Source organism: Camellia sinensis, chromosome 4, assembly GCF_055761805.1.
Source record: "Camellia sinensis isolate YWXY chromosome 4, ASM5576180v1, whole genome shotgun sequence".
Lineage (NCBI taxonomy): Eukaryota > Viridiplantae > Streptophyta > Magnoliopsida > Ericales > Theaceae > Camellia > Camellia sinensis.
The window spans coordinates 158,327,826-158,472,004 of NC_138964.1; the positions used below are offsets into that span (position 1 = coordinate 158,327,826).

At 33.6% G+C, this 144,179-nt stretch overlaps 5 protein-coding genes across 9 annotated transcripts; 3 read left to right on the forward strand and 2 right to left on the reverse strand.

The window, feature by feature from the left end:
• Nucleotides 1-28,113: 28,113 nt before the first annotated feature.
• Nucleotides 28,114-74,324, forward strand: LOC114262951 (agamous-like MADS-box protein MADS2). Its single transcript, XM_082866694.1, has 8 exons — nt 28,114-28,549; nt 31,573-31,651; nt 31,749-31,810; nt 32,740-32,839; nt 52,991-53,032; nt 53,152-53,193; nt 73,781-73,917; nt 74,024-74,324. The coding sequence occupies exons 1-8, from the start codon at nt 28,365-28,367 to the stop codon at nt 74,109-74,111; spliced, it is 735 nt and encodes a 244-aa protein (XP_082722820.1). The 5' UTR covers nt 28,114-28,364; the 3' UTR covers nt 74,112-74,324.
• LOC114262930 (uncharacterized) lies at nt 36,607-41,133 on the reverse strand. 4 transcript variants are annotated; one of them, XM_082866687.1, is made up of 4 exons: nt 40,759-41,133; nt 38,802-38,910; nt 38,575-38,718; nt 36,607-36,953 (listed from the first exon to the last, which is right to left on the reverse strand). In XM_082866687.1, the coding sequence occupies exons 1-3, from the start codon at nt 40,971-40,973 to the stop codon at nt 38,605-38,607; spliced, it is 438 nt and encodes a 145-aa protein (XP_082722813.1). In that variant the 5' UTR covers nt 40,974-41,133; the 3' UTR covers nt 36,607-36,953; nt 38,575-38,604. The 4 variants fall into 4 exon arrangements, with proteins under 4 accessions (XP_082722813.1, XP_028059196.2, XP_028059197.2 ...); XM_028203395.2 differs by lacking the exon at nt 38,575-38,718 and adding an exon at nt 40,059-40,162 and having other exon boundaries at nt 40,759-41,128; XM_028203396.2 differs by lacking the exon at nt 38,575-38,718.
• Nucleotides 74,325-83,177: 8,853 nt separating the features above from the next.
• LOC145824166 (uncharacterized) lies at nt 83,178-84,788 on the forward strand. Its single transcript, XM_082923777.1, has 3 exons — nt 83,178-83,440; nt 83,522-83,731; nt 84,338-84,788. Exons 1-3 carry the CDS (start codon nt 83,178-83,180, stop codon nt 84,786-84,788), a joined length of 924 nt encoding a protein of 307 aa, XP_082779903.1.
• Nucleotides 84,789-91,550: 6,762 nt separating this feature from the next.
• On the reverse strand, nt 91,551-98,869 carry LOC114276297 (uncharacterized). The gene is made up of 4 exons (XM_082866688.1): nt 98,074-98,869; nt 93,970-94,128; nt 92,733-92,993; nt 91,551-91,656 (listed from the first exon to the last, which is right to left on the reverse strand). Exons 1-4 carry the CDS (start codon nt 98,158-98,160, stop codon nt 91,603-91,605), a joined length of 561 nt encoding a protein of 186 aa, XP_082722814.1. The 5' UTR covers nt 98,161-98,869; the 3' UTR covers nt 91,551-91,602.
• A 25,701-nt stretch (nt 98,870-124,570) lies between these two features.
• LOC114262929 (agamous-like MADS-box protein AGL8 homolog) lies at nt 124,571-133,410 on the forward strand. 2 transcript variants are annotated; one of them, XM_028203391.2, is made up of 8 exons: nt 124,571-125,143; nt 130,395-130,473; nt 130,617-130,681; nt 130,789-130,888; nt 131,038-131,079; nt 131,719-131,760; nt 132,133-132,251; nt 133,118-133,410. In XM_028203391.2, exons 1-8 carry the CDS (start codon nt 124,959-124,961, stop codon nt 133,218-133,220), a joined length of 735 nt encoding a protein of 244 aa, XP_028059192.2. In that variant the 5' UTR covers nt 124,571-124,958; the 3' UTR covers nt 133,221-133,410. The 2 variants fall into 2 exon arrangements, with proteins under 2 accessions (XP_028059192.2, XP_028059193.2); XM_028203392.2 differs by lacking the exon at nt 131,719-131,760 and having other exon boundaries at nt 124,723-125,143.
• The last annotated feature ends 10,769 nt before the right edge of the window (nt 133,411-144,179 follow it).

Below are 144,179 nucleotides of genomic sequence, written 5' to 3' on the forward strand. Positions count from 1 at the left end.
TACTGAGGCTGGATTTGGATGTCTCTTAGCTCACCTACAAATACATGAATGAGCGTGAGTGAAAGCCCAGTGAATAATATCAAATAAAGAAGTTACACAAACGGTACTTAGAACAACGTGCTTCAAATGGCCTTGGGCCCAATTTATATTCTATCTAGTATATATATTTATATAAATACGGGTCAAGTGACTGTGGTTCCAAACGCATCATACGGCCTCGGGCCCAATTCATTTGTATCATTTATGTCGAACGGCCCTTGGCTCATTCATTTGTATCATACGGCCTCTAGCCCATTCGTCAAGTCATACGGCCTCTGGCCCATTTATTTATGTCAGACTATCATTCGAGTTAGACTATCATCCATGTCATATGGCCTCTGGCCCATTCATTCATGTCATACGGCCTCTGGCCCATTCACTTATGTCATACTGGCCTTTGGCCCATTCATTTTATCATTCGTGTCAAACTGGCCTTTGGCCTATTCATTCTATCATTCGTGTCAAATTGGCCTTTGGCCTATTCATTCTATCATTCGTGTCAAATTAGCCTTTGGCCCATTCATTTGATATAGCAAACATTCGTCCACCATTCAAATTAACGAACTTATAAGACTTACACAGAAGTAAGCAATTGGACGAACAACATATTTCAAATATCTTTATTAAGATATTACTCACAGTGATCGGTTGGGTGATTTGCCCTAGAGCTTGACCCTACACATTACATGAATACAAAGGGTCACAAACAATTCAATCCGTCCCTTGATTCACATATTCCTCTTTAGGCTTCTTTAATTCATTTACAATGCTCAATGCATGCCTAAGAGTACTTAGAAGTGAAAGAGAACGGAAAACGAAACACAGAATGTATTTTCAAAATTTCAGAAACAAGGGTCCCCGCTCGAGTGGACCCATGAGGTCTGCAAAAGTACTGGTTACATCATTTTCACGCTCGAGCGCGAACTCGGACACTCGAGCTGAAGGTCTGTCTACATAGCTCCCCGCTCGAGGGTGAACTTCCCCCGCTCGAGCGGACACTATATCTGCAAAAATACTGGGAGCCCGAATTTCCCGTTTAAGCGGCGGTTCGAGTGGACGTCATAAATTCTGGGTTTTCCAGAACTTGTTCTTAAGTTCGAATTTGATATTCAAAGGCTCTAAACACATGATTTTGGCTCAAATTTCACATATACATGTACTAACATGGTACAAATACCAAATTACAACATTATGAAGCTCAATTCCATGAATTACTTACATGCATGTTTCAAATTACACCAAACTTGCTTTCATGATAACAATTCAATGTATTTCAAACTCATTTTCTCATAAATTACACATGCATGTGGAATATAACTCCCATTTTCAACTTAAATGGTGCAAACGGTGATCACAAGCATGAGTTCCAACCAAAATTCTGCATGGATCATATTTTTCATAGTCAACTATACACATTCATGACAATTATACACATGCATGCATTTCATGACTTCAAACTCATCAAATACAACACAATTCTTGTTTTTGATCACCATGCAACTTTAAATTCACAAAATTACAATATTAAACTCATGAATTCATAATCAATCACTCACCTAGAAGCTCAATCTTCCCAATCTATGGTCAAATCTTTAGTTGGTCTTCGAATTATCAAGCTTCATGATCAAACTTTCAATCTCCTACACTCTCTCTCTCTAGCCGAACCTCCATCTCTTTTCTTAAAGTTAAAATCAGCCAAGTTGAATAAAAGAGAAGAATTGAGTGTATAATGCCCTTGATAAGAGCTCCCTTGGTCACATTATTTTAATATAAAATAATTGAATACTAATTCATCAAACTCAATCTGATTAATTGGATCCGAATCAATTTTCAATTAAATTTCACCGTAGGCTCTAAAAATTATGCCAATCATAATGGTGCAGTCAATTTCGGGTTTGTGGCCGATAAAGCCTTCAATTTAAATTCCAAAGCAGATAATCAAACAGATATTCCTACAGTGAACAGATAGAAATTTAAAATCACATATTTTCGCATAATGGCTCACAAAATCATATCAAACACATAATCATATTCATAATAAGGGCCAATTACCATAATACGGAACAGGGTTATCACAATTGTCCAACAATCTTAAGACAGAATAATTTTGGTGTCTTCATTGTATTTAATTTTTTGTGTTTTCAAAGTGATATTCTGGTTAGAAAATACAAATAATATTATAAACTATTTGATAGATAGTAGTAATATACTGTCTATTTTCTTTGATAATTAGTAGTAATATACTGGTGTCATTAACAATTGCAGAATATTATTTGGTATTACAGAAAATTATTGTGGTATTTTATTTTTCTAGTTTTAGTATCAAGGAAAATAAAATTAGTTTGTGTTATAATTTATTTTCTGGTTTTAGTAACTAAAAAATTAATTTGTGTTTTAATTTTTCTGATTTTTGTAATTAGAGATTATGGCTACTGCTACTGAAACTGCAACTGGAAGTGGTATTCCAATTGTTACTCCAACACCGGTCCCTATCCAGAACCATGTTCAAGTACCAATCAATCATGGAGAAAAACCGAAAAAATTTAACGATACTGAGTTTAAGAGATGGCAGCAAAAGATGTTGTTCTATCTTACAACTCTTAATTTGACCCGGTTTCTCCATGAAGAGGCTCCAGTACTTAAAGAGAGTGAAAGTGATCGGCAAGTTGTTGCTGCTGTAGATACTTGGAAACATTCAGATTTCCTGTGCAGAAACTACATCCTCAATGGCCTTAACAACATGTTGTATAATGTTTACAGTCCTTTGAAGTCAGCAAAAGAATTGTGGGATTCTTTGGAGAAGAAATACAAGACAGAGGATACCGACACGAAGAAATTTGTCGTCGGTAAATTTCTGGACTTTGTTATGGTAGACTCCCAAACGGTAATTTCTCAAGTTCAAAATTTTCAAATAATCTTGCATGATATTCATTCAGAAGGTATGTCTTTTAGCAAGTCTTTCCAAGTCGCTGCTTTAGTGGAAAAGTTACCACCGGCTTGGAAATATTTCAAAAATTATTTAAAATATAAACGTAAAGAGATGACCATGAATGAACTTATTGTAAGACTAAGAATTGAGGAAGATAACCGTAAGGCTGAAAAAAGGAATGGGAAAAATCCCATTGAGTCCAAGGCTAATGTGGTTGAACAAGTTTACAAACTACATAACAAAAAGAGGAAGTTTACTGGAGTTGGTCCTAAATAAGGCGACAATAATGGCAACAAGAAGTTCAGAGGAAAATGCTATAACTGTGGCAAAACTAGACATCGAGCTTCTGACTGTCGTCGCCCAAAGAAGGATCATAGAAGTACAAGTAAGAAGACCACCAATCAGGCCAATATGACAGAATTAGATTACATCTCTAACGAGGTGAATGACATCAACTTCTCTGCTATGGTGTCTGAGGCTAATTTAGTTGGGAATCCCAATGAATGGTGGGTTGACACTAGGGCAACTCGTCATATTTGTGCGGATAAGAAGATGTTCACTACTTACAATAATGCTGCAAATTGTGAACAACTTTTCATGAAAAATTCTTCTACTTCTACTGTGGCTAGACAAGGGAAAGTGATCTTGAAGATGACATCAGGGAAAGAACTGACTCTTAACAACGTACTGCATGTACCTGACATCCGGAAGAATTTAGTTTTTGGTTCTTTGTTAAGTAAAAATGGTTTTAGGCTTGTTTTTTAGTCTAATAAATTTGTATTAACAAAGAGTGGTATGTATGTTGGTAAGGGATACATGAGTGATGGTCTCTTTAAATTGAATGTAATGACAGTTGTACCAAAAGTTGCTATGAATAAGAATAACACATCTTTTGCTTATATTGTTGAGTCGAATTTATTGCATGGTAGATTAGGACATGTGAATTTTGATGCTTTGCGTAGATTAATTGGTTTAGATTATATACCAAAGTTTGAAATTAATCTTAATTATAAATGTGAAATTTGTATAGAAACGAAACTAACTAAGGCTCCATGTAAATCGGTTGAAAGGAAAACCGAACCTCTAGAATTAATTTATACAGATGTATGTGATCTTAAATTTATTCAAACTAGAGGAGGCAAAAAATATTTCATAACATTTATCGATGATTGCACAAGATATTGTTATATTTATTTACTTAGAAGTAAAGATGAACTCTTAGAAATGTTTAAACTCTACAAAACAAAAGTTGAAAATCAACTTGGTAAAACCATTAAAATGGTTAGAAGTGATAGGGGTGGTAAATATGATGCACCAATAAATGAATTTTGTGTACAACATGGCATTATTCACCAAACTACAGCACCCTATTCTCCTCAGTAAAATGGGATTGCTGAAAGGAAGAATAGAACCCTAAAACAAATGATGAATGCTATGTTACTAAGTTCAGGCTTACCACAGAACTTGTGGGGGGAAACACTATTGTCTGCTAATTATGTTCTTAATAGAATACCCCACAAGAAAACCAACAGCACTCCTTATGAATTGTGGAAATGTTGACTGCCTTCCTACAAATACTTAAAAGTGTGGGGGTATTTGGCAAAAGTTGAAGTTCCTATTCTTAAAAAGACTAAGATTGGACCAAAAATAATAAATTGTGTGTTTATTGGTTATACTCAGAATAGTAATGCATATCAGTTTCTGACTTATAAATCAGAAATACTTTATATAAATGTGAACACTATTATAGAGTCAAGGAATGCTGTGTTTTTTAAACATGTCTTTCCTTACAAGAAAGGACAGGAATTAAGTTCACAGAAAAGAACTAATGATTGTATACAAAGTCAAGAGACTAATGACAATCAAACACAAGAGACTAGTAATGGTCTCGACCAACAGGATTTAACTGATGATGAACCAGGACGAAGTAAGAGAGCGAGGACATCAAAATCCTTTGGTCCAGATTTTCTGACATACCTATTAGAAAATGAACCTCAAAGCTTTAAGGAAGCAATGACAGGTCCTGAAACACCTTTATGCAAAATCATACTTTGGAATTGGTGGATCTTCCACCTGGTTCTAAACCTCTTGGATATAATTGGATATTCAAGAGAAAAATGAAGGCAGATGGTTCAATAGACAAGTATAAAGCAAGACTTGTAGTAAAAGGTTACAGATAAAAGGAAGGTCTGGACTATTTTGACGCATATTCCTCTATGACAAGAATAACATCCATTCGTATGCTTATTGCTATAGTAGCGTTGTTTAAATTAGAAATACATCAAATGGATATTAAGACAACTTTCTTAAACGGTGATTTAAATGAAGAGATCTATATGGAGCAACCCGAAGGGTTTGTAATGCCAGTGCAAAACAAGAAAGTTTGTTGGCTTGTAAAGTCTCTTTATGGATTAAAACAAGCACCTAAGCAATGGCGTGAAAAATTTGATCATGCAATACTTACTAATGGGTTTAAGATAAATGAATGTGACAAATGCGTCTATGTTAAAAACACTGACCAAGGATATGTCATAGTTTGTCTTTATGTGGATGACATGCTTATCATTGGAAGCAGTCAAAACATGATCAAATTAACTAAGCAAATGCTTAACAGAAGATTTGATATGAAAGATATGGGAGTCGCGGATGTTATATTAGGAATGGAAATTACTAAAGCATCTGACGGATATACGTTATCTCAATCTCATTAAATTGAGAAAATTCTTGATAAATTTATCAAGGATGATTTGAATGTAGCTAGAATACCTATAGACATCAGTCTTTATGTATCGAAAAATAAAGGTGATGTAGTGTCTCAGTTAAAATACTCCCAAATCATTGGAAGCCTAATGTACCTAATGAATTGTACTCGTTCTGATATAGCTTATGCTATCAGTAAATTGAGTAGGTATACTAGTAACCCCGGAGAAGACCATTGGAAAGCGATCATTCGGGTTCTTAGATATCTAAGATTCACCCGTGATCATGGTTTGAACTCTACTCGATATCCAGGAGTACTTGAAGGTTATTGTGATGCAAATTGGATATCGGATACTAAAGATTCAAATTCCACTAGTGGATATGTCTTTACTATAGGAGATGCTGCTGTTTCTTGGAAGTCCACGAAACAAACATGCATCGCATGATCCGCAATGGAATCCGAGTTTATTGCTTTAGACAAAGCAGGAGAAGAAGTAGAATGCTTCGTCACTTCTTAAAAGACATTCCAAGGTGGCCAAAACTTGTGCCAGCTATTTGCATTCATTGTGATAGTCAATCTGCAATAAGCAAGGCACAGAATCATATATATAATGGTAAGTCACGACATATTCGCCGTCGACATAATACCGTAAGGCAATTGTTGTCAAATGGAATAATCTCAATAGATTATATAAAATCTAAAGAAATATTGTGGATCCGTTAATAAAAGGTTTGACAAAAGAGCTAGTGTATAGTTCATCGAAGGGGATGGGATTAAAGCCTATTACATAAGAGTTATCATAATGGTAACCCTACTTATATGACTGGAGATCCCCAGAACTAAGTTATGTGTGGCTCGCCAGAAATCACCAAGGGATTAAAATTCTCTACCCATTCGTATGGTGAGAGTGATATCTGCAACATGTGTTGTCTGCAGGGGTATAAAGATAAGCTTTGCTTTTAATGATTACTTATATCTTGATTTAGGTATAAAAATCAAGATAAGTATAAAGACATACTTACAATAAGAATCACCTACATGAGTGTCGAACTGGGGCCGATTATATGAGAATGAAATAGGCTAAATTCTCTAGAAACACTCATGAAAATCAGGAGCGTTCAAGGCCAAAATGAACACAACAGTGAGAACCACGATGTGTTAGAAGATATTTTGTGTGAAATCTATTGTCTTGGCTTACACAAACGGCTGAACAATTCAAGGCATCGCGTCCATTGGTTAGCTAGTAAGTCCGATAGGTTATCACTAGGGAAGGTTTAAGGTCGAAAGCTACCTATCCTGATGTATGATATTTTCGACTTATACTCTTTCGATAAAGTATGCATATTGTTGCATTTCCGTTGTCATCAAATTTTATTCATGTGGGGGATTGTTAGAAATGGTTGGGAAAATTCTAGGTAAAATCAGAATTTTTTTCCTAAGTTTTGTCTATTTTTTAGGTGGGGCCCGTGCGTCGATTTTCGCGGGTCAAAGTGGTAACGCGTTCTATGTCGTGTTGTGATTCACGTGGTATATTTGGTTGCTCAAAACCATTATCGAGTGAATGGAAAATTGAAGCCAAAGTGTGCTCCATCGAAATGGAGTATTGGTGGAAATTCCTTAAAGTTAAAAAATGGCTTGTCCCACATTGATTTGGTGAGAAGTTTTGAATGGGTTTATAAGGCATGGGATTGGAACTTGGGGTGTGCCCCAAGGGTGCCCAAGCTTTGTAGAGAGGGAGGTTATGGGCAAAATGGGCTTGACCCATCAGACCCAAAAATCACTACACACGTGCGCGGCCGTCCGTTTGGTCGGGCTGGGCTTGGGCGCGAGTGCGTGGTGTGTGGTTGGGTTGGGTTTGTTCGGCCCAATACCTATCTTTTTGGGCCAAAAACATTTGAATTTTATTTTCTAAAATTAAATTCTAATTTTTCCAATTTGATTTTCAGAATTTAAATTCAAAATCTGGTCCCATTTTCTCCCACCAGAACATAATTGACTGTTTAAAATTCAAATAACCCGGACAGATTCAAATCTGGGTTATTCGATTTTTTATCTGTTCAAATTTGAACCTAATCAGTTCTAATTCAAAACCCAATAGGTACTGTACCTGTTTAAACAGGTTTGCACCTGTTTAATTCAAAACATATAGCCACCAATACATCTATAAATAGGACAACCTTCATTTGATGTTTTATTCAGAAATTTCGTACTTCTCCTCTGCAAATTTATTCTACATTTTGCTGCATTTAATTTTTGTGAGAAAGAGTGTAAACACTTAGTGTGTTCGTTGAACAAATAAATTGTAGTGCTGCATTTATTTGTAGTTGATCATTTCATCCTAGGAGATAGACGTCCATATTCTGAAAGCACCGTGGAGAGGACGAATCTGTCTTAAGGAGACAGTGTCGAACACTAGACTTGATCAGAATAATATTCAAGATATTAATCAAGTAAGTTATTTATTTATTTTCTGTTTTATTATTTAGTTAAATCAGATTTTAATTTTGTTTTTTGTAACAAAATAAAATCTGTTTTTATTTATTTAATTCTATTTCTAGTTTGATTTTTGTAATCAAACTTTCTCTCTCCTTTCTTATTTTTCTTTTATATTCTGTTTGTCGTTTAATACTTAAACAGAATTAATTAATTTAATTACAGTGAAAATTGTCCAAGAGTTTGTTGGGCCAGTTTGAAATGTTTAGCCAAAAAATAGATTTGGCAAGCTTGGTAGCTTTGTCATTGATGTTGCTCTAACTTTTTGCAAGATCTGTTAGATTAAGGTCAGTTCGAGGTCAACTAAAAGTGAAGAGAAATTTGTCCAAACCCGACCCCTTGAGTTGGCTCCGCAAAAAAAATACTTTTGAAATGTGTAAGTAAAATAAATATTCTAAATTTGTTGTCATTTTTCTATTCTTATTGATTAAATTTGTATTTAATGAAATTTAAAAAAAAAATTTACTTTTTTAGATAATATTATACTAGACCAATCAAAAAAGTTCAAAAAAAAAAAAAAAATCAAAAATTGGCTTTTTCGGTCTTTATTGATTTTTAAAAAAAAAATTAGGTAAAATATAAATACATTCCTTGAAGTTTGCTTAAAATACGAACTGCCCCTGCAGTTTTGAAAATTACAAATCCATCTTTGTCAACAAAATTTATTCAATAGAATTAATAAAAAAATAAAATTTCTAACTACTTTCTTATATAACAATAAAATTATTTGAATCATTAATTAAAATATAGTTATGATTGTACAGGAAAGAAATAAACCTTCTCGTATAATCCTATTGATCGAGTCTTTGTCCTTTAATTTTAACTGTTTGAAAGTTTCGTAGTACATTATCTCGCATGAGCTTCCTTGGTCAATTAAAATTTGCTTAACGTCGTAATCCTTGATGCGGAGAGTGACGACCAGTGCATCGTTGTGGGGGCAATATATCCTTTCCAAGTTCTTGTCTGAAAAAGACATGATGTTCGTGGCCTCTGTTTTCCCATTTTTAATGGTGGGTTGCGCACTTAATACCTCCCTTAAGTGCTCAACCTTCTTTATCATGCCCCTGAGCTCACATACTCGCTCAGGTTCGAATACCCTATGTATTACGTTTATCACGCCTTGAGGTGGGGCGTCGTTCGGTGCTCCGTCTGGGTGGTTGTGGTTTTGGGGGGCTGGCTGCGTCCCTCCTTCTATGTACCGGTCCAGGTGACCAGCTGCTACTAATTCCTCCAGATGCTGTCTCAACGGCGTGCAGTTTTCAGTGCGGTGCCCCTTTTCCTTATGGAAGGTGCACCGAGATCTTTCGTCATAGTCCTTCTGTGCTTCTCCCAATTTAGTTGGCCATTTGACGAAAGGTTCATCGCGTATCTCGCTGAGAATCTGGTAGATTGGTTTCTTGAATACCGTGGTAATGGCAGTGCGGACTCTCAACCATCTTTTATCTCGGTCCTCTTTGTTGTCTCGCCTGCCTCGTCCATTCTTGCTTTGACGTTCTACCGTATTGACCTTCGTTGTAGTCTTCTTGTCTGGCGTTGCTGTTGCACCAGATTTCGCCTTGGCACGGGCACCATCCTCCTTCACCCGAATATGTTGGTGCACCCTTTCCATCAAGGCTTCCATTGTGAGAAGTGGAGTCATAGTAATCGAATCCCTTAATCTGTTTCCGACTGGAAGTCTTCTTTTGTATTGTGTGATGGCGAGATTGGTGGGGTAGTCCCTTATCTGGTTGAACGTCTCCCAGTAGCGACTGTTGTAGGATCTCAATGTTTCTTTGTCGCCCATGTCAATGGAGAGTAGCTGATCAATCTCCACTAGCGTCTTGGTGTTCGTTCTGAATCTTGTCACGAACACCTCCGCTAATTGCGCCCAGAAGGCTATGCTGTCTTCTGGTAGCCTTTCGAACCAGGTTAAACCTAGGTCGCCAAGGCTGGATGGGAATAGGATACACATCGAAGCCTTGTTCCGCCGGTATACTGCCATGACCTGGCGAAAGTGGCTTAGGTGCATGTAAGGGTCTGTCTTCCCTTCATACGTGGTAAATTTAGACTGGATGAAGCTTGAGGGTAATGGTGCATTCTCAATCGCCGGAACGAACGACGAGCTATGTAATCTTGCCAATGCTTTATCTGTTGGTTTGTAGGCAAGGTGCGGTATTGGTATTCCAACCTTGACGCTTCCATGCGTCCGAGAAGCCAACCGCTGAAGGGCTGAAACTCTGTGTGGGTCACGTGCCCTGGCATCCTCCTTCTGTCGTGCCTATTCTTCAAGCACAGTTCGTAAGTCGGACGGTCTAGGCAACTCTGTTTGCCTGGATGATGTCTAGTGCGTATGTGAGGGCCGATAGGTACTTCCCTCAGAGTAAGACCTCAATGATCTCGTTCTCTCAAACCTGGAGTAACGAGTTCTGGAAGTCCTTGATTGAGTGTTGCCTGTCCTGAGGCTTCTACTCTCTGCTTGCGATGGCGTGGTATGCCTACCACGATCTTCTGAGTGGCGAGGAGGCGTATTGCCTTTGTGCCTCTCTCCTGTCGCCCCGCTTTTCCCTTGATCTGGCGCTTCATGGCCTCCATGTCTGCCGCCATCTTCCTTATTAGTTCATCTTGCTCTTTTACGCGATCCTCCAAAGCTTGAGGGTCGATTCTTCGCCTTTGCCTTTCAGGACTTTGTGAGCGAGAGCGACAGGGGCTGTTGTTTCACCTCCCCCGTGTATCCCTCCGAGGATTCTGTCGCTGGGGCTCTAAGTCTGCCATGGGAGGGATAGAGGGCAATCCTTCGCGCCTCCCACCCCCCTTTGGGGTTTGTCCGTTGATGGCGGACTACGGCAAATCTTTGTTGTGCGCCATTCAACTAGCGAGGGAAACTTGATCAAGAGGTTTTGTTCTTTGTCTGGTATTCCTACAGACGGCGCCAATTGTACGGGAAAGAAATAAACCTTCTCGTATAATCCTGTTGATCAAGTCTGCGCTCCTCCGTACGACGTCGCATTACTCCCTGAAAACACAAACGTGAGCTAGCCGGCGGGTGTGTGCCGGATATCTCTCCGATGCCTAAGTTAGAAAAATAGATAAATAGACAAAAGCTCTGCGTATTCGGGAATCAAAGTTGTGTTACCTCTCCATAGGTGATGTTATGAGCTTTTATAGGTTCCGCGTGACGCAATCCTAGTAGGACTCTTACTCCTCCATGTAGAGTTCTCCTAAGAATCACATTCCTGAAAGATAATGCTTATCCTTCAACACCCCCCTCACTGCTTAAACCAAGTGAGATGGTTTTACCTAGGTCGGATGCCAATAGGACCGGGATAATATGACCGTGCTAAAGCCGCAGAATAGACCGAGCTCCATCTAGCTCGGTTCTTCCTTTCACTGCGTGTACCTTGGTTTCTTCTGTACAAACCATACTAATCTATAGTGTGCTTAGGCCGTGCTGACGAATGGCTAGGTTTGACCGAGCTAACTGCATTATGCCACGACCGGGCTAACTCTGAGTGTGGTGACCAGGCTATCCGCAAATCTCTCCTGGACCGGGATAACAATAAGGCTTTCTAGGACCGGGCTAACTCCAAGACTCTGTTGGACCGGGCTAACGCCTAGACCCTTTTACTTCGCCCTTCTTACTGTGGCCCACAGTGGCCCATTACCCAGCTCGGCCCAATTTATATATAAATTACCCTCTCAATAACATTAAACTATTAATTGACTTGATAATTTTTTAAAAAAAAGAATAATTTGTTATGGGATTAGAAAGTTTGAAAGGACGGTATGTAGTTTCTAGAACTACATGGAGTAATTCATATTTTAAATAAAATTCAATGGGTATATTTATAATTTACTCAATTTTTTTAGATCTTTTTTACACTTGATGGGTCTAAAAAATAAATTTTGTTTTTACCCACAGTTTTAAAAAATTTACAAAAAATATAAGGTTTAAAAACAATTGTCATTTTTTTTAATCCCAAACTTACTCTCTTCTTTGAATTTCAAGAAAGATATTACCTTTTTTTCATATTAAATGAGAAAAATCATTCGTACTCGTATATGCGTAAATACAATAGACCATATATTTTGAAAATTTATATGGTGATTGTGGAAAAATTCTACGTGTTATCCCAACTTGATGTTAGTTGACTAAAAGAGTGGACTCAGTATATTTTATTGATATTTTGAAAGATAACTTAACATGTATGAACCTCTTCGGTAGGAACACTTTTTTAGAGTCACTCTGTTTAGGATTTTGTCCCAACTTTAATTAGAAACCTCACAAATGGATAGCGGGATTGGTCTTTTGAATTAGTCGATCTAATATGTTAGATACTAAGTTATAGTTACTCTCATATTTTATGGGAAAATTTAGCTGCGTTTGGAGGAACTCTGAAAATATGATTTCAGTATATATTTCAATACTTCGTTTGGTTTAAGTTTTTAAAAATTGATTTCAATGTTACATTTCAAAACTCATTTCAGACCATGTTTGGAGATTAGAGAATTTTTTGAATTTTGAGTTTACCCGGTCATCATCTTGAATGTCTAACCGGTTGGCTGGAACAGTACATTTTTTTTTTTTGGGTGCCAATCGCCACTGTTATTTGGGGGCAAAAAAATTTATATTTATTTTGATATTTTTTAAATATAGAAATTATATTTTACCAAAATGACATTATTTTTTTGAATGGAATTTTAAAAAGAGTTTGGTTATGAGTTTTGAATAGAATTTTCAATAGAATTTTAAATTGTGTGTTTGTTACGAGTTATAAGTTTTGAATTAAGTTTGGAAAACTCTTTTGAAAACTCATAACCAAACAATTTTTTTTATTTCATATGTCACATCAAAAATTTAAAATTCATTACCAAATAATTTTTCTGTTTTCAAATTATAATTCTAAAACTCACAAATTCAAAAATATAACTCTATTATCAAATCATGATTTTAAAATTCTACTAAACACTATCTTCAGTTCAATGCAAGTTTTAAAAAGAAAAATTACAAATAAATAAAAAAATTTATCAATTTTAATAATTTAAAGACTATTTTACAAAGATAGTTACAATCAATTTTTTAATTAAAAACTGATTATAAATTAATTATAATTAAATTTTTATAAAAAAAAATAAATTATAATCTAAAAAATGAATTATAATCACGGATAAAACGAGCCCACGGTGGTAGGAGTATAAGTTTCGTTTGCAATTTTTCCATATTTTATTCTGGTACAAGAGAGGTCTCAGGTTGTATGTTCCACGTGTCAGGAGGAGAAAGAGACATACGAATTTTCCGAGAGATATATTAAACATTGGCATAATCGACACGTGTCCAGAATCAGAGGGGGCACAGATCGTACGGACACCCAAAATTTAGAAGTGTCCTTCGACAACTGCAACACTGTAAAAAAGTTACTGCGTCACCTGGTCGGTCTGTTTAGAAAGATTTCTGCAGTGTTGCCCCACTCATATATCGACACGTCTTCATTAGCTGATGTTTTGTACTCCGGGTATTTGAGGGGTATGTATGCAGGGCACATCACCTTTTTTGTTTTGATAATTTTAATGGTTGATTTTATGCATCTTCCCTTTTAAAATAATAGTCTATTTTGAAAATCTTAAGTAATGTTTAATATAGGTTTAGAATTATGATTTGAAAAAAAATTTTATTTAATTATGAATTATGAAAAGAATTTTAAATTTTTGATGTGATATATAAAATGAGAAAAATTATTTTGTTATGAGTTTTGAAAAGAGTGTTTGGCAAGAGTTTTTTTTTACTATTTAGCCGCAAAAGACAAAATAGGCTCTTTTAACCACAACAAACAAAACATTATATTTAACCCATAATCATTATACCCTTCTCTAAAAAAAAGTTAAAAAAATCAAAAAACCAAAAAGCTCTTCCCAAACCAAGCTTTTTAGCCCAGGCTAAAATTGTCAAAAAGCCAAAAAGCTAAAAAGCCAACCCACTTCCCAAATGAAGGCTTAATTGAAAAATTTATAACTCATAACCAAACACATAACTCAAAACTTTATTGAAAAATCTATTTAAAATTCATAACCAAACTATTTTTAAAATTCAATTTAAAAAAATAATTTGTCATTTTGGTCTAAAAAAATAATTTTTATATTTTAAAAAATATCAAAAACAAATATAATTTTTTTTTTCCAAATAAAAGGTGGCAATTGGCAATTGAAAAAAAAAAAAAAGTATTGTTCCTATCAATTGGGTTGCCGACCGGCCGGACATCTGGTAGACCAAAAACTTAAAAATTGTCTGCTTTACCAAACATGTTTTCAAAATGTATTTTGAAATTAATTTGGAATTATAATTTGAAAACGCAAACCAAACACAACATTAGAATGTAAGGGTGAAATTAATTTTACAAAACTCTATCAAACACCGCCTTAATTTTTTCTGATAGTATAATTATTGTATTTTAAAAATATTAAATTTTCAAAATTACCATTTGATAGTATATTTTTTTTAAAATATTAATTGTCATAATTGTACTTTTTATGTTATTAATAAATTTTAAAAAAGGTCAAAATAGTAAATTAATATTATTTTATTCCTTAATTTTTGAAAATGAACTAATAATTTGGGATAATGAAAAATAAAATAATGGACTAATATTATAAGACGAAGGTGAATAAAAATTTTAATATATATTATTTATAAAAAATTAAATTGATTGGATAATTATAATATTTTTATTTTATTATATTATTTATAATATTTTTATTTTATTATATTTGTTTTTTTAAAAAATAAATAATTTATTTTTAAAAATATATTTATTGTCTAACTTTTTAAAGATAAGTATGATAAAATAAAAATATTACAATTATTAGACCAAACTAATATTCTTTATAGATAATATACATTGAAAGATCTTACAAAAATGAATTATTAATATAATCGAAACGAACGAAAGTCATAGTAGGCAATCACAAATTCTGTCAGGTTTAGGTCTGAAATTGAGATAAATTCATCCCTCTCTTTTTAGGTATATTTTTGGAATAGAAAATAAATTTAAAAAAGTGGAAATACCATGTTATTGAAAAGTTAAATAATAATTTTAAATACATGAAAACTTTTATAAAATTGAGTTCTTAATATTATAAGATTTATATATTAATCTGTAAATATTTTTTTAAAGAGCGAATTACATTAACAGTTTCTATAGTTTGGGACTCGTGTCACTTTGGTCCATAACTTTTTGATTGTGATATATTTGAACCTGAATTTTGAACCTTGTTTTAAATAAGGACAATTGAAGATACTATTACTTAATTTCAAGGGTAAAGTCATCAATTTGATAAAATATAAACTAATTTAAGATAAATGTCAAAAAAATATTTTTAAATTTTAAAAAATTATTTTTACCCACCAAAAATAAAATTATGTAAAACTAATAAATCTTTTATGCATTTATTTATTTATTTATTTTACCAAATTAATTTTTATTATGTGTTTGGATGATGATCATGTAATGTGTGGTTCTTAGGGTTTTAATGTGTAATTAATATATTTAATATACGAAATGTTTATAGTTTTGGATCTTTTGATTTAATTGATTGGTTTAATAATGATATCAAAGTTATCGCTATATTTGAGTTTTAGAAAAATAGAAACTAATTTAATGAAAATAAAAACAATCATCCATTTTATGATTATTATCCAAACATATAATAAAAATTAATTTGGTAAAAAAAATGTGTAAAAGATTTATCAATTTTACATAATTTTATCTTTGGTAGGTAGAAATAATTTTTTAAAATTCAAAATATATTTTTTTGACATTTATTTTTGTCAAATTAGTTTATATTTTATCAAATTGATAACTTTGCCCTTGAAATTGACTAATGGTATCTTCAGTTGTTTTTATTTGGAATAAAATTCAAAATTTAAGATCAAATGTATCACAATTGAAAAGTCAGGAATAATACAAATTTCAAATTATAAAGACCGTTAATGTAATTTACACTTTTTCAAATTATTAAAATTAAATTTCTCCTTTTAAAAAACTCACATAATAAATATAGATATATGTGCGTGTGTGAGGTGCATCTTTAATCTTACATTTATGTTTATTTTGTGAAAATCTTTTGTATATTTAATCTTTCTCATTATTTTCAAGTGAGTTCACTATATTAATTTTTGAAAAAATATTGTTTGGTTTTAATTTTTAGAGTTCAATTTTTTTTAAACTGAGTTTTTTTTTTTCATATTTTTTTGATTTTAATAATTTTTTTATTATTTTAAGTAAGTTTTTTTTTTTACCTTTTACATGCACATAATCTAAGTATACCTAAAAAATAAAATATTTTTTAAAAAATCAATAAATACATAAGAATATTAAAATGTATTGATTTTTATATATATATATATTTTTGGTATTTAGTTAATTTTTTAAAGTATTTTTTCACAAATATTATTGTAATGCCCCAAAATAATTAACAATAATCCAACTCATAACATTACTTACAAATGATCAACAATATCATATCTTCTATTCCATTCATAATTTGATTAATATAAAAGATGACATATGCAATATACATTCATAAATCCTAAACACTGAATATATAGCATATGACATGGGTACATGAATTTAAAATAAAAGTAGACCACATAATTAGATACCCTAATGGTTACAACTTTCCAAGTTGATACTTGAGTACAATAAAATGAGTTTAACTTAATACAAGTAAAACCCGAGACTTAAATAAAAATAATTACATCAATAAACATAAATGGAGCCTTCAGCTCCAAGTCCTCCCAAGTTACGCCCTTGGTGGAGGCATATCTTCAGCATCTGAAAGTTGTTTTTCACGTAGGATGAGCTAAAACCCAGTAGAGATGCTCTAACACAGTATATGAATCTTAGTAAAATTATAAGGTGAATGTACATACATGCCATTTGTCAAACATTCCTCGTTTTTCATCTCAAAACCATACAATGCCAGATTATAAATCAATTTATGAAAATAATCTTTTTATAACAGAAAACAAGGCAGTGGATACAAAATACTGAGAATCCCTAGGTATGTGTCTGCTAGTAGGCTATACAAGAACTATCAAAGCCATTTTACCGATACTAACCAGAAGGATCGGTATCTAACTTTGCGAGTTTCTAGACTTTCACCAAGGACACACATGCCAACATTATAACTATAACCACACCCCCTAATTAGATTCACCAAGGTATTCACCAATTTTTCTCAAAATCAATACATTTACAATATTCAATATAAAATGATACTCAATGCACAATGTATGTGAAATTAGTTTCAATTCAACCAAATTCTCATGCAATGTCTATAACAATTAAGACTATTCTCCACCGATAGCCCAAAATAAATATTTGCATATACAGATAGTTTTCAATCAAAAGATATAATTCCTACCTGTCACAGCCCAAACCCGCCCCGATGGGTTTAGTACCGTAACCGGCCAGTAATCCGAGATTACCGAAGGCCTACTTAACAGTCAGACAATAATACAGAGTATAGGGGCATGGCGGAAGCCAAAACAGTAAATAGACAATGTCCAATGAGCTGTGACAATCTGTATGCAAAAGACTTTTCAAATATATCTATATACAATCAGTACCAAGACAGTATGTACAACATTTACAATCGTTCAGGACAATGACTTAATCCTTATTAAACAGTACAGTATGAAAACATTCAGTCTAAACAGTAGTGACGTAACAGATACAAAAAGGGGGGAAACTAAAACACCCTAAAAGCCCTGGCTTGACAGGCTCGAAACCTCGCAGTGAGACACAATGGTTGGCTTGACAAAACTGGAGTTTACTCCGACGCTTTTAGCAACGGTCCCGTGCTTGTACACTTACATATATATATGAGCAGTGAGCTAAAACCCAGTGAATAACATAATGCGTAAAGAGGTTAAGAATAAATGTCCTTACAGTATTGAAAACAATCATTTCAATCAGTATATCAGTTATTCAGTCATTACAGTCATATGTGGTACATCCAGTAACAAAACAGTACAATAGGTCTTATCAGACCGAACAGTCAGTTGATGGCCATCATATTAGTAAACAGTAGTGGCTCTAATATGGGAACCGACAGAGATCTCTGTGACAGTAGCAGTACAACACAGTAACAGTAGGTTGCTAAGGATGCCACAATACAGTTCACAATTAGGACATCATTCATTCAGTAACAGTATTGTTTCAGAAAACAGTACAGTTCAATTGTTCAGAAGATAATCATATTTGAACATATCTTTATACAGTTGTTACCCACAGAGTTCTGGGCTACAGATAAGCTAGAGCGTGTCTCCGGATGCCAACCATACACAATTACAGAGTGAACTTACACTAAGCTACACAGTTGGGAAAATAGTAACTTAATCCCTATCTTGACTCGGTGTGGTTCTACGTAAATATCCTCATTAAGATGTCTTAAACTAGGCCTAAGAATGCCTAGGATGAGATGAGGATGCAAAGATGCACTTTAAAAGCATTTTTAGAATTTTCAGAAAACAGGGGTCCCGCTCGAGCGTAGGTTACTCCGCTCGAGCGGACATGCAGACAAAGGTTTCCGCTCGAGCGTAGACTTACCTGCTCGAGCGTACTGCAAAATAGTCAAAAGTGCTAGATAAGTGAAATTCACGCTCGATTGGGCGCTCAACACCCGCTCGAGCGTAAGACACAAGGTCCCGCTCGAGCGTAAATTACCCCGCTCGAGCGGAATGCAAAACACAACAAAAATGCTGGTAGCACGATTTTCACGCTCGAGCGCCAATCACCCCGTTCAAGCGTGAGTTCAAAATCTGAAATTCCCAGATTTGAACCTCAAGCTCAAATTCAACTTCAAATGTATCAAATTTGATTCCTTTGGGCCCATTTCCTGGAAAACACTTGTAAATACATAATATGACATGATTCAAAGCTCAATTTGTAAAATCAAGGCCCAAAGGTGAGGGAATTAAACCCAATTTCAACCAACATTTCAAGAACATGATGAATGTGTAACATGCATGAATTCAACAACTACAAAGCTTCAAAAGCTAGTTCAATTGAGCCAATTCTTCCAAAAACAAGATGAATTCATGAACCTTAGCTAGAACTTGGACATGCAAGTAACAATTTTCCATGAAATCGACTCAAATTTCAACAATGAAAGCATGCATGCATGATCTATGCTACAATTCAACACATTAAGCCAATTCTAGACTCAATCTCCTAATTTTGACATGAATCAAGCAAGAACAAGCTCAATTCATAAACAAGAGGGTGATTATACTACCTTAGGTCTCCAATGCAAGATAAGGAAGCTCAATTTGCAATCTATACTTCAATTCTTCAAGTTCTCTAGCCAATTCTCCAAGTTCAACTCAATTCCTCTCACTCCCTCACTCTAGTCGGCTAGAACAAGGAAAAGGCTGAAGAAAATGTTTTGGTCAAGTGTGTATGAGGCTCAAAGTATTTAGTTAGTGGGTCACTAGGCATGGCAAAGTTGTGATTAAGTTCAAGTTTGCAATTTATCAATAATTAATCTAATTTAAACATACCAAATCACATTTTAATTAAATATGCCATAAAATCACATAAATTCTAATGATCATAAATCATCAATCAATTTCAGATTTGGCCGCTGATAAGGCCTTCAATTTGCAGTTTAAAGCATAAAATATAAATAGATAATTTAACAATCAACAGATAGATATGCATTTAAACTAGCACATTCAATCGATCAGTTCGGTATTTCAGTCGATTCAATTACTTATCATAATCAATCTCAGTTTAGCAGTAATCAGTGGTTAATCGGTAAATAGTGGTGAGGGTTGTTACACTACTTTTTACAATGGGAGTGATATTACACATCTAACTCCACCATCATCATTAACATAATCAATATTCCAATCTTACAAAATCCAACATCATTTTCCATTTCCTTTCATATATCCAAATATCCAAAACTTAGAACAAAACCTCATTTTCTTACAAAATCAATTTTAAGAAAAGATATATATCATTTTAACACATCTCAACCATAAACACATCCCTACAACCATTCTCAATAATCCATCTAGAAAACCCCTTTTTTGATTTCAAATTCAAACCCTTGATTTTTAACTCAAACCCTTGATTTTTCCAAAAATTCCTAAATCCTTAAACATTTCAAAGAGCAAATAATCAAGCTAAAAAAATCATATCAAAGGTCAAAAAAATCTCTATTTCAAAGTAAAAGACAAAAAGGAAACAAGGGGTAGAACTTGACGGAGTTGAAAACAATAACTTCACCGATTAAAACGAAGCCCTTGACGTGCTTAACATTTTTCTCCAAAAGACTAGGGTGAGGAAACCAATAGATTAAGATTATTTGGAGCTAGAAGTAAGACCTAGAGAGAGGGAGAGAGAGAGAGCGTGAAGGTCTTAGGATTTTGAAATGTTTAGAGAGAGAATGGGATGAAAAAGTGACTCAAAATGTCATTTTCTCAGACTGATATATGCACAGACCGTTCGAATGACCAAAACATCGCTACAGCGAACAAACACAATAAATGACACTACTCGAGGGATCAAAACCACCGCTCGAGCGCACAATGACCCCCTTCCAGTAGTTTTGCAGACTTGTAAAACACCTCCTGAGTGAAGACTCCCAACTCCTCATAGTTTTACAGATTGTAAAAGACCGGTTGAGCGCAAAAAGAACCGCTCGAGCGAACAAGTAAAAATTTGGACAATAACTTCTTGAAAAACTAATTTTCCAACCTGTTTCAAACGCAACCAAAACTTCTAATCGCCAAACTCAACAAATGGTAAGATGGAAATGAGATGAACAACAGTTAAGTACATGGATTCTCGAATCCAAAAGTAAGAAAATGGATCGGATCTAAATCATAATCGTTATAGTTATACTTTTTAATTGTATTTATATTAAGTGGATCTAAAAAGTAAAAAATTTGCTTAAAATAGTAAAAAAATCACAAAAAATAGAAAACAAAAAGAATTTAATTTTTAAAAAATTAAATTTAAAAAATTAAAACCAAACAAAGTGATTAATAATGGATCAACTTTCCTCTTCATCCATTAACTGGACTGGAAGATCCAATTCATGTGCACTGATTTTAAATGCTTCTCGATAATCTCAATTATTTATCTTTTAATATTTTCAAGAGTAAATTATTCGTATAAAAAATTAAATTAGTCGGATATCGATTAGTGTAATTTAATCACATTTGTCTTTAAGAAATAGATGCTATATATAAATTTGAGAATAGACTGTCTATATATATGATCAAATTTTGTAGTTATATATATTTAATAAACCTAATTTTTTTGCATAAATAAACTTCTTGATAAATATTAAACGAAAAGGACACAGAATGAGCCCACAACCCATGTAACAGACTCTCCAATCCAATTAATGGTCTGATGGGAAACTTTTTTCTAGAGGAAATACTCTATGAGATTTGCTTAATATATGAATTGTTTTTTATAGTTTAAAAAATTATAAATATTTTTTTGTCAGAATTTTTTATTTAACAAAATTAATTGAAAAAGTAAAATTTCTAACTGTTCACCTATACAGTAAAAAAATTATCTAAATTATTAATTGAGATAAAATTTTAACATTATTAAAAACTATTAATTAACTTGATAATTTATTAATAAAATTACATATTTGTTATGAAATTAAAAATCTTAGGGGCATAATGTAATTTCTAAAATCACAAGGGATAATTTATAATTTAAGTAAACTTTAGAGAGTGTGTTTGTAATTTACCCTTCTTTCTAATAAAAATTAGTGCTTCTTCATTTTTGTTAAATTTTAATTTTATTTTCTATTTTTAATTATGATAATTGATTTTTTTTCCCTTTTAAATTCATCAATCATTTATAAATTTGATTGAAATTGTCATATAGCACTGATATTTTTCTTGTCTTATTAACATTGTTTTTTATACCAAAATTCTATTTTATATCTACATTTTTATCAAAATTTTATTTTGGTATTGTTTCCTAAAAAATGTCATGTGTGTACGCATGCCAAATTTTTCTAGTCTCATTAATGTCACGTGACGTTGTAACATTTTTTTATTTGACTATTTTGGATTTTTAATTTAGTTGCTATGGCTTCTTATCGATTTTAATTTAGTCAAAAATCGTTCATCATAGCCTTTTAGTTTATGGCTATATCAAACAATTTGGGACTTTGGTATAATAAAGCTGACTATTTTATATTTAGGGGTAGTTTGGAGTGTCCTAAATAAGTGTACTTTTCGACTTTTTAGACTAAAAAAATGAGAAAAAAAGATGGTTATTTATGATAACTTTTTGACTTTTTATGAAAAAATGTGTATTAAAAAATTGTATAAGTTAATGTATAGAAGAAGATTGGATGGAATAGGCGATACAGTTGGATGAATTCAGGACAGCGTCGGCAGAGTAGAGGCTGGGAGATGATTCCTTGCCCTATCTAAGGGGAAAAAAAAAAAACCACTTTATGCGTATAACATGAATCAAAGTTCTAATTTTTATCCGATCAAAAAAAGTTCTAATTTTTATTATTTTTATAGAAAAATAAAATTTATTAAATCTATACCACTTTAAAACAAGAATTCATAAATATGATTTTAATTACAAAACTATTTGTTAAATATAATTTTGAATAAAGTACACTTTTAAGTTATTGAATTTGATTGAAATTCCACTTCAATCTTTATTATTTTAAATTGAACAGTTTGGTCCTACATTTTAAACTTAATTTTAATTTGGTCATTTAATTCAAGTTGAAAGTTAAATTAACAATTTTGAGACACTTATAACACTTGTGAGATGTATATGTAGAAAAATTTAATAAAAAAATGAATAAAATGACTAAATTAAAGTGTCAAAAACAAATTGTTCAATTTGAAATAAGAGGGTTTAAAGTGAAATTTGAATCAAAGTAAATCAGCGAAAAATATAATTTACTCTAAAATTTTCTTATATGAAAACTTTTTTCCATTTTACAGGTGAGACAAACTTTAATATGGCATTTTTTGAGAAGTTGACTATTTTAATTGGTTATTTGACTTTTTTTACTATTTTTAATATGGTTAAAATAATTCTATTTTTGAAGTTGGCTGGTTAGTGGTGGTTTTTTTTTTTTTTTTTTTTAAAGTTTAATTTGATGGTTGTGAGATAAAAAATGAAATGATTATGAGTTAAATGACATTTTATCTTATTACCTATTTTAGTCTAATTTATCTTTTAATAAGTTATCTTAGCTCAACCATCTTTCCAAACACTCCCTATAGATATATCATTCATTACCTTGTGGTAATTGACTTAATTGCTACACATTATAATTAGGCCACGGGTTTCACTCACATTTTTCTCCTTTTTCTTTTCAAAATTTTCATCAAATTTATCATTCAAATACAACCTAAAAAAATAATTAAAAAAAAGTAGTAAAGAAAGAACCTAAAAATATATGCTGGTGTCATTTTGTAATGGGTGTGGTTTGTGTTCAGTCCGTAATTAGATTGGATCGTATTATTAGGTTTTGTGTGAACTCACTACAAAATTCATATCGATGATCAGAACCATACAATGTGTAGGACTCGTCGAGTATTTCATTTTTGTAAAAAAAATTACGTTGATCGGATATCGATAGTTATCTGATCAAATCATTTTTTTTATCAACGTTCAGTATGATTTAAAAAAAAAAATTTATTAACAGAAATGTCATATAATCAAATAACAATCAATATAATTTTTTTTTTATAAAATTGAAATATTTAATGAATTTTATATATTAAACTATTCAAATTATCGATATTAACTCTGTGATAAATTCACTCATGTAGACACAGGGCAGTAGATATTTCGATCTCTCCAAACCGACCGAACTGAACCAATTTGTCGCATTTTGGACGGATGTGTAATGACGAACGAACGATTGCGGATTAATTTTTTTCTAATCCGCCTAGTTTTGGACGGATGACGGATTTGAGGTTCGTTTGGTCGCAACCGAACCGCCAAACCGCGAGCACCTCTAGTAATTTGTAAAATTTTGTATTTTCAATTTGTTTAGATATTCTGTTTGTATTTTCAATTGAAAAAGAGTTTAGATATTCTATTGTATTTTCAATTTGAAAATACTTTTATCAAATAGCAAGTGTTGATATTTGGTAATTTTGTGTAAAAAATATGAGGCTTAATTTTGTCATTTAAAAAAAATCAAATTAAATAGTTTTTAAATAAAAAAATAATGAAATAGTTTTGATAATTCATGATTTTTTATAGGTATTTATTATTGGTATTTAACAATTTACTTGATAATTTTTTAGTTATATTGAGTTGGATTGTTATAAAAAAAAAATATTGACAAGTTATTGTATTATGTTCAAAATTTTTAAAAATTTAAACTGCTAAATGGATTCGTTTCCATCTGTCAATCTACTCAATTCACATCCGTTAATTCAATAGATAAATACAAATTGATTTTTTTCAATTCACTAATCTAATAAACAAATAACGAATTAATTTTTTTTCGATCGCAACCGAATTGCAAATCCCTTCACAACAGTACATTCATTTCTAAAACCGGAGACACAACTTCGGCTCTGTTTGGTGAAGCTCTGGAAAGTTAGTTCCAGAGCTTCATTTGAACATAACGTTTGTTTAGGATTTTTAAAAATTAATTTTACATTCACTTTTGAAAAACGCAATCGGAGGCGGGAAAAATTTGGGCTACCAATCGTCGCACCGGACGTCCCACTGGATGTCTCACCGGTCGTTCGGCCGGTTGACCTAAATAGTGCAATATATATATATTTTTTAATTGACACGTGTTAATTTTTATATATTCAATAAAAAATATTTTCTGAATTTTTAATTTTTTTTATGAATTTTAATAGAATTTTGAATTGTGTATTTAGTTATGAGTTATAAGTTTTTATATTAAATATCATATGTCACTTCAAAAATTTCTTACTCACTTCAAAACTCTTTTACCAAAAAATTTTTTTATACTTAAATCATAATTTCAAAACTTACAAATTCAAAATATAACTCTATTATCAAATCAAATTTAAAAAACTCTACCAAACGCAACCTTCATTTCTAAAACCAGACTGCGAACAAGCCTTCATCCTTTGTAATTAACGAAAATAGTGAGGACCCAAAGAATATATATGCATTGCTGTGAACTCGACACGTGTCCACCCACAAGTCTGGAATACCCCACTTGTAACGTTGACACTGACTTGCTTTGATTAAAACAAAAGGTTGATGCTGACATTCTCAGTAGATTTTGTTGTTTTCTTTTTTGACACAAACATGAAGTAGCCACTGCTTTTAAGCAAATGTGTTATCAATACTTTTATACAATAATAATGTTTACTAATTTGAATTTTTATGATTGGAATGATTCAAATGTCTCAAAATGATATTATTTTGATAATAAAATAATATCATTTTAATATATTTGAGTCATTCGAATCACGCAAATTTGAGCTACCAAGCATTTTTCATTTTTATAGCTCATTTCATCTTAATATGATGATTTTTTTTGGAGGAATTTAATTTTTTTTAATAATATAATTATTACACTTTAAAAATATTAATTTTTCAAAATTATTTTTGATAGTACAATTTTTTTTGAAAATATCAATTGTCATAATTGTACTTTTTGTGTTGTTAATGAATTTAAAAGAAGGGCAAAATAGAAAATTCATATTTTTTTAATTTTTGATTTTTTAAAAAGGGACTAATATTTTAAGAAAATAAAAAATAAAATAAGTGACTAATATTTTAGAACGAAATAAGTAAATATTTTATATGAATTTAGAATTTATATTATGTGAATTTTATGTAAATTTTACATTCATATAAAATATTTGATAAAAATGTTAATAAAATATTTAGGATTTCAAGTATTACTCAATATATAATAATTTTTTTTTTTTAATATAAGGGGTGTGACTTTTGGTAAGATTTTGAGGTATAAGTCTTAAGGTCTTAGATTCCACTCACTCCAGAGTTTGCCATCGGACGACAACACATATGGTTGACAACACATATGGTTGACAACCTATCAGGCCTGAGCAAACAGTACCTAATGTCAGTAGTGTGAATTCAAATCGCCGCCTGTGTGTCAGTCTGTGAATTATCGCTCAATGATTGAATAATCCTGCTATGTAACAACCATCAAAGGGTGACCTCTGGAGTCTCAACTTCTTATAAGGTCTAACTCCAGCGGTTACGTTTATGTGGTTAGACCTTTTTTTTTTTTTTATAATGATTTTTAATTTTAAAAACATATTTTCATTTGACAAAAAATATTTAGAGCTTATTCAACTTAGAAATTTGAAATTTTATGCTTAACACAATTGTACTTTGAAAAATTAAGTTATTCGGTAATGCTTTATTATTATTATTATTTCAAAGATTTTCTCCTTATTCCTTCTTTAGCTCAAAAAATAATCCAGGGAATTTAAGTTAATTTTTTCATGTTCTAAATAAATTTTAACAAACATAGCGTTTTATTTTAATCTCATAATACAAATCTAATTTTAAAATGAGAAACGAGATATCAAAAGGATTTATTAAAAGGTTTTTATATATAATTATTTTATTTTACAAATTTAAGATTTTTTTAATGAGTGTTCTATTTTAATGTGAATGGTGTTATTTCATTCACATTATTATGTATGAGCGTAGCATTACTCTATTCAAAAACACGACTAGTCCAATGCACAGAATAAATTAAAAAAAAAAAACTATTTTCTCAAAATCATTACAAAAATAAACTCTCCTAGTCCAAGGTCAAGAATAAAATTTCTATTGTGACCACCCCCAATAGTAAACAATAAAAAAATTAGAAAAAAATCTTATCGAGAAATTTCTAATAGTAATGGTGTAAATAACCCCCAAATTTTAACTTCAAGAATAACAGAAAAAAAATAAAATTTATAAATATTATTTTATATAAAAAGAAAGCAATTAAAATTGAGAAAAAATGGGTAACACTATACAAACAAGTAAAATCAGGAATGCGTTATGAGTTTATCAATTTAAAACAAATAGCACCTTTTAATTAAAAAAAAATTTAATTGCCATATATTTTGAGAGATTCAATGTGTAAATTATATAAAACCGCCAAATTGTAATTTCAAGAATAGAAGAGAGAAAAAAATTTCAATTCAAACGTATTACTTGAAATTTTAAAATATTATTTATTGTAAATAAAGTAATTTAAGGATTCATTTGAGATGTGGATTAGTTTTTTGAATTTTTGATTGTTTTAGCCTGGGCTAAAAAACTTCGTTTGGGATAGGTTTTTTGATTTTTTTGACTTTTGTGAGAGAAAAAATAAAATGATTATAGTTTGGATGTGACATTTTATTTTATTGAGCTAAAAAATTATTTTGTCTTTTTGTGACTATTTTAGCCAAAAAATCCCATTTTATCTTATGTCAAACGAAGGTCAAATTGAGAAACTTGGGTAATACTTTAAATTTATAGATAAATTATAAATACATATATTGAAATTTACTTAAAATATAAATTGTCTCTTATAGTTCTAGAAATTACAAATACTCCATTGTGAAAAAAAAATTTAGTAGAAAAAATAAAAATCCTAATTATTCTTTTATACAACAATAAAATAACCTGAATTGTTAATTGAAATATTTTTATGATAACATTAAAATTTGTTAAATGACTCGATAATTTATTAATAAAAGAGATTATTTGTTATGCAATTAGAAATTTGAAGGGACATCATATAATTTTCAAAATCACATGAGCCAATCTGTATTTTAAGTAAAATTTTAGGGAATGTATTTTATTTTATCCTAAATTTTTATTAGGAGTGAACTATCAATTTAAACTAAATAACAAATTTTAATTAAAAAAATAAAAAAAAAATCTTACTGACACAAATTTAGAAAGATTCTGTGTAAATTATAGAAAAATAGCAATTTTCAGGTTATAGATTGAAGTGAGCAAAAAACCATGTATAATACGTAACCAAAGATAGCTTACCCTCAAGGCTCAGGGTTTCCATTTCTCTCTATCTCTCTTTTCTCTTCTTTTATTTCTTTTATTTCCACTATTTCCTTATCTCTCTTTTGGTGTCCTTCACATGCTAGGGACTTCTAGAAGTGGGTTCACCCCTCTTAACCAAGAATACAATTTAGAGAGAGAAAGATAGGAAAGAGGTGTACTTTTAGAGAGAGAGATGGGGAGAGGAAGAGTAGAGCTGAAGAGGATAGAGAACAAAATAAACAGGCAAGTGACATTTGCAAAGAGAAGGAATGGAATTCTCAAGAAAGCTTATGAGCTCTCCGTTCTCTGTGATGCTGAGGTTGCTCTCATCATCTTTTCTAACCGTGGCAAGCTCTATGAGTTCTGTAGCAGCTCTAGGTATCCTCTCTCTCTCTCTCTCTCAATATATATATATATATATATTATATATGCATGTTTGGTGTGTGCATATATGTGGGTATCCTTTTGTCCTAATTGGGTTCATCAGATTAGGTTTTCTTGTCATGTGTAAAGTCTTATAGTCTTGTTTTCCACCAAGATCTGTACATGTTTGATCATTTCACAATATTTCTTTGTTTCTTCAAAAAATTTCTTCGATTTTCTTGGTTCTTGGTTCTTTATGTTTCGATCTATTTCATGTTTCATCATTTCACAACATTTGTTTGTTTCTTCAAATATTTTCTTGAATTTTCTTGGTTCATATTATTTTTTGATCGGCAAAAGAGATTTTATTACTCGAAATAAAGAAATAAAGAATACATCGAGAAAATAAGGATTACGGAAGCAAGACTTCATCACTTGATATGAAGATTTTAAGATTTTCTTGAATTTTCTTTCATCATTTCACAAGAGTTATTTGTTTCTTCAAATCTTTTCTTGAATTTTCTTGGTTCTTATTCTTCGAGCTAAGATCTATTTTCTATAGATGCAATTTTAATATTTTCATTTTCAATAAAAAATGAAGCTTTTTGTTATTATTATTGAAGAAGAAAACCTATTTCTTTGTATAATAATATTAAAAATTTTAAATAAGGTTTATTGGGTTTTAATTGTGTGATTATGGCTATTATTTTCTTGGTGTAAAATCTAAAATTTTCAAATATTAATGGTTTAGATTAAGCTACCAAGGCCTTTGTTAGTTAATTATGATGCAAATTGGTGCAACATATTCCTAATTTCCATTTTAATTTTACTCAAAAAATAGAAAAAAAGAAAAAACATTATGTTAAGATTTGATTTGCAGATAAGTGAATTAATAAATGGTTTTGAGAAAGAGAAAGAGAAAAGGGCTATACCTGTTTAGTTCTAAAGCTGCAAATCTGTACAAACCCTAAAGGCCTAGTTTGAACTGTTTGCCTACAGTCCTCCTCAGTCCTATTCACTTCTTCTTTTATTATCATTATTTTTTATAATCTGAAAATTACAGCTATGAAAGATGAGTGATCAAACAACTCCACAGATCTTACCAATTAGTACATACACATTTTTTTTTTTCTTTTAATTAGTACTTATGTTTTACTAAATTGGGCGTACTTTTAAAAAAAATTTACATATTTTTTTCTTGTCTAAAAATTTAATTGAGATTTCATCAGTTTAAATTTAATAATCTTTCTTCTATTAATGGCTGCTTTATTTATCTTCCTTACCCTTTATTAAAAGTTATAAGAAATTTACAATTTTTCTTTAATAATTATTTATTTTTATGTATTTAGACTACAAAAAAAGAATATAAAAAGGAAATTAAACAATAGATTGCATTTTTAGTTATCGGTTGTCATCTTCATTTGTACTATGTGTGAGATGCTAATCCATTCAAGAGAGTAATTGCACGTAGACATGAAGAAAAAGTTATTAAAATTAAGTTTGTTGCGATTGCTTGATATTTTCCCTAAAGTTTGATAATTATAGTTGATTTTGTGATAAATATCAGTCCTTTTTATCAAATTACCGTTTGACGAGACTCGATGTAAAGATCTTATATAAAAAAAATCAATATTATTTAGCACTTTTAGTCATGTGATTTTACACCCCCAAAAAATTGATGATCAAATACCTTAAAAAATGTCTAAAAGTTTATAGTCTTCTCATCAAAATAAAATTTTTTTTTTTGTTTTTTTCAAAGTAATACATTTGGACAAACTTTGCAAAAGATAAGTAAGGCATGATATTTGAAAATAAAATAAAAAGCAGTGAAAACATATACATGACTATGCACTCATTGACCACAACAAAGAATGCTAGCTTCATTTTTTTCTTTTTGAAAGTGGATTGAAAAGTTCTCGTTATCTTTGCAATTATAATTTTTTTTTTTGTTATCAGAAAATGAAAAAGACTTTATTAATAAGAAATCAAGATGCAACCTTACATTATACATCAATAACGAGAAACGACGAGACACACTATAAGCATCAAAACATCACTCACTCTAAATTATTAACACAATTAATAAAATACACTCTATGAGATCATTAAAATATGCATTATGTGTTACCTTGATATGCAAATTCTCCATTTTGTTAGTGTCTTCGTTAACTACTGTAATATAGAGAACAAAAATAAATAGAGATTAAATTGACAAAATTAAAGAAATGGTCCATGGTCCAATTGAGATGGACTTTGCTGACGATGGATTGGTCTTTGTTGTTAGTAAGAGCCTACAAACAAACCCTTAAAGAGTACCCCCGACCAGTTGACCATGATGATTGGGTCAATTCGGAAATGGGTATTCCCAGCCAATTTGGTACTCTCCCATCTAGCTCAGTGAGGTCAATCTACCAAGATACTGAATCCGACCTATACCATTGGGCTTGACCTTTATTTGTCACCCATTGGGGTGCTTGTGTCATGGGCTTGGGCCCTACTGGTCCACTTTAGTGGTCTGTGGGCTTGGGTTATATGTACATATATCCTTGTTAATGGAGAGTTTTGTGCTCTCCGATGATTTGACTTTCTTTTCGATGCCATTTTAGTTGGGATGAGAGTTTTGCTATAATGCTTGGAGCACTTACCTTTATTGATGTATCTTATTAATGTTTAATGTTCATTGTTTTTTCATTACTAAAGTTTTCCATTGAAAAAAATCATCATTAATGATTTAAATGCCGTCTGAAATTGGGATAAAATTATAGATAGAGAATCTAAAGTGGAATGAAGCAGCATATGTGTATTTTATCATTAATTGCTAAGCTGTTCATTAGCTCTTTTTATTATTTTTTAATATAAATATATATATATAGATTTGAGCTGTTCATTAGCTTTATTATTTTATTTATTTGTATATATTTTTTTAGGTAACGGTTTTAGCTTAATTGTAGCATACATTACTAGCATTCCCTTTTTTTTTAGATCCCGAAAGAAATAAAGTTCTGATTTATTTTTTTTCTTGTTTCAAATTTAATTAGCATGATGAAGACGCTTGAAAGGTACCATAAGTGCAGCTATGGTTCACTGGAAGCTAACCAACCTGCCATTGCAAACCAGGTCGCCGAAATTGTTCTCTTGCACCTCTTTTTTATTAAGGATTTTGTTATGCAACTGATTATGACAACACTAAATGACTAACCATGTCCTAAAGCAGAATGGCTATCATGAATATCTGAGGCTCAAGACTAGGGTTGAGATCCTACAACAATCTCAGAGGTAATCAACACCCTTTGCCAAGTCTCCCTTTTCTATAAATTTTGATTTTTATAAATTCATGAATGTTACACAATTTCGTTATACTATTTCTTCTCTATATCTAGTCAAAAATCCATGTAATAGGTTTGGTTAGCTTCCACTTGGGCGAGGTTGGTTTTGGTGTTTGTGGTTGGTTACTCACCAACTCTTGATGGTGTGTTAGCATATGATTGGGCGGTCTTATCGGTGCCAACTTAGTTGGGATTAACTTGATTCGCTATGATGCTTTTTGCACTCAACTCACTTTTTTTGCTTTATTGATATAATAGTCCTCTGATTCATCCGTAAAATTTCTTTTTTTTTGCTAATTAAAAAAAAAAAAATGTAGCTTTTTTTAGTTGTGTGTTGTGATGCCCCAAGTAGCCTACTGGTCCAACGACTTGAATGGAGATCTCTCGAGAGAATGTGAGGATATAAAGGGAAAGTTTGTAATAATTCCGTACCACATCAAAAAGTTGCATGAGTGTTCTTGGAAATAAGACAACAGTAGCTTGCTATTAAATAACTTGGCTTAAGTTTTTTTTTTTGTTTTTTTTTTTTTTTAATCAGTGAAATAAAAACGAATATATTAATGCACAAACTTGGCTTAAGAATTTAGATCAACTTTCTTCAGGTCATTAATAAAATGCCTATGCCAACTAACTTACTAGAAAGTTACTGGTGCCTCGTATCCATATCCCATTACCTATTCAAAATGAGTTGTTTTGAGTTTTTTTTTTTGAATTTTTGTAAACAGTCATGTCTCTAAAATGAAAGTTATGAGTGTTTTGGAATTTTATTTTATTTTATTTTATTTTATTTATTGTTTTTGTCTCTCAAAAAGGAAAGAAACAAATAATGAAAACACAATCCAAACTTGAAATCTGAATATTCAATTCTGATTGCTGCAGAAACCTGCTTGGTGAAGATTTGGGTCCATTAACCACAAAGGAGCTTGAGCATCTTGAGCACCAACTAGAAAACTCCTTGAAGCAAATCAGATCAACCAAGGTGCATAACAAGTAAAAAAAAGCATGCATGTACTGAATTGCTATCTCTGCAATGGATTTATTTGAACTTTATTTATGTTTTATAGTTGATTCTCACTATTAAAACCCCTTTTCATACTGAAAGATTAAACTTGATGAGAGATGTGAAATGATAATGAAGGATTGAGACTACTATATGCAATGTTAGTGATTGAGAGGGGAATTTGTGTCGAACAAAGGGGCTGAGCAAAATTCAATTTGGGTCCCGTTCTAACAACCAGGTTGGAAAGACACCCAGGTGTTGGGCTGAGATGTCTAATCGGCTCGGACCAAGGGTGGAGTTCAATCAAACGGTAGCCTTGCTTTCAACCGAGCTAAGGGAAGGCCAATGATTTTGGCCAAGCTGTGGGGCTAGGCGGAATTTTCCTGGATGAACAGAATACGATCGAGCGAGGAAACGGTTAAGGTTGGTAACTCCGCTACGAGTGGGCTAACCATGTAAGCCATGACTCGAGGCCGGGCAAGGTTGGTTTGGATGAGTTCTTAGATGAGTTCATCTAACTTGATTGAGCTGAAGGTGACTAGTCGAGCACCTCGAATTTAGACCAGTTGCAAGTAGTTGGTCTTGAAGGGTGGACATCATTGCATCAGGTTATGGATAGCTCGGCAAGAGTTGACACGTGGCCTAATTGAGGTGCGAAGGAGGGAACCTGTCATCCGTACGCGTCAATACCATTTGGCTATTTTGTCAATATTGTTTGGCAGTATTGATGCACACACGTATAAGGCGGAAAAAGGATAGTACATCCACTCATCCAGGAAAAGACAAGCAATGTAGTGTGCGCACAAACTATATAAACCCTATGGTGTCTCCATGCAACAGGTTTGTGATCTTTTCTTACATATCCTGTTTTTTGTCTTCTTTCTCTCTTTAAAGGTGCTAACTTGGCAATCAGAGGAGTTTTTCGGCAACACACCCGCCGGGTAGCTCACCGTCGCTGTGCTTTTAGGTTTTATAACACCGTTCAGAGTAATGCAAGGCTTGGACAAAAGGAGTACGGAAGCGAAGAATATTTGCTTCTCGTACAATTAGCGCTATTTGCGGGAATCCGACAAACAAAGCCTTGGTCTCCAAGCTTTTTTGTCCACTTTTCATGGCGACCAACGATGACGTTCCGGAATCTATCATCGATGACATTACACCAGAGTCAGTCTGGTGGCATGATGACTTGCTTGTCGTCCCGACGATGGCTAGTTTGGAGACCTCCACGCGAGGGCCCCCCAGAGACGCGCGAGACATACGTGCAAGGAGTTCTGGGCGCTCACTGAGCCCAGAAGGGCGCCACCGACGGCGAGAGTCGCACATTCAACACTTTGAGAGCAAGCTGAGGGACTAAGAAGCCATCATCATAAAGATGGAAGCGGAGATGGAAGCTATGAAGCACCAACTAAAGAGAAAGGATGTTGCTGGAGTAGGAAACCATAGTGAGTGCCCCCAATCCCACCATTCTGGTTGTCGGAGTACGCGGCCAACTCCTTTACTTTCCATTATAAGGAGTTTTAGAGTTGACGACTCCGTCGTGCTGGCGGAGGTGTCTTGCACTTGAGAAAGCACCTACCGTCCTTCACAACTATTGACGACGTTGAGATACTCGTATTCCGATCGATCAAGAGATCTGAAGGATGTATTGGAAGAGCGAGCGTGTTGGCAGTAGGTTCAGAGGGTACCGGCACTGCAACGGTTGGCCCCCGGAGGTCATGCCAGTGAGGAGGTCATAATGATACCGCCTCGCCTAGTAGCGCACCTACCACTAGATAGGGATTTGGCGCGGCTGCGCGTCATTCTTTTTTCCCTTGAGATAGAGAAAACGTCGCTCCTCGCTGGTTTCCACCAGTCAAAATTCATGCTCTATGAGGAAAAAATTGATCTGTATATACATGTCAGCCGCTACCGGCAAGTTATGGCTGGACACAGGTGAAACGATGCACTGATGTGCCTTATTTTCCCATCGAGTTTAGGCGAATTCGGCCTAAAATGGTTTAAGAGGCTGCCAGAGGAGAGTATTAAGAGGTGGCAGCAGTTGGCGAAGGCGGTTGTCACCAGATTTAAGACAAACACTAGAATGCCCAAAGAAGTTGACCATCTTTTGGAAATCAAGATGGAACCGAGTGACTCGTTGAAGTCGTACATTGCCAAGTATTGGAAAACATTCAACGAGATCCTTGATTGCCCGACAAACCTAATAATCACTCAATATAAGCACAGTTTTCCCGTCAGACATAGATTTAGGGACTTGTTTGCCATGAACCAACCATTAACCATGGAGTTATTCATGCAATGCATCAACGAATACATCCGAGCTGAAAACGATGCGGCGACAACTGCCGTGAAGGCAAATTCAATAGTGGCAAACAAGAGAGTTGCGGAGAAAGTTCATGCAGTTGGACAGGAGGAAAACCGTTCGAACAACCACAAAAATAATTGCAATAGTAAGAATCGTAACTCTGACTGGGCAAACTATCCCCATAATGCCGCAGACGATGCTAAGAGAAAGCTAAATGCCCGAACAAGCATTACCACGGTCTTCAAAATTCCAATCTACCGCATTCTTAGCTAGATCCGTGATGAGGAATACATTTGGTGGCCGGCTAAGTTGAGAGATGCCTAAAGAGGCTTTAATTTGAGGTACCACTGCACCTACCATTGACGAAGGCGTCAAGGCCGCGCCTTAGGGCCAAGCAGAACCTAACGGCTTAGCAGCCTTAGACGCCCCTCCGCAAGGTGTGATCAACGTAATCAATGGGATCATCGAGCCAACGCGGGTATGCGAGCTCAAAGGGATAATCAAGAAAGCTGAACATATGAGGGAAGTTTTATCTGTCCAGCTCGCCGTGAAGAAAGGCAAGACTGAAGTGAAAGATGTCCTCACTTTCTCTAGTAGAAATCTGGAGTGAATCTAAATTCTATACAACGACGTGCTGGTCGTTACGCTGCATAACAAAGACTTTGACATCAAACGCATTTGATTGACCAAGGAAGCTCCATCGAAATAATATATTATGATGTTTTTAAGCAACTAGCTAGAAGACAAAGACTTAGCCCTAGCAACCTCGCCATTGGTTGGCTTCAACTCACAACTAGAATGGCCGGTTAGGAAAATTATCTTACTAGTCAAAGCGGGGTCTGTTGTCAAGCAGGTGGAGTTTTGGGTATTAAAGCCTAGACCTACAACCAGATCCTAAGCAGATGATGGCTTCATGCCATGCAAGCAGTGGCGTCAACTTACCACCAAGTAATGAGGTTCCCCTTTTCCACAGGGATAATAGAGGAAGTATGCACTACAACAAAAAAGGGTTTTTATGGTGCGCTATGCACGTTGTAAAAACCCTTCTATGACGTGCAACGTACGTCATATTATGACCAGTTATGGAAAGTCATTCACTTTCAACAACATGCTTTGTACACCGTTAAAAACTATTTAATGGCAAATTTTGTGCGTCGTTGTTACTTTTTTTACGACATCCTATAGTCACCGTTAAAAACTATTTAATAGTAGATTTTATGCGTCGTTGTTACTTTTTCTACGACTACTTTTACACGCCATTAATTGGTGAGACAAATAATGACGCTGATTGCGTGCCGTAAAATATGTAATACAATGACTTATTATGCTTACCGTAAAATATGCAGTTTTTTTTTTATATTTTATTTTTAAATTCAACAAATTTTATTTGACCAATTTTGTATAATCTAACAAATATTACAAACAAGCATCACAAAATATCAATCAACCACCAAAATATTGTTTGAAACATTAAAAAGAAGCTATATCCATAAATTATAAATATTCAACAATTATTTATACATTCCAAACATTCAAAAACTATATCCTTAAGTTCTAAACTGTACAAAAAGTTTAAACCATCCAAAATTATGTATATCTAACTTTCTAAACATATCGACAACTATTAAGAGATTATCTAAAACTACCGACAACAGTTCTTATAGTAGTTGTAGCTGCAGCTGTAGCAAATCCACTTGCTTCTATCACAAGGACGAGGGTGTCCAATGTATATGTTAAGGCACCTAAACCCGCGGCAATAACTGGAGCAACTAACCCTATTGCATTTCTTGTCTGCATGACAAAGGAAACTTCACATAAGTACAAAAATCAACTCCTTAGGGACAAAAATATTTCTTGAGGCATTAAGAAATGATCAAGAAATTTTAAAATATCAACAAAACATTTCCTAAATTAATAAGATAATTCAATGTCCCCATAAAAGCAATGTCATAATGAAAAATTAGCAAAAATTCAAGATCTCAATAGTCTCGACGCATATGCAAATAAAATCTACATAAAGCAAAACTTTTTTTTTCATACCTCAAATGAAGTTATCTCTAATGAAGTTACCTCTTTTGTTACAATGTTTCTATAGGGAAATGAGTGGGAATCTTCAAACAAACCATTAAGTTGGTATAGGAAATATAGTTCGCCACTAAATCCAGGCCATAAGAAGCTCAAGAGAAAAATTAAATTTAAAAAGAGGCGGAGGTGGAATTAATCTACTTCAATGCAGCACCTACTCGGAACTTGCATAATTATGTTAAAAAATCTCTATATATGAGGTATAGGTTTGTATAGGTTTTATCCATTACCATTGTAAGTTCCAAAATAAAGAGTCCAACTCAAAATGTCAGATAACATGGCAATTTGGCTAAATGTTTGGCATAAGGTTTTCGGTTCAAACGATGGCAATGTGGGTAACCTGAAAGGAGCTCCATGGACAATGTCATCAAGGGGCATGAATTCTGACATTGCACGTTCCTCCTAGGCACAAGGTTTAATTGGCTAAAAATGTTCTTCTTTAAAAATAAAAATTATATATATATATATATATATATATAAGATTGCTACCACTTCAAATTGAAAAGAAGAAGAAAATGGGTTTGGAGCAGATGTTCCATTGAAGAATAAAAGAACACATTCTTGAATGTCATTTTCATGGAAGAATACATTCGTGAATGTCATTTTCTTCTTTCTCTACTGCATTTCTTTCTTATATTGAATCCTCATCAAATAAAAGAACACTCCTCTCCTTCTTTCTCTACCACTTCAAATTGACAGACCTCACTTTTGTCTCTATTTCTATTTCTATCTTCACTTACTAATGGAACCAAATCAAGAAAGAAACTTCTTTAGAGAGAGAGAATCCCGAAATGGGTACAAAAGCTCTCAAGCTTTGAAATATTCAATATCAAAATATCATTAACTAAATACTAAAGGAGCTTAACCACCTATTTATAGGATAAAAGACCCAACTAACTCTAACTCTTATGATACTAAGACATAACAACCACACTAATTGTAACTACATCACTTACAGCCATCTGTATAGATGCCATACATTCCAAGAATATGTTGAGATAGTAAACTAAACAGGTGTGTCCATATCAATTCCGGGGTAGGCCTTGTCTAACAAAGTTAAATCTTGTATCCACTTATTATACATCTAACCTAAGGATGCATGTGAACGTGAGGATAAATGTAGGGGTCAGGTAGTTTAAATTGATGTTCTTGCATTTCTTGCTAATATATGCACATGAGAAGTCAATGATAAGAGTCCATGCCAAGGAACAAAATAGAAACCCATGTATCCATGCAAATACCCCAAATCATAAAGATTGCTAAATCCAAACGATGGAAGAAGAAAGAATGGCAAAATCAAAAGTAGATCTCCAGTCACAGAAAATACCTTCACTCCTAATGAAAATGTTGGAACTTTTCAAAAGACATCCCTTAAACTACGTCGTACATATACATTAATTCCTTGTCCGTCCCGTATCATTGGCTTACCAATACAACCATTGATTCCTACAGCCATGTTGATTCCCAAAATCTATAATATTACAACTAAAGTTAACATTACTTCACTACTTCAAGTTTAATGTCTAAACTAAGACTTCAAACAGAAAGAAATACCTCTGCATCAAGAACATCAAGATGGACGGCTGAAGGATCTTTCTCTGGGCATCCATGCCAACTAAATTCATTTCTCACTTGCAGCTGGCCCAGATCAAGTTGCATGAAACTGCAACAATAAATACAAAGTGCGAATCAATACCCAATAATACTTAATATTAAAGATATATCTCAATTGCACGAAACAGAAGCAGGGACGAGGTGGGAGCGAAGATGGGGGAGCGAGGGCTCATAAAGGTGTCTAAGGTTGCGAATGCCTACATATATTAGTATATTGTAAGAAAAAACTTTTGCTTAGTTGTACTAAATATGTTAAATTATGAATAAATATTGGAGAATCGTATCAAGTTTTCAACTGAAAATTGCTATTATTGTAAATATAAAAAATAAATTGTAAATACAGAGTAGTAGTATAAATTTAAGTTAATTTTTTCCTTCTAATGGTTGCAATACATTTTCTCTTGCTTGATAAATGTTCTTTTTGTTTCTTTGGGATTCATATGTTCGTAAAGTTTCATCTCAGTTGAGAACGTGGTTCTTTCTTGATGGGAATGAGATTCTAACTTGATTCTTACTTTGAAACACAATTCTAGGGAAGATTTGTCACTCATAGTAGGAGGTTTCTACAACTAAGAACTATATACTACTAGGAAAACAACACTTTTTTCCACATTATGATTGTGACTTAGTTTTTGAAAGTAACAAAAGAAAAGGGAAACTATAACCAAAAGTCAACCTCAACAAATTGAAGGAACATCTCAATTGATGGGCAACAAGACAGTAAAACAGAATAAATTCCAGGAATGATTAAGCAAAAAAATAATAATTTGGAGAAGAAGAGGAAGAAGAAGAAAAACAAAAATGACTACATTTAAGAGACATATTAGAACTATTTAGATACCAAACTAGCATAAGTCTCATATAATATCTATTATTCCCATCCCACAAAGCATTCAAATATGTTTTTATACAAAACATTTAGTTAGATAATTTTATGTAATTTTTGAACCCAGCATGACACATGTCCCAAAAGGATAAAGGTAAGAAGAGAACACAAGTACACAAGGAAGAGTGTTATGACACAAAAGTGAGTATGAATAAACTATCCCCCAAATACTTGTATAGTTTTATTATTAATGCATAAAATGAATTTTTATTTAAGTTTCTAAGGAGTTACTTGAATTGGCATATTTGGGTGACTAGTACTTTCAATATCTACTGCTCATCTTAATTTTTAATATCTTAGCCAAATCTTACCAGGCCAAATCGAAAGCCATGCCCTACTTGCAGCTTCTTTATCAAATTCATTGTCTGTCAATGGCTCGTAAATGAATGCACACGCCACGATTCCTATGAATCCACTGTGTTTTGGTTGCACCAACATCAATTTCATTAATCAAATTATCAAATACAATTTAATGAGGCCTTTGACTCTTTGATGTATACCAAGAGAATACTAATCCATTAAAAAAAAAAAAAAAGAAACTGATTTTATTTTCTACATGGTTGGAGCTGTCAATTAAAGAAATTGACAACTCAGTAAAGGATTTCACATGTGAAGGCAACACAATTTAGTTCTCAAATGTGTATGCTCTATTCTGTAACTCCTTTCCCAGCTTGTAATACTATTAGATTTCAACAAATGGAAAATAATACAGCTCAATCAACCAATCAAAAAAAATTCAAAAAACAGCTCACAAAGAACCAAGGATCACCCTCCAAAACACTGGCACTATTCTCAACCGAATCAAAGAGGAAGAACATAAAACCATTATTTGTAGAGATGACCTCTCTCAAACCCTTATCCCTCCAAAAATTAAATGCATAGGTCTTAACATAATTGAAATTCAACTTCCTTTCAAGAAAATGCCCAACCAGACAGGTATCCCATTTAGCAGAATTCTAACTAGGTGGCATCACAACAATAGGATCAGATAAATCAGGGGGTGGAAAATACCTCAGTTTCACAGAAGCCTTTTGGTTAGAGGTAACCACAGAAGCCCAGGTCTTCTTCTGAACAGGCTCAGGGATAACTTGGCCTCCACCATCTGAACTCGAGCCCAAATCTGCGGAGGAAACCCCGTGAACACCCATTGATGAACCAAAGCTATGTGAGATACCACGGCCTCCCCTACCTCCCCGAGACCCTTGTTGGCCAGACTTTCCTCCCATATGGGAACCACCTCGACCCCCTTATAGGAAACTTCTCCCTCAGGAATGGACATATTCACATCAGATGGATACAACTCAGCACAGACGAAGGTATATTCAGCCAATCTACACCTTCTGACGCATTCTTCACCGGATTCAGCGCCGAAACCAGATTTCTAGCCTGAGCAATGACGTGGTTATCCGAAATGTCTCTGAAACGATTCAACATAGCCTCTTCATTACCTTCATGTTCAACAATGTCTGACCACTGAGGTTGGAGAAGACTGAACGCCTTCTTAGCCGGCGTTGATAACTCATCTTGAAGAAACACTTGAGGGATTAGATCATCCCGATTTACCCCAACAATATTAGCTTCCATCACATTCAATCTCTCTCTGATTTCTTCCATCGATTTAGAAGGGGAACCAGAATGTTCCACCATCTTAATCGCAGGCGCACATAGTGCTTCACGAGTACAGTTCTCAAGCCCTAGATTACCCAATCAATTCTGAGTAAAAACTCCCAAATTTTCATCATAAATGGTAAAAATAGCTACAGACATTAGGAAATCAATGAGATATTAAACCCTAGAAAACAACAAGTTTTCTATAGAGATGTCAGAGCTTCTCTCTCTAACCCATTACATTTCTTCTTCTTGAGAACTAAAGAGATAGTGTGTACGTAAGCGTAAAATTGATGTTGGGGGAGTTAGAGTTTTGATCATTTCTTTTTTGTTTTTTTAAATTTTTGGTGTATGGCGCGCTTGAAATTTTTATTTTGACACTATTTTTTTTTTTTTTGATATGACCTTTCACGACAGCAATTGTGTGTCGTGAAAAGTGTAATATTTTACATGGCTGGCTTTTTGTGCGACGTGAAAAGTGTAATTTTTAATCGCTATCTTTTTGTGCACCATGAAATGCTTAATATTTTTAATAGCTGGTGTACGCGTGTCGTATATAATTAATGTATTAACGGCATGCCATATGCACGTCATAGAAAGTTTTATTATTTACAGCTAATGTTGTAAGCCGTAAAAAAATCATTGTTATTAGCATTCACGACCTACGCAATAGACACGTCGTGGTTGGAAAATTATTTATAACATGCAAAAAAAGCAAGTTGTAAAAATAAGAAACCACGGCTTGCATTTATTGTATGTCGTTGATATGAAGCTGTAAAAACTCAGTTTTGTTGTAGTGATGGGGTGATCCCGTTATAGCCAAACAATATTTTGTGGCCGTAAATGGAAGTCGAGCAGCCAAGGGCTTCATGCAAATGATCAAATGATCGAAAGATCAGATGGTCCTAAACGATGTCAGCAAAAAAGCCGAAGGCAATGCCATTGAAGATTTGGTGGAAGTGCGGATTGATGAGAACAACCCAAGTAAATTCTTGTTGCTCGGCTCATCGTAATTTTCTCAAGATCAGCTAGAGATTGTAAACTTCCCGGAGCTAACATTGAAGTATTCACATAGATGCCTTACGACATGCTTGGCGTTGATCCAAACTTTATTTTCTATAAGCTACATGTTTTCTCAGACGCTTGATCAGTCATACAATCAGCACTTTATCAGGCCGAGGTGGTGGCAGAAGAAGTTAAAAACTTGTTGGAACAAGGGCAATCCAAGAGGTGAACTACCTTTGGTAGATTTCTAGCACGATAGTTGTGCCCAAGAATAATGGCAAATTGTGAGTCTGCGTCGACTACAATACTATTAGCAGATCTTGCCCCAAAGATAACTTCTCATTGCCCCAAATCGATCAATTGGTGGACCTTATAATTGGGACCAATAGGCTCCGTTTCCTAGATGCCTATTGCTGCTACCACCAAATCACCATGTATGAGTCGGACTCGAAAATCACTTCTTTCACGGCCCTAAAGGGGTTGCTATGTTACAAAGTCATGCCCTTTAGGCTGAAAAACGCTGGAGCCACCTTCTAGAGAATGATTACTAAGATGTTCGCCCCTCCACTTGGCTGGACTATGGAAGCATACATTGATGACATGATGGTTAAGAGCAAACATGAGGCTAATCACCTGAACGATCTAGCTGAGATGTTCGTGATCCTTAAACGGCACAAGTTGCGCCTTAATGCGTCTAAATGCGTCTTTGGTGTGGGATCAAGAAAGTTTAGGCTTCTTGGTGACCAACCGAGGAATTGAGGTGGATCCCTAAAAATCAAGCCATATATGAGTTAAAGCGACCAAACTCAGTGAATGACATGCAACATCTTACTGGAATGGCAGTCGCGCTTAATAGATTCATAAGCCGGTCATAAGATTGTTGTTGCCCTTTCTTTCAAGCTCTAAAGTTGAAGTTCTCATGGGATGAGGAATGCAACCGAGCGTTGACAGACCTGAAGACATACTTTTCATCCGTTTTACTTTTCATAACGCTAATGTCGAGTGAAGAAATTTTCCTCTATCTAGCCATCTCTCAGCACGCCATTAGCGTGGTGCTCGTTAGGGCAGAAGACATACAACACCTCCCAATCTTCTATGTGAGCAAAACATTACTTTCGGTGGAGTCAAGATACCTACCATTGGAAAAGCTAGCCTAGCACTATTGATGGCCTCGAGGGAGTTGGCATATTATTTCCATGCCTATACAATCATTGTACTAACGAAATTTCCATTGAAAGCCTTGTTTGAAAGGGTAGACTTCTCCAGTCATACCCTGAAATGGGCAGTCGAATTGGGACAGTTCGACATCAAGTTCTAGTCTAAAATCGCCATCAAAGCCTAAACGTTGGCCAACTTCGTTGCAGAGTTCTTGCCAGGGACTCACCCGGTTTACTCGGTGGGTCTTACCGATGCAATCGGACCAAGAGTAGTGGGCACCGCGAAAATTGCATAGCATACGCCCTCTCTAACTAATCCCAACCTACCAACTGAACACAGCAGGGAAGACGTTGCGGGAGTTACGTACTAGACCATTAACTTACTAACTAAAAAGTAACTAGGACCTAGCAATGCGCTGTTGAGTTTGAAAATAATAGGACAACCTGTTGAACCTAGCAACGCATCGTTAAGGGAGAAAAGGTCATGCAAGTTGCAGTCAACGATGGCACGCTTAAAGAGAAAATAACTGAGTTGTCGAGTAAAGATATGGCCCACAGATAGTTAAGCCGAGTAAAAAAAGAAAATGCTCGATCTTTTAAAAATCTCATGATCCTTTAGAGTGTTGGAAGCTGTTCGTTAGAGAAATGTGGAAACTTTTCATTAATGACGCTTCAAACAAGCATGGTGCCGGACTGGGCATAGTTTTGATCTCGCCAAATGGTTTGACCATAGAACGTTCAATCACATTTGGGTTCCCAGCATCAAATAATGAAGCTGAGTACGAGGTGTTGCTAGCCAAGCTAAAAAGTGTACTCTGACTAAAAGCATCCGAGCTAATGGTTTACAGTGACTTCTAACTCGTTGTCAACCAAGTATCTAGAGAATACGAGGCCAAGAACGGAAGAATGGCCAAATACCAAACCCTAGTAAAGGAAGAGCTCAAGAAGTTTCAAGCGATTAGGGTTGAACAAATTGGTCGTAAAGAGAACTACAGGGTAGATGAGTTATCCGGTTTAGCTTCCATGGAAGACAAATCAACACCTGGCCCTCTATTGCTTGGATTCCTTCCAAGGCCTAGTATTGAAGAGCTAGAACTAACAGAAGTCCTTTGTGCTAAGCTAGGGCCCTCTTGGATAGACCCCATCATAATCTTTACTAGAAAGAAAAAACAAAATCCGGGCAAAGTCAAAGCGGTTTTGGCTATTCCCATTTGACGCCTTATACAAGAAGTCCTTCACAGGACCATACTTGAAATGCGTCCATCCAAACAAAATCGAAGCCTTTCTTTTTGAAATCCATGAAAGCATGTGTGGAAGCTACATCGGTGGAAGATCTCTAGCTTACTACGCTATTTCACAAGAAATTGGTGGTCGTGTATGCAGGCCGACGTGTAGAAATACATGAGAAAATATGAAAAATGCCAGAAGTTTACACACCAAATTCATCAATCGGCCAGAGAACTCATTTCTCTTACAAGTCCTTGGTTATTTGCAATGTGGGGGTTAGACATAGTAGGACCATTCCCAACTATGCCAGGCAACCGCAAGTTCTTCATCATAGCAACAAATTACTTCACCAAATGGGTGGAAACTGAACCTCTGGCAACCATTAAAGAGAAGGATGTGAAGAAATTTGTTTGGTAAAACGTGATAATGCAGTTCAGAATCTCCAAGGCCTTGATCTCCGATAACGGCACCCAATTTAATGGAAAGTTGTTTAGAGGATTCTGTGAGGAGTTAAAGATAAAATTCTACAATTCAACATTGACGTATCCTCAATCGAATGGTCAAGCTGAAGCGTCAAACAAGACCATTCTGAATGGATGAAAGAAAAAATTGGAAAAAACAAAGGAAAAGTGAACCGAGGAACTTCCTAATATCCTTTGAGCTTATCGAACAATGCCGAGACGTTCACTAAGGGAGATGTCTTTTACCTTGGCATATGATATGGAGGTAGTCATCCCACTGGAGATCGACATGCCTACCATCTAGAGTGAGAACTTTGAGCTGGACTTAAATACAGAAGCCATTGTCTTAGAGTTCGACCTGATGGAAGAACGGAAAGAAAAGACATTAATCTACGTTGCGGCATATCAACAAGTGGTATCCAAGAAGTACAACCAGAAGGTCCATCCTAAATAGTTCAAAATTGGGGATTGGGTTTTGCGCAAAGTAATGGGCAACACCTCAGTACTGGGAGAAGGAAAATTGAGAGCAGATTGGAAAGGACCTTACAAGATAATCGGTCTGGCAGGCAAATGGGCATACTACCTGGAAGATCTGGATGGCCAAACCATATCCAGGCTCTGAAGTTATTTTACTTCTAGTTCTACTTGCAATGTAATCCCCCCATTTCATGATGTAATTTTACCAACCTTTGTTGAAAATCTTTAATGCAATGGAAAAAATGGCTCATCTCACTCAAAAAATTGTTGTATTTTTATTTTATTTTATGTTGTATTGTCGTAGATAAGGGGCATCCACCTGCCGAGTTGATTTTGCTTGACTACAAACTTCTTGCCAAGCTTATTTTACTTAGCAGGTTGAGTTGATGAGTTGTTTAACTCCAAGCTTCTTGCCGAGTTGATATTGCTCGGCAAGTTGAGTTGATGTTTTGTTTAACTCCAAGTTTCTTGCTGAGTTAATGTTGCTTGGCAAGTTGAGTTGATGCTTTGCTTAACTCCAAGCTTCTTGTCGAGCTGATTTTTCTTGGCAAGTTGAGTTGATGTTTTGTTTAATTTCAAACTTTTTGGTGAGCTGATTTTGCTCTACAAGTTGAATTGATGTTTTGTTCAACTCCAAGCTTTTACAGAGTTGATTTTGCTTGGTAAGTTAAGTTAATGTTTTGTTCAACTCCAAACTTCTTGCCGAGCTGATTTTGATTGGCAAGTTAAGTTGATGTTTGTTCAACTCTAAGTTTTTGCCGAGCTGATTTTGCTTGGCAAGTTGAGTTGAGGTTTAGTTCAACTCCAAACTTTTTGCCAAACTGATTTTACTCGGCAAGTTGAGTTGATATTTTGTTCAACTCCAAACTTTTGCCGAACTAATTTTGCTCGGCAAGTTAAGTTAATATTCTGTTCAACTCCAAGCTTTTGCCGAGCTGATTTTTCTCTTCAGGTTGAGGTGATGTTTTGTTCAACTCCAAAATTCTTGCTGAGCTGATTTTGCTCAACAAGTTGAGTTGACATTTCGTTTAACTCCAAGCTTTTGCCGAACTATTTTTGCTGAACAAGTTGAGTTGGAGTTTTATTCCGCAAAACCCTTTGCCGAGCTGATTTTGCTCGGCAAAAATTGAAAATGTTCAAAGTTCCCTACTAAGGTGTCTCTTCTCGGCTCAAATTAAAAGCATGCATCAATTTGAAATCATAGATGGCAAAAGTGCAAAATTTTCATTGATTGGATGATTCAAATACATGAGTAGGGGCAAACTACTTGGTTACACGGTTCAAAAAAAGAGAAAAAGAAAAAAAGAAAAAAAAAGAAATCAAATTGAAAAGTCAAACTAATAGAGATAGATCATTAGCAAAATCGTCTCCAGCGCAACCTTCTCTTGTCTAGTAGCAGCCTCTTCGTCTTTGTCGAACTCCGCTTGTACGACTTCATGCACTTCCTTGGTCTTCTCCTCTTGCAATGAATTGAAAACATTTTCAGCATAAGGGATCATGTAGTCCGACAGGAAGTGAGGGGGAGGAGTAGTGAACACCTCAGTCAAAGGCCCATGACAGAGCTTCTCACATGTTGCCTTCTAGCCAGACTTAAAGAAGATGTCTTAGGTGGCCTTGACCTTCTTGGTGTTGTTCTCCTTGGCCTCTTTGAAGCCCTTGTCTTCAGCTTCATTCTCGGCTTTAGCCTTCTCTTTCCTTAGCTTCTCCAGCTTGGCATGCGCCGTATCCCTCTCCTGCTCGGCGCTACCAAGCTGGCTAAGAAGTTTGGCATTGTCGGTGTTGGCTATCTCTAATGAAGCTTTAGCTCACCCCAACTTGGTTTCAAAATACTTCCCTTGCGCGGTCGTGTCAGCCCTTTTTTACCGCAACTTGACAACTCAGTCTATCATAAGGTGTGTCTTCTGAATGGCCTGCAAGACGAAAATGTTAGAAGGCGAGACCAAGCAAACAGTTAAACGATTTTTGTAAGAACATTTACCCTAGCCATGGACTTCACCATGGACTTGACCATCTAGGTGTCTGGGATGTGGTTACTCTCTATCATGTTGGTTAGCATCAGCAACTCCTTAGTCAGATCGAAGGCAAGTGCTCTTTGTTTCCAGCGATTAAGGCATTCGCTAGGATGCTCTTCCCTCAATGCTTCAGTTTTGGCTACCAGACAGGCTTCAGCTCAACCTCCACAACCATTTGTTTGGTGCTCAGCTCAGCCACCAACTCAGCTGAATGATCAGTTGTACTAGTCTTCTTGCCAGCTCGGTGCTATTCTATGTTGGTGGATTGAATGGCAGTGGAAGCCAAGGCCAGCACGGTTCCTGAACCTTAATCGGTAGTTGGCACGGGCGATGACGAGCCAGCCAGGAAGTTAGAAGAGGTAGCCTTTTCTATTTCTCTTTTCCATTTCTTCTTCCTTGGCTAAACAAATTAGTGGGACGTCTGGAAGGGTTAGATCTGGCGGAGAAAACGGTTCTGACAATAAATCTATGACTTTGCTTTTCTGCTTCACTAAATACCGGTAGCTCAACACGTAACCAAGGAGATCATGGCAGTTGCATTTTTTGTATCTCAGAACGATCCTCACAGCATCTTCATTGGGATAAGGATATAAGGCTTGTAGTTTGACAATATCTGTGAAAGAAAATTTGTTAGCTCGGAAAAACAAGACCAAATAAATTGACCAGTTGAAGTTCAGCTTACTTGTTGAGCCTTTATTTTTACTTATGTACCAGCCAAGCACATTAGCAATCTCATAATTTTCAGTCACCAAAAAGAAATCATCATTATACAAATCTTTGTCCGGTGTGGCAGTCACGAAGCGTTCACAGCGCGGTCTTATTTTTAAGTACTAATTAAAATCGTCAATTGTATGGCTGAGCGTGTATTGGCCAATACCTCAGCCAGACCTAAGTTCAAACCAAGCCAACGATTTAGCTCGACAACCCCATTTATTATTCAAAATGTGTTGGTGGACACTTGTGTAAGGCATAACCTGATTCATTTTAAGAACTTGCAGATCAAGGGTTGTACCGAGAAGCGGAGCCCCCTCCTCAACTATGGATAGCACGGTGAAAGGGCAAGCATTCTTTCTACCCAAGGAAGGGAACTCGAAATACACGTCGACTAGGACGTTGTATTCTCCGCGAAACTCAGCTAGTCTGCTTAACGTGTTTACCAAGAAGCGATAGCGCCCCATGGAGCCAAGTGTAATTTGCTTGGCAGAATGTGTTGGTCAAATTATGAACAGCGACTGCTAGACCTTTAAGAGTGCTTGTGCGGGTATGCCTGGTCTCCTTGGATTCTGCATAGTAGAAAACCAAAATTGTGTAAGTGACACCGCAGTTGCATGAATGAGCTCAGTTTTAGCTCGGCTGCACATACAAGCTGGGTTTTAGGTCGACCGAACAGATAAGCTGGGTTTTAGCTCGGTCATTTATATGAGCCGGATTGAAGCACAAACGTGCGGACGACTAGGTATTATCTCGATTGTGCAAATAACATGAGCTACAAGCCCGGTCTCATAGATAGGCTTGGTCTTAGGTTGGCTACGTGAATGAACCATATTTTAGCTTGATCACGCGACTGCCTAAGCTATTCAATTGTCATAACTTGGTCCTCTTCACAAGTGTCACAAACATAAAATTTGCCCGATCAAGGTATAATTTTGGGTCAAAAATCATACTTTTGCCCGGTTCAACCTAGAATTCCTATGTTTATCTCTGAAGACGATCCATGCGTTGGAGGGCAAAGAACACGAGGCCATTTAATCCTTAAAGTGGTAAAAAAATCCCTGTTTACTTAGTTTTTAGTGGTTTTGAGTACTATAGTGGTGTTTAATGACGCGGATATCGCAACAGGGGCTCAAGAACATTAAGAACACCATGAATAATGAAAGGAAAACATAACGGGTATGAAGAACTTATAGGTGAGGGCTCCAATCTGCACTCTGATCAATGAAGAATGCTCTGACGATGGCGGCGGTAGACTATCCGCAAGAGGAATGCTTCGATTTGGGTATGAACAGTAAAGACCAAGGGGTATGAACAGTGGCTATATATGTAGAATGTAAAGGGACACTAAGATTTGAATTTTTTAGGAATTGCGCCCGTCATCATAAGGGGATGCACGGAACCCCTAGGAAGGCGATGTGTGTCCCTGATAAGACGTTGCATTGGCGTGGTTGGGGGTCGTGCTCTTTAAGGCATGAGATTTGAGCTGCGCAGTTCAGCGAATCGGGTAGAAAACCTAGCTCGGCCAGTTATGGTAATCTAGATCGTGCTGAAGCAGACCGGATTAAGAGGCAATTGAGAAGGGAATTTGTGTCGAACAAGTGGGCCTAGCAAAATTTGGTTTGGGCCACGTTCTAACAATCGGGCTAGAAAGACACCCAAGTGTTACGCCAAGATGTCTAATCAGCTCAAACCAAGGATGGAGTTCAATCAAACGGTAGCCTTGCTTTCGGCGAGCTAAGGGATGGCCAATGATTCTGGCTAGGCTGTGAGCTAGGCAAAATTTGCCTGGATGAACAAAATACGACCGAGCTAAAGAATGGCCGAGGTCGGCAACTCCGTCATGAGCGGGCTAACCGTGTCATCCATGACTCGATGCCATGCAAGGTTGGCTTGGATGAGTTCACCTAGCTTGACCGAGCTAAAGGTGACCAGTGTGGACAGTATCGTACCGGTCTATAGATAGCTCGGTGGGAGTTTCCACGTAGCCCAATTATAGTACGAAGAAGGGAACCCGTCATCTGTATTTGGTTATTTTGTTAATCTTGTTTGGTAGTATTGACTCACACACGTGTAAGGCGAAGAGAAGATAGTACATCCATGCATCCAGGAAAGAACGAGCAAGGTAGTACACTCACAAACTATATAAACTCGGTGGTGCCTCCATGCAATAGGTCTATGATCTTTCCTTACACAAAGTTATCCTGTCTTTTGTTTTCTTTTTCTTTCTAAGGGTGCTAACTTGATCGTCGAAGTCGGAGGAGTTTTCTGGCAACACATCCGTCGGGTAACTTACCATCGCTGTGCTTTCAGGTTCTACGACACTGTTTGGAGTACCGCAAGGCTTGGACAAAAAGAGTATGGAAGCAAAGAATATTTGCTCCCCATACAGTGACCGTGTGCTTAGTAGTGCATAGTTTTTTGTAAATGAATGAGTGACTATTTCCATAACTCTTTTAGAGAAGTGTTGTGGGTAAGATTTTGATGCTCATTGTGGGAGATAATGAGTGAGGTGGTTAAGAGTGCCCTCCTAAGAAGAGAGACCATCGGAGAGGGGATGAGAGAGCGAAAGACAACTTTAAAAGAGAGAGGATGGCAGTAGAGAATTCCATCCATAGTTTTAAATAAAAGTATTGAGAAGACCGATATCGGATAATAAATATATTGGTGAATAACAATATCAAAAGTTTAAAATCATGGTACGTATCAGTTGATATGATATACAATACTTATCGACCAACATTTGAAATCCTAATTGTAACATTGGTGTGACCACTTTGCTAGGAAAATGAAGGGAAATAGGGTCAAATCTACAACCTTTGATGTTGGATTCGAGGATTGTATATGGATGAAGTGTAAGTAGGTTACATTTCTTTCTGGGTGTGTCAAAATAGTTGAGAGGTAGGTATAATAGGTGCTAAATGTCATGGCTTGTTCATAGTATTAAAAAGCTAGTTGGAAATGATGGTGTTTTGTGAACACTTCCAAACTTATTGAAATAGAGACTAGGCTTGCTTTGTAACCTTCCCTCTAATGCATTTGGTATACAGTAGTTTAAAAAGTAATTTTTTTTCAACTTTTTTATCTTTGTGATTTTTTTTTTCAAATTTGTATAAATTTTTTAACTTTTTTAGTCTATCTAGTGTAGAATGATTTAAAATAAAATAATATACTAAAGATAAAAAAAACCCAAAAGAATTCACTGTTTTTTGCTTCTATTTTTTTTATTTTTGTAAAGGGTCTCTCTAGTTGAGATCAGTTGCGTTTTTCAATTGGAAGGTGTTATTAAGCCTCTGTAGGTCTACTTAAGGGTGCAATTCGGGCAGGTTCAATCAGGTTAAGAGGTTGTCTAAACCCAACCCAACCCAACCCAACCCAACCCAAATTATGCTGAGACCTGCCCAAGCTTGAATTGTAACACGAGATTGTCTAAGTCCGACCCGAGTTAAACCCGAATTGCCCGAGTTGTAAGTGAATTTCATTTTTTTTTTTTTGTGCGTGTGCAGTGAAATTATTAAAATTAGACTTTATTTATATTTTTTTTTATAGAAAATCATTAATAACATCAAAATAAATAATTTATATAATGTAAAAGAGATACTACTATAGCAGTCTTTGTAATTGATGAGTAAGGATAAAAAAATGTAAGATTTTGTGTTACTTATATATATAATATATATTCAATATAATTTAATAATTTAAATTACATTAATATCATGTAATGATTAATAATTTATATGTATATTTAATATTTAAATATATCTATATATGTATAATTCGATTTTGAGTTGCTCGAGTTGTTTGATATCTTTACCAAATCCATCCAAATTTAATTCAAACTTCTGAATTTTTGCCTAAGCCCCTATCGAATTTAAAAATATACTGTTTGAGTCCTAAAAAAATTCGGGTTGGGCTTAGGTTGCACGGGTTGAGCCCACCCAAGCTGCACCCCTAAGTCCACCACGAAGCTCACATCGATGATCCTAATCATTCAATATATAGGGCTCATTAAGTATTTCATCCCTGCAAAAAATCACGTTAATGAGATATCAATAGATACTTAATCAGATCGCATTTGTGTTAATAATTTATTTTTAAAATCATACTTAACGTTGACATAATTCTGATCTGATCAAGTAACTATTGATATCCGATCAACATGATTTTATTTTTATTTTTTACAAAATTGAGGTACTCGACGAGTTTTACACATTAAATGATTCAGATTATCGATGTGGGTTCAATGTTGAGCCCACGTAGGCCCAGCAACACTTTCCAATCCGATTTAAATTGAAAAGATGTCTCTCGTTTTCTAATCTTTAGTGAACTTTTTTTTAAATTTTTTTTTTTTTTTACTTTTCTGGTTGGTCTAATCGAGTCGAATCTTTAAATGTAAATATTTTTAAAATTTTAAAAAAAATTTCACTGAAGCCGAAAAAATCAATAAGAAAAACCATTAATAAATTCAAATCCCAAACGCCAAGTAGTAAGGATTAAACAATTCTCTCATACATATATATATATATATATATATATTTCCATCAGAAACTAATCTAAACATTGTTGTGTGTTCTTTGCTTTTCAGACTCAATTTATGCTTGATCAGCTTGCTGACCTTCAAAAGAAAGTATGTACTAACTCAGAGTTGTACCATATGCATATATATAAGTATATAATATCAGTACATTTATCAGCTTAAGTTAGTTGTGGAGACAAGTTTTAACATTCACTGTCTGGTTGTTACAGGAACAAGTGCTAGCCGAATCTAACAAAGCATTAAGGATGAAGGTAACAACTTCCATATCATTTTCTAGCCAATAAGATTAATAGATCCACCATATTGATTTTGATTTTAGATTTGTAAAATTGATGTCTGTTGAATTCTATTTATTTATTTATTTATTTTGATAAGTATTTAATTACTTAAAATAGAAACACAATCAAAAGACCACCTTGCTCGATCTAATATAACGCATGAGATCTTCTGTTTACAATTTTTATTCGATTATGTCTTAAGATTCACGTATTTTGACATTATCTAATGATTAAGAGTGTGTTAGGACAAATAAATTTATGAATTGTGAGAATCCCACGCTACATAATGCTAACATGTAAAAATTTTACGATGTTATGCATATAACAATCTTCATAATTCAAAATCATGAATTATCATGATTTTCACAAATAATAACATAATGCGGAAATAAATAACATACTTGGATCAGTTATCCAAAATTGATTGAACATAAACCTAATAATAATATTAGTGAAAAAAATATATTTCTCTCTCTCTTGACCCTCTCTTTAGAATACATTATATTCAAAATAATTGATGGGTGATCTAAATATATTTTTATAGGTAGAAAGGGAACCAGTTTCCTAATATAACTATAATTCCACTTGTCCATCAAAGTAAGAGATTTGAAAACTATTCCATCTATTGACCAATCAGATAATAACTTTTGATTCAAAATATGAAACTATAATCTTATTAAATTTATAATTCATATTGTCATATTATGTGGGTTACCATAATGACTAAATAATTAAATTTAGTCTTACATTTTCTCATTTGGCCCATATGATAACAGACATCAAGATTTAATAAGGTAAACATTAGGCGCGCAATAAAACATATCCAATCTTACTTTAATTTAATCATCATCATAATACTATAATTAAATAGTTCACCAATGCGAGTCATGGTGATGCTACACCAATAGTACGACATAGTCCCTTTCATGTACCACAACACTAACAACTAGTTTAATATAGTCATTGAGTGAGGAGTGTATTTAAAAGGTCCAATAATGTCTTTTTATCAAAGACTATTCCTGTTATCATTTATTCATTCTCATATATGTATGTACACCATTCATAACAAGAAACATATTAGAAACACAATTAATGAGATCTCAATATGTCAAATAACACAATAAATCATAAATACATTCAAGACCCATTCAACTAACAAGTTTCTTAATTGTCTTTAAGAGTAATCATCTCATCAATAAATTTGCATTTAAAAATTATGTACTTATGTGTTTTATTGTCACTTTCTATTTTTGAAATTTTTCTTTAACAGTAAAGTATTTCTATTCAATGTGTTTAGTCGCATTAGAATACTTGTCATTCTAAGAAAATAAAACAATTACGAAATTATCACAATAAATTCTCAATGACTTGGCAACAAAAGTCGACAATCCCAAGTCTTGAGATAAAGTTCCGCAATAACAATTCCTGAATTGTGGTCTCAAAGCACACCACAAATTCAACTTTCATAGGAGATATTTATAATAGTTCATTTAACACTTTTCATGATATTCTTCTTCACATAATAAAAACAAATAATCAAAAGTGAACTTTCTACTATCAATGCATCCTCCAAAGTCTGAATTTACGTAATCAATCAATTCAACAATCATGGATCTTTCAAGAAAAACCGAATATGAATCTTCAAACTTACATTACATGATACAATAGTTCTTTATGCAACAATACATTAATCCAACAACAAGTAAATAAACAAACAAATACTCCCAATGGGGTTTACAAGTTTCCAAGGTTTGAGCCTGGTCACGCAAAACGGTTATTCAAACCCACACACATACAGCCCTTGGCTTACACACAGAGTCACAGCAAAATGAGAGTCTCGTACTCTCAACACACATTTCTTTGCCTCTAGTTAGGCGGCATCACCACATCTTTTCCTGCACAAAAATCCCGTAGGGTGAGCATAAAACCCAGTAGGAAATCCTTAACAAAGTATATACATTTTATACAAGTCTCAAGAGATGAAATGCACATGCCATGCTATGCCCTTTTGAAAGAAAATCACATATTCATCTTTGAAAACCATAATGCTCAATGATGTCATGCAATTTCAATTCTTCAAAACTTAACAATTCATTTCAAGGGTAGTAAATACGACTCTGGTAATCCCTAAGTTGGTGTTTGGAAGTAGACTATACAAGTATTACCAATTAGTCATTTTTACCAGCATTGACTGGAAGGCTCGACACTTATAATCTGTCAGTTTTACTAGTATTAACTGGAAGGCTCGACACCTATTCAATTTCATCTACACCACCTGTCAAGACTTACCACCGTATTTACCCCAAAACCAATTCATGGAAACTTGTTTCTCAACATTCTGTTCTCAATGCAAGTTTTTAAATCAACTTTCAAAGTTTAATGTAATCAAATGAATTGATATGCCAATAACACAAAATGAATATAAATACTTTTATTTCAATACATCATCCAAGGAATAACACAATTCCCTCTTTTCAAGTATCCTCAACAATTAGTCATTTCAAGACTATTTCAACGTTTTGAACAATAATTTCAAAAATGAACAACAATTCTCATATTCCCTGAAATTCATCATTTATATAAATATAAATAAGAAATTTTCCAAACATCCATTTATTTTGACACACAAAATAAATATAACAATATCATTCATGGATTTTCAGTCTCTTTAAAAAAAAATCCCCAAATTCTAGGTTTTCTTAACAAAACTATACAACTCAAATCTTTCGAAACAAAACTTTCCAAAATCATCTTTTCTTCAATCAACGAAGATCAAAACCCATAAGATCATTTTAAAAGAACAAGAGATAAACCCACTTTCAAAATCGCTCAATTTCTTGAATTAACAATCAATTTTCAAAGTTATCGAAAGATGATTTTGAAAATCATCTAGATCTTGCAAAAATATATATATAACTCTAAAAAAATTCTTACCTCAAGTTTTGAAGAAGAAATGAGATGAAATCCCAAAAATCAACGGTGTCGAAAACTCGATCTACACCGCATACAATGATGCCCTCAATAAGTTAACCAACTTTGATGAAGAACCTATGGCAGAACTCTAATAGATCTTGAGAAATTAAGGTTTTGATCCAATTTGGTATACGGAAATGTAGAAAGGAGGGAGATGAAATGTTTTTAGAGAGAGAGATATACAAAAGTGATATGAAATATCAGATTCACGAACTGATATAACATGGTCCGCTCGAGCGTGGAAAGCCCTGCTCAAGCGTCGAATACACCTTCCCAGTACTTTTGCAGATAAGTCAAATTTTTGGAACCAAACATTCTCCGCTTGAACGCATAAACGGCCACATGAGCGAACAAGCAACTTCGAATGCATTTTCCATTTTTGCTTCGGGGGCGCTACCCCTCGACCCCGCCAGAGCGCTGCCCTTGGACCCGCCAAAGGATGCTGCCGCCCCTGGACCCTCGCGATCTGATCGGGCAGCTCGATCCCCGACCTGCCCAGTCGAAGTGGCAAAACATGAAAGAAGGGTCGAAACCGGGATTACTACAAATAAAAAATGCTTTTTTTAAATCCAAAGAAAAAAATAGTATTATAAAACTTAAGATACAATTTTTAAAAAGCTTTTTAAGTCCATAAATTGATTTCTTAAGTATGCAAGTCACATTTCAATTTTCCTCAATCAGGCCCGGTCCTGAGATTCTCAGGGCCCAAAGCCAATAGTCAACTACTAAATTTCTGGGGCCCTTCACATTTTTTTTTATTGAATGAAAAAAAAAAAATTAAGGTAAAGGACAAAAGATTTGCATTAAAATCACAAAAAATACTTAGTATTACATTATAACAACTAATATGTATCACTTGATCCTCGTTTTTCTTGCATTTTTAGAAGCAAATAAATCAATCATACTTGCATAATCTAGTTTTTTTACAAAATCATTTTCAATAGATAAAAATGCTAATCCATTCAATCTTTCTTGTGACATGGTTGATCGAAGGTAATTTTTGATGATTTTTAACTTTGAAAAGCTTCTTTCCCCCGATGCAACTGTAACCGGAATAGTCAAAAGTATCCTGTAAGCAACCTATGAATTTGGGAAACAATTTGCCATCAACTGCAGATGATTGAGCACTTCAATTGGCTTATTGACTTCTTTTGGCAATCTCTCTTTCAAGACTTTTAGCTCCATCAATAAATCTCTTCCATCAATATCAGAAATCTCACCATGTTTTAAAAAAATTTCAAGGTTCACACACCCCGCCTTTAATGATTCATCGCTGCACTTTTTCAAGTCAAACAAAAAGCCAAAATTTGCCTCATATACTTTGAATTGTTCAAACCTATTTTTGAGTGAACAAAGGGCTTGATCAACAAAATAAAGGAAGTAACCAACTCTAAATGATTCTTCAACCGACTGGGTCACCTCTCCGCTAACATTCTCATCAAATTGTTTCTTTCTAGAAATAATGCGCTTTTCAACAAATATAGGTTCAATTCCCAATTCACTTGCCATTTCTTTAGCTTCAACCATAGCCTCCGTGAAACCAACTTCTCCATACATTGCAACATACTTAACAAGCCCATCTAGCTGCTTTACAGCAACTGCTATATCCATATCTTCACTTTGAAGAAGCTTGCTAACAGAGTTCACATGAAACAACAAATTGTACCAAATTACAATGCTAAACAAGAACTCAAAAGTCTCAAGTTCATGAGTTACCAGGGATTTAGCTTCACTTTTTGTAATCGAATCTATGGTAGGATTGTTGTACAAGTCAACTAAAGCATCTCTTATTTTTGAAGCATGGTATCTTAGTGGTTTAACACTTTCAATACGACTTTCCCAACGCGTTTGCGACAACGACTTAACCATGAGGCCTTCCTTTAGATTATCTTTTAAAATTTCCCAACGTTGAACGGAAGATGAAAACAATACATATATGCGTTGTACCACACCAAAAAAAGTTTTTGCTTTAGAGCAAGAGTTGGCCATATCACAAAGCACAAGGTTAAGACTATAACAACCACACGGCGTATATAATGCTTTAGGATTTACTTGAAGTACTCTTGTTTGAACACCTTTGTTTTTGCCTTCCATGTTAGAGCCATTGTCATATCCTTGCCCTCTTAAGTCACCAATATCAAGTTGAAGGTTAACTAATGCTTCTTGAAGTTTATCAAAAAGTCCCATCCCCGTTGTATCATCCACATTCAAGAATTCCAAGAAAAACTCTTTCACTTTAATTGGACTTGTTGAAACATTTACACATCGTATGACAAGAGACATTTGTTCTTGATAGCTTATATTCGATGTACAATCAAGTATGACCGAAAAGTATTTTGCTAGTTTGATTATCGACAAAATTGCACTTTTGACTTCCCCAGCCAACATTTGTATCACCTCATTTTGAATTTTATGACTCAGATAATGGTAATGAATCTCACCCTTTTCTATCCGCTACAAGTGTTATTCCATCGTTGGATCAAACTCGCCAATCATTTCAATTATGCTTAAAAAAGTCCATTGCTCTCTTCATAAATCTTCTCATGGCTTCCACGAAAAGGCAAATTATTCTTGGCAAGTGTCTTCACAACTGCAATTATCATCAATAAAACCCGTCTCAAGTGCTCTTTTTCTTTGTTAACTAGTTCTTGTATACTTTTATCTATTGTTTGATGCTTTCCCAATCTTTCCTCCAACTCAATCCATTTGCTCATGCAAGTAATGTGCTCATTACCACTTTCATGGCCTTTAAGTCTCTCACCAATATTTCTCCAGTCTTTAAATCCTTCAGTAGCCAATTGAGTCTTACTTCTCCCTTGCTTAAACAACTTACAACAAAAGCAAAATACTCTATCCAAAAGTTCCGAGTATATCAGCCATGTCCTATCAATTTTTTCTCTATTTGGTAAATGCCGAATGTAATGAACAAGTGAGAAATGCCTATGCCTAGAAGAGTCATCCTTAGGGAAGTTGAACTCACAATTTCTTCTCACGGGACCTCTTTCGACTAAAAGATCTCGTAAATTCTGGTCAATTATTTTCCAAGTCCTTGGATCATCTATATTTGAATGCTCACATTTCGTATTCATCCCATCATCTGGATTGGCTTCTGCACTCCCAAATTCCCCATTTCCTTCTTCATCCACCAAATTTTCATTCTCATTATCCACCAAATTTTCATTCTCATTATTCACCAAAGTTTCAAACTCTTCACTATTCAAGTCTTCAACTGATTGTTCTATTTGTTTGTCACTCTTAAAGAATTTATCAATAGCTTCTCTTTGACACTCGACTAATTTTTCGACTCTTTGCTTCTTTTTCCTTTTTGCGAATCCAGACGGATAATTTCTTTTAAGAGTCATAATGAGCTGAGATCAAAATATTTTTTTAGATCAAAATTCAAAACAAGAGCTTCACCACTTAACAAAATATAAAACTTTTAAATTATGTGATGTGAACTATTAAGCTTAAATGAATTCTTCTTGATGATGTAAATACCAATATTATAATAGCAATTAATTAGGCAAAAGACAAGACAAATATTTAATTAATTGAATAGAAAAAAAAAATATTTTCCTTTGCTTACTGTGTTGAGATCAAAATATTTTTTTAAATCAAAATTCAAAACAAAAGCACCACCACTTAACAAAACACAACTTTTAAATTATGTGATGTGAACTATTATACTTAAATAAATTTTTCTTGATGATGTAAATACCAATATTATAATAACAATTAATTGTGCAAAAGACAAGATAAATATTTAATTAATTGAATAGGAAAAAAAAATATTTACCTATGCTTGTTGTGCTGAGATCAAAATATTTTTTTAAAATCAAAATTCAAAACAAGAGCACCACCACTTAACAAAACACAAAATTTTTAAATTATGTGATGTGAACTATTAAACTTAAATAAATTTTTCTTGATGACGTAAACACCAATATTATAATAGTAATTAATTGTGTAAAAGACAAGATAAATATTTAATTAATTGAATAGAGAAAAAAAAAATTACCTGTGCTGATGGTCGCTGCTTCGTTTGGGCTGCATAGATTCTTCTCCTTGCTGGTGCGGTGTGTGCTATCAAAGGGAAGGTTGGATTAAGTGATGATAGGGTTAGGAATTAGAAAAAAAATGGACCTTTTAGACTGTTGGGCTGGGCCTTAAACTGTTGGTCTTTTAATGGGTCAAAAAAATTAAGTCGGTTTGGGCCTTTTTTAATTTTTTTTTTGGACTCAAAACACACCTAACATATTATACTAACTTATAATAGGAGAGGCCCCCCATTTTGGGCCTATTTTGAGGGGCCCTAAGCCATGGCCTTGTGGGCCTATGGCCAGGACTGGGCCTGTCCTCAATAAAGAAACCTTTGAGTTGATCTACATAAAATTTTTCATCTAAACTCTCTTTCAGAAAATTAATTTTCACATACATTTGATACAACTCAATAGCATAATGAGTTACTAATGCCATAATAACTCTAAATCAGCCCTTTAAATACAAGTGAAAAAATAATATCTCATTGTAGTCAATGTCTACTTTTTAAGTAAAATCTTTGGCCACATATGTAGCATTATATCATATATATTGCCCTTAAAATAATAAATATTTTTATATTCTTAGACAATTCAATAAATCTCAAATTTTATTCTGATCCATTGATTTCAACTCATCATTCATGATATCAATTTATTTAGTAGAATTAGTACTTTCTACGGCTTGTGACAACAAAATTGAGTCTTCACTTATCTTAATATTATAATAAGATTGTTATAAATATACCATATAATCATTTGAAATGACAAATCTCTCTACCTTATGAGATCTTCTTAATATTATTTCTTGTGATTCTTCTATAACTTTTCCTTTGTGATAATTACATTATGGAGTAATTGATTATTCATTTATTGTTCCAAGACATTAAGTTGTTGAACAACTATAGGAACGATAACTTCCTTCAAAATTATGGGTAATGATACTTGTATCCAAACTTATTAAATAATCACATTTCATGATTTATCACTCCCACTAATTTCACCATTCTTGTTAAATTTGATGTTATCGATTTCTACAATTCTTATACTATGGCTAAGATAGTAAAACTAATACCCTTTGAATTTTCAAGATAATCAACAAAATAACCATTGATTATTCTAAAATTCAATTTCTTTTTATGTGGATCAATAATTCTAATTTTCCTAGACAACCCAAAACATGCAACTGTCTTAATTCTAGTTTCCTTCCTGTTCACAATTCAAAATGAATGTTTGGAACTGTCTTACTAGGAACCCGATTCTATATGAAAACAATAGATAATAACGACATACATCCACAATGTTATGCTTATTTAGAAATTATTTAACATGCTCTTAGTCATATTCATTAGAGTACAATAATGCTTCTCATCTATATCATATTGCTTAGGCATTCACAAATATTATGTCTTTCATAGAGTTTAACAAATAGACTTGTGTTTTGCACTATCTTTATGATTTTCACATTTTTGTTTAATTGCATTTCTTCCTTGATAATGTACACCTCAATGGTGTCCATTTACTATATAGATCTTTTATGCAATAAATAAACAAAATCATAAAGTGAAAATTCATCTATAAAAGTGATAAAATAACTTCATTTACCAAACATGAAGTGTCAAAAGGGCACATTAATGTCTATCTGTATATCTTGTGGCACTTTACTTAATGTGATTGAATTGTTTTTCCTTAATGCAACCCACACTCCCACTAAAAGCAATAAAATCTAAATTCAAAAGAATCTCATCTTTACTAGTCTTTCCTCCATAATGTACACCTCAATAGTATCCATTTACTAGATAGATCTTTTATGCAATAAATAAACAAAATCATAAAGTGAAAATTCATCTATAAAAGTGATAAAATAACTTCATTTACCAAACATGAAGTGTCAAAAGGGCACATTAATGTCTATTTAGGTAATATCAAGAAGCTCTGTATATCTTGTGGCACTTTCCTTAATGTAATTGAATTGTTTTTCCTTAATGCAACCCACACTCCTATTAAAAGCAATAAAATCTAAATTCAAAAGAATCTCATCTTTACTAGTCTTTATAACTTTTTTTTTTCCTTTCAGAAAATAGTACAATCTTTTATGCCACAAGTTTGAGGAGTTTTCATTTATCAAGCTATATTTAAGACCAACAAAATGATGCAAGATAAATTAAACTTTCGAGAAATCATTAAATTTTAATTTATACAAACCATAATAAATAATAACAAAAAAAATATATTTTTTCAATAAATTAAACTTCTATTTTAAATTTTGAAAATAACCATCAAGGTTAATTAAGTTTATACAAATCAATAAATAATTTTTTGAAAATTAGAATGAACATAAAATTTTTGAACAAAATCTAAATAATGATCAATGCCCAAAAAATAAACGATAAATCCCAATAATTTCAATTAGAGTTTTAACATAATTGGTTTGAAAATAATCTTGTATCAAATTAAAAAACATGAATAGTCATTTTCTTTCTTATGAAACTGAAAATCTTGAACAGACTCATTTTCTTTAGGTGGCTATTTCTTTATGTCCTTTTCTAAGCATTCTCCCTTTCTTTTCGGCTCCTTAAATTGCAAGATCAATAAATGATATCTCAATTACTTAAGTTTTGTCTCTTCTTAAATAAACGTACTAGTTAATTTATTAACTTTTTACTTACTATTCATAGAATTATAGTTAATATAAGTGACCCATACTGAATAGATAAATCATTCAAAATAAATAGCACGAAAACAAATACATTCACAAATATTCTTAAATTCTTTAATTGAGCAATCGAGTTATACAATTCAATGACATGCTCATACATCTCATGCATATTATCAAACTTTATGTTGGTAAACTTAACCATAAGTATTCCAACAGAAAACTTATTAACAGTTCAGAAATATTCTTTCACATTATTTAGCATTATCAATTTAAAGAAGTTTAAACTTAATGTTTGCTATACTCATTCACATAAAAATATAAACTTTATTTATTCGATTCTTTATATTTTATGAAAAGTCTTTTCTTTCTTTTATACTACTTAAATCATAATAGCAGTAAATTTCTCAAATAGTAACACTAAGTTAAAATTCAAAACATCAAGATAAAACTGAACTTGTTTTATTCATTTTGAGAAATCTTTTTCATTTAAAATCAAAACAAACAAGGTCTAAAAATATAGTGAAAAAAAAATTTAATCAATAATTCATGCTCATTACATTAATGCTAAAAGTAATCAATAATTGACAATTAGTCAAGATAAACACATGTTTAAACAATCACAAAAAGTATCACTGTGATCTACCTTTGGGATAATCTAATGGCATACTATTTAACAATTATGGTGATTCCCGTTCACCAATAGGACTAGTTGATAAAATATTCATAATTAAGTATGTCTGTTACCTTTGGGTATTCATTCCAATATTAATTATGAATATCCATCAACTATCCTATTCTAATTTAATAATTACTTAGAAGTGGTGCACCTTTGGGCCAACTTAATATCTTTGTAATTAAGGAATTGTGATTTGCAAAGTCATTATTTTTTTAATACTTGGGAAGAGTATTAAATTTCAATTATTTGATTTGATATCTATGTGTTATTCTGACTGGGTCACTTTGGCATCTACCAATTGTATCATAATTATATTTCAAATTAAAAATAAAAACTTTGCATGGATATTATTGAATAAATAATAATTTATTCACAATTATTCATCATCATAATCATAATGCATATTACTAAATCATAAGAATAAATTAAGACAACAAATATTAGCACAATTCATATTCTGTGTCACATAAGAATATATACTTTTGAAATTATTAGACATACGAAAGGAGAGAGATGAGTGCCGCAGCAGTAAGAGCAGGAAGATTAGGAGGATGGCAGCTAGTTCTATATGGGAAACGAAGACTTGATCAGAGGGAGGGTAGTCGTAATAATGGTAAGGAGATCTTTACTATCTTCGTAGACAACATTCCATGGTCAATGAATCCTAAAGGGTTATTCTCCTTATTTTCAAAGTTTGGAATTGTTAAGGATGTTTTCATTCCTAGTAAGACTAGGAAATCTACTAGAACGAGGTTTGGGTTTGTCCGATTTGATTGTCCAGTGGCAGTTGAGGTAGGCATCTAGAAAACTAATGGCATATGGTGCGAAGACAATGAACTCCATGTGAAGAGGGCAAATTTGAGAAGGTGAAAGGTTTTGAGAAAAGAGGAGGGTTGAATAGTAAGGTGGTTGATCCAAGAGGTAAACCGAAAAATTAAATGGTCAGAAATGATATTGGGGGGCTCATCAGTCATACACAGAGGTAGTACGACAGGTGAACGAGAGAGGAAATGAAGGGCATGTTGTAATGGAGGTGGAAGCTGGTAATGGTTGGTTATATGATAGCGTCATTGTCACATTGAAAAGCTATGATGTGTTCTCAGAATTTTGGAATGTCGTATTACAGATTGGCTCTAAGGATATTGTTGTTAGAAAATGGGGGGTAAGACAGTTGTGGTGTCGTTTATGTCGGTGGAAGACAAGAAGGCACAACTGATAATCTTGGATGACTGTTTTAAAGAATGGTGCGAGTTAGTCACGGAGTGGAGAAAGGGAATACGCTTAGTCCAAAACAGAGCAGTGTGGCTGAGCTACTTTGGAGTGCCTTTAAATCTGTTAGTGTATATTAGTGTATCATTATGTAGTGCATTATCATGTTAGTGTAGCATTATGTTAGTGCATTATGTTAGTGTAGCATTATCATGTTAGTGTAGCATTATGTTAGTGCATTATGTTAGTGTAGCATTATGTTAGTGCATTATGTTAGTGTAGCATTATGTTATTGTTCATAGGCATCCAAGGCATCCTCTATAAATAGAGTGCCTTCTTTGTGTAATAGACATGTACAATTCATAGAAACAATTGTGCCTCTCTCTCTCTCTCTCTCTCTATTCGCTCATCTCTATCTTCTCTCACTTTCTCCAATTATTATTTCATGGTATCAGAGCAGGTTGTTACATTTCTGGCAATTTGCGATTTTGGTGTTTAGTCCCATCCACAGCGGCACTACATCAAACCACTCGGAATTTCCTCACGATTCCAACGGCACCAAGCCCGGCCTCAAAAAAACCTTTCACGCGCCCACACGCGCCGCCAGTGTCCACTGCGCGTCATCATTTCCGCCACCACTCTCACACGCGCCCGCACGCGCCATCCGTTGTTTCTCCCTTCCGACACGTGCCTACACGCGCCCACACGACCCGCGGCTGACGTCAGCCCTGCCTCTCCCGTACGCCGCGCCTGCTACTGTGCGCCTCTCGTGCGCCGTTTCACTACTGTGCACCCGCGTGCGCCGAATCCGCTACCGTGCACCGCGTCTGCGCCTGCCGCTACCGTGCACCGCCGCTTCCTGCTAACGTGTTCCTTCCTGCACTCTGCTAACGTGCGCCGCTGACATATTTGCTGACATCATCTCTGTCCAGCATACCTTTCCTGGCTATTTTCGACCTTCCGGACTCACTGGTACACTCTGTTTTACCTAATTTTGCTCCTACAGGTCTATCATATTACTTTAAACCCTATTCAACTAGTATTATGGATCGTCATGATGCTTCCCCTCCTTGAGTTTGCGGGGGGATGTTAGTGTATATTAGTGTATCATTATGTAGTGCATTATCATGTTAGTGTAGCATTATGTTAGTGCATTATGTTAGTGTAGCATTATCATGTTAGTGTAGCATTATGTTAGTGCATTATGTTAGTGTAGCATTATGTTAGTGCATTATGTTAGTGTAGCATTATGTTATTGTTCATAGGCATCCAAGGCATCCTCTATAAATAGAGTGCCTTCTTTGTGTAATAGACATGTACAATTCATAGAAACAATTGTGCCTCTCTCTCTCTCTCTCTCTCTATTCGCTCATCTCTATCTTCTCTCACTTTCTCCAATTATTATTTCAAAATCTATGGAGCAATGATACATTTCTAAAGAGAGGTAGATTATGGGGAGATATATTACGAATGGATGAGGCTACATCAAATCAGTTGGATTTTAGTTGTGGGAGGATCCTGATTGAAACTAATGTAATGTGTCCCATTAATACCGTTATTCAGATCAGGTGTAGTGATATGGTTTATCCAGTTAGAGTTTGCGAAAAGCACGCCATGGTAACCAAAACACTTGGTGAATCATGTAAGTGTGTATCAGTCCAAAGGAGGGAGGATCTTTGCAGTGGAGTAGGGTCGGAAGGTCAGGATGATGGACATGGTATGATTCCAGAAAAGGAAGCTGTTGATGTGGTGGAAAATTCTGTCCAAATTAAGATGAACACGTGTGCTGATGAGCTAAAATCTTCTACGGCTGAGATGGCTCACAAAGTAGTAGAGGTGGCATAAGTTTTACCTATTGATTACTGTACATCGGTAGTGGAAGAAACGGCGGGCGCGGGCCTGGGAAGTCGTATGGTGGTTAATGCATGTGAAGGAATCAACCAACAGATTTTGAATGCCGAACAGCTAATTAATAAAGTCAATGAGGAAGAAGGGGAGCTGTTAATGGGTACATGAGAAGCGTAAGTGGAGATGGGCCTGACAAAGGTGGAATAGACTTGGAAGTTAAATTGGTTGGGTTAACAAATGGGCCTATTGAAAGTAGAAGTAAGTCCATCAGAGTGGGCTTGGATTGGATAACTCAATGTCTTTGGGCCAAGACATCGGGGTTGATTCACCATCTATTCAACCCACTTTTACCCTAAGAAATTCTGGTTTGAAAAGGGGAGAGGCAAAACAGAGGAAAAAGCTGGTTAGGAGTAATGGAGGTAATATAACTCTTCGACATTTGTGGATAACCAACGAAAAGGAAAGGGTGCTAGCAGCAGGGAGAGGAAATGAGGTACAGCGGTCATGGGCAGCTGGAGTAGAGGAGTTGTGTTCAGAGCAAAAGCTGGGATGAGTGCAAGATTGGCGTCATTTGGTAGAGGCTTAAGTAAAGATCTGCCTGGGTCGAAAGCTTCGCCGGATCTTAATGGAAGGCTTTTTAATATTGACAAGGCGATACAAGAGGAGGTAGCAGCAACAATTAGTATGGGCAAAGCACTAGATATATGTTTTGGTGGAAAGGAAGAGGAAGTGATTAAAAAAGTAAAGGATATGGAAGTCAATGATAAAGAAAGGGCATTACTCAGGAATGCAGAAATTCCTGTGGTGAATAATTTGCCGAACTGATTTGCTAAGCAATTGCGGGTTCATGGTGTGTTGCAAAGTGGATTAATGAAGCTCTTATCATGGAATGTTAGGGGTCTGGGTAAAGCCGAAAAAATGACGAAGGTCAGTCTTTACTTAAGGAAAGGAAAATTGATTTTGCTTGTTTCCTCAAGTCTCTTTGGCCTGATGATGAGTTAGAGTATATGGTCGTCGATGCCGAAGGGAGGGCAGGGGGGCTGTTGTGCATTTGGAAGCCATCTGTGTTTAGTCTTTCTCAGTGCTGTAGTACAAGGCATTGTATTATACTTTGAGGTACTCTTTTTCCAGATTTCAATTGTGTTATTGTTAAAGTTCATGCGCCAAACGAAGTGAATGAGAGGTAAATTTTGGAGTGTTTTAAGTAGATTAAAACTTATGTTTCGCAGCGCCTGGTGTATAATTGGTGATTTCAATGAAATAAGAAATCTTGGGGAAAGAAGAGGGTGTTCAAGAAGAGATAAAGGGATGAAGGAATTTAATCAGTTCATTGAAAATTTGGAGCTCATTGATTTACTCATGATGGGACGATAATTCACATGCTGTAATGCTAATGAAGGAGAAAGGTGGAGTAGGATCGATAGAGCACTAATGTCAAGTGAATGGTTGAGTTAGACTAACTTAAAATTATGGGGGCTGGAAAGAAAGATATCGGACCATTGCACTATGTTATTGCAAGAAGATGGTAGGGATTGGGGTCCAAGGCCGTTTGATTCCTTAATGCTTAGACTTTTCATCCTAAATTTCAAACTATTGTGAAGAAATCTTGGGAGGAGTCTACATTTACTAGTTGAGCAGGTTTTGTCATAATGAATAAACTTAAGGAGCTTCGATCAGTGTTGAAAAAGTGGAATATGAAGGTCTTTGGAAATGTCACTTTCGCTTTAAAAACAACAGAGAAGGAACTTCATGCCATTGACCTAGTGGCTGAATCCAGAAGTCTTGAAGAGGTTGAAATTAATAGAAGACGAGAGGTTCGTAAGGAGGTATGGTCACTAAGTAGGAGAGAGGAGTGGATGTGGAGACAGAAGTCCAGAGTGAACTGGATTTTAAATGGAGACAAAAATACAAGATTTTTTCATATTATTGCTACTAGTAGGCAGAACAAGAATTTGTTAAACTCGATTGAGGTGGATGGGGAACTTTATGAGGATCCACTTAGGGTTAAATAGGAGCTGCTTAATCATTTCAGAAAGAGATTCTCAGAGGATTGGATATCTAGGCCTAAGCTTGAAGGTATTTTTAGATCCATTGGTCAGGATATGGACTCTGCCGAGTTAGTTGCACCATTCTCAGAAGAGGAAATGTGGAGAGCTGTGAAGAAGAGTGATGGTAATAAAGCGCCGGGTCCGGATGGTTTTAACTTGTCTTGCTTTCAAAAATGCTGGAGAGTGTTTAAAAAGGATATCTTGAAGTTCTTTGAGGAATTCTATGATAATGGGTGTTTGGCTAAAGGCATCAACAACTCTTTTATAACTCTGATTCCTAAGAAAGTGTACCCGAATGGCATTTCTAATTATAGACCAATTAGCCTTATTGGTTCTTTATACAGGATTCTTTCTAAGGTCCTAGCTTCTAGGCTAAAAAAGGTGTTGCCCAAGATTGTTGGAGAGTCTTAATCAGCTTTCATCGGTGGAAAGAACATATTGGATGGGGTGTTAATAGCAAATGAAGTTGTGGATTGATGGAAGAAGAAAAAACAGAAGGGGGTGATTTTAAAATTAGATTTTGAAAAAGCCTATGACACTGTAAACTGGGAGTGCCTTTTTGCCATAATGTCAAACTTTGGTTTTCAGAATAAATGGATCTGGTGGACTAAGGAATGCTTATAATCTTCTAGAGTTTCAATTCTTGTTAATAGCTCGCCCACTGCTGAATTTAGTCCTGAAAAAGGACTCAGACAAGGGGTTCCAATGTCACATTTTCTCTTTAATATCGTGGCTGAAGGGTTGAATATGTTATTTCAAAGGGCTAAAGCATTGGGGTTGATTAAAGGAGCTGTTATAGGTCATAAGGAAACTAATGTCACGCACTTGCAGTTTACTGATGATACAATAGTGTTTTGTAAGGCTGAGGAGCAGGAAATTCTGAATGTGAAAAGAATTCTAAGATGCTTTGAAGTGTTGTCTGGATTGAGTACAGGAGGAGGTTTTGGCTGATTTTGCTAAGAAATTAAATTGTCAAAGTAAAAAACTGCCATTCATGTATCTTGGTCTGCCACTTGGTGCCAGCCCAAAGAAGAGGAGCATATGGTTGCATGTGATCAATAAGTTTAAATCTTAGCTTGCTTCTTGGAAGAGAAAGTCACTTTCTTATGGGGGTAGGTTAACTCTAATCAAATCTGTGCTATCCTCATTACCAGTTTACTACATTTCCTGATTTAAAGTACCTGCTAGTGTGGCTAAGCAGATTGATAAATTCAAGCCAGATTCTTGTGAGGGGGTTCGGAAGTTAAAAAGAAGCTTCATATGGTAAAGTGTGAGAAGGTTACAATGAAGAAAAGTTTGAGAGGGCTGGGTATTAAAAGGTTGAAGGATTTTAATGAGTGTCTTCTAGCTAAATGGTGGTGGAGATATGGTACTGAAGATACGGCATTATGGAAAGATATTGTGATTAGTAAGTATGGCAGCTTTGGTGGGAGATGGAGACCATTCTTGGCTAATGGTGTCCGGTGCTCAAAAATTTGGGGAGATATATTTAATCTGGAACATAGCAGCCCCAATCTGTGGAGTTTTTTTTATGAATAATTCTGTAATTAAAGTGGGAAATGGGTTGCGGGTTAGTTTTTGGGAGGATCCATGGGCATTTAATAGGTGCTTAAAGGATGAATTTTCCAGAATTTATGACCTATCAGCAGATAAAGAGCTCACCATTAAACAAATATTAGATAGAGAAGTTTAGCAGCTGGGTGGTCCTTTAATTTCAGGAGATGTCTGAGGGCTTCAGAGAAAGATGAAGTGGGAAGATTCAGATCATATCTTTCTTCTCTTGAGCCCATCTTATCAAATAGAATAGATTCTTTGGTTTGGAGTGCTTCATCCGTAGGTGTATTCACTGTTAACTTAGCTTATAGTAGGAATGATATGGGTCAAGGATTGGGGTTTACAAAGTGGATCTGGAATAATATTTCCCTACCAAAAGTGAAATTTTTTGGCTGGCTTGTTTGGAAGGGTAGGATTAAAACAAGAGATTTTCTTCAAAAGGTGGCTTGTCTCAATCAGGATGCTAGCACAAAGTGTGTTTTTTGCGGATGTGGTGTTGAAACTGATTGTCATGTTTTATTACAGTGCCAGTTCGCTTGGAGGGTCTGGACAAATATCCTAAATTGGTGGGGTATACAATGGGTGGTACCTGCTAATGCCAAAGGTGTGATGGATTGGTGGAGAGGGATCAAATGGGGTAAGTTGGAAATTAAAATCTGGAATGCAATTCCATTTGCTGTTTTTTGGTCTATTTGGAATATGCGTAATGACTGCATATTCAGTGGAAAACATCATCTTTTGGAGGAAGTCTATGAGTTAATTAAGATTAGAGTTGCCATGTGGATCAAAGCGAGTACTAGTGAGTTGCAATACTTTGTTCATGATGTAGTGGAGAATTTGCAGCAGATTAGACTGTGTCTAAGGTGAAGTTTGTTTACTGGTGCTGATGTTGGTGTTGTGATGCTGTTGTTTGAGAGGTGAAGTCCATTTTCTGTGTTGTTTTGCACTGATCTGTGCTGTGAGGCTGCTGTTTGAGTGATGAAGATTGTTTACTTTGTGGTTTGGCTCATATGGCATAGTGGTTTTGGGTCCTTACCAAATTAAAAGGCTACAAAATTCAGTGAGACCTGCTGATTTGTATTGTACCATAGGCTACTAAGAGGCTGATATGTTCTGCTTTGTTCTGTTGCTGTTTGTGCTGTTGTGATGCTGTTGATGCTGTTAGCTATGATCATGGTAGAGTTTTGTTGCTATGTTGTTGATTGTGTTAGCTGGGTGGGGTTGATAGTTGGGCTCTGCTGCTGATCTTGGGGCAGCAGAGGCTATGATGTGGGGCTTGGGAGCTGGTGGTGAAGCTACAAGGTTAGTTGGCTGCTGTTCAGTACAGAAGTGTAGATGCTGTGGTTGGCTGTTGTTTAGTACAGAAGTTTAGAGCTGGTGGTGAAGCTACAAGGTATGTTGGCTACTGATGTTGTTTTGTTAATGACGATGGTTCTACTTGGTGAAAAGGAGTATATACTCTGTGGTGGTTGATTTGAGCTGTTACTGATGTTTTTGATTTGAAGCCCATTCTTGCTGATTGGGTTTGCTGCTTGTTTGTGGGGGAATGATTTTTTTAGGTTACTGCAGCTGTTATTATTGTTGTTGTCATGTTGTGTTGTTTGCTACTTTTGGGCTGTCTGGTGTGTATTAGGCTTGGTTAGATTTTACATAGGTGAGGTTGTTTTGGGTGTTTGTGGTTGTTCCTCACCAACTCTTGATGATGTGCTAGTATATGATTGTGTGATCCTATTGGTGCCAACCTAGTTGGGATTGATTTGGCTCACTATGATTCTTTTTGCAATCATCCTCTTTTTCCTTTATTGATGTATTAGTTTTCTGCTTCATCAATAAAGTTCTTTTTTTGCTGATAAAAAAAAAGAATATATACTTTTGTAACTCATCCAACCACCCGTAAAAATCAAACTTATACATAATGGTGGTAATAATATTATACTGAGATAGTTTTTAGAGGTTACAATTAGATCCTTAAATAACAATATGCTTAATGCTATAAAGATCACAATAAAATTTTAATATGTTTTCTCATACTAAAATTTAATAACATAATTTAACAAAACATGAATAATAATCACCACCATGATTAGTGAAATTACAAGTTAACAATTCATTGCTACCATGCCATATCCTAAAATTTATAAGCATATATAACAAATAAATTTTATACATAAAATAAGAGTGCATCTATTGAGACTTTGAATAGGTGTACGCTCAGCATATTAATATAAAATTTCATTCTAATCATCTCACACAACTACCGATCTATTACTTAGATGATTATCAATCATGACAAAGGAATTTATAATACAATTTTAGTAATGAAAATTGCAACAATAATTTATATATGCAAGACACATGCAAGCAATACCCAATTTAACATACTATCGGGTTTTGAACGAAATTTTGCAATTAATAAAATTCAACTAATCTTATTTAATTAAAAAAATGATAATTCATGAACACAGCTTCTGATACCGCATATAAAAATTTTATGGTGTTATGCATATAACAACATTCATAATTTAAAATCGTGAACTATCATGATTTTCACAAATAATAACATGATGCAAAAAATAAATAACATTCTCAGATCAGTTATTCAAAATTGATTGAACATAAACCTAATAATAATAATAGTGGAAAAAAGGTTTCTCTCTCTTGATTCTGTTTAGAATACGTTATATTCAGAATAATTGATGGGCATCTAAATATACTTTTATAGGTAGCGAGAGTTTCCTAATATAACTATGACTCCACTTGCCCATTAAAGTAGAAGATTTGGAAACTATTTCATCTATTGACCAATCAACTAATAACTTCTCGTTCAAGATATGGAACTATAATCTTATTAAATTTAAAATTCATATTGGCATATCATGTGAGTTACCATGATGACTAAATAATTAAACTCATGCCAAGTTTGGCAAGTTGAGAAAAAGTCAAAAAAACCAAAAAGTTACTCAAAAAGTTATCACTATTCACCAAAAGTCAAAAATTATGGCTGCACAACTCGCAATCCTAATTTTTTCCTACACACTAATTTATACAATTTTTTAATACACATTTTTTCATGAAAAGTCAAAAAGTTAACCCAAACAATCATATTTTTTTTCTTAACTTTTTAGTCTAAAAAGACAAAAAGTATACTTATTTAGGACACCCCAAACACAACAATCATTTGTCATTTTATCCCAATGTACTCCCCTTCATTAAATTATGACTTATGTATTTTGAAATTTTCACATGATTCAATGATTGAAATTGTATTAAGACAGAAACGGAAATAAATCACAGTAAAATCATATAACAAACACATGGGTGCATGTAAGCCCCATATTTTTCGTGGGGGATATCCATTAGTCTTATTATTTGTATTGTCATGTATTTCAGTAGTCTATGTTTGCTTCACTTTGCTATTTGCACCTTACTTGAAGCTCTTTTCATGAACAAAATCGAGCACCGAACAAAGAGAACAGAGCCGTGTTCAATGCTGTGTGCGCTTTACCTTTTTTCCTGAGTTATGTATCAGAGTCATTAAACTTATACTTGTGATCAGCTGGAAGAAAGTACTATGGAACCTCTTCAACTATCATGGGAGGCTGGAGAACAAAGCATTCCATACAACAACCAAATTCCTGCTCGGTCCGAGGGATTTTACCAGCCTCTGAGGCTCAATTCATCGCTGCAAATCGGGTACTTTCCTGGGATTTCACCCTCCTAAAATCCATAGATTATTACATTTTTAACTCTGATTAATTCCATGATTTGCTAGTATTTGAAACACTTTCTTTGGTTTCAGATACAACCCTGTGGGTCCAGATGAGCTACATGTTGCAGCCCCTACGGCCCAAAATGTCAATGGATTCATTCCTGGCTGGATGCTCTAATCGAAAACCGACGTTCCAACGGGGATTATCCATAAGATAAATTTTTTTTTTTTTTGGTAGTTATGATCTGCATTGAGCAAATTGTAATTATTGTTTGACGACAATAAGTATTTTATGGATGATGACCTAGACTGTTTAAGGAACATGGCATTGCCATGAGATGTATGGCTTGTAATTATATAAATATGAACTTATAAATTGGAACATGATGGATGGGTGTGAAAACAAGCTTTTGAAAAATGTGTTAACCATTTAACATCGTGATTAATAAAATAGAACTATTTTGGTTTGTTTCGTGTAATTTTTTGGGACTTGAACGCTGATACTCAAGAGTTAGAAGTATTCTTTCTCTGCTTAATAATTGATTTTTTTTAATTGGAGGGCGTTGTTTGGGCATATGGGTCCACTATGGGTCTCGTTTCAATGATTTGAATAATTTATTTTGTCAAACACTTCGTATATTTCATTTATACAAAAAATAAAGTTAATTCAACAATCATAACTTTTTCAATTTACTGTGTCTGTCATCAAAAAATAGATGGAAATTGTGTTTTTATAATAAACCATAGATTTTTTTGGTGATAAACGCAATAAATTGAACAAGTTACAATTATTGGATCGATTTAATTTTTTGAATGAATAAAATATACGAAGTGATTGACAAAATAAAATATTCGGATCATCAAAACGAGACCCGTAGTAGGCCTCACTGGCCCAACAACGCCCTGAAGTTCATATTTTGGACTGGAGGAAATTTGCCTCATTTTTAACTTATTTAAGTTATTTTTGCATTATAAGTGGTAAGTAGAAGTTGCACCTAATTCCAAAGGGTTGGCTTGGCAAGCAACGCTTGAGGCTTGCGAGTGTATTCCCTCCATTATCTTAGGTATGAAACCTTCTAAGTACAAATTTCTTAAGACTAATGTATATGGGGCTTTACTCAGGCTTTAATTAAACACTCCTTAGTGGATGTTGGAATTGGTCATCTAAATTAAAAAAATAAAAAAAATAAGAAATTACACCTAACACTTTATACAAATAAAAAAAATAAAAAATGAAGAAGAAGCTATAAGCTGTGCACCAAATAGGGGCTATATATTACAAATAAGTTTCATTGAACACATTGGTTATTCCTATGATTTTTTTTTCACTACATCAATTTAAATAGGAGATACTATATTTCAAAAATAATGTTAGGTGTCATTATCTTTCAGATATCCTTATCTTCGAGCAAATTACATTGGTTATTCCTATAATTTTTTTTTGCTTGTGTTGTTTTAGTCTCTATAGTTTCAATTCACTTAATTTTGACATTTAATTTTAGAATTTGCGCCGTTAGAATTTTTTGATAGAAATTATTTTTTAAATTAGTTGAGACTAAGTCATTGAATTGATTTTATTCTTAAAAGTATGACATATGCCGTTTGTACATATTTGCCATAAAAATGACACGAGGGCTAAAATCCAAGGACAAACAATGTAATTTGCCCCTTATTTTCTAAATATTATGGATCCCACTCCCACATGTATGTTATGTGAAGTCACATATGAAGAAAAGAAAGAAAAAAAATGATTTACCTTATGAGAAATATCGTTTTCTTTGTAAAACGATACATGAACAAAAACTTGCAAAAGTGAGAAAGATAAGATTTCACAGATCCTCTTTGGAATGGAAGTGGGCCTCTCTGAAGACAACTTGAGATGCTGAATCTCGGGTGCTATTTAACCCTTAATTTCGCCAACAAAAAAGTTATTCTTATGATTTTTCATTCCTTTGTTGAGTCGCCTATTGCCCGACATTCCTAATTAAGAAGACCTTATTGCTTTTAAATTAAGTTTAAAACATAATCAAATCTTTATGAAAGCAAAGACCAAAAGATGATCAAAATGCATGTTAATTCTCACCTAAACAATCATTATTAATTGACCTTGTTATCCAAAGTTTCTTTCCTTTCCTCTATGTATAACCAACCACACTATACTGAATGTTTCTAAGCTTGCAAAGCTGAATTTTACCCCCATTAGAGATTAAGTATGGTAATTATTCAAGTTTTGAAGTTTGAAACACACAAATTATGATAATTAACACTAACCTTTGGTATAGTTTGCAAATACCCAAAAAAACCAAGCCTGGTGTGTGTGAAATTGTTGTTATTGACTTTACCCAAAGAAAAAAAGAAAAGAAAAGAAATTGTAATAATTCTATAATGGGAAGTAAGTGCTATATAAATAAACAAAATTTAAATAAATAAAAAAATTACTAACTAATGTGCTATGCAATAATAAAAAATTGAAATGTTACACCCACTTTAATAATATAATAGGAGTCACATCAATTAAAAAGAAAATTTTATAAAATTTGTTAGTTGATTAATATTATATAAACATAAAATTTATACAAAATTTTCATTATAAATGAATGATATGTTTTCTTTTGGTTCCTTCATGTCCAATCAACATGCTTAGCATTATTCTTATGATTTTAAAAATGGTAAAGAACACTTTTTACACTTTTATATAAATTTTGCTTCTACTTTCACATTTCAATCCATATTTTAATGTGGTCTTCATGTTATTCTATCATTTAAAATTTGAGTAAAAGTTAAAAAATGAGAGACCAAATCAAATTTCAATAAAAATTGCGAAAAGTGTAATTTTTCACACCAATTTCTTCCTCTAATGTCCCAAAATGTGCTCACGTGGCCTTCATATAAGCATGTTTTCTCAACATTTTGTAACAATAAGGGAAGAGAGGACCCATTAAAACTTGAATTAAAGTCTGAGAATTTAATTACGTAATTGTTATAATTAAAAGTTTAAGAGTGAAAAGTATAATTTGTAGGAAAATATTTTTGAAAAATCAATTTAATGCAAATAAATAATAAAATATAATACAAGAAATTCTTTATAGAAATTCTATAAAACTTAGTACAGATTCTGATCAAAACCAATGTTTGAACACCGTGTCCTTAAGATAAAAATTTATCATCATCTCTATTGCTTGCGATTAATAGGCATTCTGCCTTTAGGATACAAATCACCACAAACAAAAATTGCACAACTTCATGTTTAAACAACGAACCAATTTGTGTCATCCACTCTCTCTTATATAACCAATTAGACATAATATATGAATCCCAAAACTCCCTAACAAATGAATGCCATGGTATTTATAGAAGTGATTAAGACCATTCTAAAGGGTCATGACTCTTGGATCACACTCTTTTATATGAAGAGACACCATGAAGAGTTGCACATTTTCATTCAAATAGAGTCAATTCACATTCACTTTTAAAAAAATTTAACAATCCTTCACGTAAATGAAATTGATGACACAACGCAAATGAAATATAGACATTAACAATGAGAGTACAAATTGGAAATATCCTGCATTATGATAGGTAGCTTTTGGTCTTGAATCTTCCTTAATGAAAGATTATTGGACTTACTAGCTCACTAGTAGAAATAATGCTTTGAACTGTTTAGCGGTTTATGTAAGCCAAGACAATAGAATTCACACAGAATATCTTCAAACACAGCTTGGTTCTTACGATTGTGCCTGTTTTGGCCTTGGGCAATTCTTGATTTTCATGAGTGCTTTAGAGAATTCAGCCTTATAAATTCTCATATAGGTGATCTTTATTTCGATTATTTTAAATACTCCTATTGAAATATGCCCCTCTGGATTTTCCAAGATATAAGTAATCATTAAAAGCATAGCTTATCCTAAGTCTCCTACATACAACACATGTTGAAGATATCACTCTCATCATAGGAATGGATAGAAGATAGACTCTCTTAGTGATTTCCAATAAGTCATCTATAATTCGGTTGTCCCCTATTATAGATTGTCCCCTTGAATCTAGATCTTGCGATCTCTAGTTAGCTAGGTTGGATTGCCATTATAACCACTTCAAATTAATAGGCTTTAATCACATTTCCCTCAATGAACTTTCCCTCATTTAGGCCTCGTTTGAGAACAGACTAATTTAGTAACTTTTTGGCTATTTGGCTAAAATATGAGCTAAAAAAAACTAGTATGTTTGGGATGACTTTTTGACTTTTTACGAAAAGATGTGCAAAAAGTAGAGAGAAAAAAAAATCTTTGACTTTTTGGTATGGGTTGTTGGCTTTTTGGCTAATTTAGTAACTTTTTAGCTTTTTGGCTAAAAGGGAGGGTTCCCAAACAAGGCCTTACTCTCTGGTCAAACATTTTGTTTAGCAGCTGCTATTTTCCGTTTGACCTTCTTCTTTATATATAATTGAGTAGTTAATGGATTCACTATATTGTTATCAAACAATACTCACAGCTAAGAGCAAATGTCTTTCAATATTAAATCTTTGAATAAGTCGAAACTTACCGCTATTTTATGTGACTCTCATTTCTGAATTCAAATTATAGACATAGAGGTGTTCCTTAGAGGTTAACTAAGCCATTTTTGCTTCTACTCTAATTTTTTCCTAATCAAAGAATTGAGATTCATTGTGGATAAACCTCTCCAAGCATCCTCATACTTTTAAGTATTCTAAGGAAAATTGATTTTCTTTATTAGGATATCAACATATGAAAATATCAATACATCCCCACAATTATGATGTAATAAAAAATATAACAGATTCATTGTTTTTTGATTATGGTGCGCTTGAATAACAAAATTCTAAAAAGAATTTATGAAATAGAAACTGTAGAATAATTATGACTACACAAATCATAATTAATGCTTAGACAAAATCTCATATCCTCATAATGTTTTTGTCCAAGAACCAAACAATTCAAAAAATAATTCGATTTTCTAAATCGTTGCAACATATTTAAGAAAGATTACTTGTACCTCCAAATTAAGATTCTAACTCATGAATTTGAATACTTTTTGTTCGAGTTTCTGTACTAGTCATGAATCATGATTAGCAAACAATTCTACTTATTCCCCACATTCGTGGTAATACATAAATTAGAACAAAAAGAGGTAAATCATTTTGCATGTATTCACTCCTTTTCCAAAAGATCATGGTGTGTGTGTTCAATTTTTTTCAAAGAAGTTAACTTTTAGAAATCAAAACCTTTTTCTTCTTTTCTAGCTTCTATAATGTACGGCAGAGGGGTTTTCATCTTTCAAGAATTTTTGCAATTTTGTATTATTTTTTTAAAATTTTTGTATTAAATATTCTTCTCATGCTTACATAAGTCCCACATTATTAAAAAGATGGAGCAAGAGAAAGAGAGAGTGAGGAGCGATGATGGTTGGGTGCCAGTGATCTACGGGAAGCAGAGGCATCGCATGAGTAGCAGTAGCAGACTAGCCGCAGAGCAGATAACTCTCTTTGTTGACCATCTTCCATGGTCTATGAGCCCTAAGGGTTTGTTTTCATTGTGTTCCAAGTTTGGGGTAGTGAAGGATGTTTATATTCCTAACAAAACCAGGAAGGCTACCCGTACCAAGTTTGGCTTTGTTAGATATAATTATTCAGTAGCTGCGGATGTGGCTGTTCAAAAGGCCAATGGGTTATGGGTTGATAATATGTCCATCTTTGTAAAGAAAGCGGATTATCAGAAAAAACTCTGGCTCTAAGGAGTTTCAACCCAAGACGAAGGCTGTTGTTGGAAATGAAGTTGCTGGCCATAAGTTTGTCCATATGACTGATCGATCAGTTAGAAGTGCCCTGGGCAAGTCCTATGCAGACGTGGTTAAAGGTGGAAGGGAGGATGGGCTGGTTGTGATGGGTAATGAGAAAGGAAACGGATGGTTGTATGAGAGTGCTATTGTTAAACTGAAAATGAGGTGTGATTTCCTTGATTTTGAGAATATAGTCCACCTCATTGGGTCTGAAGATATTATAGTGAGACGAGGTGGGGGCAAGGATGTAGTGCTAACATTCAAATCGGTCAAAGATATAAAGGTTAGAATGGAACAACTGGATGTGTGTCTCAAGGAGTGGTGTTGTTCTGTAATGGAATGGAGACAAGGCCTGGTTTTGGACCAAGAGAGGACTGTCTAGTTGTGTTGCTATAGGGTACCCTTGAACTTATGGAATGTTAACACGTTCAAAAGTATTGGGAAACTGTGGGGTGAAGTGGTTAGCATTGCAGATGAAACATCCTGTATGAAGTCATTTGAATGTGGGAGAGTGAGATTACTTACCAAGCATATGGGGCTTATTAATAATGTAGTGAATCTCAGTTGCAGGGGTGCAATTTTTCCTGTTCGGGTTGCTAAAGAACAAGTAGTAGAGACTAAGTTTGTTACAGAATTATGCAAGTGCATGCTACATTTGAGGCATGATGACTACAGTTCAAACAAGGAGGCCCTCCATGGATCTGCTGATGGAGTTATGGATGATGGAAATGATGATGAGGTGGCAGTTGACGTGGATGGGCTAGGGGATAACCTGAAGGAAGTGGTAGAGGTTGGTAGGTCCAATGAGATCATGGAGTCTAACATGGCCTTGAGAGACGGTTTGGTGTCCACATCTGTGGTGGAGGAGACAAGTTTTAGTAGCTTAGGGAACTCAAACGTTGTTTAGGCATGCAGAGTTGAAACGGCTGGAGCTCTCAACTGTATTATTGATGGACATTTGGGAAATGATTTTAATGTTGGGCACATTTTTGGGCTTGGTGCATGTGTATCTCAGTTTAGCAGGCCTGAGGAACGGATAGAGGTGGTGGTTGATTTAGCCTAGTATGTTGGGCCTAATCCTGAGCCTAGCCCAATTGCTTCTAATGTTGGTGCTGCGGGCCCTAAAGGTGTGAAACATGGTATGGATCAGGAGCCTATTATGGGAAAGGAGCATGGAGGTGAAGTTTCGAATGGGAATCGGCAGTGGGGAAAGAACTCTAGGAACCAAAATTGTATAAGGGTAAGGAAGAGAGCAAAATTGAATCCAGAAGAGAGGAGACTAGTTCGAAGGATGGCAAGAGGTGCAAGGTATGTAAGAAAAGCTTATCCACTGTCGATTGGGAGTTGGCACAGAGGAGCTCTGTTTAGAGCAGCGTCGTTGGCCTTGTCTGCTTCTTCTTCAAGTGGGATCGGCACAAGTAGAGATCGCAGGTTTCAGCAGGAGGCTCAAGCAGTTGTCTAGCTTGGTAAAGTCTTGGGGCTGAACTGCAATGGTGCTGAGGCTGAAGTCATGCAGCGATGTGTGGAATTGGAACGTGTTGATGAGGATCGAGCTGCTCAGCGGGTTAGAACTGCTTCGTAGTGAGTAGTTTAAGCTGGAGGTATTAGGAGTATTATTTTATTGTAATGATAATTTTGTCTTGGAATATCAGGGGCATGGGTAGAATTGGGAAAAAGCATAGAATAAAGGATGTTTTTAGAGAAAGAAAGGTGGATGTTGTGTTCATTCAAGAAACTAAAAAAGCAGAAATGGTTGAGGGTATGGTTCGCTCATTATGGCCATGGGAGGAGATGGATTTTTTAGCTGTTGATTCAGAAGGAACAGTAGGGGGGTTATTGTGTGTTTGGCGGCCGTTAGTGTTCTCAATGACTTCTTGCTATAGCAATAGAAATGTCATCCTAGTTTCAGGTACTCTCTTCCTGATTTTGAGTGTGTGTTGGCCAATGTTTATGCACCAAATGATGTTGCTAGAAGAGGGCACTTCTAGCATTCCACTGTTAGATTAAAGTCCAGTTTTCAGAAGCCATGGTGTTTGGGAGGGGGATTTCAATGAAGTTAGAACCTTAGGGGAACGGAAAGTTTGCCTTAGAAGGGACAGGGGAATGAAGGATTTTAATGACTTCATTGATCTAATAGAGTTCACAGAGCTACCTCTACTGGGTAAACAATTCACTTGGTGCAATGCTACGGATGGTGAAAAATTGAGTAAGCTAGATAGGTTCCTATTATCTCCTGAATGGGTCCATATGTTCAAATTTAAGTTCTGGGGATTGCTTAGGTATGAGTCAGATCACTGTCCAATTGTTTTAATGGAAGATGTTAGAGACTGGGGTCCGAGGCCATTTAGATTCATTAATGCATAGGCGTTGCACCTTCAATTCCTCTCATTTGTTAAGCAGTCTTGGGAGGCCTTGGGTGTATCTGGAGGGGCTAGATTTGTTATTTCTTCTAAGTTGAGAGCTCTTAAGTTAAAACTAAAACAGTGGAATGCTGAGGTGTTTGGGGACATCAAGCATAATTTACAGGTTGCGAAAGAGGACTTACACAATTTGGAGCTGATTGTGGAATCTAGATTACTTGATGATTCAGAAATGGAAAGAAGGAAGGTATTGAGAGGGGAGGTATGGAAATGGAGCACAAAGGAGGAATGGCTATGGCTGCAGAAGTCTAGGATGTCCTGGGCATTAAAGGGGGACAAGAATACTCAGTTTTTTCATACCATGGCTTCATACAGGCAGAGCAAGAACCTGCTTAACTCTCTAACAGTTGATGGGAATCTCATTGAGGATCTTGAGAAGTTGAAGGAAGAGGCTTTCAGGTACTTTAAAGGTCTATTTTCTGAGAATTGGAAAGTGAGGCCAAAGCTGGTAGGCCAGTTTAAGTCCATTAGTGGAACTCCAGAAGTCCAGATGATTGAGTCTGAATTCAATTCAGAAGAGATTTGGGAGGCTGTTGAACTGTCTGAAGGGAATAAAGCTCCTGGACCGGATGGATTCGATCTAGTTTGCATTCAAAAGTGCTGGGAAGTGTTTAAACCTGACATTGTTCAGTTTTTCAATGATTTTTATAGGAATAGAAGATTGTCTAAAGGTGTAACAAGTTCCTTTGTGACTTTAGTTCCTAAGAAGGAGTGCCCTAAGGGTCTCACGGATTTCAGGCCAATAAGTTTGATTGGCTCAATCTACAAAATTCTATCCAAAGTGTTGGCAAACAGATTTAAGCAGGTTGCTCCTAAGGTTGTGAGTGTAGCTCAATCTGCCTTCCTCAAAGGTAGGAATATCCTTGATAGAGTCCTGATTGCCAGTGAGGTGGTGGACTGGTGGAAACAATCTCACACGAAGGGTTTAATCCTAAAATTGGATTTTAAGAAAGCGTATGACTTGGTGAATTGGGATTTTTTTACTTTCTATGCTTACGAATATGGGGTTTGATCATAAGTGGGTTAGCTAGATGAAAGAATGCATATCATCTGCCAGGGTGTCTGTATTGGTTAATGGATCTCCGACTCCTGAGTTCACTCCAGAGAAAGGACTTCGGCAAGGTGATCCGCTGTCTCCATTCCTTTTTATTATAGTTGTTGAAGGACTTAATGTTTTGTTAACTAAAGCTAAGGCTATGGGCCTAATCCGAGGAATTAAGGTTGGATCTGGTGGTGTTGTCCTACCACACCTCCAGTTTGCTAATGATACAATTATTTTCTATGAAGCGGACTAGTATGAAGTCTCAAAAATTAAGAGAATCCTTAGGTGTTTTGAGCTCATGTCTGACCTAAAGGTCAACTTTCACAAAAGCAGTGTTAGTGGAGTGGGTGTGGCTGATGAATTAGTGTATGATTTTGCAGCTGAACTGCACTGTTTATGTAAAAAGCTATCTCTTACCTATCTTGGTTTGCCTTTGGGGGCTAGCCCTAGGAGGAAGAGCACCCGAAAGCCTGTTATTGATAAATTTAAGGCTAAACTAGCCTCTTGGAAGAGGAAATTGTTGTCCTATGGGGTTAGACTCACGTTGGTTAAGTCTGTCTTGTCAAGTTTGCCCGTATATTATTTGTCACTGTTTAAACTACCTGAGGGGGTGGCAAAAATAATTGATAGATTACAAGCTAATTTTCTTTGGGAGGCTCTGTATCTGGGAGAAAATTGCATATGGTGAAGTGGTCGGAAGTAACTAAAAGTAGGGACCAAGGTGGGTTTGGAATCAGGAAGATTAGGGAGTTTAATGATTGTATGCTTTTCTAAATGGTGGTGGAGGTATGGCACTGAGGATGCGGCGCTATGGAAACAAATTATTTGTGCTAAGTAACTTGCTGTTGGAGGGGGTTGGGTTCCTTTTTTGGAAGATATGAGTAGAGTTTCAAGGCTTTGGCAGGATATATTGTCAGTTACTGTTAGTAATTCCCAACTTGGGAGCTATTATCTGTCAAATATTGTGGTCAAGGTTGGGAATGAGGAGAGAATCAAGTTCTGGACAAATACATGGGTGGGGGGGGGGGGGCTTTGTTTGAGGGGTCAATTCCCTAGACTCTTCTTGTTGGCTCTGGAGAATGAGGAATCTTTGAGAATGGTTTTTGATAGAAAATGCTGAGTTGGTGATTAGGTGTTATCCTTCTGTAGGCCTTTACGGGCATGGGAGGTAGTTGAGGTGGCTAGGCTGAAAACTATCCTTGATGCAGCTTCGCTTCCCGTAGCTGTCTCCAGTGATTGGCTTTGTTGGATTCCATCTTCGTCAGGTCAGTTTTCTATTGCATCTGTGTACAACAGGTCTTCAGATCTGGTTGTTTTTGCTATCCCTTCCTTTATCTGGTCTAATTTCTCTCCTCCTAAGTCCCAATTCCTCGCTTGGTTAGCATGGAAGGGTAGGATTAAATCGGATGCTTACTTACAAAGGATTGGTGTGTCAGGTGTTAATGCTAATGTCTCTTGTATTTTCTGTAACTCAGAGCTTGAAACACTTGATCATGTGCTCCTTTTTTGCCCCTTAGTTTGGAGTGTTTGGTCTCATTTGGTGTGTTGGTGGGGTTTGTATTGGGTGATGCCTGGGTCGGTTGAAGGCCTCCTCCTCTAGTGGTCTAGTTTTAGGTTCCCGAAGGTAAGTAGGCAGATATGGAGGTCTGTACCCTTTCTTGTCTTTTAGGCTATTTGGGAAAGTTAGAATGAATGTAAGTTTCAAGGGGCCCAACCTACTTCCCAGCTGGAATCTCTAAAGGAGACGATTAAGGTTAAGGCTGTTATGTGGTATAAATATCATTCTCCAAGCTGTGTGTATTTTGTTCAAGATTTGGTCAATAACATTCACCTTCTCAGTCATCACCCAGCCGGTTGTTAATCCAGTGGTGCAGAAGGGTTATCAATACATCAGTTAGTGTTGTTGGTCTGCTGTGTTGGTTGGGGCTGGTGGCCTGCTGTGTGCTTGGGGTTGTTGTTTTTGGTTTTGCTATCCTGGTCTGTTTTATGCTTATCCTGGTTGTTTTGTTTTTGCTTTGTTGTTTGTTGTTTTGTTTGGTTGGAATCTCTCCAACAGGGGGATGAGCTTGGCTATTTTCTCTTTTGAGCTGTTGTTCTTGCTCCTCCTTCTCTTTTGTTGATGCATTCTTGTAAGCTCTGTTTTTTCTGAATTCATCAATATAGTGTTATTTGTTGATAATAAATAAATAAATAAACAAATTAGAACAAAAACATGATTAATTTTCTAACAAGTGTTACTATCACAACTAATAACCCATTTTTGATAAAAATCATCTCTTATTCGTTCAAAACAAATATTTGTAACAAAGGAATATTAAATTATCTCTTTTATTAAAAGTGATAAACTCTCACATAAGTAACTATTTACTCTTACTTCATAATTCATGATTCATGGTTCATGGTTAAACCAATACTACTACACAAGGTTCATAATTATGACTTTGGTAAACTATGTCATAAAACTCAAAAATCACTTCCAATAAAATGGGAAGATAACACTATTTAAATCATCATATTTAACTTTCACCAATATCTAATTTTTCCGTTGTCAATGATTGGCTTGAGGATGTAAAGATGCTACGGTCACATACACAAAATATATTATTCTACATAATATTCCATAACAAATCGATTTCAATAGTATCTATGTCACCGTCATCATGGAAAAACACGTGTCAAAACATATATGTCCATATAATTATCAACAAAATTTTGATAAACAATCTACTAATAGATTTACCACTGAGGGTGGTGATGGAGTCCCAATGTCTCTCTCTTCTACACAAGTGAGTAAGATTCGATTCTGGGGGGTGCCATTGGCGGCCTGTTTTTTCAAACGGTTGAAGTTGAATGCATTGTACTCCACTCGTGACTCTGTCTCATGTGATGGGGTTGGTGCATTCCTCTATTGTCCTGGTGGTAGGTCCATTCCTTTGGGTTAGGTTAAATCTAACCGACCACCCGCTACCTCAAGATCAGGACTCATTACAACATATAAAAAATTTAGAGACCAAATTTTTTGGTCTCTAAAAGTGAAATTTTTGTTGCAATAGACATTTACGAACCAATTTCTATTGTCACGAGGATAGTCGCTAAAATGTCGTTCCAAAAATTCAAAAGTAAGGCTTTTAGTGACAAAATTTTGAAAATGTTGCTAATAAATATACTTTTAGGAACAAAATAATTTGGTCTCACAAGGTTTTATTTTTTAGACAAAAAATTTAGTTCCAAAAAGATAATAATTGATCACTAATGTCTAATTTTTGTTACTAAAAATATAATAACGACACTTTTTGCAATAAAACTATTTGGTCCCTAAAAAATAATTTTGTCTCTAAATTTTAGTCTCTAAAAACCTTGATTTTTTGTAGTGACTTTACCCCTACGGAACATCCTTTTTTCCAGTTCAAAAAAAAAAAATTAAATTAAAAAAACATCTACTAACAGATTCAATATAAATAATTCAATTTATCATCTCTAATATCATGAATCAAGTAACAAATAGTTAACTCATGAGATGACATTTAGGTATACATACAAGTGAAAAATATCACAAGAATGGCCGATATGAAAAACATTTTAAATAATAACCTACCTAAATCAAAAGATACAAATTGAATTAAAGCATAGTCACATATTTTGACAAAATACTCAAAATCTAACTTAGCAGATTCTAACAAATCTAACAAAGCGTAAACACATAAAAACCCATTTATAATTCACAAAGTCCAGAAAGCATAAAATACAAAATCTATTAAACGAGAATGTAACAGATTCAAAAAATAAGAAAAGCCAAATAGACAATTATTCCCCATACGTCAATGTTCTCTTCACACAATAAATGAAAAGTTGCACCTTTTCATTAAAATGATGTCTGAAAAATCTAGAAATCCCCTAGATGTTGATTTGTGATTATGTATCAATTTTAAGCAGAATATAACAATCCCAATCAAACAATCAAGACAAAGAGACACAGTGATTTAACGTGGAAAAAACCACAATTGGACACCTCCAACTGTGATAAAAAAACCACGGGCAACAGCCACAAGAACAATCCACTAAGAAGAATTAAAGGAATTACACAGGTATACTCTCAATTACCTAGCGAATCCACAACGCCTAATTGAACCAACCTCTATGTGCCTCTTCCAACCCCATCTTCACCACGGAATTGTCTTTCTGATGAGCCACTCCGGATTCCACCAAAGCTTCAGGCTCGAATTCTTCAGAATCCACAACTGAAGAATAACTCTCTCTTTTGTGTATGACAAACAAACCTTTGATGTACTCTCTTTAGATCATGAGTTGAATACTCAATAAAAACATCAAAGAAAACTCCCAAAGTATCCCCAGATATAAACCCTAGAAACCAAAAAGAAGATCTGGAGCAGTTATCCTGAAAATCTGACCCAATAAGCGAATTTATAGAATCTGTCCCGCGATCTCCGCTCGAGCTCAACACAGCCCGCTCGAGCGGACTGACCAAAAACTGCGTGCGAACAAACTGAGATGCGCTCGAGCGTAGGAGCATCCGCTCGAGCGTAAAATCACACATTCCAGTATTTTTACAGGCGACTGCAGAGATGCTGAGAGCTTCCAATCCCCGCTCGAGCGTCACTTTCCCCGTTCGAGCGGGAAGGCCAAAAATGGAAAAACTGGAAAAATATAACATGATCGGATAGGCAACTTTGAATGCAGTTTTGCATTTTGCTTCGGGGGCGCTGCCCCTCGACCCCGCCGTGGCGCTGCCCCGGACCCGCCAAGGGGCGCTGCCCCCTGGACCCCCGCGAGCTGACCGGGCAGCTCGATCCCCGTCATAATCAGCGAAGTGGCAATCTTGAAAGCATTAGCAACACAAACTTCTCTGAAAAGCACAATTCGGGTTGGATTCGCATCTAACAACTCATAGCCTCACTGAAATAAAAAGTGCGAATAAAATTACAACTCAAAAGAGTTTTGTCAAACGGGATTGCCAAGAAATAAAACCTAACAATGTCAACATATAGATAAAGAAACAAAGGTAGACAATTTGTGAAACAAACAATCTGTAACAATAACAACAAAAACAAAATCAGATTTAGTCTATTTTCTCTTCACACAATAAATGAAAAGTTACACATTTTCATTAAAATGACGTAAACATATAGATAAAGAAACAAAGGTAGACAATTTGTGAAACAAATCATCTCTAACAATAACAACAAAAACAAAATCAAATTTAGTTTAAAATAGATTGTTTAACCATAACCAACATATACGGAAATACACATAACCAGATTAATATATATGTATAACCCATATCAATTCATTATAATGTTAGATAAATCCTAAGTGATTTGACAGAGGACAGAAAACATGAGGCAAATAAATTATGGGACGGTTATGAGTCAGATATGCACTGTGGCATACAAAAAGAAACGATTTTAAGAACCGCGAAGAGCAATTGAATGCAAGAGAAATTGAATTCAATGTACAAAATATAATTTAAGAATTACAGAAAAGTATTACAAATGATTTTGCTTAAACTGAAATTTGTGTAATATAATTGTAGAGATTAAATATCTGAACACTGAAAAATAATAACAAATAATCTGTAACAATCATTGTAAAAAAAAAATGTAATGAAAAAGATAAAGAAGTAATTGTTGTCCAAATTGTATAAATAAAATAAAATAAACAAATTTATAATTAATTAAATTTATTACAGAATAAGAAATCATAAATCTAACACATGCTAGAGATTACATTTTTATGAACAGAAATATTTAACAAAATCTAACATTGAAATAAAATAGTAAAGGAAGCAAACCGAAGCCTGTGTGATACCAAAATTCCCTTAAAATAGATTCGCCGCCTCACTGTAGGTGTTGGAGGTATGTCAGCGTCTGTCTCACATGATACGATGGTATAGACCCGCTAACGCAGAAGCACCTTCTGTTTAGCTCCGGTGAATCGACAATAGCAGCACTCTCTCACATAGGAACAAGAATATAGGAGCAGACTGAAATTCTGACCAAAGGGGGTTCTCCTCTTATACAGAATAAGGGAGAGATGAGGAGTTTTTCTGTAACAAATGCACAATTCAATTTCTGCAAAACTGAAAAAGTAATACAGGAAAATTAATAATGTAAATCACCATCTTAAGTGTATAGGTTACACACAATATAGACATGTGTGTATATCTGCAGCCAACAAATAAATATGGCCTAAAAAGATTAGGTTGATGGGCCACCAACTCGGCCCAGCCCCAAACCTAACCCATTCCCTCAAGATCCAAGACCCACGGATCACGGATCCGGACCCGATCCTGTCCGATCCAGTCGGGTGTGCGACACGCGCGCACGTATGGCAATTTTTGCATAACCAACTTGGACCATTGTTTTGGCCCAAGCCCATCCTTGAAGCTTCCACAACTCCCTTCCTTGGAAAAATTTGGATGCCCTAAAAGGTTCATGCCCTTATCAAAATCTTGAGGTTTAAATACCCATCAAAGCTTTTATCTACAATCAATGTGGGATTGATAGTTATACACAATTCTCAATGCCTCATTCATAAGACTAACTTTATGAGACAATTTCTCATTCAATTCTTAATAGTTTTTTATCATTCTTTTTGTGGTGTAAAGATCTTGTTACAAAGAATTTAAACCCATTTGATTCCACCTTAACGAATGATTGGGACCACTACAACAAATTTGGGATTTAAAGATGAAACAAATTTGTCCCAAAATGTATATATTTCGTCACCCAAAGTAATTACGATGAACATTTTTGTCACCCGTTTTGTCGCCAAAGGGTCGTCGCTAAAGGGTCTTAGAGACGAAAAAAAAAATTCGTCATTAAAAATGATAAATTTATGACGAATTTTTTTGTCTCCAATACACTTTGTTGGGAACATACTTGTAAGTAATTAGCGACAAAATATTTTGTCATTAAAGGAGAAATTAGAGACAAAAGTATTTCATCATAAATATAAGAAATAGAGACGAAATAATTTTGTCACGTTTAATATAAATGAAGACGAAATTTTTTTGTCAAAGAAGCTACCAATAGAGACAAAAACAAATTCATCATTAAAAATGAAAAATTTGTGACGAATTTTTTTGTCTCCAATACACTCTGTTGGGAACATACTTGTAAGTAATTAGCGACAAAATATTTTGTCATTAAAGGAATAAATTAGAGACAAAAGTATTTTGTCATAAATATAAGAAATAGAGATGAAATAATTTTGTCACGTTTAATATAAACGAAGACAAAAAAAAATTTGTCAAAGAACCAATAGAGACAAAAACAAATTCATCATTAAAAATGATAAATTTGTGACGAATTTTTTTGTCTCCAATACATTCTGTTGGAAACATACTTGAAAGTAATCAGCGACAAAATATTTTGTCATTTAAAGAGAAATTAGAGACAAAAGTATTTTGTCATAAAAATAAGAAATGGAGACAAAATAATTTTGTCACGTTTAATATAAACAAAGACGAAAATTTTTTGTCAAAGAAGCTACCAATAGAGACAAAAATAAATTCGTCATTAAAAATAATGAAATAATGTCAAAAAAAATTTGTCACACATTGAGGGTAATAGTGACAAAATGTAACAATATTTTTTGTCATGACAAATTCATTTAGCGACGAAATAAAGAATTCATGACAAAATTAATCCTCCACCTAAGCTAAATAAGAGAAAAAAAAAACCTTCTTTAGGGATGAAAATTTTTATCAATAATTTCATAATATTTTTTTCCACATTATATACCTATTTTATCAAAATCTAAATTTTAGTTCAAGAAATATGACCCTGTTCATGTTGAAACCTGTTGAATATAACAATTCCATCACAACTTAACTTAACCTGTTATCAACACATTTACGAATTAACAAAATGAAGATATCCATTCATCATTACAAATAATTTCATCCTAATATAATAAAGTAGTGAAATATCCACAAAATATCCAAAAGTTATAACTTGTTCAATTCCACCAAAAATCCAACAATAACTAGTGCAACTCCAAAAAATATGTGTATCCTTATCAAACAAAAATGAACATTCAAACAAATTACATCATTGTTGCACGTCAAAAATGCCACTCTAATCCAATCTGCAAAAAAATAAATTAAAAGTTTTAGTAATTAATCAATTATACAAAAGATTAAAAACATTAGTAACTCATCAATTTACAATTAGATCAATTATACAATTTATCCCTGTAACAGACTTTTTTTGAGATTATGAGAACAAAAAATTAATTTTAAGGCTAATTCACAAATGGTGCATCCCATTAATGTGTCGTAAGTTCATACAACTTATATTGGTCCCTCCCAAGGTGCATCCCATTAATGTGTAATAGCTTCCCGCTCAGGTGCTAAAGCTGAGTTATCATCACCACTGGAGAAAGGAAGAAGATCAATGAGTGTGGATGGGGGTTCCGTAGTCAGAATTATAAGCTACATCTTCACGCTATTTGCAAGGGGCAAAAAAGAAAAAAGAGAAAAGAGAAGCACCAGGTTAATATTGCAGAAACAGCAAAATCAAAGCCAATCAACAGTTAGGACTCTCACTGACAAATCTTCTCAATCTAATCCTAGTTGCATAAAGTCTAATAAAAGTTCAATTTCAATATCTGAAATGTTTCACTGCTTTGCCTTTGTATTACCAAGTTAGTAAAAAAAAATATATGAAACCATTTGAAGCATAAAACAACCATCGTAAGTGAGTGGTAAGTCTCCCAAACACACAACAACACAACTCTTAAATGAGCCATACCAGCAAGCACAACAAGTTAACAATCATCCAAGTAGACAAATTACTACAACTAAAAGAACAACAAGGTCTTTAACACTCAATCCCTGGGAAAAGCCGATAACTAGATTGACACTCACTAGGACCTTTTAATAGGTGTATGACGGGCAAACCTCAAACAAAGATACAGTCCATGAAAAAGAGGCATGAAATATAGAGGTTTAGAACAAGGCTCATAAATTGAATTTTACATCAGCTATTATCAAGAAGATGCAGGATTTAAGTCCCCCTTAAAATTTGGATTTTTTATGTTTTTTTTTTAAATATCAAAGGATGAATGAATAAACTTCAAAACAGTGTATAACCGCATTACATATATATTACAATGATCAAACTTCGCAATAACTTAAATACAATATGGAAACACAAAATAATATGGATACCAAGAAAAAAGGTATGGAAAAAAGTGCCCCCTGTTTAATTACAATAAAATAAAATCTACAACCTTACAACACATGTATAACACGTTCCCTTCACTAATTAAAATCTACTCAGTGATAGGTTTTATAGGGACTAATATGAAATTTATCACCCAACTAACAACTTTTCCTTTTATGCCAGTTATCTAATATGGCACCATGGATAATTCTCCCCTATAAAACTCCACACCTTTTACCGCTGGGCATGTAATCATTGGAATGACTTGTACAGATATAAGATATAAACAAAATTAAACTAGAAGGCAGCCTTATAGAAAAGTATTGAAAGACATGTGAAAGAGATATACTACCAACCTCATCAGAAGATTCAAGCCCAATATGTTCCTCATGAAACCAGTCCTCGCAAATACAGCACTGAATCATCTCTACCTGTTCCTCGGCTTCTGGATCAGGATAGGGGCGACCGCAGGTGCAATATGAACCTTTGAAGTTATGATTATATGAATTCTCCACATTTTCGATATCTTTGTTTGGGAAAAGCTTGCAAAAGAACTCCCCAAACTTTGAGTTTCCACAATCACACCTAAAGTTTCTCTTGGTCCACAATTCCACAATCTACTCCAAATAGCAAAAAGTAACTACCATCAAATGCAAGCAAAAAGTAATACAACAAGATCCGAGATTATACAACACAAGGTACGAATGACAAGATTGCATATTTAATAAAAAATCTGATTTGACAAAGAAAACAAAAAAATAGATTCGAGCAGAGATACGAGCAGTGATGCAGTGATACGAATGCACATCAAATGCAAGCAGTGATGCAGAGATATGAATGCACATCATTACAGGTCCTCTCCATTAATAAAATGACAAACGGAATATAAGCGATTAAGCCAATACTAGTACTGTATTATGAAGTAACCACACTGTCACGGATATAATACGTAGTATTTCATTTAAATTTGAAGTAATATGTAAGGTAGAAATTCAAGTCATTAACATAAAAGAAAAATCAGTTAAGTTCAAAGTATGAAAACCAAACTCGATAAGGAGGACTATCATGGAGATTAAAGCTAGATGTCAGTAACCATGGCTAATGAGACTCATTATATCCAAATGGTTTGTTTTGAATAAGCAAGGATCCTTGGACAAATATTCACATGACCCCACCCACTCCCCTCCTCCCTTCTCTCTTCCCAAAGGGTAGTTAATGCATGCCAAATGTCATGTGTGATTACCATATAACACGACAACACAACTGGAAATTAAAACCACAAAACAAAAACAAAAAACAGAACAAAACAAAACAAAACAAACAAACAAAAAAGAACAAAATGAACCATAGATGCAGTAACATTAAAATTTTTAAACTTGGATAGATTGACGTTATAGATACTTTCATGGCCTCATAATAAGTTAATATTTAATTTTACTGAAGAAACTCTCTTATAAATGCATTTGATAAATTGTAATGCTTGGCAAATATAGCGCTATGAGCACTACCTATAAATAACACTGACATGTGTTCACAAATCTACACCCATAAGTTAATGAGATATGTATCACAGAAAGATTATACTGAGAATACCTCATGGCCATCATGGCAAGACAAGCTACATGCTGTGCAAACCCCGGCATTCCCATCAGGAGTGCAGGTCAAGCACGAGAAAATCGCCTGCCTCTTCATATAACCTTTGGTATAGGTGCACTCTTTGCCCTCATCGCCACCCAAAACCAAATCCGCTTCCTATGCATTGGCATAGAAAAGAACGCAACATCAAAGTAAAAAACATTATATAACACAGAACGCTAAAGATAATAAAAAACAAAAAAAAAAAACATTTTGGTCTCGAAATGAGATAAAGTTGTACAGAGAGATAAAAAAAGTGCCAGGAAAATTTGGCAAACAAATTTTTTTTCTCATTAGCTGTCAACTTTTGATTGTTTATTACACGGGAAAGAAAAATAAATAAATAAAAAAAACAACCTTCAAAGTTTATCTAAAAAGAAAAAATATATATTTCTCTATGCCTCATTTTTCTGCTGGTATTCATTACTAAGTGAACCACAAATGAAACCCCACACTTACTAAAATTCAAACATCAACACAAATTAAATTTAGTTCTGACATTTTAAGTTTTATTTTGACATCCCATCTACATTCTCAGTCAAAATGGCACATATGTCTAATATACTTGATGGTTTTCTCATTAAAAAATTGTATCTATTTACATTTTATTCACACCTTTGCCCATGATAGTACAACATAATTAATAACAAAACAAAATTTTAATTACCTATTCTTTTAAATTAACAAATCATAATAACGAATTACAACCGTTACATTTCTTATTCCAATTTTATCCTCCAAGTAATATGATAATTCTTATTATGTCCAATCTCCAATTTTGTCCTCCATTAATTATCAATGACCAAAGCATTGCCATTACAACTAAAACACCAACTTTGTGCTATATCATTTGATTCGTTTATAGTCTACTAAGCACGCATACAGACACAGGACGCGGGTTCAAGTACAAAACAATAAAAACATGTTGACACACTAATTTTAAAAGAATGAAGACACAAACATGTTAAGCACGCAAAAACCAAATAGATATCTATTATTCTATTTATATCCATATATGAATAGAATAATAAATTATTCATACCTTGAGTGACAAATAAATTCATATTTTTATATGAAAAAAATAACAAATAATTTATTTTCCATGTCTACTTTGGAAAGGATGCAAGAATAAAAATGATTAACACCTATTTTAAGATGGCCCAAAGTATTCAAAAAATAAAGGGGAGTTATTAAAGCCAATGCATAGAGATTCCAAATTAAAAAATCCTAAATTAGGGATTCATAGACATGACTTCTTTTAATTTTAACCATTTACCCCTAGTTTCATTTCCTTCAAACTTGCGCGAAGAGTCCAAGACCCTTGATATGTAACATACCTATGTGCCAAAGTGTGTTTGATTTTAAGAAAACTAGAAAAAGAAAAGGAATCATGTGGACTCATTTGACACATATCTAACACACATCAACAATTGTGTCAAGATTCAAGAATTTTGATGTTCAACACGTGTCAAAAATGAACACACCTCATATCCATGATTCCTAATTAATACTAGATATTATATTCTATTAATATTTTTAACTAATTTTATGATTTTACCTCAAATTGAAAATCAATTATGTCCAAGGCAAATTTCAATTGTCTTCATATCTTTTTAACTCTTTCATAAATGTTCACGATATAAGCCTTACTTATTTATGTGTTATTTCATAATCTTCTCTATGCAACTTACCCATATAATCCCAATTATACCTTCTTTTCTTGATTAGCAATAATCCAACTTATATCTTATATGAATTAAAATCGATTTTGGCCTTTAACTTATATGCTAGTAAATTTTATGTTGTTTATCACATTTTTTTTTATTTTATTATGTCTTTAATAGTCATTTATAGGAATATTTCTTTCCATTTTTGTACTAGATAAGTAGTTTATGGTATATAAAAAGATATTGATTTCCATGTATGTATGTCTTCAGCCTTTCATTTTTATATTTTCCCTTAACAATAATTGATAACAATTGAGTTGTAACCCATCAGGGTATTCAAATGGTAAGTTGTATAAGTTCTATCCATGAGGTCTTAGGTTCAAGTTATGATGTCCTATTTTGCCCGATATGTGAGGCTAGTGGGTGATCACACACACATATCCCAAGTTTGTGCTCCTGGGGTGGGTGGGCCTAGGATCAATTCTCGATTATTCAAAAATAATAATAATAATTGAGTTGTTGGCTAATGTAAATGTCATATAAATCTTCTATTTTTTTGTTTACACTCTTGCAATTCATAGTAACTTGTTTAATTATAGTGGTAATTCCATAAGTCCTAATTTTTAATGGATGATGATAATAATCATGCTATTGTGCATGTATACAAATAGATATAAACACAAGCTATTACATAATAATATAAGTTATAACAATGACCTTCATTTCATTTTAGATAAAAATTTCTCACTTACATGAATGCATAACAGTTTTAAAAAGATAATGATATAATTCCTTCAATGTTACTTTTTATCAACCTCTGCCAAGACTCGCATACGAATCTCTTCAGCTTTAAGCTCTGAAAGCGCAACATCTAGAGTAGACAGAGAAGATTTGTGCAGGGGCTGGTCTCTGATGTACTCAAGCTGTGGGTTTTCAACTAGCTTGACTAAAAGAAATACCATATTAAAGAGCACAAGATGGAAAATGGAGACTATGGGGACCATAGGTGGTCTTTTTTTAAATCCATCAAGCTCGGTCAAATGCAGATGACTAGGAGTAAATACAATTCTAATATTGCAAAAAGGATTAGTTCAACCAGTTTTGAAAAAATCCCAAAAAATAGACTGCTTACCACCAGACTGAAAACCAGGTTGTTAACTTACTTCTCAAAACTAAAACTATATGATATCATACACTCACTCTTCAATTGGATAGTAAGCAAATTAATATTGAAAGTGATCTTTGGAATCGTATGGGATTATAAACGATGTTCTGAGCTTAGTGTCCATTGTGCAAAATAAATTCCAATATTCTAGCAAGAGAAAACAAATACAACAAAAATAAATAGAAATAAAAGAATAAGAGGCTGCCACATCACTGGAGGTGCATAATCACATATACCTGAGTAAGCAATCCTTTCTTCAAAAAATCATAATTTTCAAGTACTCTCTTAAGAAATATTGCATATTCTTAGAACTTGCTTTCAATCCCAAAACTTTATTTTCTTCCCCATATTCATAATTTACATTTCGAGATCAACATAAACGAACACACACTCCAGCAAGGAGTAATTTGATTCACATTGAGGGCAAAAATAGATAACAGAGGAAGGCCAAGGAGAGCATGGTTTAACATACTAAAAAAGGACATCATTGCCATGAACTTGACTGAGTAGAGATAAAGCCAAATGGGTCCATGTAATTGGGATAAAATTTGTTAACTTGAGCTGACAACACATTAATAGGACCTTAGGATTCTCGTACAATTGAACAAACTAACCAGAAACAGAGCCATTAAGTATTTGATCATCCATATACAATTGAACAAACTAGCTTGTTTCATAGTGCAGTAAGCATTAGAAGCTGTCGCAAACCATAGTAAACCAAGTGACCTTTAAACATTCAGCAATCCTCTGCCCAACAAACACTAACTTATAATAAAAAAAAATATTGGGCAAGAACCAATAGAACCATTTGATTGACATAAAATATAATTAAACTGTGAGCATTATGGGTTCCAATTAACTAATCCAATCCAACAAAAAGCTAAGAAGTAAGTCCTCGGTTTCCTCAGCACCTAAGGCTGTGTTTGGCTGGGGGATTTGATGAGTGATTTAGAAAAAGAGAGGGAAAAAGTGTGTGAAACTAGGTAAAATGCATGTAAATTTATTCATATTTCAACTATCTTTTTCCTTTCCCTTCCCAAATCCCCCAACCAAATACACCCTTAAAAAAACCAAAAATCCCTCATTCCAGAATTCAATTTACTTATCTTTCCTCCATTTTCTCAGCAAACAAACACACAGTAAGGAAATAATATAAAACATCAAGACATTTGCATGCAACCGAACCAAAAAAAAAAAAAACTAGGATTTTAAACAAGGCAGAGAGGTTACCAATTCCTGATCCTCAACATCCTTGAGGTACTCGTGGATTGAAACCGTGGGCTCAGCTTCAGCTTCCTCTTCAAACACATCAGCCATTTTTATCCGAATGAGATCAAAAAACAAATTTTCTCAGTGAAAGCCCCAAATTCGATTGAACAAACCCGAAACAACTGATGAGGACTGTTGTATAGAGCCAAAAAACCTATATTCTTCGAGAAAAGAGGTCGAACATGGCTTTTCGAGACATGTTAGGGCACCAATTTATCGGTGAAAACAATAGAGAAGGTGATCGCAGAGAGGAGTGAGGAGGGTTGAGATTATGTGGGTCTTGAAGACGAGCTAGGGTTTTATATGAGACTAGGGACTCCGTGGACATTTTCCCGCCATAATAGAAGGCCAAGTTGTCTACTTTTTTGATGAAATCAAACAAAAAATGTAATCCCTTCCCTCCTAATTTTTTCACTTTTTTTAGAGTTCTTTGCCCTCAATCTATGCACATTTTTTTCCCTCCTAATCCCTTTCCTCCTAACAAAAAATGGACTCCAGCGTTGCCACGATCTCCGCCAGTCGAGGTGGATCGAAGCACCCTACGCTTCCGAGGCAGACGAACACCACCGTCTCACCCTATTCTTCCCCATTCAGGCATCGCCGATGAGGTTAGGGTAGTGAGACACAGTGATGAGGCTTTGGAGAGTGGTAGAGGAGCTCAAGGTTAGGGTTTCCATGAAGGCTCAGGTTGAGATGAAAATCTGTGAGACTGAGACAATGATCTGCGAGGCTGAGACGGTTTGGAGAGAGAGAGAGTGTGTGTGACATACAAGTGTTTAGAAAGAGAGCTACGCCCAATTCGAAGAGTGTTTCATTCGAAGATTGTTTCATTTTACCATTTGGTGCCAAAGTACTTCATTTCGGCGCCTATATTTATTTTGGGTGATTATTGAGACCCCTCCAATCACCACCCTACACACACGTGGCGGGTGGTAATTGGAGGAGAAGAAAAAAAAAAAAAAGTGACCAATTAGGTGAAGAGAAGGTCAAGGGGTGGGAAAAAAATAGGGTCCATGTCATTATTGATTTATTTTGGTCATATTATTTAGACATAAATTGCGTTTCATGAAAAATAAAATATTTTTAACAGTTAGCATATGTGCGTCATGGAAAGTGTACTTTCTAACGGTTGATTTTTTGTGCGTCGTAAAAAGTGCAATATTTTTAATGGCTGACTTTTTGTGCGCTGTGAAATATTCAATATTTTTAACAGCTATTTTATGTGTGTCGTGTATAGTTGATGTATTAACGGCATGCCATATGCACGTCATAGAAAGTTTTATTATTTACGGCTAACATCGCAAGCTGTAAAAAAATCATCATTATTAGCATTTACGACCTACTCAATAGACACGTCGTAGTTGAGAAATTATTTACGACATGCAAAAAAAGTAAGTCGTAAAAGTGAGAAACCACGGCTTGCATTTACTGTATGTCGTTAATGCGGAGCCGTAAAAACTCTGTTTTGTTTTAGTGCCATCTCCTTCTCCCTCTGTCTCTCTTTCTCTCTATGTGCCTTTTGATGAACCCTAGCCTTCTACTTTCCTTTTAATTAGAAGCAGCCAAAGAGTTAAGGGTGTGTTTGGTAACGTTTACGTTTTCAGTTTATATTTATAAAAATTTTATAAACTGGTTTTTGTTTATTTTTTGTTTATTTTTAGAAAAACATAAACTACAAACACGTTTGGTAATTGACAAAATATTTTAAAAAATTTAAAAATATAAAAAAGAGTGAGAAATGGCAAGTGGCGGCAGAAGACGGTGGTGGAAAGTGGTGACGGTGGGTGGTGGTGGTGGGTGGGTGGCTGACGGTGGCGGGTGGTGGGTGGTAGCGAGTGGGTAGTGGGTGGTAGTGGCAAGTGGGTGGCGGGTGGTAATGGGTGATGGCGGGTGGGTGGTGGTGGCGGATAGGTGGCGGGTGGTGGTGGTGGGTAGGTGGGTGACAGTGGCGAGTGGTGGGTGGTAGCGAGTGGGTGGTAGTGGTGGCGGTGGCGATGGCGGGTGGTGGGTAGCAGTGGCAGGTGGGTGGCGAATGGCGGGTGGTGGCGGGTGGGTGTGGGTGGTGATGGTGGGTGGGTGGGTGACGGCAGTGAGTGGTGGGTGGTAGCGAGTGGGTGGTGGTAGTGGCGGGTGGTGGCAGGTGGCGGGTGGTGGTGGGTGGTGGCGAGTAGGTGGCAGGTGGTGGGGGGTACGTGGCGGGTGGTGGTGGTGGTGGGTGGGTGGGTGACGATGGTAGATGGTAGGTGGTAGCGAGTGGGCGGTGCTAGTGGTGGTGGAGATGGGTGGTGGGTGGTGGTGGCAGGTGGGTGGCGAGTGGGTGGTGGGTGATAGTGGTGCTGGTGCTGGTACTGGTGTTGGTAGGTGGTGGTGGCGGGTGGGTGGCAGATGGCTGGTGGTGGTGATGGTGGTGGTGGGTGGGTGGGTGGTGGTGACAGGTGGTGGATGGTGGAGGCAGGTGGCTGGTGAGTGGTGGTGGCAAGTAGGTGGCGGGTGGTGGGTGGTGGCGGGTGGATAGTAGGTGGGTGGTGGGTGGTAGTAGTGGTGGTGGCGAGGGGTGGGTGGTGATGGCGAGTGGGTGGCAGGTGGGTGGTAGTGGCAGATAGGTGGTGAGTAGTGGTGGTGGCGGTGGTGGGGGGTGGGGGGTGGGTGGTGGTGGCGGAAGACGGCGGTGGAAAATGGTGGCAGGTGGTGACTAGTGTTGGGTGGTAAAAAAAAAAAAAAACTCAAAACTCAAAACTCAAAACGGAAACACATTTTTTGTGTTTTCATTTTTTGGCCAAATTTATAAACTGAAACCACTTATTTATAAATCAAAAATTTTACCAAACAAGTTTTTATTTGAGTTTTTTAAATTTTTGTAAATATAAACAGAAAACTGAAAACGTAAAAGTGTTACCAAACGACACCTAAATGTATTTTGAATTTTTTTTTAATTTTATAATTTGTGTTTTGGTGTTGGGGCTTTTTTTAAAAAAAAAAAAATAACTTGGGAATTGTATATCTTTTTTTTTTTTTTTTTTATACATAGATATATCTTCTTTTTTTTTTTTGTGTGGTTTCTATTCGGGTATTTGTTTTTCAATTTATTTAAGATGGAGTTGTGGGTATTTTTTTAAAAAATTTAATTTATCTGTGATTTTCATTTGTTTTTAATTATTATTATTTAGGTAAGTTATGATGTGAGTTAGATATGTGATAGACATGTAAGTTTTATTGATTTAAAGTTTATTTAGATAAACTTTAAAGATTTTTTTTTTAGTTTTTTAGTTTTTTTGGTTATGTTATAATGTAATATATAAAATATAGGTAGATATCTACAACTTTAAAAGAAAATATTATCTGATTTTTTGGGGAAGAGAAAATAAATGCAAGTTTTAATTTTTTTTTTTTGAAAATTTGTGAGAGAGATTAGGAGGGAGAGATTATGAAATATTTTTGTTATTAAATAAATAAATTAGTCAATAGTTTTTTTTAATCTATTTTGTAAATTAAAAATCAATAATTTTGGAAAATTGATTAATTTGTCCTATTAAGTGATTTAAAATTTTGATAGATATACATAAAAAAAAAATACATAAATATATTATTAAATCATAATTCAAATTTAGATGTTATATCTTTTTGAGATCTATAGCTAAATTCTTATCTTTTTATTTTTTATTTTTGTGTGTAACCATAGTATATGGGAGAAATTGAAAAGGGTGTTGCAATAATTATGAGAGAAGTCAAAAGGGATTGTGGGTTGGGAGAAGTCAATAAATGCTGAGGTTGGGTTGGGAGAAGTCAATAAATGTTGAGGTTTTTTTTTTTAAATCAAAAAATTAGAAAATTAGGATTAGGAGATTGAAGCTCCCACAGGCCTTGGAGTTAAAAACTCCATTTTGCTTAATATATAGTATAGATATATATATATATAGATAAATAAATAGATATAGATATAGATATAGATAGATAGATAGATAGATATAGATATGACACATACCATTTATATGACACAGGACCAAAGTACCGGGACAACTGCTGCAATTTGCTCTCATCTAAATTAAAGGGATTTAAAAAGTTAAAAAAAAAAAAGAACAAAAAATTATAATATTAAAAAATGTTCACTAAAAACATATAGATTAAAAATTAAAAATTAATTATTGTAAACTCCATACTAAACAAGGTAATGTTTTCTATTAATTTGAAAATTAAAAAATTATTATTAATTTTTCCTCTGTTTTTTTTTTCTCACAAAAAAAAAGCTACATTAATTATTTTCTTTTCTTTTTTTTTTTTTTTTTTTTGTGGAAAGGGGTTTTGACCTGCGATTTTTCTAAAATGGGTGTTCTAGATGGAAATGGTAGAGTTGGTTCAGACAATAAGAAAAAGTGCTTATGCAAGAGGCGCCTTCACTATGAGCAAGAATAGTCAGTTTTGCATAGGGTGCCTTCTTGTATAATAGCTTCAATACTGGTATGCATGAAGGGCTTAAGTGTGAGACGTATAAGAGGGGCTTTAGTGCGAAAATAGAAGAAATGGTTTACAGAGTGTCTTCTTACTTCACGACTTCAATACTTGTGAGAGAGGAGTAGGCTCAAGTGCGAGAGAGAAATGAGGGTTTGTAGGAAGTGTCTTCTTGGGTCACGACTTGAGTGTCCGTGCACATGAAAATGAGTGATAAGGGTTAGAGTGTGTCTCTTGGAGTCACGGTTTTAGTGCTCCGAAACACAAAACCATAGCATATTAATAAAGAGAATAATTAGTGAAAAAATGTTTTTGTCTTCTTAAATACAAGAACAGAGAATTTATTATTGGTGATGAAATATTTTTGTCTTCCACAACATAACCATATGAGACGAAAAATATATTCATTGTGCAATCAATCAGAATTTATTAGTGACTAAATATTTTCATCTCCCACAACTTATTCTTCCAAGACAAAAATATATTTGTCGCTCATTTAATAGAAAGATGAAACGGCATCATTTGCATGATGGAGTGTTTATTGGTGACAAAACATATTCGTCTTCCATAACTTCTCATTCCTAGACAAAAATATACTTGTCGCCTAATAAATGGAAATATGCAACGACATCGTTTAATAGATAGGGAATTTATTGGTGACAAATTACGTTCGTCACAAAAAATATATATATTTTGTGATAAAAATGTTTGTCTCCAATGAGCTAATATAATTCGCGCCAAAGCAAATAAAATTGGCGCCTAAATTTTGCAGATGAAATTTTTTTTCGTCTCCTATACGTTTGAGAAAAAATAAAACAAACGACAAAATTAATATTTTATCATCTTTGGGTTAAATTTTAAGACAAAAAAAATTTCGTCACCAAATTTTGTCACAATAGCCTAGATTTCTTGTATTTTGTTTCCTTGTTTAATTATTATTATTATTTTTTTCATATTGTGGTGAGGGGTTTACTATGAGAAAGAATAATAGTTTTGCACAAAATGTCTTCTTGGATAATAATGTTTGCATGCACAAACGGCAAGAATAGAGGAGCTTTAGTGCGAAATAGAAGAGATGGTTTATAGAGATTATTTTCTTGAGTCACAGCTTCAATACTTGTGAGAGAGGAGACTCAAGTGCGAGATAGAAACGAGGGTTTGTAGAGGGTGTCTTTTCGGGTCACGACTTTAGTATTTGTGTGTGTGAAAGTAAGTGATTAAGGTGAGAGTGATCTCTTAGTTTCTGACGACATTTTAATAAAGAGAAATAATTAGGGATAAAATATTTTCGTCTCAAACTCATATGTTCGTTGCCTAATCAAAAAAAATACAAAAACAACGTTGTGTGGGGATGGAGAATTTATTGGTGATGAAATATTTTCGTCTCTTTCAACTTAACCTTATGAGACGAAAATATATTCGTCGCACAATCACTCAAAATGCAACACGACACATGGAGAATTTATTAACGACGAAATATTTTCGTCTCCCAAAACATATCCTTCCGAGACAAAAATATATTTGTCGCCTAATTAACAGAAAGATAAAATGAGAATGGAGAGTTTATTGGTGACGAAATATTTTTGTCTCCCATAACTTATCCTTCCCAGCCAAAAAATATATTTGTCACCAAATAAATAAGAAAATGAAACGACATCGTCTGATAAGTTTCGAATTTATTGGTGACGAATTCCTTTTGTCGCAAAAAACTTTAAAATTTGTGACAAAAATGTTCGTCTCCAATGAGCTAAAATAATTGGCACCAACAAGAAAAAAAATTGAAGCCTCTTTTTTTTTCTGATGAATTTATTTTTTCGTCTCCTACAGTTTTGAGAAGAATTAAAAGAAACGACAAAAGTAATATTTGGTCATGTTTGGGTTACATTCTAAAATGAAAATAAATTTTATCACCAAATTTTAAAAATTAATTATTGAAAACTCCATACTAAACAAGATAATGTTTTCTATTAATTTTGAAAATTATAAATTTTTTATTATTTGTTTCTCTGTATTTTTTCTCACAAAAAAATAGCTACATTAATTATCCTTTTTTTTTTTTGTGGAGAGAGGTTTTGACCTTTGATTTTTCTGAAATAGGTGTTCTAGACGGAAAGGGTAGAATTGGTTCAGACAATGAGAAAAAGTGCTTGCGTACATAGGGTGCCTTATTGGATAATAGCTTCAATGTTGGCATGCACGAAGGGCTTAAGTGTGAGACAGAAGAGAGGGGCTTTTGCGTGAAATAGAAGAAATGGTTTATAGAGTGTCTTCTTGAGTCACGACTTCAATACTTGTGAGAGAGGAGTAGACTCAAGTGCGAGAGAGAAATGAGGGTTTGTAGAAAGTGTCTTCTTGGGTCATGACTTCAAGGTCTGTGTACATGAAAATGAGTGATAAGCGTTAGAGTGTATCTCTTGGGGTCACAGTTTCAATGCTTCGAAACACAAAACCATGGCATTTTAATAAAGAGAAATGATTAGTGATAAAATATTTTTGTATCCTTCAATACCAGAACAAAGAATTTATTATTGGTGATGAAATATTTTTGTCTTCCACAACTTAACTTTATGAGATGAAAAATGTATTCGTCACGCAATCAATTAGAATTTATTAGTGACGAAATATTTTCGTCTCCCACAACTTATTCTTCTGAAACAAAAATATATTTGTCGCCTATTTAATAGAAAGATGAAATGACATTGTCTGCATGATGGAGTGTTTATTGATGACGAAATATTTTCGTCTTCCATAACTTATCATTCCCAGACAAAAATATATTTGTCGCCTAATAAATGGAAATATGCAACGACATCGTTTAATAGGTATGGAATTTATTGGCAACGAATTACGTTCGTCACAAAAAAAATTATATTTTGTGACAAAAAATGTTCGTCTCCAATGAGCTAAAATAATTCGCGCCAACGCAAATGAAATTGGCGCCTCATTTTTGCACACAAAATTTTGTTTTCGTCACCTATACTTTTGAGAAAAATTAAAACAAACGACAAAATTAATATTTCGTCATCTTTGGCTTAAATTTTAAAACAAAAAAAAAATTCGTCACCAAATTTTGCCACAATAGCCTAGATTTCTTGTATTTTTTATTGATTTTAAGCATTTGGTGACGAAATTTGGTTTTCCTCTCTAAAAATAATACATTTGGGGACGAAATTATTTCCTCTCTAAATTTTTTTACAATGGTGACGACAAATTTCATCTCCAAAATGGCGCCAAATCTTCCACCAAATTTTCCAAGGGCGGGAAATTGTTTTGTGACGAAAAATAAAATTTAGAGACGAATAAAATTTTCGTCACCTATTGTTTTATTTGATTTTAAGCATTTGGTGACGAAATTTGGTTTTCATCTCTAAAAATAGTACAATTGGAGGCGAAATCTTATTTTCATCACTAAAACATGTATATTTGGAGACGAACCATTTTTTCGTCACGCGTTTTTGTCACCATAGACCTTTTTTGTTGTAGTGGACCTACTTTAATTTTACATTAAAGTCACCATAAAATCATTTTTTTCCAACAATCCCCCACATGAATAGAAATTGACCGAATAAAGAAAACAGACAACGTTTACAACAAAGACTCGGAAAGAGAGCACACAGACTAACCCTGTATTAGAAAAGGTAGTTGCTGGCCTTAAACCTTTCGTAGTGAAAACCTATCGAATTTACTGGCTGACCCGTGAACGTGATATCTTGAACTGTTCGGCCGTTTGTGTAAATCAAGACAATAGACCTCACATAGGAGTTAGTCCAACCATTGTTCTTGTTCTCACTGGCTTATCCGATATGACCCTGGAACACTAGCCTAGTTCAATGAGTGTTTTTTCGACCTTACCAATTCTTAAAGAAGCGACCCCGCTTTGAACTCACATAGGTGACTTATATAAGGTATGTCATTATAGCACGGTTGATTATTCATATCACTTTGGTCATTAAAAGTATTAGCTTATCGTTCCATCCCCACTGGGTATCACTGTACAAAGGAATAAGCAAGAGGATTTACCTCTTCAGTGACTCACCCGTTACACGAAGTTAGGTTGTCCCTTTGAACCTAGATCTTGAGATCTCCATTCAACTAGGTTGGGTTTTCCGTTTCGATAACATTACTAAAGGCCTTAACCCCATTCCTCTTGAAGACGTTTCTACTAAAACTCGAGTTAACCCTTTGATTAACGGATCTGCAATGTTGTCCTTAGACTTTACATAGTCTAGAGAGACAACTCTGTTAGAGAGTAGTTGTCGTATAGAATTCTAGAAAGACAACTCTGTTAGAGAGTAGTTGTCGTATAGAATTATGTCTACGACGGATATGTCTAAACTTTTCATTATACATATTACTCTGTGCCTGACCAATCGCCAATTGGCTATCACAATGAATACAAATAGCAGGCACAAGTTTCGGCCAACGTGGAATATCCTCAACAAACTGGGAAAGCCATTCAGCTTCTTCAGTTGCTTTATCTAAAGCAATAAACTCAGATTCTATCGTTGATCTCAATATACACGTTTGTTTGGAAGATTTCCAAGGCACAGCTGCCCCTCCGAGGGTAAACACATAACCACTAGTAGATTTGGAGTCCTTTATATCAAATATCCAATTAACGTCACTATACCCTTCTAGTTCTGCTGGGTATCTGGTATAATGCAACCCATAATCCCAAGTGTACCGTAGATAACCTAATACCCACATAATGTCCCTCTAATGAGTAACATTCAGATTACTTGTGTATCTTCTAAGTCTCCCAATGACTTGAGAATATTCTAAGCTGAGAGACACTCTCACCATTATTCTTGGTCAAATGTAAACTCAAGTCTACTGGTGTCCCAGAGACACTCGTAATCTTAATGCCTAGAATTATATTTGCAAGACCCATATATTTCATGTCAAACTTAGAGTTTAACAATCTCTTGGTAGTTCTAATCATTTCATCATTACTGCCAACAATGAGTATGTCGTCGACGTATAGACACAGAATGACATAACCTATGTCTATGTCTTTGACATATATGCATTTGTCACACTCATTGATTCTAAACCAATTTGACAATATAGCGTTGTCAAACTTCTCGTGTCATTGCTTAGGAGCTTGCTTCAAACCATATAACGACTTAACAAGCTTATAAACTTTTTTATTTTGCCTTGGAGATGAAAAGCCCTCAAGTTGTTCCTTGTAGATTTCTTCATCTAAATCTCCATTTAAAAAAACTATCTTTACATCCATTTGATATATCTCTAGACCACGTAAAGCGGTTACGCAATCACCATGCGAATGAATGTAATCCTTGTCACAAGTAAATACATATCAAAGTAATCCAGGCCTTTTCACTACCTGTATCCTTTGATAACTAGCCTACCTTTATACTTATCAATTGACCCATCAGCCTTCATATTTTTTCTAAAGATCCACTTACTCCCCAAGACCTTATTGCCTAGGGGTAGATCAACCAACTCCCAAGTATTGTTCTGTAAGATGGAGCCAATTTCACTCTTAATCACTTCTTTCCATAAAGGACTTTCAAGTGAAGTCACTGTTTCATGAAAAGTTCGAGTTTCTCCCTCAAACATATAAGTCAAGAAGTCTGGGCCAAAGGACTTGGAAGTCCTAGCCCTCTTACTTCTTCTTAGCTCTTATACTTCCTCATATTGATCATTATCACTAGGATCATCTTTAAGTTCTTTTTCAGAACTTTGATCCTTTCCTCGAGTTCGGCCAGGAAACACGTCCTCAAAGAAAGACACATTCCTTGACTCCATCATGGTATTCTTGCGTATATTTGAAATATCAGACTTGTGCACAAGAAACCTATATGCACCATTATTCTGTGCATAACCAATGAATATACAATTTGCAATTTTCAGACCTATCCTAACTCGCCTAGGTGTAGGTACCGCCACTTTTGCAAGACATCCTTACATTTGTAAGAAATTATAAGAAGGCTTGCGGCCTTTCCATAATTCATATGGAGTCTTGTACACTTTCTTCCGGGGTATTCTATTTAGAATGTAATTCACAGAGAGAATTGCTTCCCCCCACAAGTTCTGTGGCAACCCAAAACTTATTAACATTGCATTCATCATTTCCTTCAACGTCCTATTTTTCATTTAGCAACACCATTTGACTGAGGGAAATAAGGCGTTATAGTTTGGTGAATAATTCCAGATTAAGCACAGATCTCAATAAAAGACGATTCATATTCTCAACCACGGTCACTTCTTAAAGCCTTGATCTTTCGGCTTAGTTGATTTTCAAATTCATTCTTAAAAAGAATAAACTTATCAATCGTCTCATCTTTGCTTTTAAGCAAATACACATAACAGTATTTAGTGCAATCATCAACAAAAGTGATGAAGTACTTGTTGCCACCACGTGATTGTACGACTTTCAAGTCACACACATCACTATGCACTAAATCTAAAGGCTTGGTACTTCTTTTAACAAAATAAAATGAAATCCTTGTCAATTTAGCTTCTACACAAGTTTCACACTTATGATTTGGATTAATCTTGAAATATGGCATGTGATCTAACTTGATTAATCTACGCAACGAGTCAAAATTCACATGACCAAGTCTACCATGCCATAATTCAGGGGACTCAAGCATATAAGCAGAAGAATAAGCTTTCTCATTAACTTTACGGATAATAGTCATTATATTGAGCTTAAACATACTACTCGACATATATCCCTTCCCCACATAGACCCCGCTTTTGGTCAACACAACCTTATCAGACTCAAACACCATGCAAAGGCCATGCTTGCTTAAGAGCGACCCTAAGACAAGGTTCTTACGAATGTTCGGAACAAATAGGACATTGTTCATAGTCAGCTCTTTTCCTGAAGTCATTTTTAGGACCACCTTGCTTTTACCTTTAACAATTGAGGTTGCAGAATTTCTTATGAACAATTTCTCATAGTTTGAAATCGGTTTAAAAGTTGTGAACATCTTCTTCTCAACACAGATGTGGCGAGTGGCTCCAGAGTTCACCCATCATTCCTTTAGGTTGGACCCTACCATGTTCACCTCCGAGACAACAGTTGACAATGCATGTCGTCCACATCTTGTGACAGATCCTCCATTTCAGCCATATGAGCCCGACTTTTGTTTTGTGGAGAGTACTTCTTGTAAGGCTTCTTCTTCTTGCGGCAATCAACAACCTGATGCCCATCTCTTCTATAGTTGAAGCACTTTCCATTGAACCTAAAAGTAGGTTCCTGAGGCATGTAGACTGGCCTTTTGTAGACACTGCCTCTTGTCCCCAGTTTTGAGCTTTGGCCTGTTGGTGGCTTTTTCTTCACCCCCGAGGATTGGCCATGCTCAACCATGTTCTCTTTCACAGTGGAGGTACTCCCCCATTTTTTCTTGTTGTCTTCCTCAATTTGGAGCCTAACAACGAGATCTTCGACTATCATCTCCTTTCGTTTATGCTTCAAGTAGTTCTTGAAGTCTTGCTAGCCACTAGGTAGCTTCTCAATCAATGCAGCTGCCTGGAATGATTCACTCAGGAACATTCCCTCTACATGAATCTCGTGTAAAATCTTGGACTTGATTAATGACGGTTTTTGAGTCCACAATTTTGAAGTCCAGAAATCGACCAACAACACATTTCTTTGCCGCAACATCCTTGGTCTTGTACTTCTTGTCCAAAGCATCCCATGGCTCCTTCACCAACTTCTTAACATAAAAGACGTTGAATAGTGTATCTGCCAAGCCATTCAAAACATAGTTCCGGCAAAAGAAGTCTAACTGTTTCCAAGCATCTAGAGCCATGAGCTTTTGCTTGTCTTCCTTATTCTCCTCCATGGTTAGTGGATCCTCACTCAAAAACCTCGTAAAGCGAAGAGTAGTTAGGTAGAACAGCATCTTCTGCTACCACCTCTTGAAATTCACTCTAGTGAACTTCTCCGTGCACTCATGATGGTTGAGTGGTCCTCTCGGAATAGCAGGAGTAGTAATAGAATTGACCATAGAGGTCACAACAACATGGTTGACCATAGAGGTCACAACAGGGGTTAGCAAGCCAGTTGCCTCAGGGTTCTGATCCCCACCAACATTAGCAGCAGTAGTAGCAGCATCAGTGATAGTTGTCATTTTGAAAAAATACAATAGAATTTCACTATTTTGTGTTTCTACACTAGAAAATCCCAAAGTTGAAAATTTAATTCAAAACTAGTCTCACCACTTACCCTAGAATCGAATATGGTAAGGAAAGTTTTCAAGAAGACTGGAGGGGTCACATCAGTCTCACTTAAGACCCATTTAACCTTAGACAAAACTTTCAAGAGCATGTTGACTCCTGGTCCATGATGGGTCATTACACACACCAAAAATAAACACTAAACTATACCAAATTCTTTTAGAATAATAGCAAGTCCAGATATCGATCCACAGGGACAATTGTAAAATTAAACTAATTTAAATGCTAAATTCTTAAATTAATTTTGATAAAAAGATTGAGGGATTCATAAACTAATAATAATTAAATTAAACAAAGCGAATAAACTAGCAATTATAACTAAAGATGAATTTACTGATTTGGGAAAAAAAATACCTAGAGCAATGAGTTCACCACTAGTTACATAAATAGGGTTTCAAATTGAAATCAATTATGTTACGGTTCGAACGGGATAATGCTTCGCAACTACAAGTTTAAAGCATTTAACAAGAAAATCATCACGTTCAATGTACGGGTACGAATCATCTCAAGTAGTATGAATCGTTCGCTCTAAACTAGGGTAGCGACATGACCTGTCTCTTGTAGTATGGTTCGTCTCATACCTTGAATGTAAAAGAATAGAAAACTATTGTATAGAAAACATTCAACAATCACAGAAAACCGAATACTTGAAGAAATAATAGAAAAAAATATATATATATATATATATATATATATGAAACTTTTAAAACATCATACAATTGTTCAAACATTTACATAATTAAAAATCAAAAAGAAAACTTAATTACATGGTTATGAAACCCTAGAAAAGAATTACCTAGCCACTCATGGAGGAGTGGGAAGAGGAAGAGGATGAAGAAGAAGCCCCCATGAAAGTCTCCTTTAAGCTTGAGAAGAAAATCACTTCTTTAAAACCCTAGTCTCCATTTTCTCTACAATAGATTTCAGAACCCTAATCCAACCTCCTTCTTGCCTATTTATACTTCTGCTATCTTTCAAACAGGTTTAAAACATCGGGTCCGTTTTCCAAGAAAAGTCAACGCACATGCAGAAAAAGTCAACACATGTGCATGAAGCTGTTTTCTCTCCAAATTCTGTATTTTTGCCTATTTTATACTCTGACTATGTTCAACCTGATTAACATTACACCGGCATAAAATATATAGTTTGACAAGCAAGTAAAGTTAAGAGATTCTAATTAACAACTTTAATATTGTACAATTCGGCCTTAATCAGAAACACTTTTTAGAATTAAGTTTTCTAGGAAATAAATTAGGTTAAAACAAAGCAAGTTCCAAAACTTACAAGCAATTAAAAAAAAATTACTAAACAACTTACAAGCAGTTAAAAAAAATTGTTACAACAATTACAAGCAAATAAAACGCTTTCAAAATAACAAGCAAACAAACTTGGTTAAAAATTATTGGTAAATAACCACAACTAAGGCTCAAGCAAAAAATGCTTCAAATATTTATTAAAAAAAAAAAAAAAAAAAAAAAAAAAAAAAAAAAAAAAAACATAAACCAATCCAATTAGGATTCTATTTGGTCCAAAACTCCTTTCCATGCTTAAGTATTTATGTTCAACAAAAAGGTTAGTTTGTAATCCTATTCATTTGTTTTTACATTCTTTTTTTTCCATTCCCTTGCGTATAGATATTCCTGTAAAAAAAGTTAGTAGAAAAACTCTAACAAAATGTAATGCACACATTATACACAAAAACAGCTCTCAGTTTTTTTTTTGCTTTTGGCAAAGTAGTGATTGAAGAGTGATGAAAAAGAAGTGATTTCTAACAATAATTAATAGCAAAAATAAGTAAAGAATAACATGCTAGACAAGTTACAAAAAAACTTATAACTCTAAAAATTAAATTGAAATTAATTGACAAGAGTTATAGAAAATTATTATACAATAAACATGTAAATAATTTTAGCAATTAACTTGTAAATTAAACTAAAAATTAGAAATAAACTCATGCAAACACTTCTAGAGCACTAGACAATAATAAGAATGTAATTTAACTTAAATTTAGAAAATTTAGAATATGCAAATTAGGGTACAAATCCAGAATTAATAAACATGTGAAGTAAACTAGAATCTAGAACGTATGAACATGTACATAATTCTAGAACTCTAGAAAATAAAGAACATGCAAATTATTCTAGAAATCTAGAAAAGAATAAACATGTGAATTAAACTAGAATGTAGTAGATATTGAACATGTTGATTATACTAGAAAAATGGGAACTAATTAACATGTCAATGTTAACTAAAAATTTAAACACTCATGAGCATACAAATTATATTATAAAATTATAAAATAACAAAACATTCAAATAATGGTAGAAAATTAGAAATTGTGACCGTGAAATTAAACTATATTAGAAAATAATAGTAAAACCAAATAATGAGTATGCAGAGTGTGTTAAATTAGAAATCACACACATAAACTTATACAATTAGTATCAAAGTCACACAACATGAATAATATATTTATTTGAATGCTAATCATTAACTTTCAAATAACAAACAGTGGTTTTTTTTTTTTTAAACTCACCGAAGCACAAATGTAGTGTAATAACCCAGGAACTAATCTAAAGAGTCTGTTATACATATTAACAGAACCAAATATAATGTAATAAATTAACCTATTATAAATTCCAGTGGTGACAACAGAACCTAAACATATGTAAAATATTTTTTCCTGATTAATCGATGCAAAGCAGGGAATACATAAAGTGGGGAAATCATCTACTACAAATATTATGAATCTATTTGCCCAATTTTATGGGAAAAATAGAATTTGTTTTTCAAAAATATTTTGGAACTCTAAAACATGAGCTCTAAAGGAGCTCCAGAGGTGGATTCCTACTCCACTGATGTGATGTTTTGACTGTTTTTTTTTTTTCAACAATGATCCATCCCTCTAAAATTAGAGCTCTAATTGAGCTCTAGTGAGGTAAAAAGTCCAACCAAAATATATATATATATATATATATATAAAAGGCCAAAACATCATATCAGATGGGCCCCACATACACATTAGAACTATTATAGCTCACAAATTAGAGCTCAAAAATATTTTTGTTTTTATTTTTATTTTTTTTAACCATTGCCACATCACTAGAGCTCTCTTTAGAGCTCAAAATTTAGAGTGCTCTATCATTGTTGTTTGTTTTAAGATTGTTGTCCAAATTATCTAAATTAAATAAAATAAACAGATTCATAATTAATTAAATTTATATTACAGAACAAGAAATCATAAATCTGACACATGCTAGAGATTACATTTTGATGAACAAAAATATTTAACAAAATCAAACACTGAAATAAATAATAAAAGAAGCAAATCAAAACCTATGTGATGTCGCAGTCTCCTTAAAACAGATTCGCTGCCTCACCGTGGATGCTAGAGGTATGTCGGCGTCTGTCTCCCCGGTATAGACCCGCTAACACATATCATCCCTGTAAAAAATCATATTAATCGGATATTGATAGCCACTTGATCAGCTTACATTTGTGTTTGCGATTTATTTTAAAAATCATAATTATCATTGAAACAAATATAAATTAATCAAATAATTATCGATATCCGATCAATATATTTTTTTATAAAATTAATGTACTCAATAAATTCTAAACATTCAACAATTTAAATTATCAAGTTGGGCATAGAACCTAACCCAATACAACTCAACAATACCGTCCCGTTCCATTTTAAACTAAAGAGGTGCGGCCTTAATAATAAAAGAATCAGAAATAATGCATACAGTACAGACACAATTTTGGGCAAATTACGCATACCTCTCTTGAGGTTTGGCTAAATTACAGATACCTTCCTGAGGTTTTAAAAATTACATCCTGCCCCTTAAAATTTGTATTTTCATAACAATTTGCCCCTTGAGGTTTAAATTCCATAACAAATTACCTCCTAATTTGTTATGCAAATATAGCATTCAGGGGGAAATTTGTAATTTTTCAAACCTCAGGAGAGTATTTGTAATTTAGCCAAACCTTGAGGGGTATATGTAATTTGCCCAATACATTATAACAATGCCGACAACAATTTTTTTGATCGATCCAACTAATTATTAATAAAATTAAAATTAAGTTTTATATAAATTAATACCTTAAAAAAAGATCTAATGTAATAATACCAAACATGTTAGACTAATTATAATTTATTTATTATTTATTTTTTTGGGGGAAACGTGAAATGGAACAAGAGACATGTGGGTACCATGGTTGGACAACATTGCTTTGTCTAACTTTCTTACTAGATTTGGCCAATCAGCTTGGGCCTATTTTGACTTGAAAGTTAATTTTTTTTTTAGATTACATTTTTTTTTTTTTTTTTTGTACTTTTTTTAACAAAAATTAAATTACAAAATTGACTTTTAACCAATTTCACAAAACACCTTTGTCAAATTTTTCAAACGATATAAAGGTCTATTTGGGAAATGATTTTTTTAGTTTATTGATTTTTTTTTAAATGTACAAAAAAAATTAAAATTAAAATAGTGACTTAAATAAGTCAATAAATTATTATTATTATTATTTATTTTTATTTTTTTGTCTTCTCAAAAGAGGCCAAAAAAACATAAAAGCCCAACACACCTAACATTTCTAATACAAGTTGGGCTGGGCCATGGGCACACGTGAAGCCCTCTCTGCAGAACCAAACACAATTTAAGAAAAAAAAAACCTGATACAGATGCATTTTCCCATTCGATATGTTTTCACTTTTGGTATATATAATTTTTTACCCTTACAATTTGACTTAAATTTTATTTTTATTATTAGTATTTATTTTATTTTGATTATTATTGTTTTGATTTAAATAATTTGACTATTATATTTTAAGTTTAGTTTTAATTTAATCTTTCCATTAATTTTTTTTTTCCTGTGTGTGTATCTAAGAAGACTAACAAAATTTTCAAAATTCTTAATTTTAATCTTCAATTTGAACGGAATGACCAAATTGAAAGTAAACTTCAAAATATAAAGATTAAATTGTTCAATTTAAATAATTGGGACCAAAGTGAAATTTTGAGACAAATTACACGGGTTAAAAGTCAAACTCAAAAAGTGTTTTTGAATTTTTTGATTTTTTGTGATTGTTGGTATTCATTATTTTTTTTTTCTTTATATTTTAGTAATTTTTAAATTTTTAGATACACCTAAAAAATGAACAAATCTGGAAAAAAAAAATCACTCCAAAGAAAAAAAAAAAACAAAAAACAAAAAATCTAGCACACTTTCGTATTTTATTTTATTGTATTTTTGCTTTTAATGCCCAACAATTTTTGCATGAGATTTTCACATTCATAGTCTCTTTTTTTAATAAAATAAATTTTATTTTATTAAAAAATTCTCAAAAAATTATATTTTATTTGTTGTATTCATGGTCTCTTTTTTTTCAGAAATAAATTTTATGGGTATGGATTTATCACTTTCTTCTTAATAACACGGAGTTTAACCCAGATTAAAATAAAGAGATTGTAGGCACTAAGTACTCCTCAACTAACTAGTGACTTTTGCTAATTAAAAAATAATAATCTATTTTTTAGTGAAAATTTTAATGCTGTGATTAAAAATAAGTTGTTCTTTAAAAATAAAAAAAAAAGCATATATAATATAATAATATGTTTATAATTAATGGATTAATCTATTTTTTTTGTAAATAATTTAAAATAAAAACATACAAAATGAGCCAATCGAATTATAATGTCGTGAACCCCACATGTTCACAAGCAACTCTCACTAGATAATATTAACAAACTAGTACTTAACTATTTATTTTAAAATATTTTTTTAATAAATTTAACTAAATTATTTATATTTTTGAATATATAAAATATTTAAAATAATCATTAAATTGCAGAAAAAAGAAGTAATAATTTAAAATTTAAATAATGATTCTAATTATTTATTTTAATAATTTTAGTTGTATTGTACCATAAAAAATTACTTAAATCAACAAATATATTAATTTTAAATAAATTATTTATGTCTATTTTAATAATTTTAGCTCTATCGTGTTATAAAAATGTAACTTACATAAATATATATAATAAATTTCATAAAAATAAATATTTTCAATTTTTAATTTTTAAAAAAAGTGAAAAAAAATAGAATAAAATTAATTGGTAAAATATAATACTATTAAATTTTGTTTATGGGTAATTTAGATTAAGTACAAATCTTTTAAATATTAAATTTTAGAAAGAATTTTGATAAGGGTATCTTGATTTGGAATTTTTATAAAAGAAAAAGAAAAAAAAAAGAAAGAGAGATGCACTATATAAGAGAGAGAAAAAAATTAAAGTAAACATAATTTTTATTTATTTATTTTGATTATCTTAGTCTTATCGTTTTATAAAAATCTTATTTAATTCAACACATACAATAATTTTAAGTATATTATTTGTGTATATTTTAATAATTTAACTCTATCGTTTAGTGGTGAGAATTTACGATACGAAACGATAACACAACTCGAACCATACACGAAATTAGCAGGTTAGGATTGACCATATCCTAATACGAACATGTATATGACATGACCTGATAACACAAATATTAAACAAATCAGATTAATATCAAATTTGTATAATACGAAATTGACACGAATAACTCGTATAATGAAAAATTAGTTGCACATTTTACTATTGTTTCCACTAAAGAGTATCATGATATTTTTTTCTCTCTAACATAATTATATCCAATTTTTTTAAAAAGTATGTAAAATACAATTTTAAGTTTAATATAGATTTTATTTTGCTTTTAATTGAATTTAATGTATTTTTTGTCTTTTATTTGAGTTAATCTAGTAAAAATATAATAATAAAATATAATTTTTATAAATTAAGAAAATAAAATTAAGTTGAAATCAAATATTTTTTTATAAATAATTTAGTTTCATTGAATTTAACTTGTGAAGAAATATTCAAATTTTTTTCATATGTTTGATATTTTTAATTAATAGTAAAAATTTTTGACATGATACATTGACGCGACCCGAACCAGACACAGATTGAAAATGACACGACACAATAATATAAAATAATAAATGAGTCAAGTTAGTATTGAGGTATTGCTAACATGAACCTAAGATGACACGACACGAACATGACCATGATCCAACACAATACGACACTCATCCCTTCATACTATAAAAATATAAATTAAATAAATATATATAATAATTTTAAATTATATTAAATTATAAAACAAAACAAAAAAATAAACATTCGTTTGATATTTGTAACCTTTCGTGCTACAAAAATGTAACTTAAATAAATATATATAATAAATTTATATGACACTAAATTGTAACTTAATATTAAAAATAATTGTTATAAAATTAAAAGTGATTCTAATTATTTAAGAAATTTAATATAATTAATATTATAAATAAGATAGACATCAAAATAAGAAATAATTTTAATATTTTATTTGAAAAAATTATAATAAAATTAATTGGTGTATTTTTAGAATGTTTAATTCTATTATGTTTTGCTTAGGAGTAATTTAGATTAAGTACAAGTCTTTTAAATATTAAATTTTAAAAAAGATTTTGATAAACGAATATATTATTGATGAGACATTTTAATAAATAAATAAATAAGAGGGGTAGGCCACAAAAGAAAAAAAAAATTAAAAACAAACACTAATTTTAATTTTTTATATGTATATATATATATATATGATGAGCGATTAATCCATCGAGTCATTCACTACCTTGTGGAATTGCTAGTTTTATACTGTGTACAGGAATTTAAAAATGGAAATGAAAGTGGAGTTTTCATCTATATTTTTCATTTCTTTTTTTATTTTTAAATTATTATTTAAATTTATGATTTGAATAAAATCTTAAAGTAGATTGAGAAAATTTTCACAACTTTTTTCCCTTCTTTCTGTGTTTTGTGTTTTAAGTTAAATTTAGGTACAGATTTGAAATGAAAAAACAAAAAAGTAAGTAAAAATTAAATAAAATATAACTAAATTTCCCACATATTTTCTATTTTATTTTTAAAATTTTTGCCTATATCTATTCTACAAATACAACCTAAGTTTTAAATAGAGAATGAAAAATTTATTGGATGCACTAAATCTCTACCCAAATTTAACTCAAAACACTGTTGGATTTTAACAATAAAATTAGACATTCAGTGATAAAATATTATCTTTTTAGACCATTTTTTTTTTCTCACGAAGTTTTTTTTTTTTTTTGCAAAAATTATTTTCTTTTAAAGTGTATTTATTAGTAACCTTTTTAAAATTTTATCACTACAAGTCTTTCTTTTTTTTTAATTTTTGAGACGACCTTTTAGCAATGACTAGAATTGCTCTTCAAATATTTTGTGTAACAAATTTTTACATTTGATGACAAAATATATTTGGCCTTTAAAATTTTTATATGCAGTAGTGAATTTAAATCTATTGCAAACTTAAATTTAGCTAAAATGATTGTAACTCTAGATTTTTAGAGAAGTTTGTGATTAAGTAAGGAATTTTAGTATTTCTGCACTTGTGTAACGTTGTCATAATTTTTATATATTTATAGTTAAAGAAATAACGATTATCTTGTATCTTGCAATCTCTAAGGCCTCGTTTGGCAAGAGGCTATTTTAGCCAATTAGCCAAAAAGTTACTAAATTAGCCAAAAAGCCAACAACCCATACCAAAAAGTCAAAGATTCTCTTTTCTCTCTACTTTTTGCACATCTTTTCGTAATTAGTCAAAAAGTCATCCCAAACATACAAGTTTTTTTTACCTACCTTTTTAGCCAAATAACCAAAAAATTACTAAATTAGCCTGTTCCCAAACGAGGCCTAAGTCTATGGGAAAGTCGCAACAATCATAGATTACTCTTCGATTATTTTGATAAATTGTATAGATTTTTTTGGTATTCTTGATGTGTACTTATATGTGATTTTTTATTTTATTCTTATTTATATTTCACGTTAGAATTGAGGTGCTTGCTGTGCACTGTTATGTGGCATTTATGGACTTATCAAAAAAGACTCCGAAATAAGCCCATGCATGCCACACAACAGTGCTTGCTGTGCTGGGTGCACAGAAAGCACCCCAATTCCTTTCACATACTATCAATCCTAATTATATGTATCGATTCCTAAGGGTGCGTTTGGCAACGTTTACGTTTTCAGTTTATATTTACAAAAAATTATAAATTTGTTTTTTTTTTTGTTTATTTTTAGAAAAACATAAACTACAAACGCGTTTGGTAATTGATCAAATGTTTAAAAAGTTTTAAAAATATAAAAAAGAGTGAGAAATGGCAAGTGGCGGCAGAAGATGGTGGTGAAAAGCAGTGACAGTGGGTGGTGGGTAACTGGTGGTGGCGCGTGAGTGGCGGTGGTGGGTGGGTGGCGGTGGCGGATGGTGGGTGGTAGCGAGTGGGTGGTGGTGGCGGGTAGCGGATGGCGGGTGGTGGTGATGGTGGGTGGGTGGGTGACGGTGACGGGTGGTGGTTGATAACGAGTGAGTGGTGGTGGTGGTGGTGGTGGTGGTGAGTAATGGGTGGCGGATGGCGGGTGGTGGTGGCAGGTGGGTGGTGGTGGGTGGCAGATGGCGGGTAAGTGGTGGTGGTGGTGGTGGGTGGCAGATGGCGGGTAAGTGGTGGTGGTGGTGGTGGTGGATGAGTGGGTGGGTGACGGTGGCGGGTGGTAGGTGGCAGCGAGTGGGTGGTGGTGGCGGTTGTGGGTGGTAGGTGGTAGCGAGTGGGTGGTGGTGGCAGGTGGGTGGCGGGTGGGTAATGGGTGATGGTGGTGGTGATGGTGGTGGTGGTGGTGATGGTAGTGGTGGTGGGTGGTGGGTGGTGGTGGAGAGTGGGTGGTAGGTGGCAAGTGGTGGTGGGTGGCTAGTGATGGTAAGTGGTGGATGGTGGTGGCAGGTGGGTGGTGAGTGGTGATGGCCAGTAGGTGGCGGGTGGTGGGTGGTGGGTGGTGGGTGGTTGTTGGTGGTGGTGGTGGTGGTGGTGGTGTCGAGGGGTGGGTGGTGGTGGCGAGTGGGTAACAGGTGGATGGTGGTGGCGGTGGCGGTGGCGGGTGGCGGGTGATGGTGGTGGCAGGTGGGTGGTGAGTGGTGGTGGCAGGTGGTGGTGGCAGGTGGGTGGTGGTGGCGGAAGACAGTGGTGGAAAATGATGGCAGGTGGTGGCTAGTGTTGGGTGGTAAAAAAAAAAACTAAAAATTCAAAATGAAAATACATTTTTTGTGTTTTTATTTTTTAGCCAAATTTATAAACTGAGACCACTAATTTATAAATTAAAAATTTTACCAAATAAATTTTTATTTAAATTTTTTAAATTTAATGTTACCAAACGACACCTAACCATTTGAAATTCAAGTTTACAAAAGAAATATCTAACATTTTATGTAGTGGGAAAAAAAAATCGTTCACTTAAAAATTGATCCAGTCAAAGAACCTATTGCAGAGAAACAAAAATAATAATAATAATAATTATTAAAAAAAAAAAAAAAAAACCTATAACAGGGAGGCAAGGTATGGAATGGGTTTGGAAATTGGTGTAGAGAGAAAGGAATAGAACATAGTAGAAGCCCGAAGAAAGCAGACAAAATATCAGAGCACCCACCGCCGCGAAACAGAGAGCGTAAATGTATTGTCATAATTTTCATGTATTTATAATTAATTTAGCACTGAATTGACATATTTGAAAAAAAAAAAGGTTATAAATTATTTAATTCATATTATTTTATTTAAGTCATATCACCTCTCTAACACATCAATTCAAACTCAACCCATATTTTATAAAAAGTTAAAAAGTGCACTTATTTAGATCATACCAAACAATCCCCAGACGATTGTCCTATATCTTAATGAAAAACACACCAATTAAATTAGTGATATTACATTTCATAATATATTATTTTTATTTTTACATGGGAATATATTTGAATCTTCAAAAAAATTTCACAATTTTATCTATAATGATATATTAGAATATGAGTCAACTTTTAATTTGTTACACATTCAATCGTCGAGGACTCAATTCTCTTGATACATCATTATCAGTATATTTGTAAGTCAAATGTGTGGATCTCTAATATTATTTTTTCACATAATTCATTCTATATCATTGGAAGTGTTCAATTAAAACTTTCAAGTATTTTTTTTAATTAATAAACTACGTAAATCTTTTTATTTTTTAGATGGTAGTTACGTAAATTTTTGTGTTCATTCATTTATTGTTTTTTTCTTATTTATATTTTGCATATCATCAATTCTAGTTTTATGTATTAATGTCGAATATGTAATTGTACTAATTTAACTCTCTGTTTGTTTTGTCAGAAAATATTTTTTGATATTTGATACAATAAAAAATAAAAATTAATGAAAAATATTTTTCATAATCAATAAAAAATAAGTTTATATATACATAAAATGTATTATTCTTTTACAAAGAAGAAAATATTGTCCGAACTAAAATCTTATCAATGTCACTATATTATCACCGCACTGTAATTGCCACCAATGGAGGATTTAGGGTGGCTGCTGTGCAAAGCCACTGTTGTGTAGTTAAATGAGCATATTTTGGAGTCTATTTCGATAATTCGAACCGTTCACATTTTAGAATACATCAAGTAAAATATACTTGCAAAAATTAAGTTAATCGAATATCGTTTACCCATTCATCCACTCACATTTGTATCTACAAAAATAAATAATAATTGTGATTTAAATATTAAAATAAATACAAATGTGAATGGATGAAAGGGTAAATAATATCTAATTAACTTGTTTTTTTTGCAGGTATGTACTACTTGATATATTATAAAATATGAGCGATTCGAATTATCGAAATGAATCTCAAAATAGACTTATTTAACTGTACAACAGTGACTACTGTGCACCTCTGCACATCAACCACCCCAAATCCCTCCTACCTCTAACGTGGTTTGACGACCACCACTACCACTAAATATAAAAAATTATTTTTAAAAAAAATATTAATTTTTTTTTATAAATAATATTTTTTTGTCCAAACAAACAAAACATAACTTATTAATCCGATAACATTTTACCAAGCAGGGTAAAAAAATTCAATTACTTAAAAGATTGATCCAGTCAAAGAACCTATTGCCGGGAGAGAAAAAAAAAACCCTCACAGGGAGGTAGGGTACGTAATGGGATGGAAATTGGTGTAGAGAGAAAGAGAATAGATAACATAGGAAATGTCCGAAGAAAGCAAAAAAAATATCAAGCACCCACCGCCGCGAGACACAGGGAGCGTACGGTGTGGACCCCGATTAGGTGGGTCCCTTCACCCACGCGACATTAACCACTGAATAGTGACACAGTCCAATCACAATTCGACAGCGTTATTTTATGAAACCACTCCGGTTTTTCTAATACTGCTCGTGCCCACATCTGAATTTCCACCCCGGTTTTCAACCTGCCTAGATAATATATTATTACTTACTTTATTTGTTTGTATAATTCTATTATATTAATGCTACACTCCATTTTGTGTTAAAATTGTCATTTCTTTTATTATTTATTTTAAATAATATAATTTCTTCGTCATTCTTATTTTTTCAATATTCTCATCAAAATACTTTTAAATTTTTGAATAAAAAATTTTAATTTGATATAAACTGCTCCAATCTTTTTATCAAAATATTTTTAATTTTTTTTATCTCAAATTTTACTTTTCATCAAATTTGATGAGAAAAAAAGCATCTACACTCTTTATTTTTGTTTTTTTTATAAATTTCTATCAAATTCAAATTTCATAAAAAAAAAAATGATCCTCCTTCAATTTGATAAACATCTGATGAAAACATCATCTTAAATTTGATAAAAGAGTGAAGATGCTCTTATATACCACAAAAGTTGTGTATGAATAGGATTTGCATTAACCAGATAGGAAGTGAAGAGTTTTTGATGAACTATTTTAGTGATTTTCTTTTAGTAATGTTATTTAAATCTAAAAATTTGACCCACTTTTTAAGTTAAATGATCAATAAACGAATCACTTTTATGTGCTATTTTTCTCACTTATGTATTTTCTAATTATTAATTAATCATCTCACTTATATATCATTGAATATAAAAAAGTAAATTTAAAATATATACTTATATATCATAATTCTTTTTTTTTTCTTTTTTTTTTTTGTAAGAATGCCATTCACGTTCAACTGTCAAATTACTTTTTTATTCATCAAGCTATCTAAAAAATAAAATGTTAAAAATTTTAAATGTATAATTACAAACTCATAACATGTGTAACTCACTATTAAGGTTTCATTTGTTGTGGGAGATAGAGAGAGAATTGGGATTAAAATAGAAGTAAGACTTACTAATATTGTGTTTGTTTTGAGAGATGGAAAAGGGATTCATAATCTTTATCTGGATTAGGATGGGCCTTGAGGAGAGGATTAGGAAGGAGGCTTGAGACTTGATATTAGAAAATAGTCTGTTAAATTATTTATTTATTTATTTTTATTTTTTACATATTGGGCATTTTTTTTGAACATTAATATTTAATTTTTTGTAATTTTTTTATGTAAAAATCATAATTTTATTTTTTTATTTTTTACATGTTGGACATTTTTTTTTAACATTACTATTTAATGTTTTTTTATTTTTTATTTATTTTGTCATTTTATATAAAAATAATTTAACAATCCCTACACTAACAACTATCATCAAAACAAATATAATATTACTTAACTCTTTCACTAACAATCTTCTCACTATAAATCTCCTCTATTCTACTTCCGAAAACAAACTAACCCAAATATATATAATTTTTCCACTTCCATACAATTTAATCATGAAATGAAATACAATTCCCTCTCATAAACACATAAAAAAAAGTGACATAAGAATGTTGGATTGCCATCGATATTGTGTCTGATTCTATAATTATTTTTTATTAATTATTTAATTTATTTATTTATTATACAGCTCACACAAACTATAACGTAGTAAATACATGGTGATGAAACATGGCTCAATTGCCTCCTACCAAATTGTTAGCAAGAAAGATAACCCTATTGATAGATAGATAGAAAGAGAGAAAGAGACATAACCACCGTCACTATCACCACCACCACTACCACCGTCTCGCTCTCTCTCTCTCCTTGCATTTTTGTGATTGACTTGGGGTTAAATAAAGTCCCCATAGTGTTTGGAGACCAAGAAAACAAGAGAGAAAATGGGGAGAGGAAGAGTCCAGCTGAAGAGGATCGAGAACAAGATCAACAGACAAGTTACTTTCTCAAAACGCCGTTCTGGACTTCTCAAAAAAGCTCACGAGATCTCAATCCTCTGCGATGCTGAGATCGCTCTCATCATCTTCTCCACCAAAGGAAAGCTCTTCGAATACTCCACGGATTCCTGGTTAGGAACCCCCCCCCCCCCCCTTTTTTTCTTCTTTTTGATTCCCAAAATAAAATTTCAAGATAATCAAGAATTGTTGTTAGATCTCTCATTTTCTATCTTGATTTTGTTTGTTGAAATCGTTGAAACCAAAGTTTCTAGGGTTTTTTTTTTCATTGGTGAATATTCTTATATTTTAACCTTAAAATTGATATAATCATTGTTTTCTTTCCCCTAATTTGATTTGATTACTACTTGATACCAAATAATTGTTTTGTTTCTTTCCATGTGATGTGAGACCAGTTTTTTTTTGGGTTATGTGATATTTCATTTCATGCAAAAGCTAATATTCATATACAACCATTTACTCCCCAAGAAAAAAAAATATATATAGTACCATTTACACACACACATATATTAGTGTAAAAAAATAAAAATAAAGACATCAATATATATAGTGTATTGTGTTTTGAAATATGCTTTGAGTTCATTTATTTGTGTATAGAAATACCCAAGTGGTCTATAATGAAATCTGGAGTGGGATTGTAAAGAAAATTGAAAATATTGTTTTTTTATAAAAATCCATTAATTAGTTTACTTTTCTCTCTCTACTGCTCTCATCCCCAACCCCCTCCTCCCCCTTCTCTATAAAGTAAAGTAAAATAAAATAAAATTAATTAATTAATTAAAAAAAATTTCCCTTTAGATTTATGGTCATGAATATCTGGGATCATAATAATTTTTTGAATTAATTTAGATTTAATTTTGAATTTTATTTGAGGGAGAGAAGAGAAGAGAAGTAAATACTGTTTTGAGGGTTTGAGCTTTATATATTCATATATATATATATATATATATATTTCTTTTTCATGAATAACCACAAAAGAAATACAAATCATCAAGAATACTCAATTTTTCTTTGAAGGAAAGAAGTGGATACTATCTTGAGGGTTTGTTTTATCTTATATATATATATTTCTATTGATGAATAACCACACAAGTCTTCAAGAATACTCAATTTTCTTTCCAATTTTAGGAAAATCTCACTAGAATAAAGGCACAATTCATTGATTTCAAAGCATGACTCATGATATCTTTTATCCAAGAGATTTGTGGGCTAATTTCAATAGAAGTTAATAAAGAGAGGAGAGAGCAAGAAGCAAGGGTACACTCAAGTGGCTAAGGCCAAGAGTCAGAAAGAAAGTAGAGGGCAGAGAATATAAAAGAGAGACTGAAGAGAGAAGAGATAAAAGGCTGGAAATTTATTATAAAGAAAAACAACAATTTTAACTTCATTTCACCTTGTTGACAAAAAAGCATGAATGCTTGCCCTATTGTAGTTGGCTAGCCAAGTAGATATTTATGTAAAATTGTTATATTATTAATTAATCAGATATTTTGTATAGTGATTTTAGAAAATTAATAGTTAAATTTATTTGAATTCTAATACTCTACCAGTTAAGTTGTGCATTATTTTATAAAGTGAATTGATGATTTGTTTACATAACTGCTTATATGATACTTCAATGTAAGTGTATATAAACTTGTACATCCTTTCTTGTTCTAAATCTTTCAACTTACCGACGTCAACAATTAATGAAATGATATTGATCAATAAAACATTAACTTACTGCTTACTTCAGAAATTAGGCTTCATTTGATTGGGGCTTAAAAGTTAACTTGTTGGTTAAAAAAAAAAACTCATTTTATTTGAAAAGCTTTATGTTATTTGGCAAATTTATTTTTCACCAAAAAATTCATTACACTCACGCTGAAATTACTAGAAAAAATTATAAAAAAAAAAAAAAAAAAAGAGTTAGGAATGTATCAAACAAATTTTGTAGATATGTCTTTATGGGTAAATTTACTTTTTTAGCTTCCTCTCAAAAGAAGCCGTAGGTATTGTTTGATACAACTTATTGTAAATTAAAAGTTAATAATCAAAAAATAGAAGCCAAAAATACTTCTCATCCAATTTTTAGAAATTAACTTCTTCTTTTTTTTTTCAATTTATTTAAATTATTTCTATCTAATGAAGTATGAATAGAAATTACACTAAACAGCCTAGTAAAAACTCTTAAAATAAAATAAAATAAAATAAATTATAAGCAGTTTAGATAAGTTACATCAATCAGTCCCTTAGAGCAAAGGAGTCAGACTCATTTTGATTTGTGGCATTTTATTAATGATGGATATTATCAGAATCCTTTCCTTAAATCCTCTTCTTAATTTCTTACTTGATGGCTTATTGAGTCTATTTTTAGGTTTAATTTCGATGATTCAAATCATTCAAATTTTAGAATTTGTCAGGTACATCATACTTGTAAAAAAATCAAATTGATCGAATATCGGAATAACTAAAAACCGTTTATTAAAAAAAATTTAATAAATAGTTTTATTGTTTAATAAAACTTTTAGTTCACGTGATTTTTGATATCCGATCGACTTGATTTTTTTACAGGTATGATATATATGACAAATCCTAAAATGTGAACGGTTCGGATTATCAAAATTAGATCCAAAAGTGAGCCTAATAACCCATCAAGTAAGAAGTGAAGGAGAGGATTCAAAGAGAGGCAAAGAGAGAATCCTTGCTCGATATTATCATTGCACTTATATTTATTATAAACAAATAATATTATATTAACCACTTCACATGATCAGGTGTTATGAATTTATGTGATAATTCTATTAAGGTGTGTTTGGAGCAAAAATTTGAGTTCGCTCCATAAATCCTTAATACAAATAATAAAGTCTTAAAAGCTTTCATTTATATGTAGAATATAACTTGTCTTGAAATCTTTCCTTTCTTTCTTTTTTTGGCGAAACCACTAACTGATAAAGGAGAAAGATTTTCAAGAACATCGGTGATATTATAAGATGATATTATCATTATACTTGATATTTGATCCGGCAATAATATTACAAATCTAGAAAAAAAAAAAAAAAAAAGACTAATACTATATGTACCAATTAGTGCACACACAAGTATACCAATTGATAATGTGGCATAATTTAAGATATTTTTAATATTTGTAATTTGTATAACGAATGAGATTAATAATAATGTCATAATTAATGTTAGTATATTAGTTAGTGCACTAATTAATGTATGTAACACCACTCCAAAAAAAAGTACTAAAAAATATATCCACAAAAATACATTTATGAATCACAATCATCCCCTATGTGACTCGTATTCCACCAATTTTAAATAAACATAAAATTTATTTCGAAGTAAATTTTGAGACAACTTTTCATAATTTATCATATTTATATTGTTTAGGACTAAAAATATATTATTCACACAATCATGTTTCCAATTTATGTGATAATGCTATTAAGACGGTGTTTGGATCAAATATTTAAACTCCCTCATCCAAATAAAATCTTAAAAGCTTTCATTTATAGGTAGAATATAAACTATCTTAAAATCTGTTTTTTTGACAAAACTGGTAAGTGATAAAGGAGAAGGATTTCCAAGATTGATGATTGAATAAGATACCTGAAACCGGACAGTCCGGGCATGGCATGGAAAGCTTGGCACGTCTCCATTGTAATAAGTTATAGCAATTGCTTGGTGAAGAATAACTTATATTTTATTACCCTCATTTCAAAATCTCCATAACTAATAAAAAAACTTTAAAGTTGATCTTTAATGTGATCTAGTCAAGAAGTCGCTGTGGTTTTAAGATAAAGTATTCTTGATAGTAACAGCTTTGTTTTGGGTTGTGATATTTGTGTTGCTTCCTTTATTTAAGATATTTCCATTCGAAAAACAGAATAGTAGTAGGCATTTTGTCAGTGCCAAGTTGTTGGTTTTGATGATCCCATTGGATCATTTTTAGTTATATTTGTGTAGATTGGGTCTATTTGTTATGACTTATCTTGAGTTGCTTATAGTTTTTATTATTTTGGAGTGTTTATATCAGATTGTTTGGTATAATTTTTATTTATAGCCTATCTTATATAGATAAATCAAATATTCATCAAACATCCGTGTCAAACACCTGATACTTGGACAAGGGTGGAATATGTATCAAATACTTTTTATATATTTGTATTTAATACTATTATTATATGTACATATTATTGTATAATTGCTATAAATATCTTTTTGATATTGTATGTTGCATGTAATACTATTTCATCTCACATAATAGATTAAAATATAAAAATTTGACATTTTTTTGAATCCGTATACTCCTAAATTTAAAGTTTGATTAATCCGATTTTTAGACACATGTACTTGAGTTAGAGGAATAATACTTTTGACTTTTGATTTCTAATTTTTAACTTCTTATTTATGATAAATTACACCAAATAAGTTAATTATTAATGAACAATTTAAATTAATAATCTGATAATTATAATCATATATTTAATCATATTTCATTTTGAAATAACATTCACTCAATCATATTTTGGGGATTCCTTTATTTAAGAGATTTACATTCAATATAGAAAATATCTCAGGTTTTACGAAAAAATCAGTTTTTTACTTTAAAAAAAGACTCAGTCAAATGTGAAAATAGTTGAATTTTTTTTTTATTTAAATTTTTTTATATTTTTTTTACAATTTTTTTAATGGCTGAAACTTGGTAAAATCATATTTTTAAATTTCTTGTCAAATTTTACACTTTAGCTTTTTTGGACATTTTTTACTTAAAAATAACATATAGATAAGATAAGTATTGCTGAAATAAGAATACTAAGGTGGATGAATAGTAAGAAAGACAAAATTAGGAATGAGAATATTCATGAATGGGTAAGAGTAACACTGATAGAAGATAAGTTTAGAGAGAATAGATTGACATGGTTTGGTTATATACAATAGAGGCCAACAGAGGTAGTAGTGAAGAGATGTGATACAGCAACGATAAATGGAAGTGTTAGGGGAAAGAGCAAACCTAAATTGACGTCGGTTAGTGTAATGAATAGAGATATGAATCTCCTTAATTTGACTAGCCAAATGGCCGTTGATAAAGTCAAGTAAAAAAGAAGAATTCATATAGCCGATGCGATTTAAGACTTGGTCTGGTTTGGTTTGGTTTGGTTTGGTTTGGTTTTTTACTAGGAAAGCCGAGAGCATTCTTTGGTATTATCGTTTTTTATTTCTTGTTTTAGTAATTTCTTTGCAATGTAATACTGGATTGATCTCTTTGTTATCCATGAACCGCGTAATTCTGTGTGTTTTTTATTTGGTTTGTGCCTATGCATGTGCTCATGTGTTTTTTTTATCCTTGGTTTTTTTTTTCTTCTTCTTTAACAGCATGGAAAGGATTCTTGAGCGATATGAGAGGTACTCGCATGCAGAAAGGCAGCTTATTGCCACTGATACTGAATCACAGGTATAAATTTCCAAGTTAATAAAATTTCCCTTTTTTGGCCGATGAAAAAGAAATGGATGTTTGTTTTGTTTTGTTTTAAACTATTCCTTGTTAATTGAGCAATTGAGATATTCATCAACTAATGTATCATAAAATTTGTCTAGGGAAGCTGGACTCTGGAAAATGCTAAGCTCAAGGCTAGGTTGGAGGTTCTACAAAAAAATCAAAGGTCTCAGTCTCCCATTATTTCCATATACTTTTTCTATTCTATATTGATTAGTATAGTTTAAAAGTTGCTATTAAGCTGATATAAAGCGTACTTCTTAATGTTTGCAGGCATTTGATGGGAGAAGACATCGATACCTTGAATCTTAAAGAGCTTCAGAATTTGGAGCACCAGCTCGACTCTGCTCTTAAACATATAAGGACAAGAAAGGTGAAATGATTTGATTCTTAAGTCCAAGTGATTTTTAGTTTGTTTTATGGATTTATTTATTAAATTCGAAGAACTCTAATCAGTTTATCTTGTCATCCATTTTGTTTTATGCAAATAAAACTCACAGTTTCACTATGTTTTACTTACAGAACCAACTAATGTACGAATCCATCTCTGAGCTTCAAAAAAAGGTATGGTGTTAAATAATTATGAAGTGTATGCTTCGTTAATCTTTAATCAGTGATTTTCTCATCCGTGAAGTGTCCTTTCATTTGGCAAAACTTGTTTGCAGCTATACTTTTTTTTGACATTTAATGGCTGAAAAATGCTATAGGTTCTAAATTTTCTACTAAATAAATTATTAAATATCTCACATGAGTGTGGGGTCCACAAAATTATAAGATATTTGATTATTTATTTAACATAAAATTTGATATCCCTAGCATTACTCTTAATACTTAAGCAGTTGCACTTGTACTTTGAAAATATGAACTTTGGGAATCAAACCATTATGTTATTTTTATTTCTTTTTTTAATGGAAAAATCTGATATATACATGTGCATCTCTATTTATATCATTTTTTTTACTTTAGTTTTAATCAATTTCTTCTTTAATTATGACATTATTTTAGTTATGACTTTTTTTTTTTTTTTTTCCCAACTTTTAATTATATCTCATGTTATATTTAATTATGACATTTATTTTTAATTATGACTCAAAAAATTAAAATTATATCATTTTCTTTAATTATAAGATACATATATATTGTGCACCCCTTTAAAAATATCCATCATAGTATTTCCGTTTTTAATATGTTATAATGTGACAGGATAAGGCATTGCAGGAGCAAAACAACTTGCTTACAAAGCAGGTGATCTTTATTTTAAAAAATATTATTATAAATTATAAATAAATCTCTTGTGATTTAAATATTATAAATATTTTTTTGTTAAATTTTTTTATTTAACAGAATTAATTGAAAAAATAAAATTTGTAACTGTCTTTTTATACAATAATAAAATTACATGAATTATTAATTGAAATATATTTTTGACATCATTAAAAATTATTAATTATATTGATGATTTATTAATAAAATGGATCATTTGTTATAAAAGCAAAAATCTCAGAGAGTGAAATGTAATTTTCAAAATCACAAGGGTTATATTTATAATTTATCCTATGTTTCATATTATATATATATATATATATATTTAATATTTGAAGAATATGTCAAATGTAGATTAAGGAAAAGGAGAAGAAGGAGAAGGAACAGCAGGCTCAACTGGAGCAGCACCAAAACCATGATCTGAATTCATCCTCTGTTGTTATCTCACAGTCATTGCACTCCTTGAACATTGGGTTAGCTCTCTCTCAATCTCTCCTTTGTGTATATTATTCAATTATGGTTGTGTTTGGATGTTCGATATGTGGAACGAAAAGAAAAAAGAAAAAGAATTAGAAGCTTCTTTTTTCTCTCTCTTTTCCTTTTTTTTTAAAAAATTTTTTTATTCCATAAATATAAGATCATAACATGATATTAGAGACTGAAAAGATAGAAACATTATAAAATTTTCTTTAAAAAAATTGTAACCTAGGGTGTGTTTGATTCGCTGATATAATTTTTGTGGGAATATATATGGGGATTGGTAATAATATAGAATTATGGATAGGTTTAGTAATACTTAAGATATTGAATGAGATGATGTATATGTCATGAGAGCATTTGTACCATGTTGGATTATAATATGATATAGCATTTGTACTATGTTTGATTATTATAATATGATTATAATGTGATATATAGCATACGAGTGATGTTGCTAATCCCATGGCACGGAATTACCAATATCAACATGGTCAAAAAAAGAATTTACCAATATCAACCATTTTGTAGAATTAGCAATACCATCTGACTACCAATCCCCATCGTATGGCTGAAACAAATGATAGCCTAGGAAATATCTAAAAAAATATGTGGGTCCCACCAAATATTTTTGAATAATGAAAATGTTAATCATACAGAATTTTTATACCAAGTTTATTACTAAAATGATGTGACAGTAATATCTTTATAATTAAATGTCATTAAAATGAGTATTTTTATTTTTTTTTTTAAATGACAAAATCCGATGCAACGATATCATTTTGTGTACAAATTCTATATTCTTCTTCTGTTTATATAAAGGCATAGGAATACTAAGGTATGTCAACATTATCCAATGCAGTGGTGCTTACCAGGCAGCTGTTGGAGATGTAGAAGGAGCTCCGCATCAAATTCAAAACAATGCAGTAATGCCACCATGGATGATTAGTCACATCAATGGATAAATTTCAAGCCATGAAAATGATATAATTACTTCCAAGTTTCTATGCAGTTTTGATGTCTATATAAAGATACATGGACGGACATGTATATTTTTCTAGTATGATATAGAATTTAACTGTTATGTGAACAATTACTTATCTTAACTTCAGAATTATGTAAATAAAAAATATGTATTTGAGTGTTGTAACCTAATAGCTCGCTTTTTCTGCATTCTTTGGTTTTTCTATTTGTAGTTTTTAATTTGAGTAAATGCGAAATGTCGTAGTTATAGGGCAAAAACTGTGAAATTTCATAGTTTTTATGCATAAATTGTAATTTATGAAAATTGCAAAGTTTATCACTTTTTAAAATTTTGTCAAAATATCTCAGTTTCTATGTGTAAGAAATTGCAAAATTTCATAATTTTTATAGAGAAAATGAGAAATTTCATAATTTTTTGCACAAATTTTCTCAATTTCAAAATTACTGTTTTTTTTTTTCTTAAAAAAATTATATGGAATATGAATTTTATCTGATAGATCTTCTCAAATAAGTTCCAAAAATATAAATTTTATGAAAAATGAAGCTAGAATTTTATAGATTAAAGAAAATAACTGCTTGATGTGTCATTTATCCTTTTTATGTGCATTTTACGTTTAATAAAATAAGGGTATTTCAGTCAAAGAGTAACACATGGAACTTGTGGGACTTGGGCTACGTTGCTTTTATTCTTACAAAGTCGATTATGGAATTGGGTCCAATTTAAGGAGATGAACTAGTTGGCTGAAATATATATGTTACAATGGATGGAAAATGCTAATAAATACACCTTTTATTATACACAAGTCGTGAATTTTTGTAACCGAAGTTACGCATATTTATAGCCTGTCTTACATTATGTTGCGATAAAAATTATGAATGACGAATTTATGGTGTAAGTCCACAAAATGAAAATTATGAATTATTGTGATTATATTATAAACGATGTAATGAAAAATATTATGAATGATTTGCATTGAGAGATGACACTAACCATTTTGATGACAAAAATTCTCTTTTTAGGGGTTTGTTTGTGAATATATAAATATATATATGCAAGTCGGGTCAGTTGGTGAGTTGGTAGTGTAAAGCCCAGTATTTTCGATCAAATAGTAATCTCTCTATAGAGAATATTGTTGAAGAAAGATCTAGCAATATTGCATGGTTACAACACAAGTGATCCAATTTATCTTTACATAATTAATATTCAGTAATATTGTTGAGATTCATTATATACGTAGATCTCACATTACGCCAATTGATCAATTTCCAAAACATAATAATATTATTATGAGTATTTGATAAATATCACAAAAATGTTATACAAAAAAAACTTCTTTTATAAGTTGATGTGGCCTATAATAATAAAGTTTCTGAAGAAATAGAACCTACACTAGAATTAAATGATACCAATATATTCATAAATAAAATAATTTTGTTTGTGTATTCAATTCAAAATACGGAGTATTGTGGGCTTAAACTCACTTTTTTCTTTTTCTTTTTTCAAACTGATATAAAAATTATTGAATTTCATCCCAAGTGGAGTGCAAACGACAATCAAACTAAAGTAACAGCACCCAACTTATAGATATGGTGTCTGTTAACATAACAAGATATATAAAAAGAATAATATTATATAATTTTTTTTATATATAAATGGATTTATCAATTATTAAATGCATTATTTTTTGATTACGAGAAGATATGTGACATGTTTTTCTTATGCCGTGTCATCAATTTGTAAAAAAAAAATTGGCATAGTGTAAAATTTTCCATATAAAAAAGGCCCTGTGATAAGCCAAACAGGTCCTAACGAAGGTTCTTCAAGCGTGGTATCTGCATGGTGGGTAATAAAGGACCAAGAATAGTAGATATGGACACTTGCATTTCTATTAGATATTTTTTGTTAAGACCAGGTCCAATTTGGAAACCTTAGATTTGCATGTCACAGCCAACATTCGGTTGTAAAACAATATGACATTATAATTTTATTCTAATATAATAGACGGTTCGTTGATTGCGTTTCTTGTATTCTAAGAAAGAGTTAAAATCTTTTCAGTTAGACACTTATCTTGAGGTTATTACTTGATTTTGTGAGTCATTTATCACAAATTATTCATAAAAAATGTTTAAGTTGATTAGACAACTATAATCACATAATCGGTTCACATTTGTATTCCAAAAATGAACAATTTAGTCTAAAAATCATATTTGTCACACGTGTTTTTCAAGACAAATTTGCTACAGATATGTGACTATAGTTATCCAATCAACTTGATATTTTTATCTGTTCAGAGAGTTTTACAAAATGAATAGTTTGAATTATCGGAATAAATCCAGTGATAAAACCTATAAAGACCAATAACACCCTCCCAAGTGAAAGAAAAGCTTAATCATATGAACCCTTTGTTTGGAAATGTATTTTTGCTCACCTATTTCACTGGGGAGTACAAAATTCCCTTATCTAATTAGTAAAAACAATGCAATGGGTCTCATTTAAAACAATAGATGACACTGCCTTAATCAATTAGACAGACAAAAAAAAAAAATTTATTCACCCAGAAGAGCAAAATCGAACAAATGGCAATAATCCAAAATTCCAAGCCACATGTGCAAAACTGAGGTCCTACTTCACAGTGGGATTGTAGTCCACCTACGATTTTTCTCTGCACTTCAGAACTTGTTTGCAGTTGATTTAGGTGGATTGCACAGTTGGGCTCTAAATCGTTTGTCTTATTAATTTGTATGTGTAAATTATTTATTAAAAAAAATTTAAAAATAGATTTATTCAATAATTATAATCATATGATTTTACCGTACTTGTCTTTCAAATAATAGATGGAAAATATGCTTTTGAACATAAACAGTCTATTTTTGTAAGATAAATATAATGAATTATCATGTTATTATGATTATTGATCAATTTTTATTTTGTTTTTATGAATTACATATATATATATATATATATAGAATAAAAAAAATAAACAATTTCAATTATCAAAATAGAATCAATGGTGCGCCCTACATGCCTTTTTACACTTAGCAAATTACTTAAATTGTATTTAGATCTTGAATTTTAAGATAATTTCATAAAATATATATATTAAAAATGATTTTGTGTTCACGAGAGAATGCCCCAACGCTCGCACAATTCACACTAAGGGTCGTTTTGGGCAGAGAATTTTTAATATTTTTTATTTTTTATGAAAAATGTATAAAAAAATAAAAAGAATAATTATTTTTTTTATAATAATTTTTGACATTTAGACTATTTTAATATATTATCAAAATAGACCTAAATTACATGAATTTGTGCTGCTGAGGTTAACCCAAAAGTAAAATAATAATAATAATAATCTGAATTCTATTTATGGAATGAATTTGAAACATATATTAATATCTTTAAATAAAATTATGAGGAAATAATTTCTCGAGTATAAGACAAAAAGACATGGAAGCCGTTTAGAGAATATCATATGCCAAACTTCTAGCTCCAGGACAAAGTGGGTAGTCATGTCTTCCCTACATGTTTATCTAATTTCCATACCATAACGTTGACATTTGGTTAATTATCAACCTTTCATCATACATTATTGATCATTTCTAGGGTTAAGATAGGGTATGACGAAAAATTGAAGATCGTTAATTACATGGAGTGTTTAGAAAGTTGTTATTTTAGTAGCTTATTTTAATTTTTAGTTATTTTAGTAAGCTACAATTTTTGTGTTTGGAAATATGATTAGATTTTTTTTGTAATTGGATGTGATGTTTATGAGAGAAAAAGTGAAATGATTATGAGTTTGATGTGATATTTTGTCTTATTGGTTATTTTAGTCTATTTTGTATTTTAGTACTATTTTAGCCAAAAAAGTCAAAAAGCCTTCTTCCCAAACACCCCAATGAGTCAGGCTTTTCTCCAGTTTGAGATTAGATTGGAGTATATTGTTGGGCCCATGGGAGCCCATCACGGGTCCTGTTTCGATAATCTGAACTGTTTAATGTGTAGAATTTATTGAATACTTTATTTCTATAAAAAATTACGTTGATTGGATATCGATAACTATTTGATCGGATCAGATTTATGTCAACGGTAAACATAATTTTTTAAAATAAATTGTTGACAAATTTGATACGATCAAGTAACTATCGATATCCCATCAACATATTTTTTTACAGAAATAAAGCACTCAATAAGCTATACGCATTGAAAGATTCAAATTATCGAAACAAAATCCGTAATAAACCCCATAAGCTCTACAATACCTTGTAATTTACAAAATAGACTAGAAACAGGTCTGACCTTACCTAATGACAATTTTTTTTTTCTTAGGCCCCAAAGAAAGTTCATATTGGCCATGATATAAGCCATGCTTTCAATAATTAGGTAAATTAAGAGCTGTTTATAATTATTTATTTGTTTATTCCTGATGTCAGAATGTTTAATATTTTTACTTAAAATAACTTAAATAAATTTTAAAAAATTGATTATTGGAAAGTTGTTAGACTTTTTTACATAATTGAATATTTAGACTCGCTAAAATATATAAGAATTTTAAAGATCAAATTTTTCAGTCTTTAAAAGTGAAAATTTTGTTGTAAAATACATTTAAGGACTAACTTCTATCGTTGTGAGGATAATCGCTAAAAGATCGTCCCAAAAAATCAAAAATAAGGCTTTTAGCAACAAAATTTTGAAAATATCACTAATAAATATATTTTTAGGAACAAAATAATTTGGTCTCAAAATGATTTATTTTTTTAGACAAAACATTTGATCTCAAAAAGATAACAATTCATCACTAATGTCCAATTTGCGTTGTTAAAAATATAATAACGACACTTTTCGTAACAAAAATATTTAGTCCCTAAAAAATAATTTTATTCCTAAATTTTAGTTTCTAAAACTTTAATTTTTTTGTAGTGACTAATGAAAATTTTATAGTAAAATTTATAAATTATTGTAAAATTTTGCATGTGAAATCTTTGTAAAGCAGTACTTAAAAATGCATCACTTTTGTTGTTATATCATCTGCAAAAACACATTTGAGGGCAGTTTGTTTCTGGTCCATAAAATGGAGTGGACGGTATTCTTGGGCTTGTGAGGCCCATCACGAGTCTTATTTAGATAATTTGAATCGTTAATATATAAACCTCGTTGATTAATTTATTTATGTAAAAAACTACGTTGATCGAATATCGATAACTGCTTGATGGGATCATATTTTTCCCAACAATTTATTTTAAAAATTATATTTACCGTTAACAGAAATCTGATCCAATCAAGTGACTATCGATATCCAATCAACGTGATTGTTTACAAAAATAAAGTACTGGACAAGTTCTACCCATTAAATAATTCAAATTATCGAAATAGAATCTGTGATAAGCTCTCACAGACCTAGCAACATGTTTCAATCCGATCACGAACCGGAGATAACCCTAATCCTAAGGCCCCGTTTGTTTTCAGAGGTAGAATGGAGGGGATTCATAGTGAGATGATTAATAGTGAGGGGATTGATAGTGAGGGGTTAAGTAAAATTGTGTTTGTTTTGATAACAATTATTAGTGTAGAAATTATTAAATTATTTTTATATAAAATAATAAAACAAATAAAAAAATATAAAAAATTAAACATTAATATTTAAAAAAAATTCCTAATATCTAAAAAATAAAAAATATATATATAAAAATTTCTAATCCCCTCACTATTTTTCTAATACCACATCTACCTCCTCCATCCAAATCCCCCTTTCCAACCTCCATCTATATCCCCTCCTCCATCCTAATCCCTTCTCCAACTTTACAAACAAACATAACAAAATAACCTCACCTCCATCCTAATTCCCTCCCATCCATTACACTCCAAAACAAACGGGGCCTAAAGATTTAATATTCATCGGAAGTTAATTAATATTATGGGACGGTTAGAATATTTTATGGGTCTTACTCATCCCCATTTCAATTCAAGCAAGAAAGATAAATTTCCCTTAAAGAGGTCACGTTAATAAATCTTTATTTTAATTCAAACATGATTAAGGGATGGTTTAAACTCATAATTAATGATGTGGTAGATTATAGATTGTTGATTTTACGCTCTGGTGTAGGAATGGCAACAGGGCGGGACGGGGACGGGGCCGGGGATTGCCCTCCCCGTCCTCGATCCCCGTCGGTGGAAATTTCTCTGGCCCCGACCCCGATTCCCGACGGGGAAACTATCACCGGCCCCGCCCCCGCCCCCTAACGGGGATCGGGTTTCCCCGACCCCGAAAATTCCCCGACCAAAAAAAAAAAAAAAAAAAAAAATCAGTCCCAAATCTGATTCAAATTTCAGTCCCAAAAAAATTTCAACCACAGATTCATATTCAACAACAACAAACAAGATCAGATCATCATCATCAACAGATTTAAATTAAAAAAAAAAATAATCTGAAAACCTAACAGATCTAAATTAAAAAAAATAATCAACAGATTTCAATTAAAAAAAAAAATCTAACAGATCTAACAGATTCATCATCATAATCTGAAAATCTCAAGATCTGAGTACAGGGAGAGGCTGCGGCGAGGTCGACTGTGAGAGGCTGTGGCGAGAATGAGCTGTCGGTGAGTTGCAGCTGTGATGCTGGTGTTAAAGTGAGGATGAGTGTAGACACCCCATTTTTGACCGTCCTCAAGACTTGGACGTCACCGTTTGAACACTCGGTGATCATCCATGTTTGTGTTCGTTTGGAGCTCCCCGAGGTCTCGACTGCGCGCCTTGCCCCAGGATCTCCGAACTCGACTTTTCCGTGTTTGGTTTTGGCACCAAACACTTGTGTTTTTGCCTCGAAGGGCGGGGAATGACTTGTTGGCCATCCCCACATCCCACCGGCCTTCCCCTAGCATCACCGGTTGTTTAGGGGTGCCACCGGCCATGGTTTCTTAAAATAAATGACTGGTCGGCATAATATACTGCCGACCGGCACCTTTTTGTGCCGATGGCATCTTTTGCTGGCCGGTGTGACTCCTTTGCACCCTTGAGGCATGGTGCATGCCAGCTGTGCCAGCTGGAATGCACCATCACTCCTCCCCGTGCGGTTTTGGCTGGTATGAGCCTTTGAACCCCTTGGTTCCTTCTAGAAGGATGAACCCTTGGCTGAGCTTCTTGGAGAAGCTTTGCCAGCTGTTTTAGCTTCTCCAAGAAGCCTAGACTCCTTTGCACCCTTTGCCCCTTTCACTTGGCTTCTTGGAGAAGCCAAGAACCATTTGCTTAATCTATATATAAAGCCCTTCTCCTCCTTTGTTGAGGGTTGGAAGTTTTAAACCTAAAAACTAGAGCTTATATACATATATCTGCTAGATACATCATCTCTCTCCATATTTCCCTCTCTCTCCTCCCTTAGTGTGTGTTTGGTAGCCCAAAAGTGCATTTTTACCTTATTTTTGCACTAATACACACACCATTACACCTTGCTCCGAGGTTGAGAGGCTTGGGGGGTTGATTCTTGAGTCTTTGGACTGATTTTGATCAAAAGAAGAGGGCTGGACCAACTGTTCTTCAAAGGATCTTCAAGGGTAACTACTTTGCTTTAGTTTCCCCAAACTTGCACTAGTTTTTAACCTATCTTGCTTGCTTTTTTAAGTTTTGTACATAACATAAAAAAAGCTTGTATTTTCATGCTTAAGAACTTTCATTAAGGGTATTTTGTGATTTGAGTTCAAACTCACCCTCTTAGGCCTTATTTGGCCATTTTGGTGCTTCCTTTGTGAGGCCTTGTTTGCTTGAGTTTTTTGGTCTTCTCACCACTGAAAACCAGTGGGTTTTCAGTGGTGAGGAAGGTGGTTTGAAGTCTTGTATAGGGGAGGGACACCCCTCTCCCTTCATTGCCTCATTTCCTTGCCTTTTGGTTAAAAGGGCAACATGTATGCTTGATTGTTTTTGGCCCTATTTCAGAACTTTTTGGGTGTCCTTAGGTCGCATATGATCTCTGTTTTTGGTCGGATTTGTACCCCTTTGCATGCTTAACATACTTGCTTTACATCCCTCTATTTGGCCTAGAAATGCATCTTGTGTTTAGGTCATGGTTCTTGCATGTATTGGCTTAATTTCATGAAGATATTGACATTATTTCACCATGTTCAAGGTCTGTTGGCCATTTGTTTCAGTCATGCTTGCCATATTTGGTGTCCTCTCTTTGTGTTTTGGCTTGTAAGCCTCGAGCATATTGACCTCTAGCATGCGTAGCTTAGTCCATCCTCATGATTTGGCATCATGTAGGATCATATTTCAGTCCATAAATCATGCTTGTATGCTTGCATATGTGACCTCTTTCATGCTTTGAGGATATGCCCTTTTATGCCTTGTAATGAGCTTTGGTGCATGCATCTCATTGGAGCCACTTAAATTGCCATATTAGTGGGTTTTGGAGTCCATTTTTGCATGCTAAAGTTCTGTTTTTACTTGTCTAATTCATGCCATGATTGGTCATATTGGTAGAAGTAAAATGCCCCTTTTTGTGCCTTAGCCCTAGGTCCATTGGCTTGCATGTTGGCATGAGAGTTTGTCCATCATTTTGGGCACTTTTAGGTACTGTTTTGAGGTGAATTAAGGTCTGCCCCTTTACCATTTTAAGCCACCATTGCATGCTTGTTTCATGTTTGTTGCATGATTGCTTCATTAGGTGTTGTAACATGATAATCTTATTGCTTAAATTGTCCATGTTTGCATTGTATTTGCATCTTGCATGCCTAGCATTGCATATTTGCCATAGTAGTTGCATGGCATTTGGCATGCCTTGCATAATTAGTATCATGTTGCATTTTGAGCCATGTGAGCATAACATGCATTGCATTACTTGGTTTGGGGTGTCAAACCAAGTGTGAGGGTTAAGGAGCGTTCATACCGTAAGTGATGCAACGTGCCTTAACTCTCGGTCACCGGGGCCTTTGACTTTGACATGATAAGGACTTGGTCCTCATTTGTGTGTTGCATGCATTCTTACATCAAATGGCAAGCTTGATCTCTTGGGCTATCATGCACAATTGATGGCTCGAGGATCGAGGGCCATGCTTCCCTGAGTTCAACACATGATGGGGGACATGACCATGCTTACATGTACCTGAAATCCCATGCCATATGCTGTCTGTCCTCTGTTGCTGTCAAAACTGTCTCCTGCAGGAAGTTTCTGCCGACCGGCATAATTCAGTGCCGACCGGCTATTGGTGAATGGCCGATGACTCAATCAGCAGCCGATGGAAGTTATACACTGCCGGTGGGTACTTCCTCCAGCCGGTGGTATTCTGCAGTGTGCAAGGAACCTGTCCCAAAACTTTGGCATTTTTCAGAGAAGCAAGGCAGTAAAAACAGAGGCAGCAATGGTATGGTGCGGGCTTTCCGGACGAGATGGGTTCGAGCATGCATCACTCGCGCATCCCGAGGCGGGGGGCTGTGGCCACCTTTCTTCCTTTTGCATTCATTCTGTTAAGTAAATTAGAAATTCTGTAATAATTTATTTGTTTATTATTCGGACTGTAATATTCATTTGGACCCTCCGAGTGAGGGCAATTGTATAATAAGTGTGCGTGAGTGTGTGTATGTCTTCCAATCCCCACTTCTTTCTTCCCTTTTATTTACCTGCTTTGATGGTTAGTATTAGGGCACGTTTAAATTAGCATACCTCATGCAATGCATGCATGCATTCATTCATTTGTCTTACATGCACCGGGCTCGGCGCATCATTCTAACTGCATCTGTATTTCAATTTCCAAATTGAATACGTGTTAGTTGTAGCACTTCACATGTCATCGTAGATTAGCCGAGCCTATCCTAATCACATTTTGCTTGTGTTGCATTAGTCATTTTAACATGAACTAGGACATGCATGTTTGCTAACTAGTTTATTGTTTTGGCATGGAGTACGATGTAAGTATTTTCGCTTTAGCATATTGCATGCGTGTGAATGTTGCCATGATAGTATGCTTACCATGTGGCTAAATGCTTATATGAGATAAACTGTTTGAATGCTTGTAGGTGAAGGTTGGATTGTTTAAGTTGGAAAAACTCGTTGAAATCCGTGTTTTAGCCTACTTGCGAGTAGCAAATTCCAAAACATTTTTCCAAAACAAACGGATATGCAATGCTTGTTTCCAAATTAGGCAATCTAGTCTATACTTGTTTGCTGTGCGCATAACGTAGTAATTCTAGGCTAATAAATGGAATAAGAACACATAACGTTTTCAAAATCGAATATCATGGTTAGTAGAGGCCGGTCTTCGGACCGGGCGAAAGGGGGTGCTCATAGCTGACCTTCCCCGATCGTACCCAAGCTCCCGAGCCAAGACAACTTTGGTGATGACGGACATGTGGCCTTCGGCACCGAGTTAGGGTTTCCTAAATTCCCCCATAAAAAATATTTAGGTGGCGACTCTGTATCTGGCGAAGCAGTCCATGTTTGGCACTTCTTTTCAAAAAATCTGTTTCTCAAAACGATTTGCCGGATTTGGACTCTTTGGTTCAAGATTAAGAACTGTGACGATTTGAGAGTCCGAACTGTAGCGGGGTCCCTCGCGGACGTGTTACAGTTTCTGGCGACTCTGCTGGGGACAATTAGAGAGCTTAACTCGAACTCGTGATATCCTGTTTTGATTTCATTTATGTGTCTCTTTGCATTGCATATGCATTGGTGCGCCTAGGACACCGTGTTTGCCATCTGCCATTCCTGAACGGTTTGCCAGAGGCTTGTCTTGTCAAGGCATGACCATAAGGCTGACCGGTTATGGGCTCTGACAGTATGGGAACACAAACCCCGGTTTTTCCGGGGCACCCTTTTTGACCATTCGACCTAGTGCATATCGAAATCCATAGTGACCATTCCAAGTTAGGACGGGTTGCTTACCCGATGTTAGGATGTTTGAAAACTGCTGCGTGCATAGTGAAACCCTAGCTCTTGACAAAATAGGACAGGGAA

Coding starts and splice junctions, on each gene's coding strand:
- LOC114262951 (XM_082866694.1), top strand. CDS start 28,365: ATGGGGAGAGGAAGAGTAGAGCTGAAGAGGATAGAGAACAAAATAAAC. Junction 28,550..31,572: donor GAGTTCTGTAGCAGCTCTAG/GTATCCTCTCTC, acceptor AAATTTAATTAG/CATGATGAAGACGCTTGAAA. Junction 31,811..32,739: donor ATCCTACAACAATCTCAGAG/GTAATCAACACC, acceptor TGATTGCTGCAG/AAACCTGCTTGGTGAAGATT.
- LOC114262930 (XM_028203396.2), bottom strand. CDS start 40,973: ATGGGAGGAAAGTCTGGCCAACAAGGGTCTCGGGGAGGTAGGGGAGGC. Junction 38,911..40,758: donor AAGGCTTCTGTGAAACTGAG/GTATTTTCCACC, acceptor TTATTGTTGCAG/TTTCATGCAACTTGATCTGG. Junction 36,954..38,801: donor TTGATGTTCTTGATGCAGAG/GTATTTCTTTCT, acceptor TTTGTCATGCAG/ACAAGAAATGCAATAGGGTT.
- LOC145824166 (XM_082923777.1), top strand. CDS start 83,178: ATGAAAGAATGCATATCATCTGCCAGGGTGTCTGTATTGGTTAATGGA. Junction 83,441..83,521: donor ATTTTCTATGAAGCGGACTA/GTATGAAGTCTC, acceptor TCACAAAAGCAG/TGTTAGTGGAGTGGGTGTGG. Junction 83,732..84,337: donor TCCTATGGGGTTAGACTCAC/GTTGGTTAAGTC, acceptor ATCCTTCTGTAG/GCCTTTACGGGCATGGGAGG.
- LOC114276297 (XM_082866688.1), bottom strand. CDS start 98,160: ATGGCTGATGTGTTTGAAGAGGAAGCTGAAGCTGAGCCCACGGTTTCA. Junction 94,129..98,073: donor ATGTTGAGGATCAGGAATTG/GTAACCTCTCTG, acceptor GCCAATGCATAG/GAAGCGGATTTGGTTTTGGG. Junction 91,657..92,732: donor GGCTTGAATCTTCTGATGAG/GTTGGTAGTATA, acceptor CCTTGCAAATAG/CGTGAAGATGTAGCTTATAA.
- LOC114262929 (XM_028203391.2), top strand. CDS start 124,959: ATGGGGAGAGGAAGAGTCCAGCTGAAGAGGATCGAGAACAAGATCAAC. Junction 125,144..130,394: donor GAATACTCCACGGATTCCTG/GTTAGGAACCCC, acceptor CTTCTTTAACAG/CATGGAAAGGATTCTTGAGC. Junction 131,080..131,718: donor TCTCTGAGCTTCAAAAAAAG/GTATGGTGTTAA, acceptor ATAATGTGACAG/GATAAGGCATTGCAGGAGCA.